Raw genomic sequence first — 144,179 nt, 5'->3', positions numbered from 1 at the left:
TTAGAGCTCACTAAATATCCCGATGCCATCCGCGCTGCTAAAGGCCGGAACACACCAAGCCGACGGTCGGCCGTCGGGCAGTTTTCGTTCGTCGGCCGACTAAGTTTTCTCAGTGTGTTCCGCACCGTCGGCTGAAGTTGGTCCTCGTCGGCTTTTTTTTTTGGCCGATTCGAAATGTTGAATCGGCGTCGGAGCTCGTCGGTCCGTCGGGCCATCTGATCATTCTGATTGGCCGTTCAGCTACTGCCATCTTTTCATCTTGCACAGGCGCAGAATGACGTGCTACTTGGCCGTCGGGTGTCGAGCGTCGGTTTGGTGTGTCAGGGCAACTTTGGACACAGACACCGCCGACGTGAGCCAACCCCGCAGTCTGCTTTCGTCGCCACTAGTTTGTCGGCGTCGGCTTGGTGTGTTTTCCGGCCTTGAGAGGCGTTTCGATAGAATATGTAATATGTACTGCACGCTTTCCTCTCAGTACACAAAATAAACACACACAAAAAATGACAGCGGTGACAGCAGAAAGAAAGCATCTGATCATAGCGATGTGGATATGGTTGCGCCAGCTCTGCAGTTCAGCACTTCAGTGAAGGCACGTTTATTTAAATAACACTTTATACATTAGACTGCTTTAAAGCAAGCAGCTTTACAGTATTAAATATAAAACAGACATTCAGTCATGAAATGGATTATGCACTAGTTGTTAAATAGTTTAGAAATTAAAAACTGCTATACTGTAAACTTTTAAAACATATACACCTAAAGAATCCTGCAGTCACTTTACTATTTTCCCTTAGATTGCACAAAATAGTGATTAGTGATATAAATGCAAATGATACTGTATTGATTAAATAAAAGAAAGTTGCATATGGTGGTGTGTTCTTTATCGCAATACTATAGCACTATTTTCGAAATATCGCAATATATCGCCTTTCTTACAGTATCGCAATATATCACAATATATCATCGCAACCCCTGTATCGTGATGCGTATCGTATCGCCAGATTCTTGGCAATACACAGCCCTATACACTATGCACTTATGCACTAAGTACTTGTGCACTATGTATTCATCCATGTAGTGTATGAATTTTATACGTTTATTTTGTCATTAAACATCGGAGTCTGATTCCCCCTCCCCCTCCGCAATGTAATTAAAGCTGCGACAGCTGAGTGTATGAAGTGTCCAACATTCCACACTTCGTTTTTTCCATTAATTTAGTGCATCATCCGGGTATTTAAAGTGCACTTTTTCTTTTTGGAATTTTTTGTGTAAATGCACTACTCGCACTATTTATACTTAAAAACGTCATAGGATAGTGCATAAGTACACGAATTGGGACACACCTCAAGTCCTCTCTATTTGAATTGGGGAATCCTGAAATCTCATAAACTGCTTGGCGAACTCACAATTACATAACATATTTCAAATCCGCAACAAAATCTAACATGAACTGTCCCATAAATGTTGTTTCTTATGCTCAAATAGTGTAAAAAACATATTTTTCAGGCTAGACGAGCCAATGCGTATGTGCAGTCCTAAGCGCGAGTCTCAGTTTTCTATGGGAACCGGAGCTTCTAATGGCAGCTGCAGTGATGCAATGACTCGATCAATCAGCGACTGGCTCTTTTACTTAGAAGGTGGGACGTATTCGCCATATTGCGCGTTGCAGTTTCTCCCATTCATTATTACTAATAGAAGTGAACTGTCTTTCTCTATAGTCTTTGATCATACTCCCCATCATGCTGTTAGTCCAAAGAAAACACAATAGACATACAATAGCTGTAAAAAAAATAGCTACACAGCACCATACATTGATAAATAGCAAATGCAGACAAAAGTTTATATTCGCAGCTGATCAGGAAAGCCCCCTGGCAGGGCCACCAGTGGTATGGACAATAGCAGATTATTAGATCAATGATTTCTCTATTCAATGCCTAGAGACCATACATATTTATATTGAGTGTGGGAGGATTGTTTGAATGCACTGTGCATCTGCAATCGAATTATCAGACCATGAAACAAGTCTCCAGTACACACTGTCTGTACAGCAATTATTTTGAAGGAACATAAATTGTTAGCACACCTATACGCAGAGGCCTGTGGCAGAAGAAGGTGGCTCAGTATTTAATGGACCACACTAACAAATCCGATTATCTGTGTCACTGTTACTCTGCTCCATAACCGTACCTCAGGGCTGGCCAATAAATCACATCACCGTCTTCTGGCAACACAAAAGAGCTCACTTTGAGGAGCTGTAAAAACTGAAGCCATTAGCACTTGACTTAAAACGCTCTCTTATTTCTTTCTGTCCGCTTCCCGTCTCAGCGCTGTGGTCTAAATGAAAGCGGCTTTTCGGGAAATGGAGTTTGTAGGTAAGGGTTGAGAGGTTGCCATCAGGAACACATGGGAAAAGGCTGGCAGGTCCATTACTCTGCCAAAGTCAACCTGTCCCGCTGTTAGACGCACCGCTCATGATAGTCGCTCTCAAATAAAAGCATTTATTTGTTTCCATGTCAGTACCCCTCAAAGTGCTGCCGCTTGTCAGCTTGGGAGCAGATACTGAGGTAAATAGCAAGGGTCACTTCCCTGCTGTCTCTTCCTGTGGCTTTGTACAAGTGTAGATGACAAGCAAGCAGCTGTAGCCAGGAATAATGCTTGCATATGTACATCAAAGTGTGTATAAATATAGGGGAGTCTCACATTTCACTGCAGTGAATTGTTCTCTCAGTGGGTTTATTTTTCAAAGTCAATTTATGTATAGATAGATACTGTTTTTCAACTGTTTTTGGAAAAAAAGAACTATGCCTATGTTTATGACAACATGCCCCAAATAGTTTCCCATGTAAATATGAATTACCAGTCGAGGCCTTTGAGAATTACAGAATTGAGAATTACAGTCTCATTGTTTTCACATATGAGCGTGACTCGTGATTCAAAGTCTAGAGGTGAAGGATTTGATTTCATATGCACTCAATCAAAACTGTATAATTCTGCACAGCATGTCTCGCCTTAAAATATGCTGCGTAACACTGTTTTATGAATACAGATAATGAGAGAGACCATGACTCAGATATGCACTGGCAGCTCTGAATTAATCAGTTTTCAAGATACCTCAGTCAAAAGATTTTTTTTTCTCCACAACCCTTCAGTCTCACTCTAAATCTAAGTCATTTTTCTTTTCTTTCTTTCTTTTTTTTTCTTTTCTTTTTTGTTGTAAAGCCAAGCAAGTCTGAAACTGGGGTGTCAAAAGAATCTTAATTCGGCATTAATGCTCCCAAAACCACCAAACCTTCAGGTTCTCTTGAGAGAAAATCTGAGAATCAAACCTTGCATGCAAACCATCCCTACAGTTCTCCAAAATCCTTTTATATTATATCTATAGTTCTGTTTTGCATGTCAAAAATAGTGCTATAGTATGCAATCTTGTTAGATTAGTATGAGATAAGTACATTGAAATGACAGAAACATCTATATGCTGCAGCTGAACTAATATAAAATGATGTAAAACTGCTGGCCTAATCAAATAAGCCACCTAGCAACCACACAGAACACTTTAGCAACTACATAGCAACGCCCTGGCAGCCACCCAGGGCACGTAACCATTTCTTGGCAGTGAGTTTTGCATGGGCAAGCATCACTTGCATAAAAGTCTAGTTTGTTGTCCCTGCTTGTGCATTAGGTTTTGAAAAAGTCTTCTCTTTTTTTGTTCCCAGAGAAAGAGAGAGATGTTGAAAAACATCTTAAGGCTTCACATCCTCCAAGAATATCGGAACATTAGCCAAGGTTTTGTTGTCACTCATGTCAAGCTGTGCATGAGATAATTGCTGTTATTCAGAAAACACTTCTAAAGACACTTTAAGAGAAATCATACTGTAAAATGGCATGTGGTCACAGATAAAAAATATTCAGTAGGCTCTCTCACACACACATACTTCGCTTGTGTCTTTCTGTAATGGTTTTGGATGTTTTTATGTGCATGTGTGTGTGTTTCATATGCTTATTTTGACATTCTGTTTCCCATCTTTTTAGCTGAGTCCAAAATCACTCTTTTTTTTTTTTTCTATGGAACACTATATGGGGTGTTGGCCAGTTTTGTCCAAATTGTAGTACTTATTTATACCCATAATGCACTCTGATTTACAGTGTACATCCTAAGTCTGTAACACCAGGAGAAAGCTATCAGTAGTATTCCCATTTATTGCCATTTATTTTGTAGCTAAGCTACCAGTCAGCTTGCGGGCTGAAGGAAAAAAACAACAACAATTGTTTAATGACAGTTTATAGCTTTTGGCTTATATAATGAGATATATGAGAATTTAAAAGACATTAGTCTAATTAATCATTAATCTAATTTGTATAGTTGACAAGACATGAATCATAAAAGTATTTTGGGGGACACAATTCTTCTGGGAATGTATTATTTTATACAGTATAGGCCTAAATGTATTTATAAACGTTTGGAGTAAGTAAGATTTTTTGAAAGGGGACCTATTATGCCCCTTTTTACAAGATGTAATTAAAGTCTCAGGACTCCCAAGAACGTGTCTGTGAAGTTTCAGCTTAAAATACCTCACAGATCATTTATTATAGCATGTTGTAAATACACATTTTTGAGTGCTATAAAGCATGCTGTTTTTGTGCATGTGTCTTTAAATGCAAATGAGCTGCTGCTCCCCGCCCCCTATCCAGAGTAGTGCTTCCTTCATGTGCTTGGTTTTGATTATCATCTCTATCATGATCACGCTCAGGGACGGTCCTTCTTCATCATGAAAGTTTATTATCTGCATGTGTTTTAAAGCTACATCAGCTTAAACGTCTAATTTATTGTTTTCTGAGCGCACACATCTGAAACGCACAAAAAGCTGACTGTCAGACGGCACATCTCGTGAGTACTTCTCTTTCACTTTTTATTGTGCTTAATGTCAAATACACACAAGGTTGTCAAAAACACAAAGTTCACATAAACACAGTCGGTTATGTCTGTGAACGTAAACAGCAGGGACAGAAATCGCATGTGTATATTAGATCTGTGGCGCATTCCCTTCAAAAAAAAAAAAAAAAAAAAAATGAATCCACTGCGTCTTCAGCGGCTCAGATGTCGGGAGTAAATGAAGACTGTTACGCTCACTCTTACATCCAAAAACAAAACAGCTCAATTGCTTAACAGACATTCTTGTCGCTACAGCTGCTCTGGCATCGAGACAGTAGGGGTTGCACCGACTAATCGACTTTAATGCTCTGCCATAACGGTTCAAGCATGAAGTCGACTAGTCGCTGGTCATGGCCTATAGAGGGCGCAACAGGATAAGAAATCTTTGAAGTCCACATTTACTCTCCGTATCCAACAGTTAATGACAAATATATGTATACTCTAAGAGCGCTCCACAAGATTTGTTTGATTATACCATCTGGATGCTCAATATTGATTGGGTGAATGCACGTTTTAAACAGCTTATTGTACACGTAAGTTATTCGCCGTTCTAAACTGTGCTGCTACATTACGCACACACACACAGACAGTGGCTCGCAGATCGCACGCGCTCACAAAATCATTCAGTAGCGCAGAAATGAATTGTTCTGTGATTTATCAATAAAATAGCTTAGAAACAGAAAAGTTCTAGCATATATTTCTTAGTAACTAAAACCCACAGCTTCACTATTTATAGAGAGAAGCTGCCAGGTAGAATTAATTCACACGCAATCGCTCTCTCACTAATGCATTCATATAAATGTTATCTTTAATGTGCTACTTTATCTGTATCTGATCTAGAACGAGCAGAAATCTGTCAGAAATATAACGACCCAAAGATAAAAGAACTGATAAAAATAAGCTGTTATGTAGGAGCAATATTTGTGGGCAGCATCATATCATATGCCATAGCTGTACACAAGGCGTTGCAAAAGAAGCAAGACATGAGTGCAACGGTCATACATGTCTGTCTAGCGCGTGTTTACATAGAAAACCAATGGAAAAGTAGCGCATTGGAATGGAAAAGTGCGTTTTTTATTTGTTCATTAATAACTTCATCTTCGACTAGTCAACTTGACTTTAATCACATAAATGTCAACTTTAAAAAATCTGAATTCGCTCAGGGTGGAAACTGTTAATACAGCAGAGTCCGTCAGCAGTTGTGGGCAGGGCCTGTGCAATGTGACGTCACTTTGTACAGAATCTGCGAACAGCTCGTTCTGAGAACTGCTTATGATTTATTGGAATAAAAAAAAAAGAGTGGGTGAATGGCTGTGTAAAGATCGATACATCGATCTAACGTCTAACGATACGATGCAACGTGTAAAAAATCGATACCTGTGGACTATTTATAGAGGCACCTTTGTTTTAACACTCTCCACATTTTCACACAATGTCAGTCTATGCATTATCGCCAACGCGTGCATTCTCTTTTAAACTACCTTGTGAAAGAAGCTCGTGACAGTAGATGGAACTGTCACTGTCCCGATCGAGCCAGTGCTGAATCTTCACGAAAGTGTATAATTTTCTCATGTTTAAAGCCTTGCAAAAAGCAGCGCGCTCACATCTCAAATAATGTCTGTTAGTTAGATCACAGCACTGGAGAACAGAGCGTTATGAATCGTTCTTCGCACACACAGTAACTGAAATTAAAACAGTTAAAAGAAAATGCTCAATAAACTGCTGCATAGGAGCGCTGTGACTCTGTGTTGCTTCAAGCGTATTATTCTGCACACGGGATGCGCATAAGTGCTTTGTGCCGCTCTGTATAGAGTACCTCAGGGATGACGTGTTTTTGTAGGCAAAACCCGGAAGCGAGTTTTTTTTTTAGGACTTCCGGTTCCGTCGCCCCGAAGTCAATGGGTTTTTTGAATGGGTTTTTGCTAAATCGCCTGAAATAAGGTCTGTGGTTAACAAAGCCTCTAAAAATTTTCACGTTTTGATCTATGACATAAAACACATCAGTTGTAACCCGCTTGTGATTTTTTTAAACCTTTATTGTGCCTTAAAAACGGCGGTTGCTAACAAATTTCTAAAAGGGACTACTTCCTTTGGCGGGGACTTTAGAGGTCATCATGACAAACAGGACATTTGGACAGCATTTCTCATAAAAAAGTGGATAAGTATTCATACACAACACAAATCATCATCAGCAAGCATATTTTTAAATAAAGTTGTTTTTTAAATAAAGTTTGAGGAAGCTTGGTGGTGGTGACGCTGATCTGCAACCATGGTGTGCTGTAGTCCGTTTATAGCCTACTGTTAGCTTTTTATATCTGACGACTTTATTTAGGCTTCAAAATGTATAAATGTTGTGTTAACTTGTAAAGATTATCTTGATAGACAAAACGTGTAAGTGTCATAACCCTTTGTTAAACACAGAGCTTATTTTTTGTGATTTTCCAAAAGTCTATGGGAAAAATGTATTGGCTTTCGATCGAGGGAACCTGTGCGCCGCTAACTTCCGGGTTGGCCTACAAAAACACGTCATCCCTGAGGTACTCTATTGGAGCCTTTATAATACTTTTGTACAATGAAAGAATATTAATAGCCTGTCTTGTTCTGTCCTGCCTATAATATGTTGTTGCTTCATTAAAAAGCTGCGCTATACGTTTAAAAGAAATGTCTTTTAATTTTATAGAATACAGGCCTATACACAATATATACAACATTTCCTTGTTTATCAGTTTTTTGACATAACACATTTTAGCGCAGAAGCCTAAAATACTTTCTTGACTGTTGTCATGTAATAAGCTGTCATTAGATTACTGTGTGATTTTTTTTTTTTTTGTGGATGTTCCAATCAGGGTGCAGGATGTGAAATTCTAAAATAATTGTTTATGTTATATAATTTGGTTGCAGTTGTGAGTTAATAAAAATGTAACTGGTAGTGTAAAATAGGCACATAATATCATAATATCGAAATATTGATCGATATACCCCTGAGTCGAATCGTATCGTAATCGTATCGCAGAACTTTTTGAGGTATCGAAAAATATAGTATCGCTGGCTATGAGAATCGATATTGTATCGAATCGTGACGAACCGTCCGATTTACACCCCTATTGTGTACACACACATTTATGTTCAAACTCCATGTAAAAGTGAATTTTGCATCATAGGTGCCCTTTAAATGTTTTAGAAAGAAGCAATTATACTTAATTTAGACTGCATTTATTTGATCAAAAATACAGTATTGTTATTATTATATTAAAAACAGTAATATTGTACAATATTATGAAATATTATTGCAAAATATCGGTTTTCTGTTTTAATGAATTTAAAATGTAAAAATGTAATTTATTGCTGTGATGGCAAACCTGAATTTTCAGCAGCCATTACTCCATTTATCAGTGTCACATGATCCTTCAGAAATCATTCTAATATGCTGATTTGCTGCTCATGAAATATTTATTCTTATTATATCAACAATTGTGTTGCTTAATTTTTGTGGAAACCTTTTTTCAGGATTCTTTGATTAATGGAAAGTTCGAAAGAACAGCATTTATTTAAAATAGAAATCTTTTATAATCTAAATTTACTGTCACTTTTGATCTACAGTATTTAATGCTAAGAAAAAAAAATCATAAATTTCGTTAAAAAAAAAACTTATTTGATTAAAAATTATTTGATAAAATATAAAAAAGTATTGAACTACTGAAAATGTATTCATTGAATTCAGGACCTATTATACTGTGTATGGGAATTTGTATGCAGCTATTTTCAATCACTAAATGCACCCTGTGGCATTCATTATAGGGAATAGTGAACAAGAGATGCGTTTGTGTGTGTGTGTGTGTGTGTGTGTGTGTGTATAGCCCTCCTTTTTGCTTTTATGTTAGTCAAATCCTTTCTTTTGTAGGTTGTTTTCTTGCTGAGTTTTAATTCTTATTGTCCCCTTTTCATTTTCTTTCGTTGTTATAGGCTACACTTAGATCCACTACTTCTCACCGTCCCTATGCTACACTTAATTGTCATGCACATATTCACGCACAGCACAGTAGTGTGAAACAATGTTCTTATGTCATCCTGTCACTCACACGCACAAAAACTTTTCTGCTAATACCAGCAATGTTAACTCCTACAACAAACTCTGACATTCATCACCCTCACACATTTCTCCATCTCCCTCTTACAAACACATACACACAGTGTGGAGCAATATGACATCCATAAAGAGATCAAGATGCCAGCAGCACATGAAAAGTCCATCCAGCCCTGGAGACGAAAGAGGCCACAGTGACAGCTGTGTGCGCCTTATTCCTCCTCCTCCTCCTCTCTTCCCACCATTAACTCTGAGCTACAGCAGCCTTGCTACAAGTCCCTCTATCATTTCAGCAGGTCTCTCTGTGTATTCCCGCGCATTCTGCCCCTAATCCTCTACAGTGAGAATCCAGCATCCGAACGACTGCGAGGAAGTCCCGGCTTAACCCCCGACAAAGTTTTATCTTTTTAAATCTCGCAGAGGATTTGTGCGTCAATCCCTATATCCTGGGATTTTTCTACTCTTTCCTTTTATATATATATACACACTGTATGTATTCTGTGGTGCGCAGGAGGAAAAGTGTGACAACAAAAGTTTTGTGTGCATCTGAAGGAGTGTGTGGACTCTTGTCATCCGTCTGCAGCTGAGCTGTGTTATTTTAGTATCATTTACATTATATAATATAGTTTTCATTCATATTTTTTCAGTTTCCATATTAATTCTAGTTGTTTAAGTCATTTTATGTGCTTTTGTCATTTTTATTAGTTTTTAATAGCTTTATTTTTGTTTTAGTTTTAGTAATTTTAGTACTTCAACTTAAAGTTGGCATGAAACGATACTGTAGTCTTCCCTATTTTGAAATGGCTTCTCGATTGAGAGAAAAAAAAAAAGTAGGGCAGGGACTTGATTTTTGTGCGAGTGACAGGTTGCTGAAGGGAAGAGGTTATTGTCCCGCCCCTACACCGGTGAACACATCATCAGAGAAGAAATGTTTGCAAGAGGGAGGGGAAGTTATTTTAAAGATTATGAAGCACAGAATCATTTTTAATACAATAATTTATAATAAACACTGCCATATTCCATAGAATTGTCAATTTTGATATCATGGTGACTTTAAACGTAGTTATTTTAGTTTTGTTGTTGTTGTTGTTTTACGTTTTTTAAATGTTAATCTATCATTTATATTTTATTTTATTTTGTTTCAATTACCAAAAACAATTTTTAATAGTTTTGTATTAGTTAACAATAACAACGCTGGTTGGGCGTGATCAGCCTTTTAGGGTGGAGAAGGAGAACAGGGTACGAGAGGAGAGCAGGGCACAGCTGTTGACATCGTGAGCATGCGCAGATGTTCATGTGGTTTAATCACAGGGGAGTGGGCCATCATCATCATCATCATTGTTGCAGTGCAGGACCGTCCAGGCTTTGCTTAGGGTGGGGGCTGGGGTCACCAGCAGTGCAGGGACAGAAATCAGTAAACAGCATGCAATTACCAATCGACTCAGACAAGGTAAAAATGGCAGATGGTCCCTTAACTGAGACCAAGCACTGTTGCGTGAGTGGATTTTTAACTAAAGCTGGATGAGTGAAATTAGTTATTTGTATTTTTGCACCGTTTTGCGTCGTTTGCGATTGCAGCCTCGGTCCCCGGCTGTCTGCATAAAGCCTCTGTTGTCTAGAAAGCCGAGTAGGACTCAATTAGATACGCAATTTGCAGGCTTCAAGCATAATAGGATGAGCGAGGGGGCCGAACGTACTGGATGAGGAAAAATGATCAAAAACAGTGAGCTTGCCGGGTGATTTTTAAAATGATTATCCTCTCATAAATCAGCAGAAGACAGTTCGTCTTGTCACTTCAAATTAACAAATAAACCATTTGACCCTTCTCTTTATTACAATGAGAGACGAGCAGACACTTGTGATCAATATAGTGCCGAACAAGTCACTCATTTGTTTCTCAGGCAGTTTCAGGACATCGGCCGGCTCTGTCATTCACAACCCAGTCACGTCTCCACTCCGTGTCCCAAGTAAATGCTGCACTGAAATGTGAGGGAGGAGGGGAGATGGATATTTTTTGAGGATGTTTGTGTGCGCGGTGGAGCAGAGAGCTGATGGGTAGTGCGCTCCAGACTGAATCGGACAGAGGGCGAGGCAGGGGGTGACCCGGCCTCAGCCCATATCCTACCGCGGCATTCGAAACAGAGTACCACTGGTCTTTTAAAACAATGTAATGGCTACACTGCAGGTTGGCTCTGTTTCCATACAAAGAATATTAATTTATTTGGAGGTTGGTGCCCCAGCACGGCATTGTTGCACGTTAGGGGTTACAAAAGGTCAACTCTGCTGAGGACTAAACACTCTCTACTCTTGGTGGTATCAAATGCTGGCTTGCATTTTGAAATTTGGCAAAAGTGCTCAGAGCATATATCAAACACGACTCGAGTACGAGTTCTTTGGTATTCATATCCTATGAGATGCAAATGCTGATATCAGAAGTATTACACCTCTAATGCTACATTTCTCCGAGGGATTATTTTAAAACTTTGTCTTTAGCCTTTTGTGCTCGAACATATCACTGCGGAACAAAACAAATTTAGTAAATGTCACACGTTTTCAGTGGCATTTTCCATAATGGCCTCGCAGAAATAAACAAAGACGTTAGGACGGGCATATAATGAGGTATACAGGTATTCAAGCTGTGTTTGAGAGCCTAACGCTGCCGTCGGGTCGTGCGTACTGGGCCAGTTGCAGTGGCGCTCCCTTGGCTGTGGATTAGAGGAGCAGACGGGAGCTCTCTGGCCTGCACAACTCATTAGGTCAGAGCTAATCCGGCTTTTGCGGTAGGAGACCCTCAGAGTCTGAATGACCCTTTGGAAAGCTGGATGCTGCTGTTCCAGGCACTGCATAAATGGGAGAGTGAGACAAAAAATTCCCTGACACGAGCTTGGTCGTATCCAACTGCACAGAATGCCTCTCAATTAGTGGTCATTGATATGGGTTATCGAGATGACTTGAGAAAATCTACAGAGAGTAGTATACACAGTTGGGTCCAAATGCCTGAAATGATTGTAGCTTGCATTAAAAAGTTTAACTGAACTTTTTAATGTAATTATTTTTCATTGTTTTAATTCATTTAAAAACTTTTAATGAACCCCTTCAATGACAGCAGCACTCAAGCTACATGAACACATGAAAGTTTGTGTAAAACCAAATTTGTGATTAAGAAATAGTGTAGAATCCTAAATAGTTTTTTTTTTTCTTCTTCTTCTTCTTTTTTACATATATATATAAATAAATCCTAAATCTGTTATGGAAGCCCATTTCTCCCCTAATGTAATTGACTTTTTATTTCTCATAAATGTTATTTAACAGCTCACATTGAGATTTTAATTGCTCACCTTTGGAAGTGCATTTGCATAGTTTATTGTCTGGTTAAAATTAAAAGAAAAACCCTACATTTTTCAGTGTTTTCTCAGATATTTGGTCCCCATTGTATATGGCAGTGAAATAAATACTTGCTGAAATTAAAGGGTTAGTTCACTCCAAAATGAAATTTCTGTCATTAATTACTCACCCTCATGTCGTTCCACACCCGTAAGACCTTCGTTCATCTTCGGAACACAAATTAAGATATTTTTGATGAAATCTGAGAGGATTTTTTTATCTTCCATTGAAAGCAACGAAATTACCACAGTCAATGTCCAGAATGTGATCAATGTGATTATGTACAATGTGACAATGTAACCTTCATGTTATGAAGCGACGAGAATACTTTTTGTGCGCAAAAACAAAACAAAAGTAACAACTTTATTCAACAAATTTGTCTCTCCTCTGTCATTCTGCTACGTTATTTTTATTCCTGCGCTTCCAGGTTTTACATCCAAATGGCGGCTCAGTATTGGCCCTGACACCGGGCCAATAATGGAGCTGGCGTTCGGAATAAATGACAGCATTTTAATTTTTGGGTAAAATAACCCTTTAAATGAACATTTAATGAACTCAAAATCCAGTCAAACATATCTGAAAACGGTAAGTTTGCAGACTGAGACTTTTGACCAAATATGAACGAAAGAATCAGTATGGCCAATATAACTCAATGTTGTACATCAATGTCAGAAAAGAGAAACATACCATAGCACAGTGCTTTTACTCATTTATTCAATTTAGGCCAAAAGTAAATGAAAATATTCTGAAAAATGTTAGCTAGTTGAATTTGCAACCTTAACTTCCTCTCATGCAAAAAGACTCCTCAGACAACTCAATTCTCTCATGCACTCGGTGAGGTTCTCAAAAGCATTTACCTCTGAAATGCAACTAATTTGTAAGCATACCTTTGAGGTTTGACAGCCTATGTGTGCGTGCATGTGTGCCTGTTTGTTTGTTTTTTGCCTTTATGCTCCATGTCTGCCACTCTCATGTTTGACAGTGGAGAAAATAACCTAATTACCATGCATCCAGATCATTTAAGCTGCTGCTCCCCAGTGGGATGCCTGCATGCATGAGCTGGTGGAGGTTCCTACTACAAAGGTGGGTGGTAATGAAGCCAGGGCAGATGCACGCAGAGGGAGTAGGTTGTGGGAACTTATGCTAATCATCAGCAAGCCTTGCCTGCAGGTAAGACTTTAGGCCTTTGGAGACACTGGTCTAAGACACCGAATAGGGAATGTCTCGGAGTGAGTCGACAAGAATGACAGTTCCTATCTGCACTTGCTTCTGGATAGGCTAGCTTACACCCCATAAAGTTTAACTGTAACATTTAATGGAGCAAATGGCATATTGCTCATGAGTGAACTGAAGGTGTTATTGTGTTATTGCCTGGAAGTTTGTAAGCAATACCCGTGGCGTTTAGATTTACATTTATTCATTTTGCAGACTGTTTTATTCAAAGCAACTTACAAATTAATGGTATAAAATTTACATGTAATGAATTTATTAAAGATTACATCATAATAACTTTGTGACGATAAACATTATGAATGCCGGGGCATAAAGGCAGTTCAGCAGTACCATAAGGGACAATTTAAGCAACTGACCTTTATGCTACTGTACTAATGTCACCTAAAGCAGCAATGGGATTGGCTGGCAGGAAATAGTCCAACCCTCTGGATATTCGCAACCATTACACCAATATTTTGCATATATATAGGTCACAAGTTTTAGAAAAAAAAATTACATTTTTGAAATAACTCTTATGCTCACCAAGGCTGCATTTATTTGATAAAAAGAGTAAAAAACAGTAATATTGTGATTTTAAGGGAAGGGTCAACAGTGTAATTATAGATGTAATTACAGGAATTAATTGCATATTTAAAAATATCTGCATATAATTACATAAGTACAATGAAAAAACATGTATGTACACAATAAGTGCATCGTATCATTGAATTATTTAAAGGAGACCTATAATGCCCCTTTTATAAGATGTAATATAAGTCTTTGGTTGCCAGAATGTGTCTGTGAAGTTTCAGCTCAAAATACCCCACAGATCATTTATTATAGCTGGTCAAATTTGCCACTATTTAGGTGTGAGCAAAAACACACTGTTTTTGTGTGTGTCCCTTTAAATGCAAATGAGCTGCTGCTCCCGGCCGCTTTCCAGAAGAGGGCGGAGCTTTAACAGCTCGTGCTTCGATTGCTCAACAACAAAGCTGGAGAATCTCATGCGGCCAAAATGACGATTGTCAGTAATGGTGTTCAGCCTTACATTGTTCAAACCGGAGTCGGACACTGATGACTCAGGAAGAAGTTACAACTGACATTTCTGAATGGTTAGTGGATAAATTGATGTAGTTGCTGTGGAGTTGATTCAACTCATCGACTAGCATGTGCCGTCAAGTTAATCTTTTGTGCAAATCCAGCGTTGAACTGGCCCTCGTTTGTGAAGCAGTCTGGCTTAAAATGACAGCATAGTAACACTCTTCTACAACAACTCTTCCTCTTCTCTAAAGCAGCCCAACATGGCCTCGCCCCCTTTGTTGCGTGTTATCAGGGGCAGGATTTATGTAAATTACAGGGTTAGTGATCTTCACTAACCCGGGAAGAAGCTCATTGTAGTTTCTACCAGCCGTTTGTTGTAGTCCTTAAACAGAGAATTCTTTAAAAGAAAATATCTCCCTTTGCATTGAACTACATTGAACTACATACATAGTAGTTAAAGTCACCTAATATAAATTGGGACCCTTTTTTTTTTTTTTTTCAAAAACAGTCTACATATCTTCTAAATATGACCGCCATGAAACTCAAACACAGCATCACTGAAAATTTAAACACTGCAACTGCTCCATTCACTTTGCTGCTGCATTCATCTAAATGCCTTTTCACAAGAGCAGAAGACTGATTGTTGTAGCCACACTATTTTGCCTGTTGCATTTGAGTATATAATTTTGCATTCATGGTAATTTGTTAGTGTGAAAGGGAAAGAGAATGAATTTCAAATGAGTTAATGGTCTGAACTACTTCAGAACAAATCATGATTGTACGTCCATAAAGAGAGAGGGAGGCACAGAGACACACAAGATGGCGAAAGGGACCTAAAAAGATAAAAAGGAGAGAAATGGAAAAAACAGCATGAGACCCATTTTCAAAAGAATCCAGAGATATACAGGGCCAAATGTGGATGAATAGGCATCTATGTCATTTAGTAAAAAACATATGATGGTTCTCAGATGAAGCACCACTCTGTTCTATTTGCTGTGACATTTCATATTCCATCCAGTTACTGTCATATTCAATGCATTTAAATGCTTTATAACTATGTAGGGAATCTGAAGTGGATCTCGTGCACGATTCCTGATAAAGATGCAAAAGCCTCTATTAGGCATGATGTATTCATTCACCTCTAAATTTTTACATTTAAATTTGGCTCATTACATTATGTCATTCAAACTTCTTCAAAAGGCCTAGAACTGTCTTTAAGACAAACAGATTTTACCCACGGCATCATAGTGCTTTCATTATTCACACACCGTTACTGGTTCCTCAAGTGCAAAACCATCCCCATCCTCCACTGCTGTCGCAGAAACTTCCTGCGACAGTTAGACACCTGTCTGTGTGTCCCCAGCGGGTGTCATAACTTCAGATGCCTCAGTCGGCAGACCCCCCACTGCGGCCAACCCAGCACACGGCCTCCTTGATCAGCCAACACAATCCTGTATGATTCCTGACGTCTCCTGGCTCTGCCGCACTGCAGCCTGTAATGAGAGCCAAGTGTGTGAAACTCCAGCCCTGGCGCCTCATTGATTCTCATCGCCTTTCCACCATTGCCCATACATTCCAGATCCATCTTGTCAACACCGCTGTCCTGCTTATTTTCTACCAAACACTTCAGACTGATTGCCATCAAGATGTCTCATTTTCACATTTCACATATGCCTGCCAAAGAAGGCCACCAAACTTCTTCACTTGGAGTGCTACCAAGAGAATAGCTAGGAATGAAATGGATGATTTTCAAGGCACTGTACAAAATGGATGTGCAGCAAACATATGGCACACACACTTGATGTATAGCTTCCCAAAAAAGGGACACCGGTCTTATAATGGCATGCTAATGAAGTGGTAGTATCTTTGATGCATTGATCAAATATGCAAAACAGGCAGTTCTAAAAATAATCAAGCTTTTTAGCTTGATTCTTGAGTGCACTTTTTGAACACCCTCCCAATCAGCACTGAAAACGCTAATAATTACCTCAACAAGGGAGCAAAGAGCATCAAGGTCAAACGTTGTGTTTAGAGGGAGTGTGTGAGAGTCCTGGGAGGTATTCCAGAAAGCAGGTTACAGTATGTGACATACCTGGGTATGTTTAAGAGTAAGAAAGCAGAAAACCTCAACTTTCGGTTCCAAAAAAGGACGCAACTTTCAGGGTATTTAAGTAACCATCGCAACAGCTGGAGCAGGTTATGTTCCAGGGTTAGTTTGCTTAAGATGTATTAAGATGTGTGTTATATAGGCTAATTAATATAGTTATATTAATGTAACTACATTTTTTATATAGTTAGTTATACAATATTATATTATACAACATATATATATATATATTATAAAGCACTATTATAAAGTGGTAATGTTTAAATGTTTATTCAGTTGTAATATATGTATTTATTTTATCGTCATCTCATACATGGATCTGATTTTTTTCCTTTTTATAACAGGACATTTTATATGCTATAATTTCTATAAAAAAATACATATGTGATATCTTATTAAATAATTAGCACCAAACAAACAATATAATTCTTATTCTCAGTGAATAAAGATAACTTATTAAATGAAAAGGTTAAAAAAAATGATTGTACAACCACCAAATAGGTGGCGATGTGCCCTAAGTAAGTTGTGTAAATCGCCATTAAACAAAAGAAGAAGAAGGAGGGAGATGAGAGGGGCTGCGTTCCACTCCAGTTTTAGATACGCACTCGCGAACTTCCCTAAGCACTTCCCCTCAGGGGAATCCCTGCCAACATTTTGAAGTGCGTTCCACGCTGTGAAGTGGATGATGGAAGTTTATATGGACAGACCCTCGCTCCCTCAATTTTGACCAAGGGAGCGAGTCTACTTCATATGTACACTTCAGGCAGCTCCATAACCCACAATGCAACACGATTGTGACGTCACCGCATATCGTGTTTAATTTACCCCACCACAAACAACTCTATGATATATTAATTATTTTTTTAAATATTTAAAACACATGTATATACATATAGAATGCTGCATTAAACAATTTTGTAAGGGGAAAAAATAAATAATAAATCAGCTCCATTGCGGATTCCAAGTGATTACGGGCTTAGGACGTTCCAATTCAGCCCACTGCGAAGGTTCCGCCAGTAGTGGGCACTCATGCAACGTAAGCAATGACATTCATCCGAGTCAACAAGACTGAGGGAAGTTAGCGAGGGAAGGGCAACGCAGCCAGGGTCTGTACAAAGCCACTGGAAGGCAAGCCTGCAACCTTTAGCCAAAAAACGGCTAATGCTAACGCTCCGGCTCTGGCGGTACGCAGGGAAGGAGTTTTGAACGGCGGGCAATGATGTCACTGCCATTACACAATAGGCTGAGAGGTGCCACATGTGATTAAGTTAGCCAAGTCCACAGTTTTCCTGCGGAATTGGGCTACTTTTACACTGTTGCCGCGGGTTTTTTTTCATGTCTGCGGGTTGAATCAACCCCAAATAACGTGATATTTAGCCACTAGAATGCGAATTTTACCATGGGAACCCCGCCAAAAACGCGGATTTTACCCCCTGGAACGTGATTTTTTTACTGTAGGACCCCCCTGAAATGCAACTGGGCTAGTTGGGCTAGTTTTGAGGAGCAATTGGGCGGGTTTTGTTGTGAAAACCTGGCAACCCTGTACAGAGGGTGCTTCTCATTTCTTATCTGTGCATCCTCGTTTCCTTTCCTCACTTCCTTTCCTCGTGTCTCAGCTCCACCCCCGTAGGATGTGAGGGGAGAATGCAACGGGGACAGAGGAATCGAAGGAAATGTTATTTGTATATTGGAATGTTCTTGTTCACCCGAGCGTCACTTCAAAGCATCATCAGCTGCGCTCGAGGGATCTGCCCTCATGTTGTTAAAGTTTGGTTATTTAAAAAATTAATAATAAATATTAGTAACGCAAGATGCTCCGTTGAAATATGTGAGATGTAAAGTTTATTTAAACTGCAAAAGTAAAGAATATATTTAAATTATTGTTGACATATGTGACGGGGGAGGAGAATGTATACGTGCACCAGGTTTCTCGACGAGAAAGACTTCCGCAAAGGAAACACCTGTGTATCCTCACTCATGACTCCTCAGGAAGCTTCCTCACTCCTCGTTCCTCGCTTCATCATGGTGCAATTAGAGAATTGAGATGTCCTACAAAATGGCTGAGCTTGATCAGTTTCCGGGTCATAGGATGGATGACGGAGGAGCGAGGAAACGAGGAGGGATATTGAGAAGCACCCAGACCCTCTCATCTCCCTATAATATACAATCTCTGGTCTGTATCTCTTACCATTGGAGAAAGCGTAACGGCTAACTTAATCACATGTGGCACCTCTAGGCCTATTGTGTAATGTCAGTGACATCAGTGCCCGCCGTTCAAAACTCCTTCCCTGTGTACCGCCAGAGCCGAAGCGTTAGCATTAGCCGTTACGCTTTTTTGGCTAAAGGTTGCAGGCTTGCCTTCCAGTGGCTTTGGTAGAATGGCATGCTTTTTCTTGGCGTCTGTTTCCATGTTGAATCATTGATTCGTCGCTCTGTTGAGAATGTCTTGTGTGTTAACCGGGAACTCTGGGTTGGCTGAACTTACTCCCGGACACGTTTTTGGAACTAGCATACCTCGAGTATATGTGATGGTAAATTAACCTTACTTTCTGGAATACCCCCCTGGAGTAGACGGTAAAGACACTATATCTTGTCAACTAAATTACTGACAAAAAACTTTAATATACTAATGAGTTTTTATTTATTTTATGAGAATGTGTATTATGGCAATAATTAACTGAATTTAATTCAAATGTTATGCTGATGAAAATGTGATGTGCTCTCTTAAAGGGTCAGTTCACCCCAAAATGAAAATTCTGTCATTAATTACTCACTCAACCGAACCTGAATAACACCTAAATTAAATCTGTTCATCACAACAAGTGATCTATTTTCTTCAGAAAAAAATTGGACTAAACCACTCAATTCATATGGATTAGTTTTCCGATCTTTTTATGAAGTTTTTGAAGCATCAAAGTGGTAGTTGCAAAAGCAGTCTATGGAAGGAAATCTGAAAGCATTCTGTCATCAAAAAGATCTTTATCTGTGTTCTGAAGATGAACAAAAGTCTTACGGGTGTGGAACGACATGAGGTGGAGTAATAAATGACAGAAATGTCATTTTGGGGTGAGCTAACCCTTTAAGTCTGAGCCGTTTGTGGAGAAACACATTTATAAGCAAATCAAAACCCTAATTTCGGTTTGTTTTGTTATTTTTGATAAAAACAAAGTTTTGATGCTCCGATGCTGTAGTTGCCTGTTTAAATGGCAGCATGGAACAAGCATAACCTTGATGATCTCTTCGTCTTTACTACTACTTATAGTACAATGTTATAGCACAAAACAATTAAGATCTTTCATTCAGTGCATACTCAAAATGTGTTTCTGGGTCACAACGACAATGATTGAGCAGGCCAAATATGAGGAGGGAAAAAAATTATCATCACCACAAGACATTACCAATGCACTAACAATCTTTTTTTTTTGAATAAGTCTAAATATGATTGCTTCAAATAATATAATCATAGTCAATCATTTTGGGGACTTGAGCTGTGTGAGCTGAAGCTAAAAAATAAATGAATTTTACTAGCAGGTTAATTAACTCCCAAACACAATACTTTTTAGATATACACAAGATAAACTTGCATCTGCACAAAATGACATGAATGCAGTATGTGAAATGAAGTAAGTGACATGCTAATCAGAATGTGAACTACTATCAACTACTAAAACATGGACAATGAATATCATCGAAGAGACTAGGGTGCCAACTGTGTCACCAGCATTTAAGTGGCACCTCATTGATCAGCGGCTGACACCAGAGCCGCAGTGCAGCAGAACGAATGTGTTCTCAGTAGAGTAGCCGGGAGGAATGATAACTGAAAGACAGTCAGTGATCGAGCGCCGCGCTCGAGGCCAAACCCACCAAACCTCTGATATGGGGGGGAGATGGCGATGGGGCTTCAGAGACAAAGGAAGTGACGGCCATTGATTTAGCCATTATGGGGTTGGGCCATTCTTAATGCTGTGAAAACGAGGGAATCTAAAGCATTAAGCACTAAAAAACAGACTTGAGTGGAGATGCGTTTTTCATGTGGTACTGGAAACAGCCCTAATGGGAAAATCGGTGAACGGATGCATTGCAATAGACGGGGCATAAATCATCCGCTTGGCTTCACAGACAGATAGTGGCCTTGGCTGTATGGGGCTGTACCAATAGCATTGACAGAGAATGCTTGTGTCATGCCATCTGTAAGTTTAAGGCAGGAGAGAGGTCATTCACACTGACCTTGAGGTAAAGTTACACATGTGGGTATTTGCACTGTCATCGCCAGCACACTCTCACCCCAAAAACAAGTACTTCCTAAATTCTGTTGTGCACCACAAGGAATTCATCAGCTTAGGTGGGCCAGGGCTACAATTCTTACTCATACGAATGGTTCTGGGTTAAAATACCACTTTATTTTTTGTTATCTACTAAAATTGCAATTCTGTGAAACTTGATGTAAAAAGTCTCATTTTGTTCATTTCACTTATTTGATTAACTGTAGACCTCAAAGCAGTGAACACTTAAACCTAATATTTCTATCACATTATTTTGGCAGTTGTTTTGGGTGGGCTTTTCTTGGAGTGGGGAGGTTTTGGTGAGCTTTTGGGCTGGAAATCATCGATCCAATTTGGTAACACTGAATTATGTGCTTCGTAACATTTTATTTCCATTGTCCACTTTATACATTCTACTAAGTAACTTTGCAACTACATTTCAACTACCAGTAATTGGAGTATTAGTAGACTGTCTGCCTAAAATCTGCTAACACTTTATTTTGATGGTCCTCCAGCAGACATTCGATTATAAGTAATTTTGCAAGTACATGTCAACTTGTTCTACTAACCCTAACCCCAACCTAACAGTCTAATAATAGGTTTAGTTTACATGTAGTTGCAAATTAATGAGAATTAGTTGACATAGTTGCAAAGTTACTTATAGTTAGTAGAATGTCTGGTTACACTTTATTTTACAGTGCCGTAGTTACATTGTAATTACTCAAATAAGTACTGAGTACTATTAATTAACTACATGTACTTACTATAGAGTTACAGTAGGGTTAGGGTTTGGTTTAGGGTTAGTTACTTGTAATTATGCATAATTTATTGTTATTACTATAGTAAGTACATGTAGTAACGTGTAACTATGGCACTGTAAAATAAAGTGTTACCGAATGTCTAAAGTGAACTATCAAAATAAAGTGTAGGCTAATCCACTACTTTACCTGTCCAGCATGGTAAACAGAAATAATTATAACCACACAAGTGTATAAACCATAGACTGTAAAAAAAGATGGACGACACACCTTCACTCTCTTCCATTGTAGTAACTGAAGCCACCAGTGTGTCAACATGGCGCTGACATCTTGAGTCTGCGCAAAGTGAACTTGGAGCCCGAGTCTGCGCAGTAGAGAGCGCGCAATGGAGCCGCGATATCAAGGTCCCGCCCACACTCCCGCAATATCGGTTGCGGTGTGAAATAAACAGTTCTGGAAATGTATAAATTAAAGTTAAAGCTCCAATCTCCTCCCGAAAATCCAGAGAAAAGTCCGTTGGTGCTGTTGGAAAGTTCTTAAATGTACAACAGTGTATCCTATATATATATATATATATATATATATATATATATATACTTTAGTATATATATATATATATATATATATATACTTTTTTTCTAATATAAAAATATAATGCTTTTGGATACTCCCTCTCAACTGTAACAGTGAGATACAGGACTGTGCACCAAAGAAAGTGAAATCATTGCCGGTTGTGTGTTCGATTTGCCGCCACGGCACATTTAGCATGATACAGGAGATGTTTTGCAACCACTGCTGAACGATTGCACAACGCGAGTTGAAAGAGTTGAATTCTTTATAAGTGTTTGTGTCAACACTGGATCCTGTCAACACCTAAACCCCCTCCTGTCTCTTTTTTGCGGCCCTCCTGTTGTCACAAACATCCTCTCGCAGCAGGTGCTCCCGTTTCATGTGACAGCTCTTTAATACCTGGTTTGATCTGCGTAGTCATATCATTATTTCTTCTCCCTGCACGCTTCAAACTACTCACTTCTGAAGCCAGAAGAGTTATACACACACAGTATATTTAATAATCATTAACAAAAGGGAGGGCATATGAAGACTGATGGAATAGATGGAATTTTCCTGCGATTTATAAATCGAGATCATTTTATCGTCTTGAATGTGAAATCCTTTTGAAACAACAAAAAATTCATTCTCATTCTGAACGAAATGTTGCTAAGCACCTTTAAAGTCAACATGACCTTATTTACTTTATTAATGCATGTTCCTGGGCTTTTTGTAAACAATTCATCTGTGCATGTTATTCCAAAGGGGAAAAAACTGTTGACTTCATAATATTTAATCAAAATGTACTTTGCTCTTTTTCTGAAATGGTTTTCCCTTTCTGACAATGTCACTTGGGTTATGTGGCTACTGAATAATGGCAGCCAATAGCTATTTAGACATTGTTTTAACCAATTTTGGCTCCATTCAATATAGATTAACAATCAATACACAGTACAAGTCAAAAGTTTGGAATAATTAAACATTTTTAAATTGTTTTTTTGAAAGAAGTCTCTTTTGCTCACCAGGGCTGCATTGATTTGATAAAAATACAATAAAAACAGTTATATTTTGAAATATTATTTCGATTTAAAATAAAAATTCTATTATTATATATTTTAAATTCCTTATATTTTATTCATATGATAGCAAATCTGAATTTTCAGCATCATTACTCCAGTCTTCAGTGTCACATGATCCTTCAGAAATCATTCTGTCTAATGAAATCTTTGGTGCTCAATTGTTGCACTGTTCACTGTTCAACACTGATAAATGTTGAAAATGAGTATGATACATTTTGTTTTTCAGGATTTTTAGGATTATATCACAGTTTCCACAAAATATTAAGCAGCAGCAAAAAAAAAAAAAAAAATCAGCAAGGATGCATTAAATTGATCAAAAGTGACAGTAAAGACATTTATAATGATATAAAAGATTCAGAAAAATGTTTTTTTAACTCTTCATCAAAGAACCCTGAGGGGGGAAAAAAATTGTACACAACTGTTTTCAACATTGATAATAATAAAAAATGTTTCTTGAGCACCAAATCAGCATATTAGAATGTTTTCTGAAGGATCATGTGACACTAAAGTCTGGAGTAATGATGCTAAAATTCAGCTTTGCCGTCACAAGAATAAATTACATTTTAAAATATAATTAAAATAGAAAAGTTATTTTAAATTGTAATAATAGCCTATTACACAAAATTACTGTTTGTATTTTTGTATTTTTAAGTCTTAAGAAGAAACTTTTAAAAACATTCAAAAAAATATTACTGATCCCAAACGTATGAACAGCAGTGTATATATACTGTATATCACATTACAGTAGTAAAATGGGCTGCAAACATCAATTTATGCTTTCTTGTGGTTGTCTACTAGTTTAATTGTATTAGACTCGATTAAGTTATAAATTGATTTGACACAGGTTCTGGCTGCTGCTATTTCAGAGAATTCTGAGGCACAATTTGAAAGCTGTAGTCTAAACATTTTCTGAATAAATGAGCAAAAACCTAAAAGTGCTTCGGTTATCCCTGCTCTCTCTTACAGGACACATGAAAGTGACTATGAGAAAAAAAAAGTAACGCAAAAAGTGTGAAGTTATGTGTCAGAGAGACTAAAAGAGAGCGGGAAGGAGAGGGAACTGTGTGTTTACAACTGGCCTAATGTTTGTTCGAGACAGCATGTGTAGGTCCGCAGTCTGACTCCGGGTGACAGCGCTCACAAACAGAAGAGAAATAACTGGCTGTCACAAATCAAAGCGATAAGCAGCAGCACTTTCCAGACGCAAAACAAGAGATGGCCTCCAAACAAACTGTGCAAAGCTCTAGAGAAAATGTGTCCAAAAATATTCCTCTCCTGAACAAAAAGCAACTATTCCAGGTTTTTAATAGTCTTTCACCTTGTTCATTCACTCTTTAAGGTTTGCGTCTTTTCACAGACCCCTGAGCTACTCTGCCTTAATCCCTCAACCTCCCCACTTCTCTTATGTCAAATCAAATTAAAACAGCTGAAGACACAAGCTAATTCCACGTTTCCGACATTGCCTCAAATCAGGCAATTGCAGAAATGAGTTCAACCAAGTCAGAACATTAAGGAAGTGCTTTAATGAATGCATGACATTCTGACACTACAGACAACCCTTATTTTTCCAACTGTATCAAAGTGCAGCTTTTCATACTGGATTTGACGTTACTACGATTTTACCTTTTATTGATTCACTTGACTACTAGAGCAAAACAGTATGTGTTCCTCGACAAAATATAGATAAAATAAAATTTTGCAGTGCTATTCACAGAGCTGAAAGTGCATTCTGGCAATTACAGAGAATTGGGCACCATCAAGCCTCCCGTGGCGTTACTGTAAATGCTGTACTGTAGATATCCAGCCCTTTGCTTTTAATCTTTTCAAGATTTGCAAATACTGTTTTGAAATTGCTTCTTCTTAGAATTTGCAGCTACTTCTAACAGCCTCCAAAAACGCTAAGTACAATCTTAAACAACACAACCCGATGACTCAGCAAATAGAATTAGATTAAATACGTGTGGGGATAAGTGAATACAGCCTGACTTTATATTCTTTTTTTAAAAAGCACAGAAATGCTTCATCTGTACTTTCAAGTGAGATTTGTTGAACTTTCAATGCTCTTCTCTGAGTTTGTCAGTAGCTCTGGGGAATAGCTACATTTCAGACATACACTGTAAAAAATCTTTTAAGGCAAACCAGTTCAACAGCCTCTAAATAGCTTAAACTGGAGCAGAGAGCAGATTTCTTTTTAAATATTCTAATACTTCAGACAAATCTAATAAATCATACAGCCAATCGTACAGACAACTTCCAGATATTTTTTAAAAACTTCCAACAAACCAACAGGCTTCTTTGAGCAATGTCGGCTTACATGAGGCCTCACTTATTCTACACAATTATTCTATTCTCACCATATAAACACAATGTACAAAACAATCATCCTAAGAAGAACAATGAAACAATGTGACGGTAATATAAATACTAAAGACCTCTGAGGTCATTTTCACTAGTTGCGCTTGTATGAAAAGAGAGCAAGTTTAAGCTTGTTTTCGCCATGGAATAAATCATTTTAAAAAGGTAATTGCGACTTTTTTCTTACAGTTCTGACAAGTTCATATCACGCTTCTGAGAAAAAAAAGATAACCAAACTCTTAATTCATATTTTTTCCTCTCTCAGAACAGTAGGCCTAACATTTATAAAATGTTGTGTAGAAACCGTCCCACATTTGACCTTACAATCATTTCTCAAATATGCGGACGTGTGATTTAGAAAATGAACGTATGCACAAAAACGTGCGTACGCATCTCTTTCAGATGTGAAATTTATAAATCGCAAATGGTTTCAGATCTCCGCCTTGTAAACGCCGCCTAATGTCATTAATTAATAAATGTCATTAATGTGAGTGATAAGAATTGCTTAAGTTTCCAAATACCTGCAGTTCTCAGACTCTCTGCTACAAGAAAAAATAAAATAAAATAAATGAGTACGCCTGCGTACGTGGCGCTAAGCACTTTTCCACGTCAAGACCGTTTTTATAAATATGAACGTTGGCGTATATTTTAGCATACGCACGCACTACGATCAAAAATGTGCGTATGCACGTTTTATAAATGAGGCCTATTAACTCGCAATTAAAAAAGATAACTGTGACTTTTTTTTTTCTTTTTTTTTACAATTGTGAGTTTATACAGTATCTCAGTTTATATCTCGCAAATTTGACTTTATAACTCGCAATTGCGAGTTTGTATCTCACAATTCTGAGGGAAAAAAAAGTCAGAATTGAGATAAATTCACAACTACCTCTTTATTTTTTTATTTCGTGACAGAAACTAGCTTCCACACAAGTCTGCTTTCTAATACGAGACATAAAAGTAGGCCTACAGCCGGTGAGCTCGAGTGAGCGGCGTGCAGTGGTGTTCTGAAATGAGGAGGCGCATTTTTTAATTTTTTATGAATCAAATGTAAATTCATGTGCATTACTCTCAACGTTGACACATCTTCCTTGTTAAATGAACATTACTTTACATTACATCAAAAGAGAAAAAAAGAAACCAAATACAATTCTATTTTGTAATTTTACATTAACAATGTATAGCCTACTAAATGTTCTATTTATCAAAACCAAGTCAATCTCATCAAGTTAGTGTTTTTAAGCATTTCTACATTCATTCCAAAATAATAACTAAAGGATGTAACAATTTAAACAATATATTGTATTTGAGTATTGATGTTTTTCTTTTTAATAGTCAACTTAGGCTATTTTGGATCATCAGTCATGCTCCGTAAACACCGTCTGCCACAGACACGAAGATGTATTTTTAATTTCACCAAGCTGACTGCACTAAAAATCGTTTTCAGTCCATTTCAAGTTTGATTTTGACATGACATAAAGCAGTGATATCTAACTGGGTGTTCTGTTTACTTACTTTTCAATTAGTCTTCCCATTGACGGCATCATTTGTTCATTCAAACTGACGCGTGGAACGTGCACGTAAACAAGAGGCGGGATTTATCGCACAAACCAATCATATCCAATCATAACCAATTACATCCAATCATAGTGCGATTGAGACATTGCCTCCTCTCAGGTGACTTTCCCCCATTCATTCTCAATTACCCATCACAAAACCCACCGCACACTTTCTATGAGAGCAAAGGGAGGCATGACTCCTGCAGTAACTTTACCTGCGGGTGTCGCTGTTGGGCAGTGTTCCTTAAGAAATACGAGTGACTTGCGTTCTTTTTAATGTCATAATTTGTAATATTTGTGTTGTTTTATACGTAATATGGATTAATTTCTCATCCTATTTTTTTTGAGGAGGCACTGTCTCCCTTGCCTCCTCGGATAGCATAGCTATGGACAACGGCGAATATTAGGAAATATCATACCATCAACATGGCGTATTGTATACATCCTGGATTGCATTCATACTACACACATTCACACTATATAGAACTATACTTATTCAAAAGAAGTACCTACTCAGAGTATGGGATTTCGGAAGAAGCCTTAGCGCTTTATTGAAGTGGGTGGGCACTTTGCGTGATTTGTGTGCTGTGATTTGCTTGTTTTGATTCTCTGATTGGTGGAGACTTCTTTACAGAATCATGGGTAATGCACAGGATTTTACTTTTGGAACTGTTGCACTTTAAAAGTTCTGAAATGTTCATACAGATGGTTTCAAAACTAAAATCCTTAGTTGCTTTGCTCAAGGCAAAATCAAATCAGCAACCTTGGTTACCAACTCAGATCCACTACACAACATATCATCATTTATCTTTTTTTTTTTTCTTTTTTTTTTTTTTATTTTATGAGAGGCCTGCTCTTGAAACTTTATCATCAATAGCTTGTTTTTCATTAGGCTACAATACCTCTATACTATCAATTTTGCGAATGCGCAAAAGAGAAGAATGAAGATGTCTTTAATAACCTCTGACCTTTCTTTTCCAAACATCCTAGTTTTTTGTGGAAAAACTGAAGGCCTACCGTTTCTATTAAAAATCAATCTTTCTCTTCCTTAGTTTATCATTTCCCCTTCTCCCTCATCAACTTGTGGAAGCTCGCCATCGTGTCTGCTTTGAAACAGCTACTCTGTAAGAGGATGCCAAGTCCTCCACACTCTCAGTGCTTTTGCACTCGCGCAGCAGCACTTCAGACTGCTTCGCAATTAATGAATAGCGCACGTTTATGCCAAGCGATTGCTTATAAGCTAATATTGATGAATTATGACAACGTTTACTACACGATTATATGGTAATATGTTTTAGACGGTTGTAAGAATGCATATTTTATCTCCCTCATGAGTAGCCTGGCTACAGTGCAGACTGCAGACATTTCAGAATAAGAGTCACGGTGTATTTCGGGATGGTTTATAATTATCATTTTTTCCTGGTCATTATTGTTATTTTGTTTACACAATAAACTGTATTTAATTTAATTTCTATTTAATTCATAGTAAACTACTGTATCTTCTGTCACAGGAAGGAAAGACTAAGAACATTATTTGACACATTATTCAATATATTTTACAAGTATAAGGGTTATTATAGTTAACTAAAACCATAAAAAAACTTCATTACTTGAAATAAACGTTAACTTAAATAAAAAAATAAATATATATAAAAATGTAAACTTATTTTCTTTCATCTAGTTTCCAAGCTTTAGCATTCCTTACAAATGCTTTGAACAACTCAGAATGTCAGTGGAAAAAAGCACATAGTTCATCATAACATCGTAATATAGATCATACACCCGCTATATTGCTAAATCTATCTGATTTTTCATATCAACAGAAAAATATACCGGGATAATGGCTTCTCTCGAGACTCTCCTGCTAGCTCACTGTTAATGATATGCTAAAGCCCGCCAGAACTTTGACGTGATTGGTTACAAGGTAGTTTGTGACGTCACAGACACCAGCGATTTCAAGCCTTGGGTTTGAGACTGTCTTTTTTTACTGCAGTTTTAAGAAGAAAATACTCAGCAATAGTATTGACATGAATTTGCACTTGGTTTGTCTTAAAGCATATTAAAAACACCACAGACATATAAACAACATTAAAAATTTGATTTTCACCACAGGGGTCTTTAAGTTATATCTATGAGTAAATTCAGCTAAACAAACAAACAAAAAAAGACATGGTAACATTATCTCAAATAAATCCATAAACTCTTTGAAATGTACTTGAAAAAGTGCAGATTCACTGGCTAAACATACTGCCTTTGAGCAGAATTAAATACAAGTGAGAAGCGAAAGGAGCTAAGAGCAGATCCGCTGTGTTTGGCCCACATCGTTAAATGTGGGCAGAGAAGGGGGAGATCCACTAATGCATGTTAATCCAGCAACACAATGACCTCAATCCAGCAAATCTGTCAATAGAATATCCAACGCTCCGGATTAGGTGACTGTTGAAATGATAGCAGACGTAGCTGTTATTTAAAACATCCTACACACAAACGTGCTATGCTCATCGTATTCTTGGAAAATTTTACAGATTGTTGTAAGATTAAGTAGTCAGGAACTAGACGGTCAAAATTGGTGCATTTTTTTTTTTTTTGGTTCACGTCTATCAAACACTACAGTGGTGCTTCTCAAACTGGTTGTGCTTCCTATTTTACACTTGTAGTTGTGGTTGAAGTATATCTGATTTAAAATTAAAATATTAATATTTTCATGAGCTGAAAAAACCCAGTAAATATTAATTAAACATGAAATAGGAAAACTGACAATATTATAAAATCATAGTGTGATTTGCAGCCTAACACATTAAGTATTAAATGAAATATCCTGTTAGTATTAGACATAAAAAGATATGTTTTTCCCCTTCCCTACTAAAAGTGAAACAATATTTCTCTACACTATCTTCATCAGCATAGAACCGCAACCCATTTTTGGTGAAGAACAACTCCTAAAGTAAAAATTTAACATTTGGCTTGCTTTATACTAGAATAAATGTTTTTAAATACAAATTATGTTGTGAAATTAAAATAATAATAATAATAATAATAATGTAGTAAGGCAAAGGTAACATGTTTTGTAGTGTACTTTAAATGTCACTGTTCACAACTGTGGAAGAAACTTGGGGCTATTTTGGAGATGACTCCCTCTAATCTACAAATCTACAACAGTCCTGAGGTGCAACACAGATTATCTGGCCTAGTCCAAGCTATTTCTCCAAATGCAACGAGGACAACGCAATTTCAAGATATGAAGCAATGCTCAGTTGGAGAGAGATAGCGGTTCTTTTGCGGCGGAGGGCGATGGCAGTCATTGCAAAGCTGGGGTTGGTGGTATCACAATAAAACAGAGAGGTATGTTTGCAGCAGAGATTTCCTTCTTTTCACTCCAAGCTGTCACTGATGAGCTGAACCACAGCACGGGTCAAAGACTAGATAAAGGCCTCCGAACCAGGAAACAATCAGGAGGCGTGTGGAGCATTATAAGAAGGTGTACTGCCGCAGTGATAAAATGGATGAATACACATATTAATACAAAGAGGAACCAGAGGATGTGATACAATGAGCACAAATCAATGTGTCATTAAACAACTACAACAATACAAATGTTCACAGTTAGACACTTTATTTGATGAATACATAAAAGCAGAAAACCAATAGTTAACACTGAAAACTGGGGCTATGATTTGCAGTGTAGTTATACTCAGAAGTAAAAATGTAATTTTTTCTTATTTTAATAATAATTTTTATTATTAAATAAGCTCAATATTATACAAGTTTATATTTTTATAATACATATGTTATACATATTTAATTATTTAATTACATGTTTTTGCTTGTTTAAACACAATAAGGGATTCACAATATAGAACAAATTTTATAATAGATTATCAGCAATTTTATATATATATATTAAGAATTTGTTGTGATCTATTTCTAACGATTTTAATAATAATACAAATATACAAAAGCAGGAAAGTAAAAACTTTGTGAAAAGTCGCAGAAATATTTACATCAAATTTAGAGAAACTTTTCAGACATGCATACACATCCACACAGGACCTCATTCATGAAAAACAATTTCTGTGTTAAATTGTTCATAAAACATTCCTATAAAAATTGTGGCATTCAGTTCAATGCAACAATTTATGCAAAATGGATTTATGGACAATTTACACAGACTGCTTGTGTTTCATGAATCGGGCCAATAGAGCTGTTGTGTGTCACACGTTTGACACTGGTGTAGCCACAGGCCATGGACCTTCTGGAAGAATGCCTTTGGACTCTGTGGATTCTGGTGTCTGACCAAACACTTCCACTGGGCTGCAAAAATGTACATGATTGACTCTTTCGGCCTTACCATTTAACCCACCCTGGCTGATACTGGCAGCCTGAAAACCTCCAGCTGGTTGGCTGGCCCAGCTCAAGTTCTGGCCGCTCTTCTTGAGAGCAGCCAGATGTTTGATGTCTAGAGTAGTGAAGGTTGTGAACTGGACTTGATTCCTTTTGCTTGTGGGAGAATGTAGAGGTTCGCTACGAATGGGCCTTGCCAGCAGGGTGGCTGATCTGACAGCCATTGGAGCCATCGGAGCCATCGGATCCCGCCTTGGAGGAAGTGTGTTGGTCCTTCGTCCCAAAGTTGCAGTTCTCTCCTCAACTGCAATGGCTGGGATCTCCCTCGATTGGATCATCTCCGGGCCTTTGCTATTCTGCATCTGAACGGCTCTTGGCATCTCCACGGCTGCCTGCATGTCCTGCTTGGAGGTAGTTGCAATTGGCACAGCTCTGCTTTGCTCTGCAGCTGTACCCAGGCGTACCCAGTGATGCCTGTGCTGGGACTGGCCCTGGCACTGAAGCGGAGACTTCTTGCTGCGTGATCTCGCACTGTTAGTGGCACAGTGAAGCAAAATGGCGATAACGGCCAAGCAAAAGAGTCCTATCAACGTGTAGATGCAGACTTCTATGTCTGTGAACACGCTAAACATTTGAATCAGATCGCTCTCCACTAGGGGTGGTTCTCGCTTGGGTTCCTCCGGTGGTAATGGGAAGTTGGAGTTCTCAAGCAAGTTTCCATATCCATTCTTTATTGGACTTCTGGGGCTTATGGTGACTAGCGCTCTGTCTGCGACGGGCTTGGTAATAAGATTTTTATCCAAAGTGTTTATTGACTTAATTGTGGATACGCCACCTCCTATTGCTTCTTGAAGATTGGATTTGGTAGCAGTTTTTATCGCAGTTGTGGTGCTCTCTTGGATAATGGTGTGTTGAAGCATGTTCAGAGGGGATGTAAGGATTAATTTGGAGTTGCCATCTTCATCATTGGCCCGGTCGCTCTCTTTCTTGCCAGTCCCTGCAAGTGGTTCATCCAGTGGGAATTTCACCTTCACCATGCCTCCACCCACAGCTAGTTTGCTTTTGCGTTTGGATTTCTGACAGGCCTCGCAGATAGCTAGCTCTGCTCTGAGCAGTAAGCCCTGTCCCTCGGCTTCAGCGACCACAACAAAGACGGACCCCAGTATCTTCCGCACAGATGCTACTCTTGTGTCCAATGAAGAAATAGTGAGAGAATAGCCACTGGGATCATACAGATCGAGAGGAGTCTGGGAGCCATCACTGAACTTCAGCCAGCAGCCAACCACAGCCTCCTGTTGTATAAAATTATAAATATTACTTAAATATTATGTTACAAGCTTATCAAAGTAAAAACCATAGCTAGTCAACTTTTCTGATGCGAGACTTTTATTTGGAAAGACGTGCGTGAAAGCTGTTGACACTTCTGTCAGACGCTGTTTAAGTAAAGAGTGCCTGAGAAAAACGCGTTGTCCCAATTCAGTATCTGCGGTCACAACTTATTACGAAATAAAAAGTCTCTCACCACAGAAAGATGAACTTTCCTGTCCTGTCAGACATCCTGTACATCACACGCTGTATATCACTTCATTATAAATAAAGCACAAAATAAATTACAAGTATGCAACGTCGTAGTTATTTTGTTAATTAGTAAGTACCAAAAAGTACCAATAAATTACGTAACTGGTACGTAGTGTGTTAGCTGGGATAGGAAGGATTTGGATGCAGGTATGATGTTCATTCTATTCATTCAGGCACAGTTTCCATATGTTCCATTAACAGTTCATGTTAGCATTGTGTATTTACCATGGTAACTGTTGTTTCAGTAACCCCAAAATGCCACTTTATTTTCACTTTGTGTATTTTTAAATGAATGTGGTAGCTCATACCTTACTAACTTTATTTTGTGACTGCTATTTAATAGCCTTACCTTATACTATACAAATTGTCATAATCTTACAATTTGTGTGTATGTTAAGTAAAGTGGGACGGTACTTGTGTGTCAACCATTTTTGTGAAATACATTTTTTAAAAGCAAATTTATTATAATTTTTATATATATATATATATATATATATATATATATATATATATATATATATATAAAATGAATTAGGTCAAATTCCTAAAAAAAAAAAAAAGGGTCGCAGCTTAATGACCATGAAAAATGGGGTCCCATGGCCAAGCCAGTTGAGAACCACTGGCCTAAAAAAACCCATACATGGAGGTCCATTTATCTAAATGGATCAATATTTATGTGCTTGTGTTCAAAACTCCATTTGCTTAACCACCAGTGCAGAGTAGAGTATTTACAGCAACGAGCTGTGGCACAATAACCCAGAGCTGTTGGCTTATACCAGGAGACAAATGACAATTGTACCACCATTTTACCGTTTCTACAGTTTAAATTGAGCAGCCTGTCAAAACAATAGAGCAGTTCACACCACAAGCGCTCAGGGCCGTCTGGTAATGATCTCTCGGCGCTATAACCTCTAATATTTTTATCTATTTTTTTTTTTCATCTACATTTAGCATTATTAATCAGAATGTTAAAAGCATTTGTTATAATTGGGAAAATTATTTGTAGATGGCAAGAAAAGACACCTAAAACTTTGAAATTACGAATTAACTTTGTTTTCCGTATTATGTACATTGTTAACTTTTAGCAGATACTTATTTTAAGCATAAAAATGTTCCAAGAGGAAAACCCTGAACCCCCATACAGTATCTTTTACTGTCACATGGCCTTCTGCCTTACATATGTATCTAAATGTAAAAATTATAATAGCCTGATAAAACATCTGATCTTACCTTTTAATATTCATATCCAACTGGACTCAATTGAAGGATTTTATGTATTTATTTATTTTTTAATCTCAGATGCCATTTCTTTGGCTTTGAGTGCCCAATTTCCTCATCTTTGATGACTCTTTTTGACTGTTTAGTATTTATTTATTTATTTATTTGCCTTTTACAAAGTACTACTGCTGCCCAGATGGAAATTTACAATCATTCCAAAAAAGTATTGTCCGGACCTCCAATAGAAAGGAAATATAAAGACCGGACCTCTATATAGAGACTGTCCTATATTCTGGGGTGAAATACATTATGCATTGCCTGAGGAGCACTGCTTGCAAAGCCCATCATAAGACAAATGAGGCCTCTCGCTGAGTACTAATCATTTGATATTGATTGGATCATGTTATGCCACTCAGACCTGGCACTGAAAATAAAAGCAGTAATATAAAAAAATTTAAAGCATTATTAAACTCATTGGACTCTTGTTCCTTATGCCTAACACTGTGTCCACACCGGACGCGACCGTTGCACATTCATTTGTCCTTCATAGTAGAAGTACGTCAGAAATAAATCGGGCATCAGTTTACTGTCTAGACATTGTTGTCGCGTTGCGCTGGTATAGTGAATAACAGGTACATGTATTTCTTTAGTGTTAATATTTGACCTTACTATATGCCAGTTATAAGCTTCTGTTCAATGATATGGAAATTAAACAATATATTGACATTTAAAGCCACTTATTTTATTCAATTTTTACTTGTCAACTTTTACTTGTTTTTCTCGTCTCTTATATATGCAATTATTTGCAGTGTGATTAATTTACATATAGTTCATGGCCATGTAGCTACATGAATTACCTGCTTGGGGTAGTGTATGATCTCCTGTGTGGTTGTCTTGGCAACGATGGCCCTGTTGCTTCCTGGGCTGAGCTGGAGGTTCAAGGAAAGGCCAGAGACCAGCTGCACACCCAGCTCTGTTATACTGACTTTATCATCCAGAACCCGGATCATCCTCTCAGCCAGAACGGAGTCTGACAATGGGGACATCACCTGGACAACAGAAACCAAACCCAGCATGGCATCATTTGTTTTACAATTTAAAAAAAAAAGCAATTCATCTATGAGCTTCCTGTATTGTCACTGATATTAAACACACACTAAACTCTGTTGTCTTAATGAATAATGAGCAAGGTGTAACACTGACAGCTGCGGGGCGGCTCTGTCATTACCACCATTACCTGCACAGTGGTGACTCCCACAGCCTTGCCTGTCAGCACGGTTCCTGCCTGCAGGCGTGCAACGCTCGTATCCCCAACTCTCAGAAAGTAGCGCACCAGCCGTGTCACATCCACCTGCCAATCAGAGCCAAGGAAGTATGCAGGAGATGGGCTGCTTGGATCTGGCGAGTCTGCGGTGAAGACCGTAAGCACTCGAATCAAACTGTGCTGATACTGCAGCATGCAGCCTCGGCCCTTCCTCTCATCCTCTTCCTCTGTGTCCCAGCTCACTCTGAGAAACATGAGGAGAAAATATGAACAACTCTTTTCCTCACTTTCCTGCTCTCAATATATTTTTTTCTGCTATCTGCTATTTGACTATGCTCAGCAATCTCTCATCTCTGCCTTATAATGAAAGTCTCTGCAATGTCATAAAAAACTGCTGGGATATCTCTGTGGAGCACATTCTCTATTCTAACAAGAACACTTCGGAGCAGCTTTAAAGTGGAAAAAGACCATATGAGGTGGAACATCAAATATAGAAGTTCTGAGCTAGTTTGAGGAACTAAAAATCACACCGCAATTAAAGAACACAAAATTCAAGAACTATTCACAATATAAATTATGCATTAAAAAACACTACTAACAAACAAAAACGACAATAAAATAAATGTTAATAATCAAAACTTTTTACATTTGTGAAATTTAACGAAATAAACCACATTTATTTATTTATAATAATTATTTATAATAATCTCTCATCTGCCTTATAATGAAAGTCTGCAATGTCATAAAAAACTGCCGGGATATCTCTGTGGAAAACATACTTTATTCTAACAAGAACACTTCAGAGCAGCTTTAAAGTGGAAAAAAGTCCATATGAGGTGGAAACATCAAATACAGAAGTTCTGAGCTAGTTTGAGGAACTAAAAATCACACCGCAATTAAAGAACACAAAATTCAAGAATCAAAATTTAACAACTACTCATAATATAAATTACACATTAAAAAAAGACAATAAACAAACTAAATGTTAATAACATAAGTTTTTGTAAGAAAATAAATTACATTTATTTATTTATTTGGTTATAAAAGTAGGTTTTTAAGCTTTAAATATCTAAAAGAGAAATTAAAATAGTAATTATACCAAAAAAGTAATTAGTATTTATATTTAGTAATTATATTTATTTTATTAGTAATTATAATAGTAATTATATTTAAAAGTAAACTACTTCCTGAATCCCTGACTGTTGAAATATAAATAATATTTAGTAACAAATCAACTATTTTTTATATTAATATAACTATTTATTTATCTCTACACTTATTAAATTCTCTTATACAGATTTAAATACTTTACTTACTTGTATATGTCTCTATCTAAATATATTTAGAAAAATTATGTTATTGTACATTTGAATTATTCCCATAACTGCTAAATGGATATAAAATGACTAAATGCTGACAAAAACACCAGCAGTTCAAACCCTATGAAGTTTTTGGGGCAGTGTGTCAGGCTTGAATCATGCTCGTCACTTACCTTTTGTTCCCAGAGACAGGAACTCTCCATGCTTTGATCTGGCTAAGCTCTGGATCGGATATCTCCATCTGCAAGGGGAGTCGAGGCATCCACACACTCACCTCCAGCTGTGTGCTCAGGTAACTGTAGGTAAAGTTCACCATCATCCTCACTCTCCCACGTGTCTCCTTGCCATTGACGTACACAGAATCACACCTCTCAGATACCTGTGTGTGGAAATGACTATTAAGTTCATTCGTTCTTAGTGTAGTTTGACAGGTTTTGAAAACATTGAAACAGCTCCATCATGACATTTATGAGGAGAGGAGTATCTAATTCAAAACAGCTTACTAGTGGGGTACCTTAAACTAAGGTGCTCAATATATTTAGCTTTCTATATTGGCTACACATCACTGGTGCAATCATCAGGCCGCACAGCTTCACCTAAAACTGCTACATCAGTGACATGGCTAAACAATCCTACAGTGTCTGAAGAACATCAACTCCAACTTAACCTAGTGAAGAGAGCTCCTTATCACAACTTGCCACATTCAACTAGACTCAACAAGACTATTCCCAGGCTCCTCATTGATCTGGATGCAATTAATGATTGTTGTGCAGCTTTACTTTGCTATGAGCACTTTGTGATGCATCCTATAAAATAAGAGCATGCTGCGCAGCTTCTGTTGGCCAGGCTTCCAGCATCCACAATTAAACCAGAACTTTGTATCCAATAAATCAAATTGGGTTAACATTCACAGCTTTCTTTGTGTTTCTTCACTAGCTGACAGTAGCTTCCTACATCACTACATCAATTTTTGCAAGTCAATGTTCCTCCCGGTCCTAACTTCTACAGTCTGTGAGTGAGTCATGCCTCATGATACCATTGCAACAAGGTACAAAATCACTCCCTAGAGAAAAAAAAAAAAAAAAAATCTACCAAAAATCTATTCTATTGTTTTCCTGAAACCTCATGACAAGTAAATATTAGTATCTTGAACTCACAGAGTCTTATATTACTGCATAAACTGTTTGTGGTTTGGCATATAATGCCTGCTAAAAGAATAAATGGAAATAAATGCTTTATTGTAATGCAGACATAAGCGTCAGTGTGGTATAAGGTAATGGGCCCTGTGTACATTGTTCAGTCTCATTAGAAAAATCTATGGGCACTGTTGCATCACTGTTTCATTCATCCCCAGTACTTTGAAGACTAATTTATAAACCACAGGGCACGTGGTCTGAACTCTGTGCCATAAAAATCTTTTCAAGACAAAAAAAAGAAAGACTCTTGCATTTCTTTTTTGTGTTCCAGGCAAGTTCATTTATTCATGCGGTGGGTGCAGTTAAGGTGTGCATGTGTAAGGAGGACACATGACAGTGCATGGGTTTGTGTGCATGTGTGCAGTCATTCCTTGTCTGTCATTTACCGATGAATAAGTTAGTGAGTCCCTCCATTTATGTTTTAAGGCTTAACCCTGAAAAGCTCAGGAAGGCACTGGAGATTCATTGTTACATCTTCAGAAACTCACAGTGAAAGTGCCAGTGTTTTAGGTGGAAAAACTCCAGAGAATGATCTAATAGTAAAGAGCTCAAACTCTTTATAATAAGCATGCAAAAAAGAATGCAGATGAAAAAAAAGAAGAAAAAAAGTTCAATGAGGGCTATGGCTCTCATCTGGCAAGGTCTGTTCTCACAGGTTTAAAGATAAATTCATATAATCAAAAAATTATATAACTGGGCATATTTAAGATAGTAAAATAAGTATGCTTATCAACTTCCAAAAGACTATTTCTATATCTTTTGTAATTGACACAAAGGTCCATTCAAACTCAGTCATACAAGGGTAAAGAGAATACATTAAATATCAGTTCCCTTGCAACAAGGACAAACATGGTTTTTTATGCTGTGAATTACAGCCTGCTGAGACACCATGAAAACAGATATTTAGTTATATCTTCATATGAGAGCATGACACCATAAAAAAAATATATATTTAGTTACATTTTCCTATGTTATGCTGATAATTCTGCATATTGTTGGGCCTATGCAGATTATGGTCATATTAAAGGGTTAGTTCACCCAAAAATGAAATTACTCAGGGTGTTATTATTACTCAGGCTTCCTCGTTTACATACGAATGCCGGCTCATTATTGTCCGGATCCTGTGTCAGCATCACATGCATGCGTTGTGCTGCTCACGTGTTCAGCTTCGGCCAATACTGAGCTGGAGTTCAGATGTAAACAAGGATGCCTGCACTGAGTTCACTTTGTATGACAATGGTTCGAATTGTTGAATAAAGTCATTATTTTTGTTTTGTTTTTGCACAGAAAAAGTATTCTCGCCGCTTCATAACATTAAGGTTGAACCACTGTAGTCACGTTTACTACAGTATTTTAACCATGTTTTCAACTACCTTTCTGGACGTCAAAAGGTGCAATGACTTTGCTGCCTATGTGTGGATCAGATACCCTCGGATTTCATCAAAAATATCTTAATTTGTGTTCCGAAGATGAACGAAGGTCTTACGGGTGTGGAACGACATGAGGGTGAGTAATAAATGACAGAAATTTCATTTTTTGGTGAACTAACCCTTTAATACATTTCTTTGAATGTAAGGACATTTTGTATTACTTTTGTATGATAAACTATTGGTACTGTGTCCAATATAAGATCTTGGTCCTGAGGCAAATCCATCTTAGAGAAGAACTGCCCCAGAGAATGTTCCGGCAATAACAAAGGGCTCAAGCGCTTCATAATACGCAGTGGGAAAAAGACAGGTGTCTGAAGCACAGATGTGCTTTGGATAAAAAACACAAGTTCAGTGAGGGCTTTCGGGTCAGCGTCTGTCTCCCTCCTTTTTTCCTCTTTTTAAGTGAGGAACTAGGACGTGATGGTCATCTAAGCCACCTCCACTGACCCCTCTCTTCTGTGCTTTTCCAGTTCTAATAGACATGTCATTCAGAAGCACAGTAAGGCTGCTAATAGAAAGCACACAGAGTGTGAGATTGCTGAAGCCGTCAAAAAAGTGGCCTGCCCTTGACATGCATTACCTTCAGGACATCCTGGTCTGAAGACCTGCAGCGAGAAGCGTTAGTGATGTCCGTGATGGAGCCATCAGCCTCAACTCCCAAAACTTTCACAGGCAGAGAAACCCTCTTACCAGTGAGCACAGCCGTGTTGAGGAGCTCCGTATCCTGGAAAATCACAACAAAAAGCACTCAATTAGCACTAAAGACGTGCAAAACTACATTTTCAAAATTGACCTGCTCAGAAAAAATGGTTAAGTTGGAAACTTTGTTTTTCTGTCTAGTATTCTACATTGTTGGATTACATTATATTTTGATGGTCCCCTTTAGACATTCTGCTGACTATAAGTAACGTTGCACCTACATGTCAACTAACTCTCAGAGTATTAGTTGAGTATTAGAAGACTGTTATGGGTAAGGTTAGTAGAATACGTTGACAGGTACTTGCAAAGTTACTTGTAGTCAACAGAATGTTGGAGGACCGTCACAAATAAAGTGTTAGCAAATATTAAGTCTACTAACTCTCTAATGAGTTAGTTGACATGTACAGGTTGGTGCAACATTACTTATGTTAATGTTTAGCATCATAGCAAATACTTAAAAAACAAAAAAATGGAACCTATTTGTTGTTGAGGTCAAGAAAATTGTGGCAGGATAGAAAAAGTCAGAATTACTGGCCCAACTAGACAGCAAAAACAATCCTAATTGAGTCCCGAATACAACAGCCAAAGACTTCCGTCTGAATATGTATGGATGTGGGTGCTCTATAGGAGTTAAATTTAAAGAGAACTTATCTGAGAGTTTCACTAATTAGTGTACTGTTAAACAGTTTGCACAAAGCATCTAAAAAAAAAAAAAAAAAACTATCACACTAATACATTTCACAGTGTCACATCCCTAATTATCATGTACATATGGAAGAAATAGGATGCACTGTCAAAAAAAATATGCTAATACTAAGAACAAGCTCTCTCATCATCTAATAAGCTTAATCTCCTTTCTGTGGCGAGTAAAATCTTAAATGGGTCAAAATGTCAAGGCAACAATCGTGGATCAGACACGCTCTGTCTGAGTTTAATACCGTAATGATTATCTTACAGTGTGCCACTGTGATGACGAACACACTAGGAGGATTGGGTTTGAGCGTAGATTTAACTTCTAGACCCAACAGATGTCCACGAGCATCCTCCAAACGCAACACAACAGATGCTGACTGTGATCTGAAAAGTTACCGGCAAAATCCCACACTCTTATGCCTGTGTTTTTTCAGAGACAGGGTCACGCTGTGAAATAGACCGCTCAAGTAAACAGATCTGGCAGCTAGCCATATAACGGATGTTTGATATCAATGAAATGTCACAATCTCTTTTGGTTTTATTTGTCTTGAACATTTATATGATAAAAAGCTATATTTTTATATTTTAACAGATGGTGGTGAACTTGTAATAATGGACTGCATGTGGATGTCCTCATAAAATGAATGTCAGTTTCGTTAGGGTAAATTCTGCGGTAGTTTGACCAACGGTAGGGGTGACGATAGGAAGAGATCAAAGGGTGAAAGAAGTGGCACTGCACCTCTGGACAATTTACACACATACACGCTCACAAAAACACAGACAGAACAAAGACACATAAATCATTTATAAGGGCTGTCATTGTAGCTTTATAGTCAAAGGATTTTATACTAAGCATGACAAATACTTGTCACACCAATGTGATTTCATGTCCACGTTTTACAGATGTCCTTATAAAACGTGACCTCACAAAACCTTACAAAAGTAAAGGATTAGTTCACTTTCAAATGAAAACTACCCCAAGCTTTACTCACCCTCAAGCCATCCTAGGTGTATATGACTTTCTTCTTTCTGATGAACACAATCAGATAATATATATATATATATATATATTATATATATATATATATATATATAAATATATAAATATATATATCCTGATGCATCCGAGCTTTATAATGGTAGTGAGCAATACCAACGAGTATGAGCTGAAGAAAGTGCTTCCATCCACATCCATCCATCATAAATGTACTTCACATGGCTCCGGGGGGTTAATAAAGGTCTTCTAAAGTGAAGCGATGTGTTTGAGTAAAAAAAATATCCATATTTAACAAGTTATGAAGTAAAATATCTAGCTTCCGCCAGACCGCCTTCCGTATTCAACTTATGAAGAAAGTATAAACTGGTGTCGCATCAGTTAAGCTTTTTCGTAAGTTGAATAGGGAAGGTGTAGGACGTAGCATAAGCTTTTTGAACTTCGAGAATTTTACACTTTCCTCATAAGTTGAAAACGGAAGGCCATTATAAAGCTCGGATGCATCAGGATATTTATTTATATATCTCCGATTGTGTTCATCAGAAAGAAGAAAGTCATATACACCTAGAATGGCTTGAGGGTGAGTAAAGCTTGGGGCTAATTTTCATTTGAAAGTGAACTAATCCTTTAAAGGGATAGATCATACAAAAAATGACAATTTTGTCACTTATTTACCCTCATGTCATTCGAAATGATGCTTTGTTCTACACAATCTTAAAATAACTTTACATAGATCTTTCCCAACAATGATAGTTTGTATAAAAAAATAAATATTTGTATTTATTTATAAATATATACTTATATATATTTACATATTTATGTTTGTGTTTGCTCTATATAACATCCCAGATAATTCCAGGTTGTCTATAACTGTGGGGGGATCCTGCACTATAAACTGTCATTGTATGGAAAGAGATCCATGCAATAATTTCTAAAAAGGTTCCATGTGATCATAACACAAGTTGATCAAAGGTAAAAACAAACATTCCCAACCGTGATCAGAGGCGCTATTCCCACATAGTCTCTCTGAATAGTGTAAATCCTCATGGTCCCTTCATCCCTTATCATGTTTCCAGGCAGCTCCAGTCGCCACGTGATCATCTGGCTCTCTAACTGGTCACTCTGCTCCTCTGTCTCAAAGTCCAGTTGCAAGACCTCCAGCAGACCTCTGTAAATAAAACATCAGATCACAGTCAGATCCTAATCTCTGCAACAAGTGGCTTAAATTCGTTTTCTGGGTCAACAGAGACATATCGAGTCATAGAGGACGGTGTGGAATCTTAATAATGAAAGCACAATCAGTCAACAGGAGAGATGGAGCTTCTCATCCACTTCAGTAGCATTAAAACACTCAGCATTCTAATGAGCATATCAGTAGGTTCATTGCAGGAGCATGATTCAGCTCACACCGCGCCTTTCAGCTGGAATTTGCTTTGATAAAGTGCTTTTATATAACTAACAGAAAGGCAAGAATTAAACTTTTCTACAACCTATGCTTCATGTATTTCTACAGGTATATGGCATGCAGTAGCTTTCATGGTAAAGGAAATTTTGAAAGCATTTTCTCAGAGTTGACACATGCTTACAGATTAAAAACTACCCAAACCTTTATATTATATTGTCTTAAATGGCAATAACGTTATATATTATATCTAATCTATTACAATAAAGACCATTCTTGAGTCATCAGGGGTAAAAGGTCAAGTGCATGAGCCATGTCACATCACTATGCTGTATTAAGTGTTTCCTAGCGCAGTGGAATCCTCTCCGTTCGGCTCTTCACTGGTTAATCCGGAGACCTCTGTTCTAATCTTTCAGAACGTGCTGGTCTTTAAGCTGGTCTAGCATACTGATGCACCAAGGATGATTAAACATAAGTGGGTCGTCGCTGTAAAACATGGAAATAAGGGCTCCGGAGAAAGTAGTCAGGAGATGCCGCTTGCTGAATGGCAGCTGGTGACAACTCCCATGTTGTAAAGGGTTTGATCTATTATAGTTTCAATGCAGTGTAAAAGACAATATAATCACCACCAGATAATCACATGATTCAGTGAACAATTGAAATGGATTTAGCTCAGGAGATTTTGATTCCGTACTGATTTCCTATTGAAAGGAGAAGTTGAGGCAGGGCATATCAAAGGGCTTGTCCATTTCAAAAAAAAAAAAAAAGCCAATAGCTTTTAGTTTACATCACAGCCATAAACCATGATTGCTAATGCGCATGATAAGTAATCAATCATTTTAGTCCATTATTGTTCAAAATTTTGGGGTCAGTAGCTTAATAATAAATTAAAGTAAATAAAACATTTTTTTTCAGCAAGGACGCATTCAACTGATCAAATAAAGCAATAAGACTCAAGAAGCCGTGATTTACAGTGAATTTATAACAGCTAAGAGGCGCTGTTAAACCCCCTTAGCTGTTATAAATTCACCGTAAACCACTGCTTCACAGGGCTTATTGCTTTTATAAAACAGTTACCACACAATACAAATATTAAAGCCAAAGAATATGTATCAATGCAAGTAAAATCACTAAAAGCCTTCCTTCCGCTGGAAAAAAAATAGTCCCTGACTGTGAACAGCAACAGAAGTTACAATATTACGCATCTAGATGGCGGCAAAGATTCTCTTTATGAGTGAGCCACTCAGTCGCAAACACTTTTATATTGAAACTTGTTGTAAACACGGAACAAGACGCAAATGACAAATGCTTTGACTAGCGCTGTCAGTGTCAGCAGGGCACGGAAAAAACACATTAACTGTTAAAAGGACAAGATCGCAGCGTAAATTCTTATTGTGAACATAGAACTGACCTAAAGGAAAATACTAAATCTGAATGCAGGTAATACACTCGGTCACTCAATATCTCTCTCACAATGCTCTTCTACGTAATACAGTAAGCTTCAATGAACAATATCAAATGAGAACAAACATATGTTTACGTTGCTAAGAGTGGTTGCTAAGGGTGTTGTACAGTGATACACAGAACTGTTGGGTGAAGCGGCCATAGTCGTGTTGTATTTATAACCTTTTTTTTTATAAATAATAAACAACAGTTACTTTTCGTGAAATACACATGGAACCACAGCAACACACAGTGGCACAGTAATACTAATGTAATGAGGTCACATGTGTATGTTTGTAGTGTAATTCACAACAGCTTTGAACGTGGCTCAACCAATCAGAATCAAGGGCCGGAACTATTATAAAGTGACAATTTATAATGTTAGAAAAGATTTATATTACAAATAAATGCTGCCCCCCAAAATATTAAGCAACACAATTGTTTTCAACATTGATAATAAGAAGCAACATTTGTTGAGCAGCAAATCAGCACATCAAAATAATTTCTGAAGGATCATGTGGCAATGACAACATATTGCCATGGACACCGAACAAGAATCTATCTATCTAAGAATCTATAATCTAATTGTCTATTTACATTAAGTGCAAATAGTACCCCTTGTTGGCAAACGCTATTTACTCTAGCTCCGCTCACCAATGTCTGGTTGGGCCACCCAAGTAGTGTAAATCTGCAATCGGCAAAGATTATTTTGCCAATTTAATGCAGTACACTAGATGACTTCAAAGTTAACATACATTGAATAAAACCCACAAAACTCCAATTTAAATTGAATGGGGTCTTTAAAAATAATGAGTGATATCACTTTTGATTCCTGTAAATCTGAAACCATCTATGATAAATGTCAGGGCAGAAGATGTTCAGTATTGACAAAAAAAACACTGTTTGTGTGCAGTGTATTACAAGATCCTAGCTATAGAACTATAGTACGTCTATATACAGTATGCTAACAGTATAGTATGGTACATGATACACACTATAATCTGCAATAACAATGACAACCTATTGCCATGGACACCGAACAAGAATCAATGAAACCAAGAGAAATATGATACCCAGATGGAGGCTCTTATTAACAAGATGCTCGCAGTTTTCAAGACGCATTTGAATTGGATCCAAAAACACTCAAAACTCTTTATTTGAAAACCAAGACAATTGCTCCCCTGCTAAGATAGACAGAGGTAATATGAACTCAGAGCTCATTCTTCTTAATAACAGTTGTACGTTTTCTGTGGTTACCAGAAGCTGAGGTGATGGAAAGATATCACATTTTTATGAAGTTATTTTCAGTCGCTTTCCACATGAATACCTACGTTACAGAATTGATGTGTGCCATTAATCATGAAATTGCAATGTGGCGAGATTTTTTCTAAAGCTTAATAAGTGTCTGTACAGGGTAAACGCGGTTAAACTGCACCTTTTTAACTAGAAAAAGATGGTTCTTAATTTTCATTCAAAATACCATCCTGCAAAAGGCGAACAGGTTGCCTGAACATCTGTTAGTACCTGAACAATGAGGGGGAAAGAAATTAGAAGAGTGTTTTTTTTTTTTGTCAAAAACTAATTTTGCAATCTGTCACTTAATTCTCACAATTTCAGAGGAAAGAGACCCCATCTGGCAATGTGCAAGGGCAGAAAAAGCTTTTCAGCAATGAAATGCCTTTGAAATGTGAGCTAGGGAGAGTCTGCGGTTGAGTGGTTTCTAAGAACGATGAGGGTGATGCAGCGAGGGCTTGCCTTTTGCTAGCAAATGTGCTTTTCTTCCGGCAGGACACAGAGATGGTTTGGGCGTCACTTCCTCTCCCAGGGTCCATAGTGATGTCCCAGAGGTGCGTGTCGCTGGGTCTGGCTGTGCTGAATGACATGCCTTTTCTGGATGTGGCTCTGTGAGAAAGAACACACAAACACACAGATGACATCAATGGAAAGGTCTCAGCCTCAGGCGGATGCCTACAGTCTGCTTACTGAACGCCTCAAGCATATTGCACACAAAAATGAAAACAGCTGGCTGAAATAGTCAGTTGCAATCTTACTGGCTGGTGCTACACAACTTGCATTAGGCGAAGCTAGGAAATGAAATTGTGTTTAGTTACACAGGTAAAGTTGATATAAATCTCCATTCAAGTTTAAGGTAAGTAGGAAGTGTCTTACGCTCACCAAGGCAACATTTTTTTTAAATAAAAAATACAGTAATATTGTGAAATATTTTTACAGTTTTAAATAACTGTTTTACATGTTAGTGTATATAGACACTCCATTTAAAATATATTAAGTGCAAATAGCACCCTTGTTGGCAAATGCTATTTATACTAGCTCTGCCCACCAATGTCTGGTTGGACCACTCAAGCTCTAAAAAGGATGCGCGGGATTCAACGTCTTCAGTGGTGCAGCAGTAGCGAGTAAGACCTGGTTATTAATGCGACAGAGATTCAAATCTGCCTTTTGCTGATCTTGCATTTATTTTCAATTAAAATGAAAAAAGTGGAAATAAACTGCTAACAAATGTTTAATATTAAAAGTGTTTAATGGGTAGAGTTAGGGGAAGGTGTAGGGAGGGTTTTTATTCTCCCAATAAGGCAGCATCCATTTAATAATTTTAATAAATATAATAATTTACAATCTTTGATATTATTGCATCCTGTTAATGTACAAAAATACTAATGTGCAAATAGCATCTGCCAATATAAAGTATAGATAGCACCTAATTACTATTTACTCTTATTGCAAAGAACTGATACTTTTACATGATGTAAATATAATCTATCCCTATTTTCACCTATTTTAAATAGCATATCGCTAAGAAAATGCCGCTATTGTCACTTAGTGTAAATGGCATATAGACTTGCAAATAGCTGCTGCCTATTTTAAAATGGAATTTATCCTGTGATGCAAAGCTGAATTTTCAGCATCATTACTCCAGACTTCAGTGTCACATGATCCTTCAGAAATCATTCTAATATGCTGATTTAATGCTCAAGAAATATTTCTTATTATTATCCATGTTGAAAACAGTTGTGCTGCTTAATATTTTAATACTCAGTACTTAAAACTATATATTTTTTCTGGAATCTTTGATGAACAGATTTGATGGAGAGTTAAAAAAAGCAGCATTTATTTAAAATAAAGAATTTTCTAACCTTATAAATGTCTTTAACTGTCACTGTCAAAAAAAAAAAGAAAAAAAAATCGTAATGACCTAAACTTTTGAACGGTAGTGTAATGAACTCTTGAGGACTCGATTTGCCAAAATTTTCCATATTACCATAATTCTGAAGATTTAAAGCACAACTAAACACATAATCTTGACGTCCACGAGCAGAACTATATATTTTGCTTTGTTTTTTGTTTTTTAATGATATTTATGGACATAAATTCTGATATTATTGCAGTATCTACTACTTCAGATAAAACAGCATGTTAAAACAAACTGTGATTGGCTGCTTTTCATACAAGTAAAAATAAAACTTTGCTTTTTAACTGTTTTTGTTTGTTTGTTTGTTTTTTTAACTAGAATACGACATTGTAATAACTCAACAGGGGCCAGCTGCATAAACATAGCCGCTAAGTTGATACTGTGTCTTAAGAACTAGTTTGACCAACTAGCAATTAGTTATGGTTAATCAGTCTTACTTTTCAGATTCAAATTAGACCAATCCGCCTTTATGTAACTGACTTAAAAAAAAAAAAAAAAAAAAAAGATGACCCATCTTTACTGAAAATACTGAAAGGCTCACACAGTAAACATTCATGTGTTACAATGAACATATCAGTACTAACTGAATGCATACTAGAGGGCATGTGTGTTAAAGATGCTGACCCGCACATCTCAAGCCCATCTGCACTGACATCCCTTTCCATTCAACCTGACTCATGGACACATTTATAAAAAAATACAAAAATAAACAAACAAACAACATGTACAAACACGTTAATGGTTGTCGAAGGAGATATAAATCCTGTTTGTAAGACCTGCTAACCATGGGTTGGGGTCAGCCAACATGGTTCTCAATTCCCTGTTTCACTTGCCAGTTATAAATCTTGGCTCAATCTCTGTTGCAGAAAGCACGATTGGACATTTAACAATGTTGTATTCATCAAGAGTGTAGAGTGAGTTTGCCGCTCTGGAGAATTTAATCTCTCTGTCTCCTTTGGCTTGGGCCAGCACAACCACATGTCCACCATTCAGTTTAAAGACAGAGCCAAATGCTTCTTTTCTCCTCTGTTTTTTCTCTCCACCAGCCAGACAGTTCATCTGTCTCTTCTCTCCACTGATGGGACTTAGAGACCGTGGAATCTTGCCACGTGAGAATCTCCTAGACATGTGCTGGAGTCAGGCGTCTTGGGAAGCGTGGCCAGAAAGGAAACAGGTCACGGTGGGAGAAGTAGAATGAGCGCGGCTGACAGCGTCGTGACACACTGAATTATCTTTCCTCAACCGCTCATCCATCTCTTTTTTTCCCGTTTCATACCACACACTTCAATTCTGCCTCAAAAATAACAGATTGCCATGCAGCGGATCTCAAATGATTAATTAGCGATGTGCACAATGAGCCTGTGCATTAAATGACACATGCAGATGTGCATTTTAATGATTATTACAGAATGTACAGTGCAATAAATACACATGTGATGGGCTTTTATCTGGTATTGAGCAGAAATATGATATCACTGCTGATATCAGTTCACGCCACATGTAGATCTCTAGGATAGCGCCAGTCTATCAACCCCTGGGACTCAAGGGAGAGGGATCAGAGTCTGTCTTGACCCATTTTGTATCGTCATCATCTTCAGTGCAGGCGTGCAATTTTTAGAGACAGATGATGCCCACGGTTGGATAATCCAAACATTTTTAATTCCGGGGAAATGAAGAGAAACAATGAAAGCTTGAGAGGAAAATAAGAGTAAGGGGAAAAAAAAAAGAAAAGAAGAGAGAGAGAGACAGAAAGAGAGAGAGTTCAGTTTTGGTCTGCCAGGGAAAGAAACACTGTATGCATGAGTGGCAAAAGAATTCAGTCAAATCTATAATGAGGATCTTGATGGAATAAATCTCTGACACAAAATCAAAGACAGACGAATATTGATGTGGGGCTGCATGGTGCTGCCTGCAGGATAGAATACAGAATAGAATAGAATAGAATAGAATAGAATTCATCACATTAATAAGTAATATTATATATGAAATGCAATGCTTAACAGATTCATAGATTAATATCTTTAGGTTGTATATATTCAAATATATGAATGAAACTTGAAAATCTAGCTACATAAATGTACATTAATGATCTGTGTGTTAACCAGCAGAACAGAATTACCTCATAATATTAATTAATAAGACATTTTATAATACAAATATTATCTAATGCTTAACAGATTAATAGTTTGTTAAAATATATAAATATTTATAGAAATCATTTTGATTAAATTTACATTAATAATCTGATAGAAGCAGAATAGAACCACATCATAATTTTCATTAATGAAAAAAATAATGCATTGTTAATGCAAAAACAAAAAACAAATCATTTTTAAAATACATAGAAAACAGAATAGAAAAGTTTTGAGTGAACAAACACTGTTCTAATAAACAACACTAATAAATAACTGTTTGTATCCTGTGTATTATGTGTGATGTAAAATAAATGTAAATAAAAGTTATTTTCAATATTTTGAATTTTTTTTGCCGTATTAGAAAAAATGTTTTTTGTGCTGCACAGCACAAGGCACTTCATAACTTGTGGTGTCTGATGGGAGTTTGAGCTAGACCATGTAGTCCAGATAGAGTTGAAATAACTTTTGGTGAAAAGAGAGCAAATCTCTGAAGGGTTAAAGACTTCACTAATTTTCAATCAGCGTGTGGATTATCTATCATAACCTCAGGGGTCTGGACTCAATCTTGGAGAGAGTAGTGAAGTGGGGCAGAGATTTTTCCCCGGATAAAATCAATCTCTTCGGGATACCAGCCTTCACCTCGCTTTACTGCTAACACTGAAAGTGAATGTCCATTTGAGCCAGGGCTGGGGGCAAAAGTAAAGCCTATCAGAGCCGAGTGAAGAGCCGCAAGGATATTGGGGGCTCAGGTGGTATATGGGGCTCAGCTGCCAGTCAAATGTATATCTCAGCCCAGAATCAGGGTTTCTCAACTTTCCAAAATAATCAGAACAAATCAAAGGAAGATTTCACACTAGCACTTCTGGTGCACACCCGAGTTTGATTGACACCAGAGTTTGGTTCATTTGGATGATGTGAAAGCTGTTTTCCGAACACAAGTGAGCACCTGCAAACTGTACCCGAGTCCGCATCAAAAAGATTGGTCTGGGGTACGGTTCTTGTGAACTCCGGTACAGTTTGCTGCCAATATGTTTGGATCATACTAAATCGTGGAAGTGAACCACTATTGATGACATATGATTCAATAAAACTGTGTTTGTTCACACTCACTTTCCTGACAAGCGTGACTGACAAGCAGAGAGAATGTATATATAATTTCTACTGTGTGCTTTAGAAAATTTGCAGTACATTTGCGGCAGATAGATACAAATACCGTTATGTGCTGATGCTTTGACAAAACTAAAGGTTCGAAAACCAAAACATAAACGTGAGGTGAGCAATGCTATACATTTTGCCACCTTCTCCTGCATCATCATTACATTGCAACAGGGGTAAACAGCTGCTGCTTTGATAAAGCAAACACATCGTGGTTCAGACTCAAATAATATAATGCAAACATACTCCAGCAGGGGGAGGGGGAGCAATCAAACCAAGTGTGAAAGTACCCAAATAGAAATAGCACATATAGAAATAAATTAAATAAAGAAATTTAATAAAGAAAAACATAAATTCAACTTCTCTATTTTGTCTATTGGCTTACAATATAGGTCAGAATACAGTTGACCTCATCAGTTCTTCATCAGTTTCATTTGCCTTCAAAACAAATGCAAACAAACTTCTAAGGGAAAAAAAAACAGCTTTGCCAATACGGGAAAGAACATTACCTTTGGTCCAAAAATGCCTATAAAAGCAATTTCACTCATTTATGTGTTCTTTCTCCATTGATGTGGGTTTAGACTTGAAAAAATTGATTGCACTGTGTGTTTTTGTACGATAGAGCTCTCGCTGTAATATGTTGACTTCTGCCCAAAGGACTCAAGTAGTTATTAGGTATTTGTTTTCTTGCTCCATTAAGTTGATGCATTATTTATGGGGAGAGAAGCCACACAAACAATGTAATGTTAAGAAATGAATGCAGCCAAATAATTTCCCCATTATTTTGCCATTTATGGAAGAGTGCCTTTGAAACTCCTTCAGTTGGAAAAGTGAATTGAGCCGGCACAAGGTTATTACTTTTCGGTAATCTGTATACTGAGTGGGACCGTTACATTCTCTCTGCTATAAAGTGGCATGACTGTAGTGTTGCATACTTGTTAATTTCGAGCTAAGCTTCCTGGGCGTTTGACACATCTGTTGGCTTTGTACCACAGTTCTATTCCAAATGGGACTCAATCTCAATCCCCAACGCAACTCCTCTTCATCTTATTTTGGCCTGACCAAAAGTCTCTTCCAGGAAAACAGTTGACATTTGTTGTGCCTTCTGAGAAAACCATATAATCCTGAACAGAGTAAATCCAATTTATTTACATTGCATTATGTGTGCGGATTTTTTTGCAGAATTCCAGATAGCAACATGTCAAATGATTATAGCCTGAAAGTCAGGTTAAATTAACCAGACGCTTGTTTATGCCATATTTTGTAGTAAAGCAATCTTCTTTACTTTAAAATACATGCACCCACTCTCATTTAAGGGAAAGATCAACAAAAAATGAAAATGTTGCTTTGGACTCCACCGACTTCCACTGTACGGGCAAAGGCAAAAATAGTTCAAAATATCAAAAGAAGAAAGTAAGTCATACAGGCTTGCACCGACAAGAAGGTGAGTAAATGATTTTTGGGTAACTATCCCTTTAAGCAAAAATTGCCAAATAAGATGAAATCAACCTACCTGAGTATGAAATGTTCAACCGGTGATGTACTTGATAGGAACACGTAGAAAGTGGCGGTGTCTGTGGTCTTCAGTGGTTTCGAGGACGTCTGGATGATTACGGCTCCTCCGAGGCGCAAGCGCATAAATGTGGGGTTTCCTGGGGGTGATCGCAGGAGGTTTACAGTCCCAATCCTCTTCATGGAGGCTCCATAGATCTGCCGTCCCGGGTCACCATGCTGTGGACCCCTTCTTATTTTGCTCTCTTGGGGGACACACTGCCCACTGGGACTAGGTCTGATCTGGTAGTAAAGTTCAGCAACATTTCCTCTTTGATCACCTCTCTGCTCCCAGCTCGACCTGCCACCTCCAGGGTTGAACCACGCTTGTTCAGGCTTCAGGTGCACCAAGCAGAAGCCACCATCTGCTGAGATGGAGCAGCTGTCCTTGACCTCCCTGGATTCCCAGAAGGCATATGCTGTAACACAAACGTACCCTCCTTCATTCTGCTCCGGGATGTTTTGGATCGCCCCCTCGCTTATATCGTCCCTATTACCGGACGCATAAAACAACACATACAAGGCAGGTGTAGATGATCGTACTTGACGGGCCAGCATAAATGGTCGGATCCTAGGGCCAGTGTGGATCATATGCAGTGGTATAGACTGCTCCAAAGACATGGGACCATAGCTGACATTGATTGCCGGCTGGCCATTCAGTCCAGTGAGGATGAAAGGTTGCCTATGTGCCCGCAGGCTGGAGTTGTCCATTACATCCTGACTTGTCTCTCTGAGGAGGAGGTAGTCTGCATTGATGATTTGATAGTTCACACTTGGAAGAACAGCGAGAGGGGACAGGGAACTTGGGTCATCTGACAATTCCACAACCTTCATTCCTTGAGGACACAATAAATCAAATTAGATTAGCATAACAGAAAGACCTACTTATGAATAACTAATGGCATTTTCCAGTAAATGTTGTACACATCACGTGACCCTACCAGCCTCTAGAGTGCGTATTCAAATAATCGGTTTTCAACTGGTATTGTTTCAGGGACCTGAATGGACATCAAGTGGCGACTCAACACCAATACCATAATTGTTTAACATACAACATGAATTCCGATGCTCTTGGCAGCCAATAATTCTCTGCACAAAAACATTTTTGGTTGGCATAAATAACATACTTTATATTCACTGCATTTGAGGCCATACTGGCTTATACCTTTCATAGTTTTCTTTATGGTTTATGGTTTTATGGTTTTAGAGGATGAGGGAAAATTACGCAACCTGTCATTATTGGCATGTGCCTAACTTAGATGCAAACTTGCAGCAAAATAACAAAATAAGTTTAATTGGATACACAATCGCAATAGACAAAAAAATAGATTCACTCATTTGAGTTTAAAAAAAAAAAAGCAGCCTATCTATTTTGCTATAATTGTTTTGTATGATTAATGTTATTTGCATTTCTTAATATCCACAACTCTATCAGAACAGATCTGAAATGCATTTTTGAATCACAACCCACCGGTTGTGAATGACTGTTCTATAGGAATCTGTACTATTAAAACCTTTCATTCAAAAACGCTGTAAAAGCAAGGTTATTTTCACAGAATATTATGCTTGGTAAATATGCTATCAAAATGTTTTTTTTTATGTTTCCAGACAGCTATACCTCAGTGCTCTTGCAATTGCTACATTGCAGAGTTGTATTTCAGAGAAGTCATTTGCTATATGGCGTTCCTTCTTCATTCAAAGTCAGAGTAAAAAAAATAACGATTGGTCCTAAACCTGTCAGCAAAAACCTATCATTTCCTTGCTGTTTGAACCTCTCCCCAATGTGCTGGTCTATAATCTTTTCAGAAAACATTTCCATAGATGTCAAGCAAACAAAATCTTTTTTGCTACTTCAACAGCAAAAAACACAACATTTCCCCTCTTGGTGGTAGATGATTTGGAATAAAGCAACGCAGGGGGAGGCAAAAATAGTCGACAACACTCTGATCAGGTGTACTGTGTCCGGACAAGCATCTTGTCAAATCACTCATCTGGGAGAGATGCTCTAACCTTTACCTTCTGACAGGCTGCAGGGGCTACACTGCCTTCTGATTGCTAAAGTGCAGCATTGAAAGCTGAAGGTTGATCTTGACATGCTGTGCGTTTTTGGAGGAGTTTGTCAAATGCTGGTCCGTGTGTCACATATGTGAATGTGATTGCTATTCCTAAAAGAAAATCCTTCTAGTGGAACAACAGCAATGACAAACGCACAAATAGCAACAAGAAATCAAAACAATTTGAGAAACCCTTGATTAAATTTATTTGTATTTTAATATACGTTCTTCTGAAATAATGAACATATTGTGTTTACATTATATAGGGTCTCCGACTGGAGGCTAGTGTTAACTAAAACATTTAAACTGAGAAAAAATTCAGCTTCAGAGTTTTTTGATTGATTCGATTTTTCACACTCCGTTTTCTCTTAATCTGGGCATAGCTGAGCCAAACCATCTATCACAGGACAGGTCATATCAAAGAGACCTGATTTTGCAGTATAGCCATTACTGTTTTAAGCTCTAAAAGCTAGAAGAGCCGGCATGCTATATTAATAAAAATATGTAATATAATAAACTAGGAAATATTTTATTGACATGGCAAAGTGCAAAAAAAAAAAAAAAAAAGGCTAATGGCTGACATAGGGGTAACCATATAGAGTGTCAATTTTTTGCCTCTAAATAAAAGCTTTTGTAGTTTTTAATTTACAAGCTGTTTTATCTGCTTGCATTTGAGCTTACACACCTGATACTGTATTTGTACCTGGAATAGTTTTAGTATAACGCAGATGCTGTAAATAGTGTATTAAAGCTCCCATGCACAACTCCCAGAATGACACCTGAAGGTAATCAACTTCCATTTAAAAAAATAACATGTAAATAAGGGTAAAGAGACTACAGAGCAGAAGCATTATAAGACTGTATAGTAGTTACAGCAGATCATTGGGATGAAAAAAAAAAAAAACACTATATTGTATGAATTTATAGACAATCCCTCACTTCTGTCAGTTAGTAAGGTAGTCAAATCTACCTTCACTTATGTTTTAGGTATACAATAACAAATCTAACTGACATTAAAGTTCAGTAAAAAATAAGTAAATAACCTACTGATAATTTCAGATTTAATTTCCAGTGTGTTAAACAGGTTATGGCTGTCTATCAACCTAATAATCCACGTGATAAACTGTCCTACTGACATCCTATTGACTTGTATAGAAAAAATAGGAGTCGAATAAACAATATATTTGAATCTCATACTAGTGTACTATGTGTGAAAGTGATGTTTCAAAGTAGGTTAATGGCTGAGCCCGAGGGGGAAAAGGGACTACTGTCAGTGCAGTGTCTAAGAACATTAGGCCAAACATGACTGGGTTTGCACAGCTCAAACTAGGACTGAGCCTCTGCACTAATGACAAGCCTATTTGTCAGACACTCATTTCTAAATTGCTGCTTTTGGCATTACTCAAAACTCCACAGCATATCATTTTTAAATTAGGAGCTTTCCAAGTAGGGTTTTATTCAATGTGAATCAAGACAATTCAAGAAAAATTCCCTACTCTCTCAGACTTCAAAACAACTGTGATAAAGTTTGAATTCCACTATTAAATAATCCACTTAAAGTAATAACTAAGCAGCTATTTGCCTTCTGCAGTTAATTACATAAGCAAATTGTAATTAAATCTATATTTACTTTTTATGCAAAGCAATATGTAACATTTATATTAATGTGCTCAGCTGATGCTTACTGAAGTGCACTTAGAAAAAGTTACTACTAAAAAAGTTCACAACTCAGGTTACAATTTAAATATGCAAATAACTGATACGAATGCAAAATTAAACGAATTTCAGAGGTCTTTCATACTCTAATACTTTCTGAAATCACCCATAATAAATGAGAATACATGGCTATTTGTGGCTGAACAACTGCAATAAAATCCATCTCTACCTGGATAGTCTGATGTATGATATTATTCGAAATTATATAGAAATGTAAAGCAGCAAGAAATTACGATTGAGAGGTCTTACCTTCTGCACAGGATAGACAAAATGCTAACAACAACAACATTGCGCTCGTCTGCACAAATCAGTCCAAACTGGAGCCTAAATGACTTTATTCCTCTAATGCATTCCTAAGAAAAATAATAATAATAATAATAGTTAAAATAAAAAACAAAAAGGTAATGTGAGCTTTAAAACTATTTCCAAAATCAAGGAAAGAAAGTACCCTCACATGACAGAAAGTAAAAACAGTTGTCACGGTAGACAAATCAGGCTCAAACTAGATCACTGATGAGTTTGAAAGTAACAAAAAAAAAAAACATGTAAAAGTTAAAGCTTTGCGCTATATCGATTCACGTGCTGCTGTTTCTGGACCTCACTTTCATCTGAGTCTGAACGATTAGATGTCACGAGCGTAATCCTCAGCAAATGAAATACATGTGCGCTTTATGTTTTCTCAATCTCGTCTGTCAGTGCTCTCTTCACTCTCATGTGGACGGACAAGAAAAGTCTTACTTAAAGGATGGTCCTTAAACGAGCGACAGGCCATTTAAATTATAAACCAGCCTATGCACTGTTTACTTATTGTTAGGAATAAAGTGCAGGAACATAAATATGTAAAACTTGTCAATTGTATGATCGCGTAACTGTAAATGTTCCAAGTGTAAACTGTGGGGTATAAGACTTAAAATATGTAAAGAGTGTTTTATTACTTAAACTTTGTGCCCGGATGGTTGTTAGAGACGCACTTGCAGTTGTATTGTGTAGCTTACAAACACTTCTGTCTCCTCAGAGGAGTACTGTGGTGTAGCGCGCAAGCGTCCCCTGTTGACGGTCAAAGTAGTCGTAAGCTAAACAAAATTGTCTGGAAGTGCTAGCACACTTCACCCACGCAGAGGAAAACTGGACATTCTTAATAAAGGCAAGCCAGCGCAAAAGTTCAAAAGTCTGCTTTAAGTTGTTCATTAAAATAATTTGCTACTTGTTGCACTTTTGCAAATTGTGGAGCGCGCGAGGCTAATTCACACGTGTTACTCCAGTGAAAGTCAATTAATGTATACTGTACACACATAGGCCTACCTTAAGTTTTAACATTTCCATTGTTGTTGCCAGGCCCCAGAGGAAAGAAATACAGGCATAATGGAACAATGGAAACTTAGCTGACTTAACAGCAGCCTTGCCAATTTGTAACAAAATTTGTCAAGACTTTCTCATGGTTACTGGGGCTATTTTAAATATAATTTACGTTTTTGCCAATTAATTTTAAACATACACAGAACTACGCCTATCGATAAGCACACCGCCCTACCATTATCACGTGACAATCGCGCTTTTTCCATGACCACAGAGAAATGCCTGAACAGAATTTTAGAGACAGAAATTATCTTCAGCCCGTTATGAGAAATGACAAAAGTGTAAATACTGAAGAGTCATACTTTGTTATATTTGTTAGGCCTATAAATAGTTCATATTTAGCTTTTTTATGAAAATTGAAACGTTTGAAGGTGATTCATAATTGTCTTGAAGGTTTTTGAATCCAACATACAAAACCACTGCTGAGTAACTGTTTGACTCAAATGCTTAGTCACTGATGTATAGCCCTTGAGACAACTTTACCCGTGTGACAACTATTTCTCATATAGTTTTAGTCACATATTGAAATATCTTTGGTAGAAGTCAATGCATCATTATGACATGTTAGGTTATATATTCCCCAAGAGATATACTTTAGCTTTTCACTTTATATTCAGAGTCAGTGTGAATGAATAAACTCCCTGTGATTTCTGACTAAAGAAGATCTCACTAAAGGGAGCATCATCAATCTCCTGTCAGTCAGAACACACAGTATAACCTGTACCTTTGCTGCTCTGTAGTGCTTGATGACGTCTTTCGCCAGTACGAAGCATGATTTTATGTCCTGCTCTTTGATAAGTGCCACAAATTCCTCTGCAAGGACACACCAACCGTTAATGCAAAGAATAAATCAAAGGGCAGCCCATGCGGGTTCGTTTTAAAAGTTACCATCTTGTGCAAAGGTAAAGGGTTATGCAATGGTTATTATGCATTTAGCTTGTGAATTTCATCTGGATTTGAATCAGTTCAGCTACTAGCAGATCCCTCCAATTGCGACGCCTATGCTAGAGTGCTTTTGAAAATGAATTTTCCCCCATGGCCCAGTTTACATACTATTATCATATCAGTCCCATCTGCTCAGATGTCCAGATGTTAGCAGTGTGAGACAGACCACAGCCGTGATACTCAAAGGTGAACAACAGCTTAGTAGCAATAATATGAAATGGTGGTCAGTAAACTGACCCGCCACTGAGTTTGACCCATTTTGACGACCTGTTCCATTAAGAATTTTGTCCCATGTGAACAAAGCGCATCAGCTGCACTACAATTTACTTGAGCTTTTTATCTTGATGAGGATCGTGTGATGATAGGTTGCCACAGTAACACAGAATGACAGTAAACCTACTTAGAGAATGAAATATACCACACTGACCACATGTATCTCAATCTCACCACCCCCATGACTGACTCCATGTCGCAAAATGATTATACCACCCTTCACACATACATCAAATTCTGGGATGTCACCGCCAACACTGAAAAAATATGTGTTGAGTTTACATGATTTAAAGGAACACTCCACTTTTTTTGAAAATAGGCTCATTTTCCAACTCCCCTAGAGTTAAACAGTTGAGTTTTACCGTTTTCGAATCCATTCAGCCGATCTCCGGGTCTGGTGGTACCACTTTTAGCATAGCTTAGCATAGTTCATTGAATCTGATTAGACCGTTAGCATCTCGCTCAAAAATGACCAAAGAGTTTCGATATTTTTCCTATTTAAAACTTGACTCTTCTGTAGTTACATTGTGTACTAAGACCGACGGAAAATGAAAAGTTGTGATTTTCTAGGCCGACATGGCTAGGAACTATACTCTCATTCCGGCGTAATAATCAAGGGACTTTGCTTCCGTACCACGGGTGCAGCAGGCGCAATAATATTGCGCAGCGTCTCTCACAAATGTCTCCATGGTTGCAAGGCATGCTCCCTGTGCAAGCAGGGGGTCACAGGCGCTGTGTAATATCATTGCGCCTGCTGCACCCGTGGTACGGAAGCAAAGTTCATTTTGTGAGGTTCCCTGACATGATTCATTCATCCAAATCATTCATTCATTCATCCATCCAATATTTTCTTTAATTCTGTTCAGTTTCATATGTGTTATTATGTAACTGAATCATTATACTGTACTAGGTAGTCAACAGCCTATTAGCTAACAATAGTGCACACACTAGCATATTAAATGTTTAAGGGGTGGTAAGATGCCATTTTTACAAGATGTAAAATAAGTCTCTGATGTCCCCAGAGTGTGTATGTGAAGTTTTAGTTCAAAATACCCCACAGATAATTTTTTATAGCATGTTAAATGTGTCACTTTTTGAGGGTGAGCAAAAACACTCCGTTTTTGTGTGTCCCCCTTTAAATGCAAATGAGCTGCTGCCTGCTGCTGCTAAGCAGAGGGCAGGGTTTCAAGAGCTGGTGTTAGCACAGCGTTAGCAGCACCAATTACCTCATGAAGACTCGCTGAAAATGTCAGAAACTGTTCAGCCTTTTATGTTCAAACCGAAGTCGGACAGTGATGGAGAGACTCAAGAAGAAGTGACAACATGTAGAATGCAACAGGACATTTCTGAACGGTTAGTTGCTTAATGTAGCTGATGTGGGATATCTTATAGTCATTGATTAGCATAATCTGTCATGATAATCTTTAAATCGCTCTTGTGGGAACTGTTGCAAGATGCCTACAGAGTCAGAGAATATATGCTGCATGAAAATAGAACAGGTAGTTTAGTTTAATTACGGTTATAACTTATGTTGGCTTGACGGCATCTTGCTTTTATGACATGCTATTGCATTTGTGTTACTGTATTGCAATAACATGGCTTCACCCCCTTTGTTGTGTGTTCTCAGGGGCAGGGTTTATGTAAATTTTAGGGTTAGTGATGTCACCAACCCGGGAAGAGGCTCGTTGTAGTCCTTAAACAGAGAATCCTTTAAAAGAAAATATCTCTCTTTGCACATTGTAACTTTGCAGATATTTTTGTGGTCTAACAGCAACATTACACACTAACTAAAGTTAAAAAAGTGAAATCATAATGACCCACCCCATTAACTTTCAGCACAATGCAGCAATTGAATGTGAAGTGCCAGTTCACAGCCTAAGCAAATACTCCACTCTTCTCCACAGTGGTAACCCAGTGAAATTTAAAACATTCTAATAATTTCAATATAAGCGAACACTGAATGCCATTAAACATGATCAAGCATCCCCATTTTCATCTTACTGCAAAACACATAAAATAACATCTAATTTCAACATTTTCTCTCTTGATCCATCCATATGCAATGCATGCTGGGAACAGTTTCAGTTAATGCAACAAAATTCATTCATGTAATCCCAACACAAACGGATTAAGTAAACTTCAATACTAGATATATTTAAGTGGATTGAACACAATGAAATTAAGCTAGGACAAAATGTGTAGGAATTGTGTTGCTTTAGCTCATTTTATTAAGTAATCTGAACAAGCAGCAAAAATCATTTTCTTTTCAGTGCATATGCTGTATGCTTTTTACATTAATATTATTCACTAGACAGATGAGGGCAGAATCTGGTAAAACCGCTGTTCTCTTTAAGAAAAAGAAAAAGAAAAAGTTGCATATTTCAATGCAATGCTAAACTCCCAATTGTTAAAAATCACCCAAATTTGAGGGAAAAGTCAGAGCTGAAGTCATAAAACAACAAATGTATCACTTTGAGCAAACAAAGGCATAGGTGTCCGTCAATCGGAGTGGTGGGAACCCTTTGGAAAAGTAGGAACGGAGAGTTTGGGAGCCTCAGTCAAAGCCTTTGTGACATTGATCTATGGATAAAGTTGAGCAGAGGCGCTCTCTCGCTCAGTGTGAGCTGAATTTCTATGCAGGTGATGAATGAATGCGCTCTGCAGTGCGTGTCGTGGATGTATATCACTCTGCTCCCTACAGGATGGAGAGATAAGTTACTGCTAACCTGCAATGTCGTTCTACACCTTCCCTCAGGAAGGGGTCGTGAGCGTGACTCGCTTCCATTACATGGACACTTTTTGATTGCTGTAAATTTGCTGAAAGTTATTCTAGTTTTGTAAAAGGTCAGCCTTGCAATTTCCCGCTCAGATCTTAGGTGGCATGTCATGAGGAAGCCGTCTTCCTTTCAAGTGGAGCTGTAGTGGACATTAATTGCGAACACAGCCTCAAGCACTGCTTTAGTGTACTTCAGTGAACAGTGTAGTCTCAGCATGGGCACTGTGGTTCATATAAGGAGACTCTCTCATCACAGACAACTCAGTCAAAACATATTGATGAAGACGATGAAAAATGTGCACCATTGTGTCCAACCCTGACCCATCCGATGAGTTACCTGCTATTGCACACACCTCTGTCATTCAGGGGTCAGTAAGACACTGCTCTCTGAAAAGGAGCTGCTTTACGGCCTATGAAATATTCACGAAAAAGCAGCAGGAAGATGAATGGGCGCCCATGTCCCCGCTCAGGGCCCTTGTTAAAAGAAGGCGTTGATCGAGAGGTCAAAGCCGGAGAGAATTTTAAACATCCATTGGCCCAGGGCCCCCCGGGATCATTACAGCTCACTCCTGAATGGAAGGAGAACCGAGCCAAGAGCAAGAGAAGCCTAGCGCGGTGATATACGAGCATAATCATTTCTCGCTCTCCTCCTTTTTTTCTCTAGGCAGGGCTGGCCCGCACTTCATCCACTTGCATTTCGGAACAGCCTATTTCGCTGAAACCTCTGCAGTAGGCTCAAGCACTTTCCTTTCCTCTCAGGGGTCTTTTTTTAAAGGGACAGTTCACCTAAAAATTAGAGTTCTGTCATTATTTTTTCACCCTCATACTGTTTTATCACCCTCATGTCTATTTTAAGTAGAATTATAAAAATGATTGCTGTATAACAAAAGTTTAATTCACCAAAAATAAAATCGCCATAGGATAAAATGGACATAGACTAAATGTTATTATTATTTTTAGATTTATATTATTTTATTTAAGACAAATCTGGACTACTTTTACAGGGTTTTTTATTATTTATTATATTATTTTATTTTTTACCTGGTGCTTGACAGACATCTTCTGGTCTCTATGAACTGTCGTTGTATGGAAAAAGCAGCAATATTTTTCAAAAAAATATCTACTTTTGTGTTCCATGGTATAAAAGAACAGCATACAACTTTGGATTGATGGAGTTTTGGGTGAATTTCTTTAACTCACCATGTTTGTTTACTAAGAGCATTGAATTTTTAAACATTACAGTATTGAGTAACACCAGCCTGATGCTAAGAAGAAGGATGACACCTCAGAAGTGGATAAACTAGATAATTATAATGTTAGAATGTGCAGTTCTATTCTACAATATGTACAAATAATCACCAATTCTGCTGCCTGGTTGGAACCCATCATTAGGTGTGATAAATGCAGCTCTCGGGTGTTGACAGAGTTGAGAAAAGTGCAACCTTCACCCAAAAACACAGAAATATTCATTTACTCACCTTACCCATGATGCCTGATGGGAAGTACTGAGATATTGAGGTCACTGCTGCCATCTACTGGGTTGTTTCTGTATTAATTGTGATGTTTGCTGTTGAGAGACATGCTATGTGATTGCCATAAAAAGTTCAAGTCCGACCTTGAAAAATATCACATTTATTTTCATAGAAAATTTATATTTTACACAAATCTACACATGCACATCCACACAATAGTCCATATCAGTAAATATAGACCAACAAGTTCTTTTTTCTCTTTAATTCACAGAGCGAACACAGATTTGCAGACTTGAGCATCTTTTCTTGAAGACACCATGGATAACACTTACTTACACTGTTGAATATTAAATTTTAAAGCACTAAAAAAAGTCTGTAAATTAAGTATAAACATTTATAAATTATCTACAAATGGAGTACAAAAGAGTAACCGAGAAATTAACACTTACATCATCCAGTCACAAGCGAACACCCGGGATTTAAGATAATAATAGAGATATTTCTGTAAATGAAAATATATGTAATCTCTTTTATTTATTTTTCTTTTGGCAAAATGATGTTGCAAGCTATACAGGCAGCTGAACATTTCATACATTCCTTTTTGGCTATCCAACCATTTTTTTTAAAATTATTTATTAATTAATTAGAACCTTCCATGTTTTTCTTCTACAAGAAATAAACTTCATTCACTCCAAAAGAATGTCATATATATATATATATATTAAATTAAAATGCTTAAATACATTTAAGATCGTCTTTTTTAAAGATTAAAAAATTCTCTCTTTTTTTTCTTTCTTTTTTTCAAACACACAGTATTTACCCTGGATCAAACCATTCGAGAGTGCAATCTAAACCCAACTGGCCACATTATTGTGAGATTCCACCAGATGTTGGCTCAGCTACTTCACATTTCCAGTTGCGAGGGCAAGATGTTTCGTGTTAATGCAAGATAATTTGCCCTTAATGTAAACTACTAGATTATAGCTTGAGACAACTGAGCCATCATAGGTAGTTTTTCCTGAAGGTATTCAACCTGTATTTTGGTAGCAGAGAATATGTATTATATGGTCCTCAAGACTATCACAGAAAGTTGGTATCCATCATTGCAAGCAAAGACCTCAGGAAAAACAGCCAATGATAACAGCAGCATGGATGTCATTTAGGCCTATAGATGATGTTCTCGTGACCAGTCCAACCCATTTGTGTAAACCAGTGTTAAAGAGATAGTTCACCCAAAAATGAAATTTCTGTAATCATTTACTCACCCTCAAGTTGTTTTTGAAGAATGTTGTTAACCAAACAGTTTTGGTTACAAATGACTTCCATTATATGACCAAAAAAAAAAAAGTCATACAGTTTTTAGAATGAGTAAACTATCACAGACTTTTAATTTTTGGGGTGAAAATCCTTTTAAGGATCATTCACACAGAACGCATTTAAGAATGAATGAATGAATGAATGAATGAACGAATGAATGAGTGAGTGAATGAATGAATGAATGAATGAATGGTTTCGCGAGACGCAAGCATATTTTAACCTGACGCAACGTTTTAAAAACGAGGCGCTCGTTAGCAAACACTGATAAAACATGTTCAATTTATGTAACCTTCAACGATTAAACCATCGCAAAAACACGTTCTGTGTGAACTGGCCCTCAGAAAGTGGAATTTAAGGAGACACCAAGACACCATCTTTGCTTCTTGAGAAGACGACACCACCCTTATTGACTTTAAAAAGGAACAGGAAACAACTTGTAATTAGCAGCACGTCACATTATCACAAAAGTTTATAACAACATTTGTCCCTTTTCAGTTTCAGGGATTGCACGAACATGGATGCAGAGGACACACCCACCCACACACACACACACGAGCCATTCACCAAAACACACACCGATTGTGCGATTTGAAAGGCAAACACAGAAACTTTCCATAGTAGCCATATTTTTATAACTTCAGAGTCATTCTCGATCGCGATAAACACGGATAGGGGGACCTTAAAGCAAGCAAAAGGGAGAATACTTGGCAAAGACTGATGTATGGAGACATCAGATGTAAGTAATATACTGTACTGAGTTTAGATGAAGGCCACAGCAATGTTTAAAAGGGTTTGCTCTTAGACTGTCAGTATTTCGTTTTTGCTCATTGCCTATCTTTCTAAAAATGCTTTTAAATGGAAACATGTTATTTTCTTGTGGTCCTTTTTGTGTTTCAGACTAAAGCACTTGATATGGTCTGGAGCATTTACTGCTATTTGACTGAAAATGTCAGGCCATATTTGAAGTGCTTTTTGAACCGTTTTTATCACCGAATGCTATACCAAACATTAAAATCTATGAGATTAAATATTTCGTTCAAAATCCAGCACTTTGATTTGAAAAATGGAAATAGCAATGAAAGTAATTCCTTAAATATTTATATCGTCTTTGTCCTCTACATCACAGTATGGATAGATGCTTTCATTCTGACAGCCAATTAGCAAGCTCACTGACATATGAGTGACATCTTTATATATGTCATTCCTTTTCATATGGATATTAGATCTATTTTATAATGTGTACGTGGCATGTTAATGTGAAAGCCGCTTTTTTATTATTATTTTTTTATTTATTTTTTTTTTTGTGAAAATCACCATAGCCTTTACTGACACATTGGGGGATTGGAGGTTTCCCTTTTGAGATAGAAATCTGTATGCTGTTGTAGCCATATGAATTTGAAATCAAACTCATACTTTTACTTTGAGAACTTTTTGAGCAGTTTCTTTCCCTTAGAGAGCAGACCTTTTTTCTTTTTAGATGCCAGGTCTCGTGGACCCCTGGCAGGGCTCAGCGGCCTGACTGGGCCAACAGGAAGCAAAGGACGCACAGTGGGAGAGGCGGGTCTTCCAGGGGCCGGAGCCGGCACTGTACTTTCCACAGGCACCTAATGAAACATCCACGGGGAAGGGAAAATTGTGGGATATTACACAGCAAGCCTAACTTTTGCCTTATCATCTGCCTTCTTCGTAGTAACAGTCCAGCTCATGTTCTGAGTTTTAAAACAAATGATTTAAAATGTGCCAAGAAAGCAAGAGCAAAAATGATATTACTACTACTCACAGATTGGAACTCTAGAGAAAAGGCAGATAATATGGCTGGTTCCTGAATTAACTCAATTGTTTTATTAAATTTTTCTTGCCTGCTAATAAAGATAAGAAATGCAGAAATATTCCTTAATTTAATTTCTGTTTAAATTGTTATTAGAAACCTCTAAAAGTCAGGGAATCTTATATTCTATTAAAACATCAAAATAGACAGACCTAACAGAACAAGGACTGCACACATCACGGAAACCAACTGCAGATACCATACAAGTCTAATGCATTGGCATATTAAGCAGAAAAATATGTGTTTCTGAAGATAGAAAATGGAAAATTTGAAAAATGAATAAGATAAACCTGAAACAAACCTTATCTTTAGATGACGATAGATAAATAAATCAACTTGCTTATGTGCTACATATAAAAGCAATATAATAGGAAACCCCAATTAGATAATTTAGCCATAAAAATCTGGATAAAATCCCTTGCATGAGACTGATCACTGGTATCGCCAGTTGCTCAACTTACCTAGCAAGACCAAAGTCTGCTAGGGTGGGAAATGAACAATATTCCTCAGCTATTTTCTTTTAGGCAAAGCCGGTGGGAAAAAGGAAATTAGAATGCAGCGACATCATAAAAAAAAAATTCAAAACATCAATTATGAGGAGAAAAAAAACAACAACACCACATACACATAAATGAACATAGGATGTCCACTAAATGTCCACTAGCAAAAATACATATTTGTCTCAGTTTTTCATTTATTTTGATTTATTGTAATTACATCATGACTGTTATTATCTTAGTCTCTCTGGAAGAGATGAGATGAGCAATATTTATATGTTCTGCTAGTTCATATGATCTGAAAAATAGAGTTTTTTTTGACAATGTGCAATATACAAAAAGAAACAAAGCCTCCTCAAAGAAATACAACATTTCGGGGTAATGTACTTTACTTTTATATAAAAGCTACAGGTCTGTTCTGGAAAAAACAGGCATGCGTCGACTACGTGAGTTTCCAAATCAGTCTTTTAACGGTCACAAATCACGAGCCACGGACCCTATATATGGACTTCACAAAGCACTTTGACTAATGCAAACAGCTTCACTTAAGTAGGGTTTTGTGTTTCAGTGCAAAGATGCTTTATGCTTTATTCATAGTCCGGTGCAGGAATGGAATTTGGCCTTTTCCACAGTCCTCGGGCGATGCTCTACGAACATTCGCTCTCTTAATAGAGTCACGTTCATACCTGTCTCTCTAAGCTCTCAAAAAAGGCTCTGTTTGCAGTGGGCTTTGCTTCTCCCTTTCCTAGAGCAAGAAAGGTTGGACTGGAAACCACCACCACGGTCACATAACGAAAAAACAAACAAGCACAAGAAAACACAGAGACGGCGAGTGGACCGAAACTCAAACGGAGGATGAATGGACACAGGGCCTAGCGCTGAGAACGGCGATGGTGTACCCTTTTGGCTTCTGGGCGTGGAGCCTGTACTGGATTGGGCTCGTCCTGACCATGCTGGGAGGGAGTGTCTGTCAGATAGACCTCCACGTCATCAGGCACTTCTTCGAGAAAGTTGGATGGAACCAAGCCCCGATGTCCATTCAGCTCACCCTGAGAGTGGGAAAAAAAGCATACAATGCCACAGACTCTGAATAAAACAACCTGAGTGGTCAGTGCAACAATGATACTTACATAATAGAAGCCATCTTCATCTATATCCCCAAAAACAGCAATGATGTCACCAGCACAGAACGTCAGTTCAGCCTGACACAGAAAGCACATGATCAGCAACTATTCACAAATGCGTATTCGGCAGATTGAAAACCTGACTGCATATATATACACAGTACTGTGCAAAAGTCTTAGGCCACCATCAGATGTTGATTTAGCAATGATATAATGATCATATATAATTATTTCTCAGTCTCTTTATTAGAATATAAACAGAGAATACAGTAAATTTGTATGCAGTTTTAAAAAACAGAAAAAAACCCAAAACAGCTTCTATAGGCTAAAGTGGCATGTATTTAGTGGCCTCCCCTTACACTTGAGCAATAGCAGGAACCTGGCTCTCTTAAACCTAAGCGGAACGGAAAAGGACTGGAAGGCCAAGAAAACTTTCAAAATCTGATGAAAAGTTTCTCAGAGTTTCTTTTTTGAAAAAATGGAAGTCCAGGAAATCACACTAAATACTGATTTTTTCTTTCTTTTTTCTTTTCTCTCTCTCTTTTTTGCCAGCTTCTATGGCTATATTCATGGCGAGAGAGAGGTTTAATTTAAAAAAAAAAACTAAAGATGTTTAAGATTCATTTTTCCTAAAAACCTTAAAACTAAATTCAGATTTACTTGGGTAAAAAAAAAAAACCTCTTCAAAAGAATCAACAGAATAAAACAATTGTCTTAAAAGGGTAGAAGTGTTACAGTCCAGTAAAATATGTTTAATTGACAGTGGATTCAGGCAAGATGGACACTTTGGATAGTTTTCTCCTGAAAGTAAAAATTTATGTGTTAGTCTTGAGTGTCCTATGCGGCATCCTGTATAAACAACTTGATCCAAGCAATTATTAAAAGGGAATATATGTTTTGTACCAACATCAGGATTTAATTCATGTAATTTGTTGTTTAAGCACTGATCCCATTTCAATTGCAATTTGTTTTTGGTATATGTATTTAAAGCTGTTTTCAGGACTATAAACATTTATATAGGGTATTGTAGCAACTCATAATGTAATAACTGCACATAATGTAGTAAGTATTACATTATTATTGTAATACAATGTTCATAATGTAATAATTTTCTCAAAACTTAATAAAATCTTGAGTTCATAATGTAATAATTTTTATATTATGAGAAATGTATTACATTATGAACTCATTAAAAACATGTCATATTTTCATAATTGTAATAGTTTTTAAAACATAAAAAAAATAGTATTCCCTTGCAGTACATTTTTAAAAATCTAAATCCAGTCTTAAACTACCTGCGAAATTCAACTTTTAAATTTTCATGCAATTATTATTATCATACTCATATTTTTATTAAACATAAAGCATTGGTATTCCTTTACAGTAAATTTTAAAAATCTAAATCCAGTCTTAACCTGCCTACAAAATTCACCAGATTACTGATACTGATACTACTACTACTACTGTAGTGTGTGTGTGTGTGTGTGTGTGTGTGTGTGTGTGTGTTCTTGTATACATGGTTTATGAGGACACAAATGTGTATAATGACATGGGTATTACAACGTAAACATGGTTTATGAGGACACTTCCTGTGTCCTCGTAAACCAAATGGTTTAAAAAACATAATAAATTGTGTTTTTTTGAAATTCAAAAAATGCAGAATGTTTTCTGTGATGGGTAGGTTTAGGGATAGGGGTAGTGTAGGGGGATAGAATGTACAGTTTGTACAGTATAAAAACCATTACGTCTATGGAGAGTCCCCATAAACCACATACACGTGTGTGTGTGTGTGTGTGTGTGTGTGTTGCATTTCGCAGGTAGTTTAAGACTGGATTTAGATTTTTAAAAATGTACTATGTAAAAGCTATTACAATTATGAAAATATGACATGTTGAGTTTAAAGTGTAATAAATTTCTCATAATGTAAAAATTGTTATTACATTATGAGCTCAAGATTTTATTATGATTTGAGAAAATTATTGTTTTATTACAATAATAATGTAATACTTATTACATTATGTGCAGTTTTTACATTATGTGCAGTTATTACATTATGAGTTGCTACAGGGTATAGCACATTTTACTGGTTCTTTAGATAATGCTTCTTTGGCAACACTGTCTTCTTGCTTCCTGAGGGGCCAGGTACCCAGCAGAAAATAATATTAAAATGCTGCGATTCAAGAGATGACGATTTAATTAAAATCTTAACAATAGTTGGGTGATCAGTTTTTATAGATTCCAATGCTTCAAGGCGTGATTTTGAATCAGTTATTATTAAAAAATTCTGTTGTGAAGAAGTTTCAATGAACTCCAATGCCAATAATAGAGCGTTTGCCTCTGCAGTGACGATTGAACTTTGTTTGGTCAGGGATACATAAACCCTGACAAAACCTGCTGCCAATTGATTTCGAGATTTAGATCCATCTGTATATATTAGGGTATGCTTTGGGAATGATTCTGTTATGTCAAGAAATTGTTGCTGATATTCATTTGGATGAGTTTTAGATTTTTGGTTTCTTGCTAAACCCAGATGAATTTTGGATTTCTGATTTTTGCTTAAAGAAACAATTTTGTTCAGCATTTTTTTTTTTTTTTACATTTTGTGTACATTATGTATTTTCTATTTGTATCATAATAAAGAGACTGAAAAATAACTATGGATGGTCCTTAAAACAAGTGCCTAAGTGACATCTAAAATTTTCTTCTAAAATTAGTGTTTTTAACAGGCCCCTATGTTTAGGTTGTGAGGTGAAATAACTGAACATAAACATAGGAGCCTGATAAAAATGATAATTTTAGAAGAAAATTTCAGATGGCACTTAGAGGTTTTTGCAATGGAACTCTTCATATATACATATATATATATATATATATATATATATATATATATATATATATATAGGAATGTGTTTAACACCTCAACATCCACATTTGGGGAGCTCTCTCTGGGGTCGTAGTCATACAGGGCAACCATTCTTCTTGTGGCCACTGGGTGGCGACCTCTCCTATTTTGTTCTGTTGGAGAGAGAATCAGTTTCTTTGTGAGATAGGCAGGCTATGCACAAAATAATATTTGACTTTTTAGCAAGATCCAGTTAGTCAGAACAGTTAGAATGTTCTGCACTGATGACCATAAAAAGGTAGCCATGTATTCTAACAAAGTAAAAAAATAATAATAATTATAATTGCAAGCAACATATAAAGTTTGGGGTCAGTAAGATGTACATGAATAGTACATGAAAAATGAATACTTTTAAGGCCAGTTCACACCAAGTACAATAACTATAAAGATGACTATCCTTCTTTAAAGAGCTCAAGCATGTAAAGTGGCAAATGACAATGTTATTGTGAACTGGTGGGTACAATAATACAGTTATCATTTTAGTTATTCTTAGTGTGAACAAGCCTTTAATCAGCAAGAATGCATTAAGTTCAACTAACGTGACAATAAATTCTATTTCAAATAAATGCTGTTCTTTTGAACTTTATATTCATCAAAGAATCCAGGAAGAAATGCATCATGGTTTTTACAAAAAATATTAAGTAATCTTTTTTAAATTGTAAAAACATTTCACAATATTACTGTTTTAACTGTATTTTGATCAAATAAAAGCAGCATTGGTCAGCATAGGAGACTTCTTTTAAAAACATTACAAAATCTTATTAAATCTAACCTGTTGATCAGTAGTGTGTAACAATAAGTTTGCAAATCTTTAATATTTGTATCATTATTGTAAGTTTAGGTAACTGTGACATGGAAAACACCAACCGATTCTGTCCACAGGGGTATTGAGAGGGAGAAATCCTTGTTTCATGAGCTGCTCCATGGTCTCATCATCCTCAGCACGGATTTCCGACACCATGTTACAGGGAATAAGTCCAGACCTGCCTCGGATCTCCCCACGATAAAAGCCATCATTATCCTTATCACCATACACCTTAGACACACAGACAGAGGGATGCTGAAACAACGGAAGGGCCATTTAACAACAGATCAATAACTCTAGCTGAGCGGTACCTTTATTATCTGACCCTCTTTAAAAGGGAGTTCTTCGTCAGCTGCGTCAGGGTTAGGGGACATGGAGAGAGGGTCATAGTCAAAGAGGGCCACAAAGATTCGGAACGGATCCTCCTGCTCAGACTCATCATAGTATGGAGGAGAACGCCGGCTTCGGTCCTGGTATCCATCTACAATGAGAAAGATGGGTAAAAAAACAAGTTGTCTAATAGACAGATTTAAGTAGGCACCATATTATTCTGACATGAATAGTTGGACAGCCGTGTCCTGCAACGTGATATAAAACATTTTTTTTTTAAATAAATATTTTTCTAATTTTAGTATATCATTTCTATTATGCTACTTATATTAATCAAGGGATAAAATGTATTTTTAATCATATTTTAGTACTCATAAAAATACATTTGTCACATTGAAGGTCCATTTAAAGGGTTAGTTCACCCAAAATAATAGTAATAATAATAATAATAATAATAATAAACTTTTATTTATATAGCCCAGAATTTCAATTTCTTTTTCAATGCCCAGAAAGCTACTAAAACATATTTAAAACAGTTCATGTGACTACAGTGGTTCAGCCTTAATGTTATAAAGCGACTAGAATACTTTTTGTGCACCAAAAATAACAAAATAGCGACTTTATTCAACAATATCTAGTGATGGGCGATTTCAAAACACTGCTTCATGAAGCTTCAAAGCTTAACGAATCATTTGTTTCGAATCAGTGGTTCGGAGCATATATCAAACTGCCAGAGTCATGTGAACGACTGAAGTTTCAAAACACTTATGACGTAACGAAGCCTCATTTACTGAAATCATGGGATTTTGGCGCTCTGAACCACTGATTCGAAACAAATGATTCGTGAAGCTTCGAAGCTTCATGAAACAGCGTTTTGAAATCGCCCATCACTAGATAGTGTGGAATAAAGTCGCTATTTTGTTATTTTTTGCGCACAAAAAGTATTCTCATCGCTTTATAATATTAAAGTTGAACCACTGTAGTCACATGAACTGTTTTAAATATGTTGTTAGTAGCTTTATGGGCATTGAAAAAGGGAGTGTTATTGCTGGCGATGCAGGCCTTAAGGTCTTAAGGGTGTGTAACAACATGAGGGTGAGTAATTAATGACAGAATTTTCATTTTTGGGTGAACTAACCATTTAACTGAACTGGAAAAAAAAAAATCTTAAAAAATTTGTGATATAAACAAACATATAAGGTTTAATTAAAAAAATGACTTATTACCTATTAAATAATACTACTTAAAATATCTTGATGGCAAAACTGAATATTCAGCAGCCATTACTCCAGACTTTAGTGTCACATGATCCTTCAGAAATCATTCTAAAATGCTGATTTCATGCTCAAGAAACATTTCTTATTATTATCAATGTATAAAACAGTTGTGCTGCTTAACATCATGATTCTTTGATGAATAGAACATTCAAAAGAACAACATTTTATTTATAATAGAAATCGTTTGTAACATTATAAATGTCACTTTTAACCAGTTCCTTTCTAAATAAAAGTATTAATTTCTTTAAAAAAAATGATATATATATTAAATAGAAGTAGTCAACTACGCGAATACAGCTGTCCACTTTGTCCTGTAATACAAAACCATATACAGTAGGCATGACTTTAAGGTATAAGCTTACAAGATTCTTTAAAGGATATTTTGAAGCAAGTAACAAACAGTATAAATATAATCATCTCCGTATATAATAAAGGACACTTTGAATAAGCATGCAATTCAGTCCAATGGAGTGAAATTCCTCTCCATACTTGCACAATCCATTTATTTGCCAAACACATCTTGGGTGGGTTGAAGAAAACAGACATTTCTTACAGTAATATGATGGCGATGATGTGTGTCACTGTGTGTGTTTGGCTGTGTGTGTGGGTGTGTGGTGATTGGGAGTGAAACACCCATATGGCAGCCAATTACAGATGAGCAGCAAGCCAAACAAGAAGCTCCTGACAGGCGCACACACAGACAGAGAGAGAGAGAAAGAGAGAGAGAGAGAGAGAGAGAGAGAGAGGAGAGAGAGAGAGAGAGAGAGAGAGAGGGAGAGAGAGAGAGAGGGAGCACGCACTGTCTGAGCTACTGTAACCATGCAGAGATCTGGATCTGAGAAAGACCCATCAGATGGGGCAAATTAGTCCCGGATAAAACTACACCTGTTTCCTTTTGTCCCTGCCGCATCTACAGAGCTATGCTTGATTGTGACTCCAACATGCCCAATGTGCATTCCACACAGTTGCCTTTGCAGTCGATGCCAAGGAACTGTTTGCTTTCTCTTCCTGGTCAACCGTTACCTATGTACATATTTGATGGCATTCGTTCGGTGTAAGATGCCGCCCTTTAACTTTCACCATTCAGTCATGCATGGCCAAAGTAAAAGAATGAGAGTGGTTTGGTTGTAAAGAGGGAGGTTTGGCAGGCATCCATTGGTGGGGCAGTGCAAAAGGGGGAGGAGCATTCTCTGTGCAAACATGTTGCTATTGGGTATCTTACAGCACCGCTTCCAACACAAGCTTCCATCTTGGAGCAGTCCAGTGCAGTTTCATGCGTTTGGCCATTTTCTTTCTCTTCGGACCCCACTCTAAATGCTGCAGCTTCAACACGTACCATAAGGAGGCCTGCGTCCCCCGTGCCTCCGGGAGGACCATGTCCTGTGCCGCGCTACACTGCCATAGTAAACATCCTCCTTGACGGGAGAGAGGTTCCCTTCACTGTTACTCTCAGTGGTTATCTCTGAGGGAAACACCAATCAAAGAGTCGTTATACCATGCGAAGGCTGTTCTGCATCAACCTGCCCAGGCTGGAGACACCTAACTACTCTGGCATCTCTATGGGAAACCTTGGCTGCGTCCGAAAGCTTAGGCAGCTGACTTTTTGCCTGGCAATGACTTTGCAGGCAGCGTTTGCACATGAATGTACCTCCCGAAACTGATTTCGAACAGACTTTTGAAGGAGCATAACAGTTTAACGATCTACAACAAAACAGCGAGAGCTTTGGTGGTAACTAAAAAAATATTTAATTCTTACAATATTAACTTCTCACTAGAAATGACATCAAAAGTGGAAAAAGTTGGTCAAAAACATACATTTACACACAAACTGTCCACCAACCGCAACTTTTTACATTTTTTTTTAGCTCAGCTGTCACAGAATCGAACGCACAGGATATCATCTCCGCTGCCTTAAAAAATTGATCAGATGAAGGTATCTCAAGAGACAGAATGAGACACAAACAATGGATTCCCACATGCCTTGTTGCCTTCCTACCACCGTATGCTGCCTGTGGAGCCAGCATTTTTCAACTTTCGGACGCAGCCCTTATGCTAGACGTAAAGATTCAGAGAGGGTCATAATGGCTGAAAGCAACAGGATATGGTAATGGTTGGAGCACACAGTGGTGGTCTGGCACACATTGACAAGCTTATGGACGTTTAACAGTTCAAAAAGAGACAATGTGGAGCAGGAGGACAGACAGGCCCTGAACGCAAGTCTTGGACTCCTGTCTCTTACTGGGAGAGCACTGACCAATGGATGGGACCGTGAGGGGTCGGCGCTGAGGTTGAGGACCTCGGTGAGATGGCTTCCGGTATGAGTCCCGATCCAGATTCGAAGATTGAGAGCTGCCTCCAGTCTTGAATTGGGAAGAAAGCAAACTAGTTACAGCCATGCAAACCAAGATGTCATTGGGATTTGTCATTGAGATGTCTTTCCCTTTCTCAATACCTTGAGTGCACTGTGGGAGTTTCGTCGCCTGCCTTCTTCGTGCTGCATTTCAGAATACAACTCCTCCTCATCCTCTTCCATGATGTCTGAGAGGTCCGAGCCTCGACTGCTCTCCGTATGATACTCCTCACTATGACTGTAATGAGACTGTAAAATGCAGACTGTGAGAGAAAATGACAATGCAAAGCAAAAAGAACAAACCACAGCATTCAATGCTGACATTCGCCTCTTATGCCTGTGGTTGTATGGTAAGGCAATCATTTCAACTGCCATACCTGCCTGCCCAGCTCTGAGCCCCTGAGGAAGTCATCCACAGATGCTCCTCTTCTGCGGGCCTGATAGCTTTCCTCATCCTCTTCCTCATCTGAATTTTGAGAGAGAAAGCCCTGGCTTCTCCTCTCCATCTAAATATATTAAAGTACTTTCAGAAGTCTTAATAAAGAGATCTGACAGTTATGCTGAGGTTAAGTACTGACAAAATATCTAATCTTCTGTATGTTCATTAACTCTTTTACAGAGCTCTCATTTTCACATATTAACCCTAGAATGCATAAATGGGTCAAACTGACCCAGTAGGGTCTTGGTATTTTAATTATTTTTCAATAAAATGATTTGATTAATTGATATTTTATGTATTTATAAATGTTGAGCCTCAGCAAAAAATATATTTGTTCAAAAAGCATGTTTGTTCATAGGTTCAGAAAAGCTACCCCACATCTTCATAAAGGGGGTCAAAATGACATTATGTATTTCTTATTTTAACTTACCATGGTTTTTTTGTCAATAATAATAATAATAATAATTAATTCTTTATCACATTTTTCTATCCACAAAATAATCTATAAATGAAATATAGATTTTTTTAAAAGATTTGCAAAATAATCTATAAACAAAATAATTTATAAATTAAAAGTTGTCAGCAAATTAAAATTTCTCACATGAACACATTAGTTATAGTTATAATTAGTTACATTTAATTACCTTGTTTATTGTTTATGTATACATGGAAAAGAACACTACAGAGACATTTAAACATGCATAATCAAATTCATAACACTGTTAAGTATACACTGTAAATATATAATTTTAAATCATTTCATTATGCTTTTCTGTCATCATTTAATTACCCTCATGTGGTTCAAAACCCATAAGACTTTGGTCAATATTCGAAACACAAATTAAGATATTTTAAATGAAACCTGAGAAGTTTCTGTCTCTCCATTACAAGTCCAAGTAACGAAAACTTAGAAGATCCGAAAAAGGTCATAAAGGCGTTGTTAAATGAATCCATATGAATCCAGCAGTTTAATGCAAATTTTGAAGATATACAGTACAATCACTTTTTATGATGAAGAGTTAATTTAGGCTTCTATTCACATATAAACACACATACATAAAGCGCATCACATATGGTAAACACAGAAGTTTGTGTGTGTCACGCCTAGTGGTTCTTGTGTATCATGCACATGCTTTTGAGATTACCAAATGTGATGTGCTCTATCTATGTGTGTCAATCATCATTTAGATGTATATAAAATCCTAAATTAAATTTGTTCATCATACAACATGATTGTTACCGTTTGATTCATATGGGTTCATTTTATAATGGACTTCTGTATCTTCTAGGTTTTGGTTACCTGGAGTTTCATTGAAAGGACAAAAACCACACAGGTTTCATTAGGGGCTTATGCACGAATAGTTCTAGGAACTTAGTTCTAGGAACTAGCCACTAGGATAGTTCCCCGAGAACTAATTTCTCCCCCAGGCCATGTTCCTGGTTGTATTCGCACCGGGAATAGGAATGGTGAAGTGGCCGACAGCATTTACAAACGCAAAAAACGGTGGGTGGAAGACGCCGTGATCAGAGCTGTGTTTGTTGTGTGTCGTGGGTTCCGTGATAACGGAATGTGAACACATAATTTACATGACTGAAAGAGCAAAAAGTGGGGCTAAGAGACAAAATCTCCTATGACAACTTTCAGTATTACATATCATTCAGGCTGAGAAAAGAACACAACCCTGCAAACAACAGGTAAATGCCGTTATCACTGTTTTCCATGTTTGTGAAGTAAATATGTTTACACAGCTCTTTAAAAATACCGGGTGCCGGTGTTTGACATGCATTTCACGTCACTGATAGTTCCTATAGTGCTGGTTTAGACCCTACTCTGAAGTAGGAGCTAATTTAGTTCCCCCAAAAGGAGTTCCTACAACTAAAATCATTCCTAGTTCCTGCGGTGCGAACACAGCAAAATCCGGGTACTTCAGCCAATGGTTCTAGGAACTATGAAAAGGTTCTTCCGGTGAGAAAGCCCCTATTAAAAATCTGAATTTCGAAGATGGGTTTGGAATGACATGTAAATGATGACCAAATGTTCTTATTTGGGTGAACTAACTAAGAACATTAAAATCAAAATAAAAATGAAATAAAAATACATATTAAAAAAATAAAGAAAAATACATGAATGAAGAAAAAATAAAAAAACAAACAAACATCGACTTCGATATGGGTCGTTTTGACCCCCGTTATTCATGTAGGTTTTTGGGTCATGCATTCTAGGGTTAAGGTTGGTTTGCAGCTACTGTAAATAACATGCTTTTTGCTGACTTGACTCACCCGTCCACTTTCTGCAGCCACTCTTTGAGCAGCCTCTCTGGCAATAGCCTTGGCCACAGTGTCAGGAATAAGCGTACCCCGGGGCTGGGGGAGGATCCTTTGAGGTGACGGGGAACGGAGGTTCGGGCAGGCCGGGGCGTCCAGGGTGTGTCCGTGTGGCAGGCCTGTGGGCATGCCTGATGGGGAGCAGCCAGGCTCCCATGGCTGAGGTGGGCCCCCTCCATGATGAATCATTCCTGGCCCTGGCTCTTTGGTTTCCAGCTCTCTGGCACTTAGTGGTCTTTGGGATTGGGGAAGGGCCAGTTGGGGAATGTGAGGCTGGGGCATCGGGATAGCTGGCTGGGGATGGAGCATGGGTATGGGTGGCTGGGGTTGGGGCATGGCCATGGACTGCAGGGGTTGAGGCATATGCATGGGCGGCTGGGGCATGGGCATAGACGATTGAGGCTGGGGCATTGGGATGGTGTGCTGAGGTTGAGGGATTGGGTGTGGTGGTAAAGGCTGGAGATGCGGTGGAGAAGGCTGTGTGGGATGGGGCATACGGTGGGGATGGAGGTGAGATGGGGGCTGGTTGGGTTGAACGGGGAGGGGTTGGAGATGAGTGGGTGGTTGGGGTCCAGGGTGAGGGGGAAGGGATCGGATTTGGGGATGAGGAGGCATCGGTTGGGACTGCTGGGGTGGGAGAGAGGACTGCATGTGGTGAGAAGGAGGGAGGGCTTTAGGAAGAGGCACCAGCAGGTGGTTTGGAATGACGGCGACATGGGAGTCTTGAGATTCCCCTTGTGCTGATAAAGTCCTGACGATAACCTCACGGGCCTCCAAGCACTGGAGACGGTTCAGCTCTACTGCCACATAATCTGCCATTGGATACAACACCTCAGCGATCTGAAACAGCATTAGTTTTAGCATTAAGGTACGGTCACATTTACCATGGTTCAGTTCATTTTTCATGGGCAAAATCCAGTTATTTCAGTATGAATCGACACAACCAGGAAAAATATCCCCATGCAGAGGGGGACATCAGTATGACTTTTTGATAAAAATAGGTCTTGATGACTTTTAGAACTGTTCTGTCACATAAATGTCACCAGATACGACTGCTGATGTGCACATCCTTACCCTCTGACCCTTAGTGCACACTGCATAGCCAATGACACTTGCACCATTAGAGGTTCCCATAGGTGTCATTGGAGGGGGCTTCCAACGCACTTGAAGAATCCCTGGGGTGTGTCCACACTGGACCTGGACTTCTTGAGGAGGCAGAGGGGGTCCTGAGGAGGGACAGATAGCCACTGTGTATTTACAGTAACACACCTGACATGCCATACATGAAATTTAGAAAGGATTTTATGCACTGGATTCATTTGCTTGAGCTCAAGTTTACAGTAATATGGTCATTCCAATAGCTTCACAGCTGAATAATGGCACAAGGGCATACATTACTTCCAAGTATCTCAGCTAATTAATTAATCCAATTAGCCTCACTAAATCTCTTTCTGTTGCCTTTGAGTCTTCGACTTTGTTAAGTGGAGTGTTGTGCTAATCAGAACAACAAAAATAGCTGTTTTCTGTCTATCTCAGGGAAGATTGTGCATGCTCTGTTTAGGTCCGATGTGTGTGTCAGCCTTGCCTTAGTGGGTAAAAATACTGATTTTCTGACCTTTATGTGATCAATCCTGATTGTCGACTCTTATAATCCCAAGATCAGTCTTTTACTCTCTGCCTATTTTCAGTGGCTGTGTGAAAATCTGTCTGTTCAGCACTTCCTGTCACTGCATTCTACTGAACTCAACTCTACAAACAAAATAATATTTTCCCAATTTAATAAGCTAGAAGGTTCCCTGTAATAGTGTTCCCAGCAATGCTGCTTCCACTGCTGCTGATTTTAGCCAAGCTGTGAATGTTTTTTCGCAGTATATATTGAATGTGATGCAATTACAAACTTGTGTATTGCAAAAATAATAGACTTTCTTTTAAATTTTCCCTCACAGGCTGCAAAATCAAGCATTCAGTGCAACTACTGTAGTCCCAACTCTAGGACAATTTACTCATTTTTTTTAAGTGAATCAGAACATACAGTGCAGTTCAAACAGTGTAGTTCAATTCACAATCAAATGACTTTTACAAACTGTTTTTTTTTAAGTGAATCCAAAACATACAGCAAGACAGCGTAGTCTGATTTACAAACAAATGACTCTTTTGAACTGGCTCTAAAACACACACATCGCACCAGTGTAGTTTAATTTACAAATGAACGACTCTTATAAGCGGGTTCTTTAAATGAATAGGCCTAGTTAAAAAACAGCAATATCAGCGCAATATCAAACAAAGCCTTACAAATGAATCTCAACTGAATCAAATAGGATCTGATATGAATTTGTGGATCAGAATCTAATCAAAAGCACTAGTCATCCTATGCATCCGAATCGCTCAATATTGGCGCAATATCTGAACAATATTACAGTTTAATCTTACCAGCAGCCTGGGTGCAGAACTCCACCCCAGCCTCTCTCTTCTCTCTCTGCTCCAGGGGCATGTGCCAGGGCACCTGGTGAGGTTTGGCCAACACTTTTACCTTGTACACTGTGGCGGCCTTCAGGTTCACAAAACGCAGTTTGTAAGAGCACGGCTTGACCACAGCATGCTCCACACCATCTAAGTGCACAACATGAGAGTAGTTACTATTACTGGGCAGCCAAGAAAGTTCAGCGGAGTCACGCAAGATATCGTCCATGCGCAGACCAGTGGGGGCCACCACAACATTGCGGCCCACCAGCAAGGTGCAGCGCAGCTCATCGGAGAGTCCCCTGTCCGTTACGCTCTGTACCGACACACGGTAGGTGCAAGAAGCCAAGTCTAGCTTCTCGAGAAGCAGTTTGGTCCTGCCCCCAAACGGCACAGAGGAACGTATTTCCCCGTCCACTAAGACATTGTAGCAGTTGATGTTGCCCCAACCAAGGGGCACCAAAGGCGCTTCCCAGGCCACTATCACACTTCTCGCCAGCTGTTTGATCAGGTTGATCTTCCTAGGGTAAGGCACGATGTTGTCGCCCAGCTCCTCTTCATCCAGAGCGCCTGTCCCGTTGCTGCAGTGGCCGAGGGCATCACTGCTAAGGCTGTCCAGAGGAGCAGCTCCATCTATGGCAATCAGGCTCAGACAGCTCTGCTCCAGCCTGCCCTGCTCCTGTTCCCCGTCAATAGATGGCTTTTCTTTGTCCTGGACAAACTCCACAAAATTAGAGGGAACCAGGCCACGCTGCCCATCCAACAGCTCTCCTGAAACAAACAGAAATAGAAAGATCTCATAAGCTGCAGCAGATCTCATTACATAAAATGTAATTGTGATGCATTTTGTAAGCATGTCATTTTTAATACATGCTGTCAGGTAATGCTTACTGATTAAATTCACTTTTACTTGTCTATGTCTGTTATTTATCCTCTAGTGTCCATTAGCAAATAACTTGGTCGATTAGAGATCTGGTCTTTTTTAAATGTAAACTCTTAATTTTCAACAATAATTACACCTCTCGCATCATAACTCAATTACCTTCATAAAATCCATCATCGTCCATGTCCCCATATACGTACAAGTACTTCCCTGCCACAAGAGGGAGCTCTGCTTCTGGATGCTCATTAGGTCCATCATAGGGATTATAACTGACCAAAACACCAGACAGTGAGTGGGAAAGAAAGCAAAGAAAACAGTAAAATACAAACACATGTAGGCCTATATATACAAGCATGCGTGTATACATATATACCATTCACTTGTTCAAAAGTTTGGAGTCAGTAAGATTTTTAATGTTTTTGTACATTGAACATTAAAGTCTCTTATGACTGTGTAATGAAGTCCTTCACTGTCGTCACTCCTCCTTTTATCCTTACGAGCTCCTCTGTGAGATTCGAGGCTCTGTTCCCACGGCTCTTGGCCCCACCCTGCTCGTCACAGACTGTTTTCTATTTTAATATATTTTAAAATGTAATTTATTCCTGTGACGGCAAAGCTGAATTTTCAACAGCCATTAGTCCATTTATCAGTGTTACATGATACTTCAGAAATCATTCTAATATGTTGGTTTGGTGCTCAAGAAACATTTCTAAGACACAGATGAAAACAGTTGTGCTGCTTAATATTTTTGTGGAAACCATGAAACCTTTTCAGAAACATATGACATTCTTTTTGATGAATAGAAAGTTTCAGTATTTGAAATGGAAATCTTTTCTAACATTACAAATTATGGTGACCAGGAAGGGACATGTTCAGTTCACTTAGATTTGTCGCAAAAAAAAAAGAAGAAGAAAAAAAAGACTGTCCCCAAACTTTTGAACAGTTCTTATATATAGAGAGAGAGAGAGTAAGTGGTAAGAATAGTACCTATAGCGGGCAGTGCAGAGGCGGACCTGACCTGTGTATCTTGCCTTGGATCTTGGAGCTGGGCTCACCTCATCATCCATCTGGACAGAGGAAATCAGCTGACACACTTGATCTTCATCTTTAAATTCCACAATGAACATCACTATATAAATGTACTATGGCAATGTACTATGACAGTGTTTGTGTGATGATTATTACATAACATCCATTTTTTTCCAGTCTTGCTCCCAATGTGCACAGTGCATGCATGTGTTCATGGATGATCTGATTCATGTATGATTAAGTGCACAGAGCAGAGATGATTATTACCTATTTGCATTGATGTCAATCACATAGCCAGGGAAAATATAAAGCTGAAGTGTGTAATTTCTATGGTGGTGATTGCATCACCAAACGGAACTGCAAAAACAATGACTGTTTTTAAACAGGTTTTGCCATTGGTCAAGAACTCACGCCATTGGTTGAGCCAATTTTGCTGTGTCAGGCTGGCTGAGACGCTCAAACAAACAGCACAATGTTTTTATATAAGCATCGAGTCATAGTGTTTACAGTTTACTGGCAAAATCAACAATTAAATAATCAAAATGCTTTATAGTTGGGACAAGAGAAGATATTTTAACATCAAAAATAATTACACTCTTCACATTTAATTGTTAAATGTATCTTTTTAGTCAACATTCCACTGAGACTTTAGATGCCCAAATGCGTGATTTTGTTTACACAAACAGTAAACAATTGACTTTCTTTCCTAAAGCATCAGAGAGTCTTCAACCCAAACATCTGATATTAGGTCATTTATGTATCTAATTATATAGAGAGAGGCCAATTATAAAGGTGTGAAATGAGCACATTTCTTCTCTCTTGAGTAAAATATAGGCAGATAAACAGATACTGCTATCTGCTCGTGGCAACCAGTTAACCGAATGATAAAGTGTAGCTGTGATGAGTGGATGGCTGAAGGGGACAAACCTCTGAGAGGGATGCTTGCATGGGGCTGCTGGAGCGACTCTGGGTATGGATGTTGGGTTTGACCGACAGTTGCTCTGGCTTGTCAATCTTGTGTTGCTGTACTACGGGCAGTTCTGAAACCAGTGGAGTTCCGTCAGATCTCTCATCACCTGCAAGCATGAGTTATATTGGAAATCAATGACTTTGATCATCGAACAATAAGAGGGATCTGAACAAATGGATTTAAATAAGGCTATGAAAAAAAAACTAAATAAAATAGATTTTTTTTAAATGAAATGGAAACAAATGGACGTTTTAAGTAAAAGAGATTTTATGTATTTATTTCCACATATATTTTAAAAAATGTTTAGTTACATTTTATTTAAGGGTGTCCATTTTAAGAACTGAGCAATATTAACTAACAACATGTACTTATTATAAGGTTAACGTTAGGATTGAGATTTGGTTTAGGGTTTGTTGTTTTATGCATAATTTGCTGTTATTACTATAGTAAGTAACAAGGAACTGTAAAACAAAGTGTTACTAAGTCCATTTTTAAATAAAGGCTTAAAAAGTTGTCAGAAGCCTAAAGGTGGCAATGTTGAAGTCCATGTTGTAGCTTGTTTAAAGCCCATGTTTAGCTCTTTAATTCTGCTGATTTAGGCTTCAAAAATTCATAAAAAATTGTGTTCATTTGTGAAGATTATCATGATGAAGATGAACAAAACATGTAAGAATCGTGTAAGAATAAACTATTGAGAGCTTATTTTCTGCTATAATCCAAAAGCCAATGGAAAAATCATACTGGGTTATTGTAAAATATGTTTTTACCATAGTTCTAGTTTCTTTGTCTTAGTTTTCCCTGTCACTGTTTTAGTTCTAGTTTGTAATTTGTAACTATGGTTTCTAATTTGTGCACAACTCTTCCCTGTTTCTTTGATTCCCTGCCTCAATGTATTTAAAGGTGTGTTTATGCCATGTTGTAATTACCGTATTTATGAGATTTCAACTTGTAAAAAGCGTTCATGTCCTTGTAGAGCTTATAATCACAGCTTGTAAGATGGGAATTTTCTGAGAGCCCCTACCTGTACCACCTGACCGCTGCAGATTAATTTAAGCATTGATAGTGTTGCTATAGAAACGCATAATTCCCAGTTCGAGGACATGACCAGCTCTGAACAGAACGTCACGTGTTGTCATCTCGAGACTACGGTAATTACGATGTGGCGTGAACGCAGCATTAGCCTTCAGTTTTCTCAGTTCAGTGTTCCACGTTAATGTCAATGTTAGATGTGTAGTGTTTTTTTTTTTTTTTTTTTTTTTTTTTTAAGTTCTCCAGGAGTTTATTAATGTTTTCTTGTATATTTCATTCTGCATCACACATCTTTTTGTGGATTATACTACACACACTAACCCGTGACAGAACACACAACCAAGATTAGATTAACCAGCAGAAGAAAAGTAATAAATGGATATCCCTGCTGCTTGAGCAGGGAGATCGCTCCCTCAAAGACCACACGAGGAATTTTCTAGTTTTTATGTGCTTCACCCATTATCCTTGAGGGAACATCCTTGAGGGAGTTTCGGACAATATGTAGAATAGCTGCTGGTTCAATGTGACTCACCATACACCATCTGCCTCGAAGGATGAGGACAATGTCAGCCCCACTCCTGAACCAGAGCCCAGCCGGCCTTCAGCCACACATGCTACGGATCTTAAACCAGAGCCCACCGCAGACTCAGAGACCGAGCCCACCACGAAGATAGAGCTAGAGCAATTGCCAGAGGCCACGTTCATCCTGGAGCCCAAGCACATCGCAGAGTCTGACCAGGTGCTTTAGTCGGGAACAGCATCCCTTACAGAGGGTAGTTTAGTGGAGTTTGGATGAATTGGAGCCCTGCCCACATTCCCGTCACTGAGGTTTGTGCTATAAGCTGGGTCTCTATAGAATTATTATATGATGAGCTGGATGATATAATGTTTCAAGGTCTACAGTCTCCGCTGGTCCCATCTAGTCCCAAGTAATCTTCATCTCTGCTGGTTCAGCCCAGTTCCAAGTTGTCTTCGTCCCTGCTGGTTCAGCCCAGTTCAAATTCATCTACAGTCTCCACTGGTCCCATCTAGTCCCAAGTAATCTTCATCTCTACTGGTTCAGCCCAGTTCCATGTCGTCTCTGTCTCTGCTGGTTCAGCCAAGTTCAAATTCATCTACAGTCTCCGCTGGTCCCATCTAGTTCCAAGTCGTTTTCATCTTTGCGGGTTCAGCCCAATTCCAAGTCATCCTTGTCTCTGCTGGTTCAGCCTAGTCCCAAGTCATCTCTGCTGGTTCAACCCAGTCCCAAGTTGTCTCTGCTGGTTCAGCCCAGTTCAAATTAGTTCTCATCTCTGCTGGTTCAGCCCAGTTCCAAGTCGTCTTCATCTCTGCTGGTTCAGCTCAGTCCCAAGTTGTCTCTGCCTGTGCTGGTTCATCCCAGGTCAAAGTCGCCTTCTTCGCCAGGGGATAAGCCCAGTCCCAAATCATCCGTGTTGCCACTGGTTAATCCCAGCACCAAGTCTCCTTCTTCCTCCACCACCAAGTCTCATTCATGTATTTAGTTCAAAGTTTCTTAGTCATGTTCAGTTAAGTTTCTTTATTTTCCCTGTCACTGTTTTGCCTGAATTCTAGTACTATGGTTACTGATTAGTGCACACCTTTTCCCTGTTTCTTTGTTTCCCCACCTCAGTGTATTTAAGCCTTCAGGTTTAACGTCTATGTTTGATGTGTAGTGTTTGTTCTGAAGTGTTTATTAAAGTTTCCTTGTATATTTCATTCTGCGTCATGTGTCTTGGTCTGTGGACTACACATGATAACCCCCGACAGTATGGACATACAAAATGGAAATAAATGATTACCATATCATCATACTCAATGGTGTACATTCATACTCCAAGGCACTTCAAAGAAAGAAACATTACTGTCCAAAAAACATGCTAATACCATGGAAACATCCAAAAGACAATGATCTGAAAATCACATTTTCATTTAAAATAGAGGCATTTCAGGAAAGCCAGAACTGATCAAAAGTTGTTTTCAAAACTGGCCATGACTTTGTGAAATGACTATGGTTCATGTGGGAAACAAAATACACCTACAACTGTTTGAAAAAAAAAAAAAAAATGCTTTGCTCACTTTTTTCTGCCTGGTGCTGAAGGCTGTTGTAACTGTTGCTCAAGTTTTTCTCCTGTGAGTCAGTGTTGAGCGTATCCTCCGTGTCTGACCCCAGGTGATATTTCTCCAGCTTTTTTGACAAAATATTGCACTGCTCACTCTGTGTCCGGCATTTCTGCTCTAAGTCATGAACTTTGACGTTTGAGGGACGGAAAAAGGAATACACAGGAAAGAATTACACAAATGATGAAATAAAATTGTTTATATCATGAATAAATGGAGAAATACGCAGGAGAAATACACAAATCACAGGAGAAATACACTGAACTGTAGAAGTGGTGCTCAAATTGTTTTGCTTTAGTAACCAGCAATATTATACAAGATTACACCCAACAATATGCAAAATTATTGACATGACACAGATGAAAAAGAAAACTGACAATTTTGTAAACGCATACACAGCAGAAGTGTTATTTACCAGCCTAGCACATGGAACAAACACTGTGCCAAATACTGTATTATTAGCAAAATCCCTGCTATTTGACATATTACCCAGCGTTGAATAAATTTTCGACAAAATGCTATACAGCTTGATTGGATGCACATCCTGTGACAATAAGAACATGATATGGGAATTGTTTTTTCCCCTTTTAGAAGTTAATAAGCTTATTTATTGAATTATTGAAATTATTGAAACAACACGTTTTAGTGGTTAAAAGCATGAGACGCAGTGACAGTGGAGTGAACAAAATACAATATCAGTCGCATTTTTTTCAAAATTGAACTTTTAACTTGACTACAATAATTTTAGAACACTGTGTTATGCACGAGACGCTGTAAAAGACATGAAACCCAAGCACAATGGTCAAATACATTCGTCTAGTGCAACTGTTTTAGACCAGAACGACAAATTCTATACTTGTGAATAGATACCTGACATAAATTAATTTAAATAATTTAATGCATATCATCAGGAAAGCAAAATGACTGATTATTAAATTTACAGAGCTCAAACATGCTTTGAACAATGGCTTACAGCAACTGCATCAAAGCATGCAATGAGAGCACTTTTTAGTGCCAAAGGCATTAGAGGTTGAAAAAAAACACAGGTTAAGAGCATTATCTAACAGATCATAATACTGAAACTTTTCCACCATCTGGCCAAAACGTTCTCATTGCTTAACTGTTACATTTTGTGCCGATCCGGCCCAGCCGGTATGAATATGGTTTCATGTTAAACTGTGGGGCTGATAACAGAGATCTTTGGAATGTAATACAAATACGCCAGTCATTGACTTGGTAATGCAAAAGGTTACAGATGATATGAGATGTAAATATCGACCGAGTTATGGAGGATGATCAGATATTTCTTTTAATGTTATTAACTTGCGTTAACTTCACTCAAATACGGTTCAGCTCGTTTAGCTGAAAAAGCCCAAAACAATTTGTAATCGTGCAGAGCCAAGCTCAAGTGGAAATATAACTGGAACCATTCCTGACCATTCTTAGAAAGCAGCCATAAATTCATCAGGTCCTAGTTTTACACCAACAACAAAAGACCTGATGCAACAGCCAGTCACAATTTTGTTTGTTAAACTCTTAACTCTTTAACAGCAACAATTCATGGCCACACAGATGATTGTAACAGTGGAGATACTCAACTGGCACTCATTAATACTGTCACGAATGTGGCTCCCTCGCCTCCTCCTCCGCACCACCGGAGGGAGCCATCACCTGAATATTGACTGTTCCCATTCGGACTACGTTTCCCATAGGCCCTCATTCCTGGGACTGATTGCGCACACACCTGCACCTCATTACACTCACACTATTTAAGACACACACACACACTCACCGCGAAGTCTTGATTTGCCCCGGTGATCATTTCTGAGCGTTTTCCTGTGGATTGTTTATTCTGTTACTGTTGGACTGTTTACCCGTTGTGATTCTTTGCTGCCTGCCCTGAACTGTGCCTGTTTACTGGACTGTGTTTGCTTGCCGCCTGCCCTGATCTCTGCCTGTGACCCGTTACCGTTTGTCTGCCGCCTGCCTCGACCATTGCCTGTTCCTGTGTATGTCTTTGCCTTTGCCCCTGTCTGCCTTGGTGTTAAATCTAATAAAGCTGCAAATGGATCCCCATTCTGCCGACCCATCATTACAAATACAATGATTTTAAAGGGACATGCCACCCAAAAAATGAAATTATCATTATCTACTCATCTCTAATGTTTTTCTTACTGGAAGGTCATCATTTAATAGTGACTTAAATTTCAGTCAGTTCTTTATACAAAGCTATGACTATGGTCTCAGAAAACTGTGAATGCAGAGCATTCAATGCACTTATAGTGCTTTTGTGTGCTGGAAAGCCTCAATTTACAAATACTGAAAACATTTCTTAAAATTAAATTGAGTAAATTCAATTAATTTCTTCCCTTTTTAATGAAGAAAGTCATATGGATTTGGAAAGAGTAAATGATGACAAACATTTCTGAGTGAATTGTTTTTGTAAAAGTGCCATGGTCCAGGTTTTTTGTATGTCTCTAATGAGGAAAAAAAACTGATATGGAAGGTTACAAAAAAATCTCTGCACGAGTCAGAGTGTGTGTACCTGCATTTTGTCCATATGGCTCTGTTTAAACACATAGTGGGGAATATATATATATATATATATATAAGAATGACATGGGTATGTGATAAAAATAAACAAAAATAAACAAAATATTCAACTATGGAAAAAAAGATGAACCTAACATCTTGAGACAAAATTGCAGGGTATAAAAAACAATATTAAAGATGGGAAGAGGCGAAAATTATGAAGGTCGTAAAAATAAGGAACCACTGGAAGGACGCCCAGTAGGGGACATAAGCTCTGCTCAGAAGTCAAGCTGACAGTACGTGACAAGTAGAAGCTTCTCAGACCGGCCCGACTGTCAGACATGGTGGTCTTTTATCATACACAAGAGGGATCCAGACAGGCCGCACCGGCCCCTTCTAAACTTATCAGATAATTTGGGTAGACGGGTGCTTTTTGCACGAAAGGCAGACTTTGCTGACCATGCTTGGAGTGTAAATTAGGCTTTTCATAGAAGGATGCCAAAGGACAGAAGGAAAGGAAGTAGATTAAATTTTACCTCTAGCAGATGCACCACTTCTTCACGCTCTTTCTCAGTTTCAGCTTGAACCTGAAAATAAGAGATAGCACTTTTAGTTTAGCAGTACAAATGCAATTCCATTCACTCAAAACCCGACAAACTCAAACCTCAGAAAGTAACTGCAACGTCAGTAGGACATTATAATCTCACACTGATTCTGAAAGATTTGCCAAGATTTGTTTGGCAAACTTACTTCATCTAACTTCTGACAGATTTATTGAAATTCAGTATCTGAAGGGCAAAAATCTGAGTCAGAGTTTACAGCAGCAACTCATAAAGGTGTAAAATTACAGCGAAGACTCTGTGTTTGTAGGCAAGCAAAAAAATTGAGAGATACATAGACAAGCTATGATTGCCATGCAAATTGTATCAGCAAGTCATTTGTGCATATGTCTGTGTTATGTATGTTAGTGAGGTGAAAGCTCTGTTGAACCCCTCCCTAGGGATCTGCACTGATGCGGTGTCTGCTGTCAGCTCTAATTGCTTTGTTTGCCTGTCGCTGCTCCTTCCTGAAAGGCCGCAGACACAAAGAAAAGCAGCCATGATCCTATCATGTGACTGCACTGATTTTATTATGCCAGCCCTATTATGCCAGAATATCTACTGCTTCCACATCAGAAGAATATTTTCTTATACGGCATGTCATTATCCTTGAATATAATAAATAACAGATGAATAAGATGTTGGCATGAAGAATTGAACTGGTTCAACATGGTGATCTGGGCTGTGAAAAGCTTACATTTAAAATATGTTTGGAATAAAATGGCTGACTGTTTTGCTAAGGCTAAATTTATAGCTAGAAGTTTAAAGAATTTTTAATATAAATTGACAATTAAATATTTATTTTCACACTTCTGCATAAATGACAAAATCACAACTTGGCTGGATATTGCATAAAAATATTCGGTTTATTAATATTTACCTTGATTTTTCTTCAGTATTCTAACTTGTAAAAATGTATTAATGGAAATTTGTTGGTTGTATTTAAAAAGTCTGTAATTTGTGAAAAACTATTATATATTCAAATTATTTATACATTTATAAACAGTACCACTCAAAAGTTTGGGGTCAGTACATTTTTTTAAAGAAATTTATACTTTTATTTAGCAAGGATGCATAAAATTGATCAAACGTGATAGTAAAGACTAGGGCAACTTCCGGGTTGGCCTACAAAAACACGTCATCCCTGAGGTACTCTATTGAATATCTGATATTCAAAACATGGGAATTTCAATTGCATCCACTTCTTCGGCTACAATCAACACAAAAATCAGGTGGTGTGCCATGAATGACGTTGGTTCAGCACACTACGGAAAGCACAACCTGACAGCCATCTCTGTACTCCTCCCCCACCTGCAACCAGCAGATCTCCCCAGCCGGTCGCAGGCTGGTATAGTTCATCTCGAACAAACCTAATAGGTGTTTTCGACATCAGCAGTGGCTGGATGCAACCGATTGGTGAGAGTAGCAGCTGAAAACGGAGACGTAAAGTCGAACACTTTCTGCTTCCCGCAGTGATGCTCGCACTGCGTTTGCATACTTTATCACAGCTGAGGTGAAATAAATGCAATATTCGACTAATACACCAATGTTTCAAAGACATTTTTATTCAATACTTTATGTACTGCTTAAGCATCTGTTTGTACAAGAATAAAGTTCAAAATAAGCCTATACTATTTCAGTACAAATGTAGTGGTGTCTATGTTTTTTATCCATTTTTTTTTGATAAACATGACACAATATAACATCGCGACTACATGAAAAGCTTTAACTGTCATAAAAATACAGATTTGTGAGCATTAGTGGAACTAACGGTATGAGAATAAACACGAAACACAATTTTACAGACTCCAAACTTTTGAATGACAGTGTACACAATTAAATTGTATATACTTTATGATGTTATTACTTTATTAAAAAAAATAAATAAATAAAAAAAAAAAAAAAAATCACACTTTAATATTAAATGTATATGTCTGGCACGAGTATAAAACATTAAAAGTAATTTGAAATGTTAAATAAATAAATAAAAATCAACCCTTAGGACATACAAGTGGCTGTACTGTATGTTTGGGGATCAGTGAGGTTCTTACCTTCTGGAGAAGGCTGATCTCCTGCTGTCTGGAGTTGAGGAACGCCAGGGCCTGCTCATGCTCTGCCTCCAGTTGCTGCCGCCGATCTGCAGCCTCTCGCATATGCTGAAAAGAAAAATAGAAAGAGAAAAAAATTGGACCATTTTAGAACTAGGATGTGTTTGTCACATGTTTGTAGAAACCCCTGCTTTCTTAAACATACATTGTAGAACAAAACAATTAATCACTGTTCTGACCTGCAGTTTTCAGGGTCTGGACAAAGATCTGGGAAACAACATCATGAATAACCACACAGGCACTTTAACAGACACATTAAGCGCAATAGTGACAGTAAGTGATAACACCAACAGCTATTGACGGGAAACATTTGGTAAATACAACATGTTCTGTGAAAATGCAGAAAACCGAGAATAAAAACTGATGAAAAAAAAATACACAATACATAATGACTACTGTAATAGACCGTTTGGGTTCAAGTTTCCTTCTCCTTTATTCAAGATGAAGTTAAACTGCACAGGAATAGGACTGAAACATATCAGATGTGTTATGAGGCTTAAAAGCTTAAGCTTATAAGGTCTAAGATCCATCTTTTCTCCCTATTTCTCTCACTGTCCTTATCTCCATCCTCTTCCAGAAAATTAAAGCCTCTTCTCTTTGGTGACTTTGGTGGAAGTCACCCACATTCACACACCTTGCACATTCATATGCCTATTCAACTCAATGCTTTGCATAATCATTAAATTAGAAGCAGCTGAAGAATTTCAGAGGACAGGAAACAACTCAACTTATTTAGAAAATGTGCAAATGAACATTTAATAACCTAGAAAACAAATAAAAGTATGAATTACTAGAGTCATATCAACATATGTTAAAGGGATAGTTCACCAAAAATAAAAATTCTGTCATCATTGGCTCACACTCATGTTGTTAAAAACCTGTATGACTTTCTTTCTTTTGCAAAAAAACACAAAAGAAGATAATCTGAAGAATGACTGACCAAAATATAAAAAGGAAAAAAAAAGAAAAGAAAAGTTTTTATCTTTTTTTTGTCAATAAATGATGACAGAATTGTCATTTTCGGATGGACTTAAGATTTAAAAAAGATGATTTGCCCAGTGAACAGGTTAAATGAAACATTTCAGATGGAAATTCAAGAAGATATTTTTTCTGCTGCCGCAACACTATCTGGAATATGATTATGCATTTCTGAGGAGCAAGAGAGAGATATTCAGACAAAATCAAAACGAATCCTGAAATTTTACAGAAAACCTAGTTTTTTGCTCAACTCATTGCTATAATACTTCTACTTTGTCTCGGATCATTTATCACATAGTCAATAATAAGAAAGGTAGGACAGATGAATACATATTTCTCCTTTTAAAGATGATCAGTCGATTTCTTGTTATGAGAGCTTTTTTCCTCTTGAGATACATGCATGACACAAGCAGTCAATAAGCCGACAAGTGCAGGAACACTTTTCGTTGAACAATAAGTCAGCAACATGATGCTGACAGAAACAAGTCCGATAAATGAAACATCATTATCTCAGCTGGTATCAGTTTTTCCTTTAAAAGCAGGCCGTAACATTAAGAAAGATGATCTCAAACAATACCGATTGGTTTACTAAATATGATAAAAGCTGTCATGGTGAAAAGGGATTTTAATTATATAATGAACATTCAGGTAACAGTATTTTTGTCAGTGCAAGCCAAGGCAATCTCTAAACTTTTCTAAAATGATTAGTATTCTTAAAGGGGGCCTATTATGCAAATGTCATTTCTACATGGTGTTTGATCACTGATGTGTCCACGGTGTGTGTAAACAACCATCCTATAATGGTAAAAATCTATCCTTTCCTTTTTTTATAATCCAAATAAATCAGAAGCAGTGTCTGAAAATATGCTGTTACAGATTTCTTCCTATTGTGACATCACAGTAGGGACAAGCCCCATCCATAACTGGTGGTGATCTGGCCTATTAGCATAGATCCTGCCCTGAGTTAGTCTCACGTAGCCAGACCTTCAGACTGACGACAGAAGGTCTGGACTCTAGCGCAGCTTTCATTGGCCAAGGACCGCCCAAGAGGACGTTTGACTGACATGTAACGCAACCAATCACGGTTCGTTTTGTTCCACGTCATGTTTAGGGGCGTGAAAATGTAAAGTCAATGTCCCTACAATAATAGACCGGCGTGCATCTAATAAATTATTCATTCAAAGAACGTTGTTGTGCAAGTTTACTGCAATAATGGAGCCACGAACTTTAGTTGATCCTGCAAAGCATTAGTTGTCACAGTTTCTTCTTCCACGAGGGGGTTTGACGTCACAGCATTTGTTTCCAGGCGGACCGTTAAAGAACATGACATGCACGTCTCCCGGACATTCTGTAGAATTCAACCAACCACATGATGACTTCGAAAATCCTGAAGTGTTTCCAGTTAAGTGTGCCATACGCATCAGACGTTCAGGGCGTGACATCTGAGGCTGAGACTAGCCCTGAGTGAGCCGCACATCGTCTGCCATGTTTATTTCCTCACTATAGCACCTATTGATATAATGTCTGCGCCACATAAACATTACAAATGTTCTGTTTTTGAAAGTACCAATGAACATAAGAGTCTTCATAGACTCCCAGCATCTGAGCCACTGAGGACATTGTGGATGCATTTCATTTATGAAGGAAATGTGCCGCAGAAATGAGGTAAAGTCTTGTATGTTTGTGCAAATTATTTTACGCCGGACTGCTTTGCAAATGAGGATTCGCACAAAAGTTGATTATGAAAGATGGGTCGATAGTAAGTGTTCATGCTCAAACTTCATATCTAGAACAAGTATCGCACTTCATATTTTGTGAATGCTTCCAAATCGCATTTCTGAATGTGCCTGTCAGCATGCTGTACAGGCTAATGTGGCTAAAGATGATTATATAAATTATAACCGTAATTAAACAAAATGATACCTGTTCTACTGTATCTCCATGCAGCATATATTCTCTGGCACTGTAGGCTTCCTACAGTTCCCACATGACTTCCTACTACGGTTCCCACATTAACCTGTACAACAATTTATAGAGGATCATGACATGCTAATCGATAAGCTGAATAAAGTTACCTCCACACAACTACATAAATTCATCAACTAACCATTCAGAAACTTCCTGTTGCATTCTAAAAGTTGTAACTTCTTCCTGCTCAGTCTCTCCATCTGTGTCTGGTTCGAACACCGCTACTGACAATTTCTGACATTATGGCAGTGTGAGATTCTCCAGTTATGTTGTTGCCAGAGTATCCAAAGCATGAGCAGTAAAGGCTCCGCCCTCTTCTGGAAAGGGTGGGGAGCAGCAGTTCATTTGCATTTAACGGTACACACACGAAAATGGCGTGTTTTTGCTCACACCCAAAAAGGGGCAAATTGGATCATAAATGATCTGTGGGGTATTTTGAGCTGAAACTTCACAGACACATTCTGGGGACACCAGAGACTTTATTACATTTTGAGACTATATTACATCTTGTAAAAGTGGGCATAATAGGTCCCCTTTAATATTAAAGTTTGAGGTGCATATTAAAACACATTTGCAATAATCGATTCACTATTCAGTATCCAACAATGATCTTACCTTCAGGACCCGTTCAAGGTTCTCCAGTTTGTCTTGGAGTTGATCCTTCTCCTGCCTAGCCAAGTCTCTCTCTTGACTCACACACCCAAAAGCCTTTCTGAGCTGATCATAGTCTGACTTTACCTACAGAGTAAAAGAGTTGGGGAGAAGATGAGGATACATTAACTGTCTAAAGTCACAAAAGTCCAGCTAAACTTACAATACTGTCACTTAAACAATGAAAAGCAGAGTTAACAGAGAAACCTTGGCCAGACTTCAGCTGTTGGACATTTAATAATGACCACAACAAATGGAAGCAAAACGGCTGACTCTGCATCAGTGTTTGGATGCATTTTACAATGGACTGTGAGAGCATACTGTAAAATGAGTGTAGGTCTAAGCAGTTTTTTTTAAAACAGAATCAATCTTTTTGATAGATTATTTCAGTAGCTTTTTTCACTCTCATAAAAGGTGCCGTGATTCTTTGAGGCTTGAAACATAACTCTGCAGCACTGTGGGCTATATAATAAAAATTCAGGTGATTTGTATCTAAGGCAACAGCTCTAAAATTAAAGATTCAGTGTTCAGAAAATTCAGAAATGTGTTTGACTTTTACATTGACTCACGATGCTGGCAGAGCTCAGAGAAACAACCAATCACCTGATGAGTGCAGAAGAGGGTCAACTCAGGACACATTCAAACAAGAATCCCATCCACCAATCAAAATCCACCACTAGATATATATCACACACTTGTGGCTGGCACATGCCCATACTCTGTCTCATTTATTAGGCCATATTTCATCCGTTCAGGCTCAGAGAAATGGGGAGGTTGATTCGCATCTCATATCGATCTAAGATCAGTATATGAGATTGCGCCTTCTGCCGAAGCGTGTGACAAACCGACCCGTCCCACTTGGGGTTATTTACCTACTCTCCTTGGCCTTGTTAGCACTGCTGAATGCTAGGAAATGAGCCTTTGATCATTGAGGGAATGGAAATGGGAGTGGACAACACTACCTGATTAAACAGAAGACATTTTATCTCAGACGCTTGTCTGGGGTTGTGACAGATGGCCCCTTTTTGCTGTTAGAGGAGAGGAGCTGTCTGTGGATTATTCGGAGAGAGACTGCCAAACCATGGCCCGTCACCTTGGCAAAAAGCGGCAGTGAAATTGACACTATTAACACAATGAGTGCCATGGACTGCCACTCTCAGCGGTCCTGTGTTAGAGCGATATCCACTCCTCAGCAGATTCACTACTCACATTGATACCCCTATTCGGGTGTTACTGGATTTCCTTCACACCATGATAGAGTTTTAGTCTTTTACTTTCTGATGATCTTCAATTTGCATGTGGACGTGTTTGTCACATCATGGGGGCCAATTTCAAACCATAATAATAAATGCATACAAAACCCCATCCGGTTTCATAGAGATAAATCTGGTCAAAACAAACAAGGTGGATATATTGACCAGACAGGGACACAATAAGATCAATACTGCCGATGAGATGCAGAGAAGAGCCCTCCAGGCACATGTTCTTAGAAGAGCCATGTAATGAGCAGCCATTGATCTAATGAGCTCCGCTAGCGCCTGACCATCCCTTACCTTCTCGTACTGTACAGCCTTCAGGATGTGACTAAGCAGCTCACGATTGAGCCGTTTTCTCTCCAACAAAGCAACCTGAAGCTCATTCTTCTGTCAAGAGAAAAAAGAAAAAAGGAGTCAGCTCATTCTGTACATGATATCATAGAATATCTGTCTATGAACAGTACCTATTAGGGTTAGGCGAATTATTGTGAGGGGTGGGCGAATTATTGTGAAATAACATTTTGGTGACCAAAATGTTATTCAACAATATGAGAAATTTTATTTCACTATAACAATATATCATAATCTAGTTATTTTTATTAAAAATAAGAACAAAGAAGGACAAATACAATAGAACAAAAATCCAAATTAAATAAAGTTTTTCAGGCACAGTAGGTTTATTTAACATATAGTAAGAAATACTACATTGAGTAAACAAATGTAAAAATAAAACGCTGTCTTCACTATATGTATTAAATATAAATTGATTTTTATTAAAGATACAAATTTATTCAATGAAGAGCAGTGAGTGATTTTCTTTTTGTCTTCTGTTGTTTGATTAGCATTAATGACACACACACCAGGTATTTTAGGCTGCTGTCACTCTAATGTACGACTCCAAAATACTGACATGTCTGGTTTTCACCCTACTGTTTACATTCACTTAAAATAAAACTAAATGTGTCTGTCTATCTGTCTATCTATCTATCTATCTATCTAAATATCTATCTGAGACATCTGGCCATATCATCCAAAGAAAAGAAAGTTTAATATATAAATCTCCTTACAGACAACAGGATGCATACATGTAACTGATTAGAGAACAGAAGCACTGGATGATGCACTCTGTGATCGGTGCTCATTTTGTCACCTATAACTGACTGTGCTTAAAGAGCCACCTAAAATCTCAAAACACAGAGTGTATGAAAAATTAATCAATACTTCATGGAGAATGGCACCACGCAGCAATTGCCACAAAGCAGTATTCAATTTGTTGGCAGATTACCTTTTAAATTGGATTAAGGTCATTTATGCGGTTTTTGAAGTCTATATTTTCTTTTTCCGCTAGCATCACTACATGAAACTGCAAAAATAATTGTTTTCAAACAGGTTTCCCGAATACTCCCACTCTCTGCCGTTGGTCAGATAGTTAAACTGATAGCCATGCCCCAAACTCACAACACTGAGCCAATGTTTTGATGTTGGCTGGATCAAACAAACCTAAAACGGCTTTAAAAAGCTACAGAGCACCTATTTACACTTTATAAGGGAATCAACCTACGGATAGCTTACTTATAGATGTCTCTATGTATTAAGCTAAGATAGCACTTTAAAATGAAAAACACTACACACTTTAGCTATTAGCAATGTTTAGAAAAAGGCAACAGACACTGAGAAAGAGAAAAGAAAGGTAGCCTAAATCATCTCACAACAGGCAACTTGTATCTCACCAACCTATATCTACTCATAAGTGCAGAAGAACAAACTCACAAAGTCATTTCAAATACCCTAATTTGACTATTTAACACATCTTTTGAAGTTTTCAAAGTGCCACACCCTGACTGAACTCTGTGAGTGTCTCTGACTCAGCATCCTGTCCGTTCCTGCCTGGCTCACATGTCACAGTATATCAGGTGGCAGGTTTGCTCAACAGCAACTAGAGGAGCATTTGAACTTTCTTGTCAGAAGTCCTGTCTGTCAACCACAGTGTCACACCGGACATGACAGCTACTGCACACAAGGGCAGCGCACACTCCACTGCCTGCAAACGGTGACCACCGCAGACCTCCCATGAGATCACGTGTAGCATATCCGCATATACATTAGGGAACATTTCAGCCATCATGTTCTATTACCTCATATGAAAGGACAGTCCTTAACCTCTGCTCAAGGGACCTTTAAGAGACCACTGAACTGGCTGCACATTGAAACCTAGAGTAAAACATGTGCAGTTATGTTCACTGCGCAGTCACAGCTGATTAAACACAGCTTTAATGTAGCAAAGATTAGACTACCATGGGATTATCAACTGAAACTCTCACAGCGATGTAAGTTAAAGCAGCAGCACGTTTCATACCCAGGAATTCTGCTTCTGATTTCCATACGGATGGATCAAGAAGCAGAACGGCAAAAAAGGAGGCGGTCTTGGGAAGAGAGAGAGAGAGAGAGAGCGAAAGCGTGCCACAAGAATGGACTAATTCAAGCAGACACGGCTGCCCGATCCCCACCCTCCAGTTTGGCCCCTGGTTTTGCAGCTGCTCAGAAAAGCTTTGCTCATCCTTCCAAAACATTCACTGAGATGAGGCTCTTTACATGGCCAACCACTGCAGCATTGTGGATGTATATCGAGTGTGTGGGTGTTGTTATACAACCACAGACATACAGTATTACCCGGAGAAACAGAGACTTTGGGAGGCAGGAAATCTGTGGGGCATATCGAACTGAGATTATTTATTTGTCATGCTAGGTTCATTTTATAGTACATATTCGTTTATCAAACATCTAACAGTGCTTACAAAGGAAAACATGGGATTTGTGCCTCAAATGCTTTAGACAAAGTCATGAGAATTCAAAATATACCATATTTGTAGAAAGTGCCAAAAAACTAAAATGTTTTAGATGGAGTATAGCATGTTAACTTCCCATTAGTATTTAATGTCAACTACCCAAATATCATTTAGCCAAAACACATTTGATTCTTTAACATGCAGCTTACAGTGGCAGATCTGCCAATCTTAAGTGACATCTCCAGTCTGTACCTGTAACAAACAGAAATCTTAGCCTCTGATCCTGCTGTGAAAGCTCAGGCTCCTCTCCCGCTGAGAGCAGGTGGTTTCCATGACAGCTACAGGAGGTCGGGAGGGAGACCGCATCCTCCCTTAGCCTGTCAGAACGCTGTCACTGCACTGATGTGTATACCGCAATAAACAAATAAGGCAGTTTAGATATTTGGCACGCAATGATGGAAAAATGACAGATTTGATCCTATTAGACAGCTGTTTGTTATTCAGAGCGACTATCCCTGTGACCTCTTGACATGTCATCTCTACAAGTCGCAAAACACACTTCTCATGGAGCGTGCTAATTAACGCCCCCCAGCTCATAAAAATGATTAGAGTAAATCAACTGTTGGGCTAGCGCCGCGGTGCTACTTTAATTGCAACACAAGGGTTTTGAGCAGCATTATCAAATTAACACAGTTGACATAAAAGGATAAAGATGATTTTTCAGGGAATCTTGAAAGCACATTTGAGCATTTGCCACCAAGGAGCATGCGGTTTGAGATCAGACATGCTATTCCTGTGCTTTCCCAATAAAGACCCACTGGATCTCCACTAATGAGGTGGTGTGCGGTAGCTTCATTCATGCGAACAGTAGGGAGACGCTGGATATCTTGTTACACATGTGAAATCAAATATTTAAAATCACTGGCTTCCTTGTGTAGTCCATGGTTTTAATATCTGCAGCTCAACTAGAAGTTTTTTGAAGGATAAACTTAAAATTCTAAACTTTTTAAAATCATTATGCAAACCTTGCAGGATACGGACAAATCTATTCACAAGATTAATGATTAAGTACTTTATATCAATTCCAAATTTACTGTAACACGACTGAAGTACTGTGACACTTCAGGGTTATGCTTTGAATCTGAACATTGGAGGTGCATTAATCCACCAACGATAATTCCTCACTGTCAGTAATAAATAATAAAATTAATCAATAATAAAATTATTTTAAAAAATATAAAAAAAACGAAAAGACTTATTGAATATTTGACTTGAATATTTAGCAGTAACCTTTTCAAATAAAATCAAAAGTAAAATAAAAAAATCCAATAAAAATATTTCCCTCCAGTGGACTGTTAATTGAAGATTGGAGGGCTCAGAAAACTTGTCTGAAACAAGTTTAAAAAAGAGAAAAGACACTAGCAAAGGTGCACCTCTTGGTTGTGATTTGTTGAAAGCACTGAAAGCTTTAGCAAGGACAGGCAATCCAGAACAAAAAATAATCCAGATAGAACAATATCTAAAGTATACAGATCAGAATCAGTTGTGGTTTATAGTTATGGAGTGCACAAGGAGAGAACACATAGTTTCTGACAGTATCAGCCATGACATTATGCACTGCGTAGCATGTACTCACCAAAGTCTTACATGCTAATGCCTTGTTCTTCACTTCTCTCTCAAGGATCACTTCTCTTTTCCTCCAATCGTTGACCTCTGACTCCTAGAAGGATGAAGAACAAGAACAAAGGAATATGACCAATAATAACTGATTTAACTGAAAGGATTTAAAGGGATAGTTCACCCAAAAACTGACCCAAAAAAGCTTACACTGCTCCTAGATCCTGTGTCATACATCACGTCAGGAGTTACTCATTTGGCGCAAGTTGACTTGTGCAGTATGCGTACAGTCACCTGGCAGAAGCTAGTTATTTTACTTCATAAAGTTTTAAATATGAATATTTTTCTTATAAAAACCTATCGCTTCACTTCAGAAGGCCTTTATTAACCCCCTGGGCTGTATGGATTATATTTATAATGGATGGATGCATTTATTTTGGGCTTCAAAACACACCCCCAGTTCACTACCATTATAAAGCTTAGGAGAGGATTAGAAAGAAGATAGTCATATACACCTATGGTGGCTTGAGGGTGAGTAAATCATGGAATAATTTTCATTTTGGGGTGAACTATCCATTTAAATACATTTATATTTTATGACAGAACATAAGAAAGATGATCCGAGTGTTGCCATATAACTAAAATGAATGCATTGAAGCAGCTTCCAGATACTATAAAGGGCCTTAATCAGGGAAGATGTCATATTTACTCTGGTACAAATGAAAAGATAAATACAGATGCACCATTTATATTAAAGGTTGTACAGTAATGCTTTAAGTCATGTCTGACTGTTTCACAATAAAAAAAAAGTTTGAAAACAATCACTAATATGCAAGCGGTAAAGAAATTACACACAATTCAGCTATAAACATGATGTCTACCCTGACTAAAGTCTATAATGTTCCTTATTATGCTTATTTAAAGAACACCTAGAAATGATCTGAACATTTAAGACAATATTAGATGAGTTCTCCTGATGCTCAGCAGATTGATACTATTCATTACCAGAAAATCATGGACTAATCCCAGTACATTCATTGGAGGGCAGTAATACATTAAGAATAGTGTCAGATAGGGCATTTAGCACAAGGAATATATCTTGGTGTTCCAGAAAGAAAGGTCTGCATGTGTGTGATAGTGTTCGATGCCTAACGATGGGTGTTTTAAAGCACTGATGTGTAGCATTAGGGCTCTTGAGACTTGGGCAGAGAAGGAACAGCTGGGAGCTCAAACCTAGTGGTGTGGAAGTAACAACCGTTTCATCTGTGTCAACATGTTACACAGCTGAGCTTTGCTAAACTGAGGGCTTTTTCACCCAACTTCGTTATAACAAGACAACACCTCCCATTAAATGAGATGAACGAGAAAACACTGATCATTTATCTGAGCTATTAACACTGTATGGTAAATCCTCACACTGCTCGAATGGCAAAATGACAGCATCACCTCCAGTAAGTCGGAGAGAGCAGTCAAAGCGCGGCGCATTGCGTGCTCGTGTGCGTTTTACAGTGGGGGAGGGGACTCTGTAGTTGCCATAGAAACCTACTCATCCAGGTAGCATGTTAACCGTGAGAACGAGCAGCCTATTTGGCACTCATTCACATTTCACTGTTAAATGAAACTCGCAGGGTACAGCAAACTCCCTCCACTTGGAAAACAGTCCAAGACTGTGAAAATACAAAATGGATAATGTGTAACAGTAAACCCTGAAAGGAATCACCATGACGTGGCACATCTCACCAGGGAGGAAGTACATCTCTATCGGAAGGAAATCTCGGGTTTCACCTTTCCATCTGCCCCATCATTAAAGGATACCGTTATGACTCCATTACCCACATCAATGGCTTTATCAATTTGTATATGTCTGTCTTGTATGTTTAAATGGAAATTTTGTAACCGACTAAACGACTAGTCTAAGAAGCCCCAAGAAGACCCAGACCCGTAAGACCTTCGTTAATCTTTGGAACGCAAATTGAGATATTTTTGTTGAAATCCGATGGCTCCGTGAGGCCTGCATAGGGAGCAATGACATTTCCTCTCTAAAGATCCATAAAGGTACTAAAAACAAATTTAAATCAGTTCATGTGAGTACAGTGGTTCAATATTAATATTATTAAGTGACGAGAATATTTTTGGTGCACCAAAAAAAACAAAATAACGACTTATATAGTGATGGCCGATTTCAAAACACTGCTTCAGGAAGCTTCGGAGCGTAATGAATCAGCGTGTCGAATCAGCGGTTCGGAGCACCAAAGTCACGTGATTTCAGCAGTTTGGCGGTTTGACACGCAATCCGAATCATGATTCGACACACTGATTCATTACGCTCCAAAGCTTCCTGAAGCAGTGTTTTGAAATCGGCCATCAATAAATAAGTTGTTATTTTGTTTTTTTGGTGCACCAAAAATATTCTCGTCGCTTTATAATATTAATATTGAACCACTGTACTCACATGAACTGATTTAAATAGGCTTTTAGTACATTAATGGATCTTGAGAGAGGAAATGTCATTGCTGGCTATGAGGGCCTCACTGAGTCATCCAGTTTCAACAAAAATATCTTAATTTGTGTTCCGAAGATGAACGAAGGTCTTACGGGTGTGGAACGGCATGAGGGTGAGTAATAAATGACATTATTTTCATTTTTGGGTGAACTAACCCTTTAATCTATTAATCAAACAATGAAATCCTATATTGAATAAAATAGGTCATATATATGCAAAGTGCCAGTCTTGCATTATGATCATTGTACTTAAGCGTTCACTTAATCAGCGTTAGCCAATAGACATACAGTTTAATTCAGAATGTTTTCCCTTTAAACCATATCAAATTTCATACTGGTATTGTCCTTCATAACTGGTAATACATCAAACCTATAAGCAAGCTTAATTGTTTTATGCCAATATGACATATTCTACACAAAACATTTTTAGTTTTCTTCTGTCAAAACACTCTTTCACCTTGCTTGTCTTCTGAGTAGATATTTCTCTTTGGCCCGCTACAAGCGACACAGAGAAAATGAAATTTAGTTTTCCGCTCCAAAATGCAACATTAACATAACAGTAATTTGAATATAGAATATACAAAGCAAAACATAAATGTGCAAAAAAATGTAAACAACTGGTATTTCCAATGTTGACTAGAAACAGCAGTATCGTTTAGTTGACTACCTGACTAAGGTTAAAGGTAAGAAATGTCAATCTCAGAGCGCTCCGTGTCAAAAGCCGCAGAGAGACTTAATTGTTGCATTCTAATCTCTCTATCTTTCTCATGACACTTACATATGCAGTAGTGGAAGTTTCGTACTTTGAACCCTAGAGATATATGCATGGGGTGTGATAATGATGCTACAGTGCTCAGGATGTCAACATGGTGATTGATTTATTCTTGGCTCGGCATCCTGCCGGCCCGAGACTCTTGGTGCCAAGAAGCCTCTGAATTGGTTATCAGTGAATCTCTGTGCTTTTAGCTTGCTAAGGCCCTAAACAAACCTTTAAATGGATAGTTCACCCAAAAATGAAAAGATTTTTTTTCTTTCTATTTTGAGAAATAGATTTTTGTCCAAACAATAAAAGTCAGAGTTCAGTGTTGTTTTGCACCCCACTAACTTTCATACGAACCAAAACATTTTTTCAAAATATCTTCTGAAAACACATGATGATAAACACATTACGGGTGTATTTACTGTAGTTGAATAAAACATGAAAATATCTTGAACTTGTTTGAACCACAGACATTATTTCAGGCATTAACCCAAAAACACATTCTAAGAAAACACTGACTTTAGGACAATGGAACTAAAGTGCAAAAATGCTTACTAGTTTCCAGGTTTTATGACTCATTCCTGCAGCTGTATTATTATTTCTCTTAAAGACCCCTGTGTTGAAAATCAAGTTTTTAATGTTGTTTATATGTCTATGTGGTGTTTTTAATATGCTTTAACACAAACCATGCACAAATTAATCAGTCAACATAATTTCTGAGTATTTTCTCCTTAAAACTAGAGTGTACCAAAGACAGTCTCAAAAACGCAGTTTGAAATCACCCCTAATTCCTACCATCACAAATATGTAACCAATCCCATCAACATGCTATCATCATTTCTAGGGATGCTGACTTTTAGAAGGCAGCTGTCTGACTCAGAGATGGCGATTGGGAAAATGGTTTGTGTAACATTAGCAACACATTATTAGCTGTTTGATAACATAGTCAAGCCAAAGGTTAATCATATCATTTACCGTTATATATAGCCTGGAAATTGCTACAATCACTAAAAATCTGTCACTCATCTCAGTTTGCAATCTCACAAAAATCCATTATAATCAATAAAGTTGTCTACACTGCACAATGAATCTCTTATTTACATTGTGTCTACAGTTTGTTAATGAGAGGATTCGAGAACAAAAGTGAGTGGATTCTAACTAAATTAACTGACTAACTTGATTGGCCACTGCACTCTAGAGATCAACAAACATGTCTGTGATTGGCTACATTGCTCACAGCTGCAAAAACACATTGTAAATAGAAACATTTGACGTTATCCAGGGCGCATTTACCAGATCTGTTTCGTCAATATAACAGTATTACAGTATCAACTGAGGGTGCTCTTGCTTTCGTTTGAGGGTGCTTAGAACCCTCAAGCACCCCCTTAGAACCGGGCCTGCCTGCCTGTCTGAGCTGGTGTGATTGAGTGGAGACGGGGACTAATTTGCATATTCATGGGTCTGCATATATCAAATAAAGCAAGGGTGTAGTTACATTCAAGCTATTTTAAGGCATGAAGAAATTATTTTCACAAGAAAAACTGTTTAAATATGTCATTGTGATTATCAAAGTTGAGTTTTAACGGATTCAATTTTTGACAGTAGGGGGACTTTAACATTTATGTGTATTCTCACTGGAAATAGGGCACTTTGAATCACTATGATGGCAAGATGGCTTTTAAACTGAGTATTAGAGTACCGTCATTTAAGCCTGTTTCCCCACTATCCTAAAAAAGAAACAGTGATGAATCTGGCTCAGACTCAAGGCATAGAGAACATCCTCCTGACTGACTTTGAATCTACAGCAGCTTAATGTTTTTTGCATGACAACTCTTGCAAATGTCCTGAAGCGAAGGGCCACTTAATTAAGACAAAGACAGAGGACTTTACATTAAGATTTACATTTCCAAAGGGAATATACAATGCAAAACTAATGATGTACATTTAGAAAGACAATTATGGGTCTTGCTCTAACTATGCATGTAATAACATCAGCTTTAAAAGGTAGCGAGCATAAGAAGACACGTTTAATTGAGACAATGTGCTGACTGACATATTCTTGCAAACAGCAAATAATGTATTCATTCACATGACTGTCTGAGTGGATTGAAGGACCATGTCCGTAAGAGGACCAGAAGGAGAACACAGGGCGTGGGATATTTTTAAATAAGTCAATAACTATTGAACAGCAAGTGCCACTCAGCTAAGGCGGGGGATTTGCTGTAACCATGACAACCAGCGAGATGCAGTGAGGGCACTGGCTGCCTAAAAAGTCTGACCCAGGACAACTTAAAGGAAAAAAAAAACAGATCGCATTTTAGAAAATCTCTGACCTGCTGCCTTAATTCATGAAATGCGGAAAAGTAATTGGATCCATCACATTCAAGAGCAGGTGGATTTTTCATACATACATGTAGCCCTGATATAATAACATGCTTCAGAAGAATCGCACAAGAACGACAAACTTGAGTTCTTGCATCATCCTTCATCGTGAATCTAAAAGCATGAAAATACATGATGCATGAACTGGGGTAATACCCAGCTATGAGCATGTATACAGAGAGAGAGAGAGAGAGAGATTTACTATGCTGCACAGCTCCTCATGCAGAAACACACACTGGAATCCCCACAGCCAAGCTGCAGGCAGAGGAAGGAAAGTGAGAGAAACAGAGAATTGCAGCAAGAGGAGAAATGAGAAGAGGAAATATTTACCGTCTCAGTTGCCAGTTCCAACGCTCGTAAACCTACTCAGAAAATATTCTTTCCTTTCCTTTTTGCACTCTTCCTCTCCTCCTCCGTCTTGCTTCCTCTGGGCGTGCAAATGTCAGACAGCGGTAACGACAGCTCTCTCTCTTTCTCGATCTCCTTCTCTCTTTACAAGGCCTGCTGCATGCTGCAGAAGCAGAGGCACAGTGCTTCCCCACCATACGCTACGGTCTGCCCTCCATCCCCTCCCTGAGTGACTGATGCTGAGTGCGTGTGGAGGAGAGAGGAAATGGGAGGGGGAATGATGGAAATAGGCTGTTGAGTGGGCGGCAACTTCTAAAACCATTAACCCCTCCCCGTCGGTACCAAACCTCCATGCAGAAATGAAGCGGAGACAGGGAATAGGTGGGGCTTATTAGGAAAAATCTTTAACATGTACCCCATAACCCCATAAGCAGGACTCGACACCAAACGTGGCTTGAAATTTGTTACTTTTAATTGATGTCATACTGGATGTCATTTATTATTAAACGATTACAAGAATCAATTTTATCTATCTACTAACACATTAAAATTAATCTTTTGAATTAATGAACAATAGAGAAAAATAGTCATAAATGAACATTCATTTCAACAAAGTGCGAAAGATTTATAATTTCAATCTATTTGACAATGTTTTCAGGAATAGAAAAGTGAAAGATTATTCAAGATTTATCATTTCAATCTATTTGACAGCCCTGTTTTTTTTTTTTTTAAATGATCATTTCTGTTTTATGCTCTTTTTAACAAAGCAAAATCGAAATCACCACACTAACACATGCACAAAGACACATGTACGGAGGTGGATGTTACCCTGTTTTTTAGAGGTAACAACCTCTTTCCTTTGCCGTCTGCTGTAATCAGCACTGCTTTAAAGGAATCCCACATCTGAGAAATCCTGCAGTCAGACTGATACCTCTGCTTGCGAACATGACTAGGTATAAAATGATGCAGGATGTGGCTTTCGGCTCGCTCTAAGAGTGAGGTTTGTACACCACATAGAAATAGGAGTGTAATGGATATGAAGCATCATACCACAAAGATTTCAAAGTGCAGATGAAATTGTGGGATTCATTCTACATGTATAGGGGGTTGCCTATATAGATTTCCAGTTAAAGGGAATAAATATACATTACAGAAACAGTGAAAACAAACACCTTAAATAATAAAAATATGCACAGATACAAGTATACAGTCAGAGTGAGCGTGTAGTAAATCCACAAGAATGATGCATCTGTCAGCAAATGACTGAAAAAAGGATGAAAAACAGGATTTAAATGCAGTAGTTTGATTTTTAATAACAAAATCAAAGATAACAAAAATACTCAGAATATATCACTCACAACAGGAACAGAACAAGCATTAAAATACTGAAGAGAATGGACAAACTCTATATAGGCTATACTACACTGCCCCCCCGCCCCCTACCATATTCCAGGATGACAGTCAAGAGTCACCAGGGTTAAAATTGTGAAAAAATGCTTCAGAGAGCATGAAGAATCATTTTCACACATGAATTGGAGCCTCTGAGTCCAGACCTTAAATTCATTGAAAGTTTTTGGGATGTGCTGGAGTAGACTTTACAGAGTGCTCACCTCTTGCATTGTCAATACAAGATCTTGACCAAAAATTGATGCACCTCTTTATGGAAATAACATTACAACATTTATTTCCATCGAGAGGTGCATCATTTTTTGGTCAAGATCTTGTATTGACAATGCAAGAGGTGAGCACTCTGTAAAGTCTCCTCCAGCACATCCCAAAAACTTACACTGAGGTTAAGGTCAGTGCCAATTCATGTGTGAAAATGATTCTTCATGCTCCCTCCCAACAATACTTTCACAATTTGACCCTCATAAATCTTGACATTGTCATCCTGGAATATGGCCATGATACATCTTAATACATGGTTCGGTTTTTTAAGAAATGAAAAGCTACACGCTCAATATTTTTGGGTTAAAAGAACCGTTGCCAAACATATAACATGCTAGAAAAATAATAATCACTGTAATAATGATCCATCCATGGACTCTTATGTATTTGCCTATTAAAATCCAAGCAGCGACTTTTTTTTTTGGCTGGGCAGTGTATATAGAGCTATATATACATGGGTGAGCTAAAGCAGGCTCAAGCAACTACAGACAGGTGATGAATGTAATCAGTAACTAAGGGGCTGTTTACACTACACCGTTTTCAACTAAAAATGGAAAACTTTTTATGCCTTTTGGTGTTCGTTTACACAACAATGGCGTTTTGAGGGACTAAAAACGCAAACTTTTGAAAACGGGTTTCAAAGTGAAGTTTTTTAAAACGATACTGTTATCTCTGTGTAAACAACAAAAACACTGATCTGTGAAAATGGTGATGGCATGCACATGCGTATTACGCGTTTAGTCTATAGGTATGCTCTGCTCTGTAAAAAGAATGCGTAAGTGCACAGGTCAGAGTCTTTCTTTGCAAAGTGACAACTACTGACCTAGCATGCATAATGCAGCGTTTTTAGTCGTTTTCACGAATCCGTGTGAACGGGGTTCATTTTGACAGCGTTGTCGTCTATACAAAGAAAAAACTTTTATGTTTTTTTTTTTTTTTTTTTACATCGTTGTCATGTAAACGTACCCTAAGCAACAAATAATAAGCAGGAACTAGGAGAACAATGACAACAGAAACAGAAGAAAAAAACACAAGCAACTGACACAGATCACTTATAACAGCATGACTCAGAATGAACTTTAATAAACACAAAGAGCCAAACACTACAAATAAGCCATAGACAAGGGTTTCTCAAATTTTGCCCTGGAGGGCCACTGCCCTGCAGAGTTTAGCTCCAACCCTGATCAAACACACCTGAGCAAGCTAATCAAGGTCTTCAAAATCACAGGTGGGGGAGTTTGATCAGGGTTTGAGCTATAATCTGCAGGGCAGTGGGCCTCAAGGACCAGATTTGAGGAACCCAGCCATAGACGTTAAAGCGAAACAGAGAACTGAGAAAACTGAAGGCTTAAGCTGCGTTCCAGGCAGGTTTTTGAGCCCGTAAGTCACGACTTCAAACCACGATTCACGACTTTGGTGGACCGTACGGGGCTTATGCTCATTTACAATTATTTCTATCGCCAAAGGTGCTTACTCCTTGCTTATTTGAGGGAAACGGAGGAGGAAAAACGGTGCATAAGGCAAGAGAAGCTGTTATACCTTTTATTTTACGTTATTTTACCGTGCACTTGCATAAACACCGCATCTGTAGGGGCTGGCATTGTTGTTTCGCGGGCTATGTGACGTCAGAACGCAGAACTGGGAGTATATCGATCTAGTACGAGTTCATGGGTTGGAAGTCACAGGTTTGACTGCCGTTCCAGTGCACTTTCATGGGTAGAAGGTTGGAAAAACACGGGTTACAGGTTGCCTGGAACGCAGCATTATATACACAGGGGGACTGTCATTAACAGAACAGGGAACAGGTGAGACACTAATCAGAAACCATGAAAACCAACACATGCAAAACAGAGACATGAGGCATTTCTCAATACCAAGAACGCAAGGTTTGGACTTGCGTCCTTGGTAGTTTGGACTTGCCAAATTCGACCCAGGAGAACGGACTCCAGAGGACGGGAGGACACAAGTCTGGTGATTCTGCAAATGGTACATCAGCGTACTTGATAGCGTCACTCATCTCGCTCTGGCTACTCCGGTTATATCTGTAGGCTATGTATATTTTAGGCAACAATAAAACAAAATATGTTATAAAATACCACTCTGGCTCTTTTCGTTTTCATTTTAAAAATCTTTAACATATTAATAGCCACACAAATGTGGTTCAGGCAACTCGTTCACTGATTATCTTCACGGCATGTACATTTACAATAAAACGAAATATAAAACACAACCCTGCCTCTTTTTGTTTACATTTAAAAAAAAAAATAAACATGTTAATATATGGTTCAGGCAATATGTGCATATGTAGCCTACTCTGATTATCTTCACTGTAATAAAATGAAATATGACATAAAACAAAACTTTATTGTCAATTTTAATTATCAATAATAGCCAGTATAATAAAAGTATAAGTAAAACGTATAAGAAGCTATACAATAAGACATAAAGCAAACAATTCAGTCAAACATACAAAGTCAGCACTCTAGTAGGCTACAACGGTAGAGTTAAACAGCCTAAATATATAAACTTATGAAACGTCACTTCGCCCTCAGCCAAAACGATTTGCCAGGGAACAAATTATAGATTCATGAGACCAAAGATTGCTCATTAGATATAGACGACAAATTATATCTCATGTTTAACCACTACAGAGTCATCAGAGCCAGTGTCAAAAGTCAGAAAGACTAGCCGAGGTACAGCTGTTCTCTGCGGGGTGCATGAGCGTTGAGTGCCTGGTGATCGCCTGGATCTCACAATGTAAGATCAAATTTTCAAATAGGCCTTATCTTTATTAATAAACCACAGATTTGAGCTTTAAACAACTCGCCTGAAAAACTCTTAAAACTACATTTCGTTACACAATAACAGTATTTTTTTTTTAAATTACGCGGGTTTTCTCCTTCGTTACTGGCCCTGTCCCAAATGGCACACTTCATAGCACTTTCGATCTTGTGGACTTACAATGGCTGCTGCCTGCGTGTGACCGTTAAGTCCACGAGGCTGTAGGGTGTCCCATTTTTATGTCTCAGAAGGGTGCTCATGAGTGCCCCCTTTTCAGTTGATATGCACCATTGATGTGCACATTTGCCGAGCCCGCACTGGTGCGAGCTCCGCAGCAGACATCTTCCCGACAGTCAAAGCGGCATTACGTCAGGACAGTGCAGACTCGTAGGTGGACCGCGAGTGTTTAGGGTACCATTTGGAACAGGGCCATTTACACTCACTGGTTGGTGTGAGATGCATCCTGGGATAACTGGCTGTCTCAAGTCTGCACAAGTCAACTCTCGATGCATCCTCGATAAAAGGGACGGAGCAAGAACACATCCAATGATTTGAACGGTACTTGGCTAGTTGTGAACTTTGGAACAGTACTAGGGCAGCGACTGAGGATGTTTCACAAGTCCACAAGAACACAAGGCTATTTCTCAATATCAAGATCGCAAAGAACAGACTTGCATTCTCGTGGAGATGGTCTTGCCAGGCTACCTTGAAAGAATGATCTCGGAAGGACACAAGGACACATTACACAACCTTGTAAGAATTGAGATGTGCTGTGATTTGGTTGCTTAACTGACCGTCCCAGCATATTATAAGTAGCGTCCAATGCACAATAAATACAACATAACATCACAAACAAATGTCATAACCTATTAAACTATTTGTTTCATATTATTACAGACATTATTTTCATAGTATTTTATATTGTTGTTACTGTGTGTATATGTTACCGTGTGTAACTTATGTTTTATCAATGTTAAAGACCCCCTGTGGTAAAAAAAAATCAAATTTTTTTATATGTCTATGTGGTGTTTTTAATATGCTTTAACACAAACCATGTGCAAATTCCTAAGTCAACACCATTGCTGAGTATTTTTTCCTTAAAACTGCAGTGAAAAAAAGAGTCTCAAAAACGTGGTTTGAAATCGCTGGTGTCTGTGACGTCACAAACTACCTTGTAACCAATCACGTCAAAGTGCCGGCAGGCTTTAGCATATCATTAAAAGCAAACTAGCAGGAGAGTCTCGAGAGAAGCCAGGTTATCCCGGTATATTTTTCTGTTTATATGAAAACTTTTGTAGATTTTAGCAATATGGCGGGTATATGATGTATATTACGATGTTATGATGAACTATATGCTTTTCTCCACTGACGTTTGAGTTGTTCAAAGCATTTGTAAGGATACTGATTGTTAAAAGGCAGCTGTCTGACTCTGACATGGCGAACGGGAACATGGTTTGTGTAACATTAGCAACACATTATTAGCTGTTTGATAACATAGTCAAGCAAAAGGCTAATCGTATTAATTACGGTTATGTGTCCGACGTTGTAAAAAAGCGATACTATTGTGCAGAGTTTACTTCAGTAAGTTTACCGAGTGGATCTCTGAGCTGGCGTGAGCGAGTGGAGGCGGGGCTAATTTGCATATTTATTGATCCGCGTACATTAAATGAGGCAAGGGTGTAGAGTTACATTCAAGCTATTTTAAGGCATGAAGAAATTTTTTACAGGAATTTTTTTTTTTAAATATGTCATTTTGGTGATCAAAGATGAGTTTTAAGGGATAAAATTATTGACTACAGGGGGACTTTAAGATTCTTTTTTATATGCCTATAAAAACACTGCAAGCTTTCTTCAGGTCTTTGACACTATTAAAATTAAGCAAAACAAATGGACAAATGTTTACTTTCACAAGTGGTCAAGTATTTGTGAGCGTGCATTAAATGAGGCAACAATAGTCTGCACAATAGTATCGCTTTTTACAACTTTTGCTTGACTATGTTATCAGACAGCTAATAATGTGTTGCTAATGTTACACAAACCATGTTCCCGTTCGCCATGTCAGAGTCAGACAGCTGCCTTTTAACAATCAGTATCCTTACAAATGCTTTGAACAACTCAAACGTCAGTGGAGAAAAGCATATAGTTCATCATAACATCGTAATATACATCATATACCCGCCATATTGCTAAAATCTACAAAAGTTTTCATATAAACAGAAAAATATACCGGGATAACCTGGCTTCTCTCGAGACTCTCCTGCTAGTTTGTTTTTAATGATATGCTAAAGCCTGCCGACCACTTTCACAAGTGGTCAAGTATTTGTGAGCGTGCAGCAGTAATCTCTTAAGTGAGAATGAGAAGTTTAAAGCTTACAGGCTTCCGTACAAGGCCCGTCCGTGCCTCTTCTGACTTCTGATAAATAAAATAATAAATCTTCTGATTTCTAATGGTTTGATTCTCTCAAGTCTGCATTTGATGCATCCTCGATATCAAGAACACATCCGGGTACATTCATGCATTCTCTGTACTTGTGCTCTTGAGTACTGTAGTTGAACTTCGACGGTTAATGATGACATAGTACGAGAACACAAGATTGCTTAAGAACGCATATTGAGAAATGATGAAAAAAAAAAAAACATAACTAGACATTAAATAGAACATGACAATGAAACTAGACATGACTGTGATAGATACAAATCTGAAGCTCTTGGATAAGATGCAGAGTGACAAAATGACCTCTGCTCTTTGTCCCTAATGTGAAAGGAAAAAACAGCTACTTGTAATATCTAATAATACCAAACATACAAATACATTTTTATGTAAATAAAAATACAGTTTCATGGCTGGTCTATCTAAATAATACAGTCTTCATAAATTTGTCTCAATTCACTTGCAACTGGCAGGAAAAAAAGTTATTTACTTCAATGAGTCACTGTCCAGTTCCAGTGATCACTGTCTATGTTGGTAAAATAAATATATAAAAGTAATGATTTCTAGAAATCAACCACCATCTTTTATCTTTTTTAAGAAGAAAAGAAGCAGATATTTCATAGCATGGAAAAGTGAACAGTATAGGAGTCACTCTTCAGGTCTGGATAATTTGGGAAAGTTACTATTTACATTTACTTTTATATTCTTGATAGATGCTTCCCTACAAAGAAGTGCATACATTTCATTGTGGAGGTTGGATATCTTAGACAGACTAATTAGAGAAAATACCCTTAGACACTTGATGTTAATATGAACATAGCAAAGATATGATTTGTTTTAAACCCTTGACTGTAAATGTCTCTATATATTGCACACAGACAGCAGAAGGAAAGAGAAGGGATATTCGCTACAGACACTAAACAGAATATGTTCCCTGAAGGTGTTTTCTTGTTTTTACGCTCACTTCCATACATAGTCACAGAGGCACGACTAAAAATAAATTTACAAGCAGCAGGGAATAAATATTAATCCCAGGTTTTAGTTTACGGGCAGTGATTCATTCTGTTTTGGCAACTGGCATGCAGAAATCAATTGTGAAAATTGTTTTAAGAGAACTGAGGTCACAATATTGTTCCCCATGGCCAATAATGTTCATAATATATGACTTCCACATAATGCAGTGGGTTTTAGGAAATTAGGCAAGTAATTAACAAAACTGTAATTTAAAATTCTGCTTGTTTAAACACTAAACATTTAAAAGGGATCATAACATGGAATTTTTATTATTTGAATATGTTCCTTGAGATTCACTTATAAAGTTAATATAGTTTTTTTGCACAAAAAAAAGAAGAAAAACCTCCATTTACAGACAAAGCTTTATGAAATCGTTTACTTACAGTTTGCTATGTAGCTGCTGTCATATCCAATTAAACTTATTCACAGCAGCGCCATCTTTGATTTTTAACAGGAATGAAAGCGAGGCTTGAGGGATAGACATACATCTCTTCAGTGGGTTGTACTGTTATCTAATGTATTTTTGGATTGTTCTGCTGATGAAACGCAGCAAAAATAGCTACTGCAAGAAACTGCAGTAGACAAAAGACAACATGAGCTATGTAAAATTAAGTCATCTTTTTTTTTTTTTTTACAGCAGATGCCATTGAAAACATGGTAGGTCTATCCTTGCTTTCATACCTGTCATGGAGCTGCTCTGAATAAGGTCTTTACAGCTGACTGTTTCATCTGTCAACAAAAGGTGCCTCCTTTACAAAATATTTTGCAGTCAAATTCTCAGAACAAACAAAATAATTGTCTGTTGCAATCCATGATGCCAATAAACTGCCAAAGTCACGTGAACCAATGAAATTTCGAAAAAGCTTATGACGTAACGTCTTTTGTTTTGAATCAGTGGTTCGGAGTGCCAAAGTCACATGATTTCAGTAACAAGGCTTCGTTACGTCATAAGCGTTTCGAAATTTTATTGGTTCACGTGACTTTGGCAGTTTGATACACGTTCCGAACCACTGATTCGAAACAAAAGATTTGTAAAGCTTTGAAGCTTCATGAAGCAGTGTTTTGAAATCACCCATCACTAGATATTGTTGAATAAAGTCGTTATTTTGTTTTTTTGGTGCACAAAAAATATTCTTGTCACTTTATAACATTAAGGTTGAATCACTGTAGTCACATGAACTGTTTTAAATATGTCTTTAGTACCTTTCTGGGCATTTGAAAGTGTAAATTAACATGCTGTCAATGGAGACCTCACTGAGCCATCGGATTTTATCAAAAATATCTTAATTTGTGTTCCAAAGGTGAATGAAGGTCTTACGGGTGTGGAACTACATTAGGGTGAGTAATAAATGACAGAATTTTCATTTTTGGATGAACTAACCCTTTAAAATAAAGCATCCACTTGTTCTTGACAATGGTATCCTTCTGAAGTTAAAAATAAATGAATCAGCTGTTTAACCCTAAAACAGGCAATGTGCACCATGAGATACATAGTTTTTAGTGTCTTGTTTGGGGCATAAGAATGATTTTTTCATGAAATCCTTTTATCATTTATCACAGCCTGGTCTGTCTTGAGTATGTTCAAGTTTTCTGTGATCAATTAGTCAGCCTGACCTAAATCCAACATGGGTGCCATTGGTGCAGGAAATTGAGACTTTGTGATGAGTAAATATATATTATTCTTACTTTATTTTTCCAGAAAAAAATGCAAAACAACTGCTAATATTAATTGTGAACACTGTCTTAAGAATATGAAAAAGAAAATTAAGTTATAAGTTGCTCATGCTGTTATTTACAGCATTTTGAAAAGTATGTATCTCCCAGTACACATTGCCTGTTTTGGGTATAAAAAAAGGATTATCCACAGTATTGACAATGAAAGGTGTTTCAAGGTAAACTGTACTGACTGTACGGTACTGGTCAATGCATTATTGCGAATTCTGGGGTGATGAGTGAGGGGTCGGTTGTGGGTGGTGGGAGGGTCAGTAGAAATCTCGTTCCAGGACTGGGGCCCCCAGGGAAGACCCTTATAGGCCCTCCAGGCCTCTGGGCCCACTGTACACAGTCCCCCTTCTCAATCTATGTATTTTGAGTTAAAAATGTTTTTTTGCAAATATTAATATTCACATGTAAAACTGATATTATTACTTTTTGTTGACTACATCTTTGCATTTTTAACTAGATATTTTCTTGCAGAGTATCACACAGCTCATTTTATGGTAGAACAGGGGTGTCCAACCCTGCTCCTGGAGTTGCAATAAAATAAAATAAAACATTTCTCTGCAAGTAGTTAAAAATGCAAAGATATAGTCAACAAAAAAACGTAATAATATCAGTTTTACATGTGAATATTAACATTTGCACATTTTTTTTTAACTCAAAATACATAGATTGAGAAAGGGGACTGTGTACAGTGGGCCCAGAGACCCTATAAGAGTCTTCCCTAGGGGCCCTGGTCCTGGAACGAGATTTCTACTGGCCCTCCCACCACCCACAACCGACCCCTCACTCATCACCCCAGAATTCGCAATAATGCAATGACCAGTACAGGGAGCCCAGTTTACCTTGAAACACCATTCATTGTCAATACTGTGGATAATCCTTTTTTTATACCCAAAATAGGCAATGTGTACTGGGAGATACAACTCCAAACTCAAAATCCAAACTACATCAAATATTTCAAATACATTTTTGGATATGTTTTACTTAAGTCCAGATAAAAAGTGACATGAAATGATTTTTTGCTGATCATTTTCCAGTTGTGCCTGTTTAAGGGTTAAACAGGATGCGTAAAGCAACGTTCCTTCATTCTTCCATGTACTCTTCCATTACTCATTGTCGACAGACTTGTCGTCAGAAAGTGAATGGGCATCTACTGTATCCAGTGTAGACATCAGTGATTATAATACACTTGTATCCCATATAGGCAAGTGTCAGCCGTTAAGCAACTTAATGCCAGTGGGCGGGGCCTATGTTGTAATAATATATAACTATTTGTTGATGTCTTGCTCTGGAGGCAGACAGGGTTTTTTTTTTTATTACAAATACTCACATTACTGTAATTAGTTTTTATCAGAAATTGCACTTTTTGTAGTAGTTTTAAAATTGTGTACTTTTACTTTAGTACATTTTGTGATGTATTGAATTTTTATCCATCAATGTGATTGGATAGGGAAATCTGTTTTGTGACTTAAGGTTTTAGTTTCTAAAGGTTTTTGTATTCTTTGCACTGTTTTGAGCATTGCTATTTTATGCAACAATAGCTCACTCAGTGTTTATTAAGGCCTGATTTTAAATCTATTTTTTCATACATTATGATCTAAATGGTGATGAGTGTCCTGAAAATATCTTCATCTTTTCATCTCTGTAATAGTCTTTCTCTGTTGTTTTGATGTATTTTAAAAAATGTCTGTCAACAATTTAAACTGTTGGATGATATTCTTCATTCTTTTTTTACAAACAACAAAAGATAATGCTAATTACAGTTTCTACACTGTTTTCTACATAAATTGCAGTGTACAGTGTTTATTACAAGGGGGTAGAATCCGCAGCTCAGTCCTCACTACTCACTACTTAGTACTTTTAAATAAGCTACTCTTTTACTTTTACTCAAGTAGCTTTTGGACAAGTACTTTTTACTCACACTACATTTTTTTTTTTTTTTTTAAATAATGGTACTATTACTTAAGTATACTTTTTCAGTACTCTTTCTACCCCTGGAGGCAGGCATATGCAAATGTATTGTGTGACGTCACAAATCGCACAATATGCATAACAAGCCATTTTTGGAGCTTGATTAAATAAATGCTTTGTTTCTAATGAGGAGCATGGTTTAAGCAATGAAACTTGCAGGATGTTTTAACAGTACGACCTCTTATGTGTCAAAAAATCAAGGCAAATTTGATTTCTCACTTCATGACCCCTTTAGAATCTAACTACACAGAAAAACCGGCACAGAAACCAACTCTGAAGCGGCATAAAATCACAAAAATGTGCATTTACACAGACTGTTTAATGCTTCTCTGAAGCGGCATAAATGCATTTACACAGGATTTAAAATCGCGGGAAACATAACTATTTGAACATAACTATTTAAAACTACAGTTTTAACTAAATTAATTTAAAAAATAATGAAATAATAAACAATGAAATAAAAAAAATACTAAATTTTAAATTAATTTCCTCTGCGCGCTATAGCTATCTCACGCTTTGATGTTTGTCATAATTCTGTGGTAGGGCCTACTGACAGTTATTTTCCATTTCTTAATAAAAACTGTTACAGTTGGAACAAATTAAATTATTCATTATTACACCGGGTAGATCACCACAGGATTAAAAGAGGTCGATTTGATTATTTTTTTATTTCTTTTCTTTTTCAAAGAGCCATAAACAACAAATGATACTAGCGTTTGCGTGTGTCAGGCAGGACAGCAGATGTCACCAGACCGTCGTGTGTGGGTGAAATATTGTCCTCAAGGAAATGATTTTTGGAATATATAATATAACAATGCACAATCACAATGACGCCGATTGTGTTAAGCATTTACCGTCTCTGAGAGAAATGTGGCAGCGCGTTGATCTGACAGTCTCTTCATAGGAAGATTACAGACGGCGAAAGCCAATTGATGACACACGACGATTCTCTGCTGTTATTTTGGTGGTTTGCTTCACGATGTGAGTACAGGACTCTATTACTTCACTGCCCCTTGTTCGTAGACATTTTTTTTAAACTTGCCTTATATGTTTCGTCTCCTGCTTCTTGAATCTCGCGCCGCCTGAGCTGACTGGAATGCTTTTGGTTGTCATTACAATGACGTAGTTTAGGGCGGCTATATTTCGCGTTCATTTACACTGAACCAGAACAGTATCAGAGTCGCCTTTGATACTAGGGCTGAGGTGGGTCAGACCCGGCGTATTTTAGGTCTGCTTTTATGCTCCATTGCGTCTTTACACTGAATTCTGAGCAGACACAGACCCGCTTTAGAGCAGCCTTAAATCGGCTGTGTAAAGATGCTAAGAATGCACAAGATACTGGTACCATATCAGTTACTAGAGATGTTTTAACTGATCAGTAACTATTTATATTGGATATTTAATTGTACATGGCCATTACCCCTAGTTTTACATAAGTACCTGTATTATCTTTGCAGTCATCTAAAACTCTCACTAGTCATCTAAGTGAATATTAAAAAACATTCAATAAAACTGTGAAATGCAATCTTTCTTAAATCTCAAAATGAATTTCCATTTTTCATATTGTACATCATAATAATGCCTAAATTCATAAACAGTGATTTTAGTTTTTTCAGTTTAAGTTATAATTTATTTATTACAATAATAATAATTATCAACATCTGTATCAGCCAGAATTTTATTTTTGGTGCACCTCAAAATCTAACTTGAAGTACAGTATTCTTTATTTCAGACACTACTCAGGCAAATATCAGCCTATGTTCTGAAACGTTCACTCCAAGTTATATTTGCATTCACATTTCAACACTCAATTGGTATTAACAACACGCATCAAGCAGGAACTTATACAGCAGAAGATGATGCTTCCTGCCCTGGTCTAACTTCTGAGACAGGGATCTGGAATGGAGTGGACCTCCTGCTGCAAATGACTCCAGCGGTCGATGCAATGGAGAAGAAAATACAGTTACTGTAAGCAAGCAGCATGGCCTGCTAAAAGATCACTGTCTGAGTCTAATTATATTAGGAGACATGGCAACCCAAGCCATGGCCCAACCCTCTTGATAAATCTCTCTGGCAACATCCTTAAAGAAAATCACTCCTACTGTACTCCTTTCAATCATCTAAATTCTCTTCTGAAATTTACTTTGGCTCAGCTAATTAAGTAGATGCGTCTCTCTCCGGACTGTTATTATTCTGTATTAATTATCTGCTTTTGTCATTATACTCATGACTGTTATTATCATGAAACCAATTACACTACAGCCAGCCTGCCTTTCTCCGCAGGACAGGCATTGCCATAGAGATGGGGTGGGCGGTTCTTAAGCGTGAGACTTCCTCTAGAGACAGAAGGTCATTCCTCACCACAGGTTCACTCTCCGCGCTGTCCGTCAGAGATGGTCGCCTGGCAACCAGCCACAGGACTCGCACTGCAACGACTACGATCACGGCATATTTGTCTGGTTCACCACTATCACAACTGAAGCTAATAAATGAAGAGGTGTGATCATTTAGAAACTGAACCAATGCCAGCCTTGGCAGACTTGAATTTCCCGTCTCTCCTTTAAATGCTCTGTTTCAATTAGAGTGCAGGTTTGCAATACAAAAGCACAGAAAATCTGACATTTACTACAAAAGATTGTTTAAATGAACACACTCCCAATGCAACACACAAACCCACTATATTGGAAAATATTACAAGTGTGTATCAGGTGTATGCTTTGGTTCGATTTTGATTTAGGGTCAAATTTACTAAACAAAGCAAATTAGCGTGAGAGCACAATCCAATAAAAGCACAGATGGGAGTGGAAAGTTCTGTAGGTGATCTACTGATGATGCACAAATTAAAGAACACAGACGCAGCCGGATCATTTCCATAATGACCAACGCAATCTACCAAGAGCAGCGCAAATTAGCGTCTGGTTTAAGACATGTTTTTTTAGGAAGGTAAATAATGGCACAAATACCAGTAAATTGACTAGCACAACCCTTAGTAAATCACCTTGCATGATTCATCCCATAAATTATGCGTCTGAAAGTGAAATGCATATGCAATAAGGCCGAGCAAAAATAACCCTGTCCACGCCTTTTCATTGCTAATTTTTCACTGTATGTCTTTAGTAAATCTTGACAGTAGTTTTGTTAACGACAAAAGAGGGCACAAGCTGTTTTTAAATCTGGCCCTTAGTGTGTTTTTCAGTTTGGTTCTCCCTGTGCCCCTTTGACTGTGTTCTTGATCCTTGTTTGTTTCTATAGTTACTGATTACTTTCACCTGTCGTTCATTTAGTTACCTCATTACTCTCTATGCATTTGAACCCTTTTACGAGTTCACACTAAAGGTTATGCATATTTGGCGTGCTGTCCGAGGGGAGGGCTCCGAGCTCGGAATTTTGCCCGAACCCAGAGTACTCCCTCCCCATCCCAGGCTGGGATAGGAATAGTTAGGAGTGAGGAGATGGGGTGGTGGAGGGATGCTGGAAAACTGTTGTGGGACAGAGGTACGTATGCTGTATATATACCTCCTGCTATCATATTTGGTCACTCTAATCTGAAGGCCTTTGCAACATTAAATTGCGTAGATCTTGAGTTTTTGCATATGGGCATGTCCGTGGCGTCCTGACAAAGTTTGATGTTTCGCCATGAAACAGGAAGTTGTTGTAACTCGGGCATACAATGTCCGATCTGCCCCAAAATTCACGTTTGATAAACGTCCTGGCCTGAAGACATCTACATGCAAATATTCAGTTATTCATAGCGCCACCTGTTGGCAAAAGGAAATGGCATGCTTTACACTGTAATTCACTCCCTGAAACACATTTAAATATGCCAGAAACACATTAAATCATGCAACTCTTGGCTAAGTGCTAATGTATGCGATTAACGCCACGAAACAGGAAGTTGTAACTCAGGCATACAATGTTCAATCTGCCCCAAACTTGAAGAGTCCTGCCCTGAACACATCTACATAGTAATATTCAGTTATAGTAATAGCGCCACCCACTGGCAACAGGAAGTGATGTGTTTAACACTGTGATGCACTACTAGCAACATACTAAAATATGCAATTGAGTGCTAAACATGCTAGAAACATTCTAAAACATGCTAGCAACACTTAGCTGAGCACTAAAGCATGCTATTATCGTAATGAAACAGGAAGTTGTTGTAACTCAAGCATACAATGTCCAATCCACCTCAAACTTCACGTTTGATAAGTGCCCTGGCCTGAAGACATCTACACACCGAAATTTAGTTATAGTCATAGCGCCACCAGCTAGTAGCAGGAAGTGTGGCAAATAGAAATGACTAACGTAGTCCTCCTATATTTATACACTTAAATGCATATTGCCCACCGTGCTCTGTTTTCCTAAAACCACCAGGTGGTGGTGGCATGGGTGCGAGGGCCCTTTCATCGCTGCTTGCAGCTTTAATTAAAGACTGTTTTTGTTCTCTACGCCTTTCGTTGTTCACTTTAATCACAGCCACGCTTTATAACAGTGTGTTTTTATACTCACACAGACCTATGTATATGGTTTCCCCTGCCTATTAATAATAATATTTTTAAGATAAATAATTTATAGTATATTTTACCTACTGTGGTGCTTTTACACTCACTGCTTCAGTAACTGCCAGTCACAGTTAAAAAAATAACACTAGAAACTTTTCAACCATGACAGGTTTGAAGCGCAAAGTTGTATTTAAAGCGAAATTTGTCATTTTTCCTCTTGCCTCTTGTCAATATCCTGGCTGTAACGAATCCACTGAAGTTATCTGAATCCAAGTGCAGTTTATTAAACAACATGTGTAAACAATCCATGAAACAAACACAAACTAAACAAAATACTTGGCAGAGCTAAACATGACTTGACTTGAAGCATAAGCAAAACATGAACAAACAAACTCACCAACAATGGGTTACACGAAAAAAGTTAGACAGGGAACATGGAAACATGAGGGCTATTTATACAGATACAGGGCTATTTATGACTAACAAGGAACACCTGTGCACAATCAAACAATGAACCAATGATAACACAGGACACATTTCTAAACCAACCAATGAGAACATTACACATGAACAAGAGGAGCACATTGCAGGATAACATAAGGAGCAAGGGAAGCACATGAAAGGAAGAAGGAAGCATGACTGAGAAATACAAAATAAAACACGCATTCAGTGTCCGGTATTGTTTGTGATTTGCATGCTGTCACGTTGTGTTTCTCTCGTGTGGATTGCCTGTCTTTGTTTATGAAAAGAAGCTTTATCTTGACCTTCTCTCATCTTCATTGGAAAGCATTACAGAATACCAAACCAAAGAAAGAAGATGGATTATGCAGCTGAGTTTACTGCTCTCGCTCGGAAAGAGCTTTCGTTTGTGGATTATACATCTCGTTTTTGCCAACTTGTCCATTAGACTTTGTTTAATGATGAAACGTTAAAATAATTATTCTGGATAGGAGCTAATTACTATGGACCATGGGATTTACCTGATTTGGTGGAAGGAACATGGAGAGAGGCTATTCTCTGGTGTTTGGAGTATGCATACCCCAGGGAGATGTCGTTGTTCCATCTGCCGCCCTATTGCAGATGAGGAGCCTGAACCCACCGCAGATTGAGAGACCCAGCAGATACCCCCCATGGACACCGAACCTATGCCTGCTACGGAGCCAGAGCCAGCAGCCTCATCTGTCCTGGAAAAGAACCTTGAGGTCCTATCTGATCAGGTCTGTGAGCCGGCCGTCACATCCAAGCCAGTGTGGGTCAAAGTGAAACTGGAAGAGGAACTAATCGACTGGAGTACAGAGATAGTGCTTCCCACCCTGCCTACCTTCTTCACCACTAGTCCGTTCCTACATAAATTAATATTTGTCACCACCATCCCTGTCCATCAATGAGTCAGTCTCCTCATCCAAACTTCCTCTCCTGCCTGCTCCACCGAAGCAAGCCATTCCTACGGCCCCACCTCCGCTGGATTCCTTCAGCCCCTCGGCTCGACCATGCAACCAGGATCCGCCTTGGAGCTTCGAGTCACCAGCTCTGCCGTGGCATGTGGATTCTCTAGCTCCGCCTCGTCCCTCTGAGCCCTCAGCTACACCTCGGGCTGTCGACCAGTCAGCTCAACCCTGGCTCCTTGCCCCCTCCACCAGGCTCCCTCGTCCCACCGGCTCCACCTGGGTCAGTCATCACTGTACCTTCACCACAGACTTCCGGGCTGTCTGCTGCACTCCATTCCTCCACACCTACGCCTCCGTCAGGCTCCTCCATCACTCAGGCTCCGTCAGGCTCCTTCATCCCTCAGGCTCCACCACCATCCTCATTCAGTCTCCTAATCCATCAACGTCGCCGGGTCTCTCTGTCCATCGGACAGCACCTGGGCCTCACCATCTCCCTGGGTCTCCTCAGTCAGTCGGGCTCAATTTTCACCATGACTCCTCCCTCCATCATTTCCACCATGGGTCCCCTTTCTCCTGGCTGCCTCCCGTTTTGCATGGAACTCTCGTCCACTGTCCGCTCCTCCAAAATTTTAAAAACACCTATGAGGAAGGGTAACTATACCCACTAGAGGAAACTAGAAATGGCTGCAATAAAATGCTGTACTATTGTCTCCGAGGTCTGCCTCAGTCCAGAACAGAGAGTGTCCAAATAAAGAAAGGTATCCCATTAATGGGGAGGGTACCCTCCATGATAGTCCCTGAAGTCTGGGGATCATCTCGAGGTCTCTTGTGGGAGCAGAAGACCTACTTACAGACCCCAAGTGGGGGTTACCCCAAGTGGGTTACTTAGTAACCCATTTAGGGGAGGCAGCAACAGCCCTGTGAGTAAGCTAAAGTTTGTATCCTAGAGAAACTGCCTAATAAATAAATAACTATAAAAAAACACAAGGGTGGCATTTCCCTCTGTATAAATGAAGGAGCCTCCTGCTTAAGGGACCCCAGTTCTGGGGGAGGTAGCTATGACTTTATTGCCACAAGGGAGCTGCCTACTTATAAGACCCCGATAAGGAGAGGCAGCTGCAACCTTTAAATTTAAGACAAAAGAAATTGATGACGTCTAATACGGGTGCTCAGTTATACTCCCGTTCATACCAGTAGTGACTTCACGGACTGTCATCGGCCAGTGACATTGTTAAACACGTGCTTCAGACACCGTCACACTGGAGGCATCGCCCAAAGTGTCCTCTAGAGGATGCAGTGCGAGTTCCCATTTAGTGGGTAATCTTGACACCACCCGAAGCTCTCCTTTGAGAGATCGTATGAGAAATAGTAATGCCGGTTCATGAACGAGTCAGATCTTGTCAATTAATCTATTAATATAGTTCAAATGGAATGATTTTAACAAATCGGGCCGATATCCAAGTTCAGTTCACTGAAAAATAAGGGTGCAACAGTGAACAGCCCTCTGGAGGGGAAAATTATCAGGAGACGTCTTCAGCATTACAAGGAAGAAAGTCATACTGCTTTGGAACAATATGAGGGTGAGTAAGTATGACATACTTTTTCATTTTTAGGTGAACCATCCCCTTAAAAACCTTTCGATTCATTGCAACTGCTTAATTTCCAGGGCTGCATTTCCCAAAAGCATCGTAAGCCTAAGTTGATCGTAGAACAATTGCCACCAATGGTCTCTACGATCAACTTAGGCTTACAATGCTTTTGGGAGACGCAGCCCAGTACAGTTCTAAAGTGTGTTCTAAAACAGGGTAAACTTTCTCAGCAGTGCTCAAGCTCAGTTAAATTTGTGCATGTCACTTCCCATCTCCATTCTGCGGGACGAAATTGATCTGTTGCAACTGAGGCTTGTAACAAAAGCCATTATTATGGTCTGTCAGTTTTCCATTACCAATCTGTCTTCGCTCACCAGTGGGCTTGTTGCCAGGGCAACAGCTCCAGCATCACATCACTTGTACAATTCAAGCACTTCATGTGCATTTTGCCTTATAGAAAACAACTGTTGCTTTCACTCATTAAACTTTTCTTCAGGGCAGAGGAGCTTCAAACAACATAATAAGATCCAAAAGTGTGATTATTACCAAAAGCTGGATGAATAAGCAACAAAAACATCCCAAACTGACTTACCAGGGATTGATGCTGCTGTTTCTGCTGTTTGAGAGTAGCTAGCTCTAGCTTAAGAGCTCTGTTCTTGTCCTCTAGGAGGTGGCAGAGATTTACATGGTGGGCTCTGTGCGAGGCCAGGTGCAACGGCTGGACCTCCTGCTTCAGCTGCAGGGGAAAATGACAGATAAGGCAATGACTTACCAAGCAAACATTGGGGGTGAACAGAGTGGCTATAATTCTGCATGTTAAAGGAGAAGTGTTGTAAAGATGAAAATCAACAAAGACTTTTGCTTTCTATTTCCAACCCCCTCCAAAGGGCCATTTGGAATTCCTAAATGCAAAGAGTTGCTGATAGTGATTAAGGCCTGTAGGCCAAGATGTGTGTACATTTCCGGGTTTATCAGAAGCTGAAGTCGTCATAGTTGGGTACTTCTATAGCGGCTATTGAGAGACTACATTAAATGTATTTTTTGTGTTCACTTTTGCTCAAATAGCAAAAGAAAATTTCCACAATAATGTTTTCACGACTTTCAAAAAGAGGAAAAAAATTGAGAGATACTGATAACGGCAGTCGGAAGAGAGAAAGTCAATTTTACTGTCACTCCCATGGCCACTGACTTGTTAGTTATTATTAACTAAAAGTTAGTCGATGAGAAGAGGCTTAGTCGACCAAATTTTAATTAGCTGGTTGGTCGCCGAGGACAGAACAATAACACTGCTGGTCCATGTGGTAATTACAGTATGTCAGGCAGGAAATCCAGATATTCGCCTGTCATTCATCGACCTCAAACATGGCTTATCATTTGAAAGTAGTACCTTAACGTTAGCCACTTTAAATGGCTGCTTGCTCTAACGTTAACCTAAATGTTGTAAAAGATTTTTATTAATCAGAATATATATGATTTAAGTGTAACAGCCATTTTTATTGTACTATTATAACCATGGATCTGACTATGTGAGTCTTTGTAGAGGCCTGTAGAGAATGGAATGTGCTTGGATGGAATGTGTTTGCATATGTTGGAGCCTCTCACTCTGACATTAGATATATGGTATAAATGCTGTGCGTCTCGCTCTGTCATTAAAGAATATTTGTAGGATGAGTGAGGGCCTTAAAATATAAATAAGATGGGGTCTCTCATTCCACTGTTTAAAACAGATAGAATTTGCAAACAAAACATGGTAGAATTGATAAACAATAATGGGGCAGAGTTTGAAAATGGATAAGATGTACTGATCCCACCTGGGTGGAGAGCTATAGGGTCATTCTGTGTAAAATCAACCAAATTTCGGAAACTTCCCCGGCTCAAATTTTTGATTTTGTTCATATTTTTTCTGCAGAAAGACAAACATTAATAGTGATGAAAGCCACAATATTAAATGTCACAGATGGATATTTACTGAGTAATCAGCTATTTTGTAGAGGGAGGTCAAAATGACAATTTTTACCTGAGATTTGGAGCCAAATTAGAGGGGTGTAAAAATTACTTTAGAAAGATGGCGGCATCGTTACTTTATTTTTACACAGAGATTGGTAGTTCTATTAGTAAAATCGGTAACACTTTACAATGAGGTTCATTAATTAACATTAGTTAACTACATTTGTTAACATGAACTAATAATGAACTGCACTTATACAGCATTTATTAATCTTTGTTAATGTTAATTTCATCATTTACTAATACATGATTAAAATCTTGTTAACATTAGTTAATGCACTGTGAACTAACATGAACAAACAATGAACAACTGTATTTTCATTAACTAACGTTAACAAAGATTAGTAAATACAGTAACAAATGTATTGCTCATGGTTAGTTCATCTTAGTTAATACATTAACTAATGTTTAACTAATGAACCTTATTGTAAAGTGTTACCGTAAAATCTATTGACTTTAGCAATCTTTGTTTCATTATATGCCAACAGTGACAGTTCAAAAATGGGAAAAAGCACTGTAATCCAAGAAGTATATAAATATCTTAATATCCTTTTAGATTCTGGTTCTTAGCAAACTTTCCTTTTGGTATCTTTATTTTAAAGGCCCTTGGTGGTTCAATCCCAGAGATATGGAGATCTTAATGCGGCTCCATGAGTAAATTGGTAAATTGTACACATTTTCAATGGTCAAAAACTAAATGTGTGTCACTTTGAATACAGCTGATACCTTTTTTCTTTTAAAGAGGAATATCTGAAGAACAAATAATATTAATATTTATATTTATAAAAACAAGATAAATTTAAAATGTATCTTGTTTCCCTCTATCAAAAGAATTGCATAAAGCGCACCTCTCTGAGTACCAAAAATCCACTGAAAATGGTTCAGGCACATTTACTTGCACTCAAAAGTGTATTAATGAGAATGTATATTTGAATCAGTTTTAGGGATATTTGAGAGAAATGATTGTTCATTTTAACAGGTTCAATTCCAGGTTCAATTTCAGCATCAGGAAATGACTGAAGTGCCCTTGAGCAAGGCATCTAACCCCCAGTTGCTCCCCGGACACCACAGCATAATGGCTGCCCACTGCTCCGGGTGTGTTTCACGGTTTGCAGTGGATTGTGTTCACTACTCACTACTCTGCTCCTAATGTGTGTGTACTAACTTGGATGGGTTAATTGCAGAGGAAAGCCTTCACATATCACTTTCACTTTCATTTTACCACATTGACATCCCTATATCTATGAGACTGAACCATATAAGGCCGCGGTCTCAAACTCAATTCCTGGCGGGCCACAGCTCTGCATAGTTTAGCTCCAACCAGCTCCAACTCACACCTGCTTGGAAGTTTCTAGTAATCCTGAAGAACTGTGCAGAGCTGTGGCCCTACAGGAATTGAGTTTGAGACAACTGATATAAGGCCTTAAAAATGAAGATTCCAAAAGAAAAGTTTCATAAGAACAAGAATCTAAAATTACATTAAGATATCTTCAACACTTCTTGAATTAAAGACTTGTAAACGTCAGAAAAAAATGTTTGTTTTTGGCACTCAGAGAGATGTGTTGTATTAAATTGATTTAATAGAGGGAAACAAGATACATTTCTAGTTTCAGTGTTATTTGTTCTTCAGACATCTTCTTTAAACACAATAACTATCAGCTGTCTAAAAAGTTACCTACGTTTGGTTCTTGACCATTGAAAATGGGTAAAATTCAACAATTTGGACATGGAGTCACATTGGGGTCCCAATATCTATGATACTGAACTGAACAGGGCCTTAAAAATGAAGATTCCAAAAGAAACATTTATTAAGAATGAGAATCTAGCAGGATATTAAGATATTTTGAATACTTTTAGGCTTACATGCATGCAAACTTTGGAAAAATAATACTTATGGCACTCAGACAGGTATGTTCTATGCAACTGAGCTAAAAAATGAGATATAGTTCTAGTTTTAACATTATTTGTTCTTTAGATATTCCTCTTTAAAAGAAAAAAAGTATCAGCTGTATACAAAGTGACCCACATTTGGTTTTTGACCACTGAAAATGTGTACAATTTATCAATTTATTCATGGGGCCACATTAGGATCTCCATATCATTGGGATTGAACCATTGAGGGCCTTTAAAGTGAAGATACCAAAAGTAAAGTTTGTTAAGAATCAGAATTTAAAAAGATATTAAGATATCTTTAATACTTCTTGAGTTACGGGGATGCAAACTTGAGGCAAAAAAAAAAAAACAACAAATACAAGAAGTGCTTTTTCCCCATTTTTGAACTGTCACCGTTGGCATATAATGAAACAAAGATTGCTAAAGTCAACAATTTTTACTAACAGACCTACCAATCTCTGTGTAAAAATAAAATAATGATGCTGCCATCTTTCTAAAGTCATTTTTACACCCCTCTAATTTGGCTCCAAGTCTCAGGTGAAAATGGTCATTTTGACCTCCCTCTACAAAATGGTGGATTACTCAGTAAATATCCATCTGTGACATTTAATATTTTGGCTTTCATTACTATTTATGTTTGTCTTTCTGCAGAAAAAATAATAACAAAATCAAAAATTTGAGGCAGGGACCTCAGGTTGAGTTGACACGGAATGACCCTATAAGAAAATTGCATAAAAAGATTGTGCGAGAGCTGGTCCAACAGTGGCTCTGCAGACTAACTCTGCTTTATTTCTTTGTAATAAAGTCTATCTCCTGGCATCAAAATCTCAAGACTCTGAGAGCGATTTTTCACAGAGACAACAGAACTGACAACAATGTGTGCTATTATTAGGCGCATATCTGTATTCGTGAGGAGTTAGTACCACGCTTACTGCATGATATGCTTTTCTCTCTATAGGCACATACACTAGCCTATACTGTGGAGATGACCAGGCAGCATAGTCAACTTCATCTTTGCAGCTGACAATGACTCTGAAAACACTAGTTTATTAATAAATTCTTAAAATGTTAGCAATGTTACATATAATATTCTTTCTCAGCCCTAAAACCCAAACCCTTTTCCGATATAATATCATAAAAGTGCGACTAGTTGACTAATGGCTTAAAGGGATAGTTCACCCAAAAAGGAAAATTATGTCTTTTACTCACCCTCAAGTTGTTTCAAACCGGTATAGATTTCTTTTTTCTGCTGAACACAAAAGAATGTATTTTGAAGAATGTCGGTTACCTAACAGTTAATGGGCCCCACTGACTTCCATAGTATGGAGAAAAAAAAAATACTATGGAAGTCAATGGGGTCCATTAATTGTTTGGTAACCAACATTCTTCAAAATATATTCTTTTGTGTTCAGCAGAAAAAAGAAATCTATACAGGTTTGAAACAGCCTGAGGGTGAGTAAATGATGACAGAATTTTCATTTTTGAGTGAACTATCCCTTTAAAGGTAAGGTAGGCAATTTATTTTATAAACATTTTTTGTTATACTGGTTGAAACGCTCTTTACATCCGGATAGCAATCAATAATAGAAGTGGTCTAAATATTAAAACATGTATATATATCTTCTGTGGAAGTCACAGGACCAAAAAATGTTCATCCAATCATTGTATTTGGTCTGAATGCATTCCGTAAGGCTATGCAGAGTTGTAGACAGTCACTGAGTGCCACAAAGAAACAGCAGCCTCCTTTTACAGTTCCTCCTGAACCAAAACAATGCGTTTATGCTGCATTCACAGCATGTCATAACCGTAATTACGAGATGGCAACCCGTGACATACCCGGAACTGTTCACGTCCTCAGACTCAGATTTATGCGTTTCTATGTCAACACTTTCAATGCTGAAATTAATCTGCAGCAGTCAGGTGGTACAATTAGAGCTCTGTAAGTCGTTTATGTTCATTAATATTGTAATGTAATGTGCTTTGATTAGGTAATTTAACGCAGTCTCTCGTCTCGTGACACTTTGCAGATGCTGCTTTGTGCTTTGCGTTCATGTGTTTTGAAAGAGGTGTGGCTTTGGAAAGCGCTCTGAAGGGTTTTATTGGTTACTCTAAAGAAATACCAAATAAATACTTTTAAAGCCCTGTTATCTATTCAAATGATTTAGAGAATATACAGCTTCTCTTTAGCATAACCATTACGCAAACGTTCAAATGTTACAATATTTACAAGAGACATTCAAGACCATTTTATGGTACATCTGCCATCATAGTGTTTCCTTAACAGAAACTGGATCAGCAGAGCAGAACAGTTACTGAACAGTTTGGTACCATCAAACAAGATTTTTAATGTCCAATCAAGTTTTGATGCGTATACTCAAAACAAGCAATTTACCTTCCCCTCAATTAAAGCCTTCAACAGTTTAGCTAAACTATTCATTTACTATTAAGCACATAGTGACAAACATCCAGTGTAACTCTTTTATTGAACCCTGAGAACTATGTAATAATAATTTTGTGCTTTAAAAAGTAATATACAGCTATAAATGATAAAAAAAAAAGCTGCACTTGTCCATTTAGCATCATAACTTTCTCCCCATTTCTCTAATCTTATGTTTTACAACTGACTTGTATTGCATAGCACATACCATTTCATGATATTTTAAAGCCTTTTATAGATATATATTTTTATTAACTTTGAAATTAAGAAATTCACAAACATTTTGCGAGAAACACTGAGAGAGAAAGATAAAAAAAATGCAAAAGAAAAAGATTTTTGTGCATTTGGCATCACATTTTAATCTCTTCAACTGCCAACCTTTTGGGCAGTAGTATCAATGCCAAAAACGCAACTGTTGCCAACCACACATAGGGCTCTCATGAGTGTTGCAAAGCTCTCACGTCTGTTTTGTGTGCATGAGTGTCTGTGTGGATTTTACTGAGGGATCTTACATAATCTCAGAAAACAGTCTGCTGTATCAGAATAGTAATACTACCAATCGCACAGTCACATGTGTGCCAGTTCTCCAGCTGGTTTGCATGCTACACTACATTAGCAGACTCAGTCACAGCCAGTCAACCTACTGCCCCATCTGTACCAACCCAGCCAGAGCCTGCAGAGTTATGGGAACAAGGACTGACAAACCAATATATCCAACTTATCAAATATAACAAGTCACAAGCCCTGCAAGCAGGATAGGAGCATTAACCAGGGAGCTAATGAGCCATTGGACCAACAAATCAAGTCGACCGTCAACCCTCCCCACAGAGAGAAACGTCCAGGATTAATTTGGAAAATGAACTGAAGAGAGACTTCTCACTCCAGCTGTGTGCCGACTGCCATGGGACCATGACGACTGCGAGAGGAGTGAAGAAAACAGCACATGGACACATAATGTGTGACCTAATAATGTGCATATTTACACCTGACCATGACCTTGACCAGCTATAGCATGGAAGACCCACAAATAAACATATAAACTCCTCATGGATCAACTTGCATCCTCAGGTTATCTGCATGTTTGCAGCCTCTGGACTAAGCAGCAAGACATCATCACAATCCACCACCTGACTCCAGATGCTACCAGGTCAAATGTCTCCCTGCACATCTGGATCATGCCATATTCTGTAGGATGCTCTCTTGTCTTGTTTTGCAGTATTCCAGAGCTGGAACGATCCAGCGCACGCTCCGTTCTAAGCAATAGAGAGGCGGCGTGTAGACATAACAGCACGGCATTACACACATATTCGCTTTGCTACTGATCTCATATCAAACATGATCTGTGTGTGCACTGTACCTTAACGGTAGCCACTTCCACCTATCTTTCTTCTCCTTAGCGCTCCCACTCCGTTATATCACTGGCTGCCAGGAGTGGCAGTGACGACACGTCTGTGGTGTGTGTTTGTGTGTGTCTCTGCAGAGGCCCTGAGCTGGAACAGGAGACAGACAGTGTGAGAGCATCTCCAGACTCTCTAGAAGTGGTGCAACAGAATGGTGCGTTCCCTTTCTCACTCTTTCTCTCTCCGTCTCTCTGTCACACACACACATGCTTATGGAGAAATGCGCATGCTCCCTGGACGCTATTCTGCTCTCATTCAGTATGCACACACAGGCTTTCTCTCTCTCTATCCTACACTTCCACACTCAAGCATGGAGAGCAGTGAAGTGTAGAGCCACTCCCATCATTGATGTGTAAATCATTTGCTGTTTTCATGCATTTCTTATGCTGCAAGAGCCAATTCAGTGCGTCTCATCGTTTGTAGTATTGCTATCAGTATTATTTTTTGACATAATAGGCTATTACAAATGTTATTTAAAAAAGCATATATATATATATATATATATATATATATATGCTTTTTATGTTTATTTATGAGCAAAGATGGCTGTGAAAATAAATCTGCATTGTTTAGCCTTTAAATCTTTCATTTAAAAAATTCTAACCTTGAAATATAACTAAATGTTTTTCTCCAATGCATACTGGCCACAATTATTGGCACCCCTAGAAATTATTATGAGTAAAATATCTCTGAAGTACATTCCCATTCATATTTACATTTTTTAGCCCACCAGGGTGATCATGAACATGAAATTGTCCAGCCATGATTTCATGTTTCAATAGAATATAAACATGAGAAAACACAAAGGCCAAATTCCCTTAATCATTCATCACAATGAGTAAAACCAAAGAATATAGTTCTGATGTGCAGCAAAAGATTGTTGAGCTTCACAAAATAGAAAGTGGCTATAAAAAAAGCTAAAGCATTGAAAATTAGCATTTCCACCATCAGGGCAATAATTAAGAATTTCAAATCATGTTACGAATTTGCCTGGAAGAGGATGTGTGTCTATTTCGTCCTAATGCACGGTGAAGAGGATAGGTTGAGTGGCCAAAGACTCTCCAAGGATCACAGCTGGAGAATTGCAGAAAATAGTTGAGTCTCTGGGTCAGAAAGCCTAAAAAAAAAAAAAAATATCAAACAGCACCTACATCACCACAAGTTGTTTGGGAGGGTTTCAAGAAAAATCCTCTCTGTTCTCATCCAAAAACAAACTCCATTCAGTTGTCAGACACTACTGGAACTTCAAACTGGACCGGCTTCTATGGTCAGATGAAAAAAAAAAATGAAAAAAAAAGAGCTTTTTGGCAGCAAACCCACCCGTTGGCTTTGGTGCACAAATGGATAAAAAGTACCCCATGTGTACGGTTAAATATACTGCTGGATCTTTAATGTCGTGGGCCTATTTTTCTGTCAGAGGTCCTGGACATCTTGTTCAGTCACATGGCATCATGGATCCTATTTAAATACCAACAGATAAAAAACCCCTTCTAGAAATCTTATAAAGGTCCATGGTTGGATCTTCCATATGATATGATTCAAACAAATTGTAGCAAGACTCAGGGGTTTTTTTTTGTTTGTTTTTTTTCCACAAACCTTAAAGGCATAGTTTCCCAAAAATGAAAATTATTCCATGATTTACTCACCCTTAAGACATCCTAGGAGTATATGATGATCTTCTTTCAGTCAAACACAATCGGAGTTATATTAAAAAATATCCTGGCTCTTCCAAGCTTTATAATGGTAGTGAATGGCATGCAAGATTTTGAAGCCCAAAAAAGCGCATCCATCCATCATAAAAGTAATCCACACGACTCCATAGAGTTAATAAAGTCCTTCTTCAGCAAAGCGATGGGTTTTTGTAAGAAAAATACCTTCTTTTTTTGAGAAGTGTAGATCTTTTTTAAAGTGGATTTTACATAAAGTGTTGCTATTGTATATAAATGTATATATTTAAATTATTACAAATTTATGAAAAATAACTAATAAAAAATAGGCCTACCATAAATCCCCCAAAACTGACCAACTTTACAGTTGAAACATTAATAAAGTGAGTGATACTAATTTTGTTTAAAAAAGTTACATTAGTTACGAAATCACATTTTACTGTCTGGTTACATAAGCTAGTTGGACAGAAAAAGGAATATTGTTGCCCAGTGTAATAGCACATAACATTATTGATAGGCCCATTAGCCTATTTTATTATTTGCCTATATATATTATAACGAGATGAGTGATAGCTGCTTACATGCCTTTATCTATGTCACATTTCCTGTCTTCCTTTTTCTCTTTTTTCTTAAATTAGGCTCCAGTGGCTTAGACCTTTTTTTTTTTTTTTTTTTTTTTTTACCATAATTTCAATTTGTGTTGATTTAGAACTTCTCCTGCACCCCTCGTACATCACCTCAACCAAACCCACACCCCTTCTTCTCATTCTTTTTAATGAGAGTTCTTCTCCGGTCGCAAACTCTGAGTCCCTATCGACCAGGTAAACCAGTTTTTTTTTTTCTTGCACGATGCCCCATTCCACCCTCCGACAAGATGCCGCCCATGTTGCTCATACCTAAATCCGACACTGAGCTTAGGTGAGAGTAGACGCCTCTCGCGGTTCAAACAAACAAGACTGGGCAACAAACTCAATATAGATATTTTTCTTACAAAAACCATTGTTTCGCTTCAGAAGGACTTTATTAAACCCCTGGATGTGGAATACTTTTATGATGGATGAATGCACTTTTTTGGGCTTCAAAATCTTGAGCACCATTCAGTACCATTATAAAGCTTGGAAGACCCAGGATATTTTTTAACATAACTCTGATTGTGTTCATCTGAAAGAAGATAGTCATTTACACCTAGGATGGCTTGAGGGTGAGTAAATCATGGGAAAATTATTTATTTTTGGGTGAATGCCATGTTTAAATTTTCACATTTGAAAATGTGGCTGGCAGACATACACTATATTTAATGGGTTAAACTGCAAATTTCACTGTAACAAACCCAGATGTGACATAGGACCTTAAAACGTTTACATTTAATCATTTAGCAGACGCCTTTATCCTCACAAATTAGGAGAACAATAGAAGCAATCAAACCAACAATAGGGTGTTGTAAGTGCTGTGACAAGTCCCAGTTAGTCTAGCACAGTGCACGTTGACGTGTTGATGAAAAAGATGCATCTTTAGTTTCGTTAAAAAAAAGGCTAATGATTCAGTTGCTCAGGTTTAGTTAGGCAGGTCATTCCACCAACAGGGCACAGTCAAGGTAAAGGTCAGGGAAAGTGATTTTGTACCTCTTTGGGGTGGCACCACAAGGTGCCATTTATTTGCAGAATGCAAACAGACTATCTATCTCTCACATTCTTGTGTTCATTTGTAAAATATTAAATATGTAGACTATCTACTTGCAATCAACACATGAGTCCTCTACTTTCATTATCTCTGTCTTTATGCAATCTATGTTGTTTTCCATATGCCACTCTGAAGCACACATGTTGATATTGCCATCTCGTCCTACTGCGATTTGTTTGCGTTACCTCAAGGAACAGAAAGGGAAAAAACAGTGGCGTTCTGCTCCATTCATCCCGCAACCACACTAGACAAGGGAAATTAAGTTCACCCTCTCGGAAAATCACACAGTTACATCAGATTTTAAGGCACACAGGGGTATTAAGAGGGATTAGACAGCGTGGTAGGCACATCCTGGCCATAGCCACTCTTTGCACCGAGGAAACAGGTCACGTTGGAGGCAAAAAAAAATGTGTTACAGAATGTGTTACAGTCTCCTCTGCTCTGTTGCCAAGCAACCCCAGCTGCTCCCATACTGCTGCCTGCCCTCTTCCCCCTCCTCCCCATCCCCCTGCACTGGGGCAGTCCTCTACAAATGCATCAGTTTAAGATGGCATGTCTAGTCTCAAGGGAGGGGACCAGGCCTGCACTTCCAAGATGATCAGACTGATAGGACAGTGCATTGCAACCACACCATCTGTCTGCATGCATCACCTGTAATTTCCTCACATGACACAAACACACCCTCCATTGGCTGGCGTGGCCTACTGTGCGGATTCTTTACTCTGATTGGTAGATGAGGATGTGAGGCTGTGTAAATGTAAATATAGCAGGATGGCGCCACCTTGTGTACAAGAACCATCATTGTTACTACAACTACTGCAAACCTTTAGAATGTAAGTGTAAATGAAACTCACCTTATTTTGGGCACAGGAATGAATGACATCTCTTGCTGCTATTATTGACAGATGTCGCTGGATCCACAGCAGTTCAGTTTGTGACTGTCTGAGAAGCTGCTCTACGTCAATCCTTTGACCTCGCATCTCCTACCACACACAGTGAATTGGTCAAAAACAAAATACACAAATTACACAAAATGCACAAATATACAGTATGATGCTTCTAAAAAGTACCTGGATGCATTGGTCACACTTGCCAAACTGTAAAGTATGAAATTCTTGCATTAGATATTTAATGTCAAAACAAAATATGAATATACAGTCAGTATTAATAATGACATTTTCTCAGAACCTACCCGTTTTCTTCGCCATTTTTGCATTAAGTTTTGTTTAACGTTAGTTTATTTATTTTTGGTTTATCGCACCATATTGTAGCCTATATTGGGTCTATGTAGGCTATTTGAAACATTTGAATGGACTGATAAAGGGAGCTGTAAAGTATTTTTGTTGAAGTATAATGTCGTTTTGACCATGTATAAATATTACAGTAGTATAGAAAAATACTATACATACATTTATAGGTAAAATCGAACTCCGAGCCTCCTGTCGCCAAACAACTTGCCTGTGCAAAGGATTATGGGGGCCCGAAGTGTCCATCAGTTGTACCCTTCAAAATCCGTCATTCCGAATGACCCTTTGAAGTGGCCAGTTTTGAGCACTTCGGTTCGGAACGACCCACTAATATGGCGGCCATGACTGTTTTCACTTTGATATCCCATTTGGAACGCACCGTGAAACTTCTGCCGGTGTTACGAGATTTTCGGGTTTTGAGATTTTCGGTTTCCGAAGGCGGAGCATACATGAATATTCATGAGTTTCCCAGACATGGCCTACATGGTCTGTCTTTCTTTTTTTTTTCTGTTATATTTTGTTACCTTGTAAAGCTACATTTTTAAAATAGGGGAATTAGTTTGGCTGTACTGCTCAGTCACTTGCAAAATAGTACAAACAACATGAAAAAGATTTGTGATAAAATGATTTTCCTGAAAAAATTTGTTTGGTTCTATTCAAATGAATTATATGTGAAAACACCCTGGCACGCCACCTTGACCGCAGTGAGTAGAGGTGGCATGTGACCCAGGACAGTGATGAGGCCATAGCACAGCCAGAGACTGAATACATCCATGATCTAGTATAAATTCCCAAATAACCTCTAAATTAATAACTATTTATCATTTATGAACTGGATTAACTAACATAAAATTGCACAAAACAATGTTTCTCTTGATTTTAAATGTTTTTAAAATCAAAATACAAGAATACAAAAATACAAGTGTTATCAGAGTATTTAATAAAAGGACAAAACCTATCATGCAGGGTTTTTTTTTTTTTTACTGTTTTCTGATTAATACTTTTAAAGTTGCCGCAGTGTTCTGAAAATAAAGACTTTCAAAAAACAAGATTAACAAAACTTATTAGTTATATTTAAATATTATCTATAATCAATAATTACTTTAATTATATATATATATATATATATATATATATATATATATATATATATATATATTCCTTACCTTTAATGTCTTCTCTCTTCTTCTCTTACTTAGGCCCTTTTTAGAGCAGCAGTGTGTTCTGTTACATTTTGTTACCACTACAGTACGGTTGTATGCAAGTTGACATTTTCTTCAAGGTGTAAAGGAGTAAATGTGAGAAAATGTCAGAAATGAAAAAGGGATAGAGAGACTGCCTGTTCTCTTTTCGTAACACAAACAGCAAAGACACAGAGTCATCTTCATCTCCTGCCGATCCCACAACAGTCACTACTTGCTGATTGTCCATATGGCAGAGTAAAGATGGACAGAGAAGAGTCAAAATGAGCAATGAAGAAATTAAATAGAAGTCCTTAGACAAAACATGGGTATATTTATGAATAGAATGGTTTTGCTTTGTTTATAATACTGTAGATATAGGTAACATAAACACATAATAATGATGTAACAAGGATGGAGTCGAGTGATCTATATTTAGAAAAAACAGACCTGTCCCTGCTGAGCTATTCTTTCTTTGTCGAGACTGCAGAATGATTAATATCTTTTTATTTGGATGTGGGATGAGACTAATTTTGTGTATATTTGAACACATCAGCTCCTCCTGAGATTAGATGCTATAAGGTAAACCAGCTCCTTTGCAATGGATTGTTCTCCCTTGTCTGATATATTTAAACACCTGCAGTTCAATTCTACAGTATTCTACACAACATGCATTTAATTTTACCATTAATAAACAAGTGAAACATCTCGTACAGCACTACAAATATTAGATGTTCTAAGATAGGTGACTGGTTTTGCTTTTGAAAGAACTGCACAGTCCTATCTGCCAGGACGTATTGCAAACTATACAGCTTTTTTATGTTCTCTTTCTCTTGATCTACAGTTTTCAGCTTTCACCACAGTCTTTGCTATATTGTTTGCCACTTCACCCTATAAAAAGAAAACTGCATTCAACTGTCTGTTAACCCTGAAACTTACATCTGAGGAAAAGACTTTGCAGCAAAAGCCTCTGTGACCTCCTCAGTGATGACTCTGCCACCTGGAATTGATTTTTTCATAATTACCTTATTAAATGATTCTGTGTTGACTTATATGTCAAACACTAAATGTAGACAATTTTTTAAATAAATCAAAATACCAAAGGCTGTTACCAAATTTTAACCAACATCAATAAAAGTCATCTCTAACTGCAAAGAAAAGAAGCTCCATCTGGAATGGCATTTATGTTTATTTACACATATATGACTGCTTAATACTGCGTCATGTAATTACTGCATGATGTAGCCTAAATATAAAGTATATGAATGAAAAAAAGAGGAACTCATTACAGGGCAGCTAAAAATTATTTTACCATTATTGCTTTTAATACTGTAATAATGATTATTGTTGTCAATTAGAATACACAATTTTGTGTTTGGGAAAACGTCCGTTCTGGTAACAGAAAAAAACAGCTAAGACACATTTATCGCTTTTAACTCAAGTTGTCAACATTACAAAATTAATCTTTCATAATGAATAGTCCACTGCAGGTAAATTGAACCCATGTGCAGTTTATTTAAATCCAAAAACAACAGAACTGAGAAACCACATGACTAAATCAACCAATGACAACATGACACATTCACAAAGGAAGCACATGGCAAGATGACAGGAACCCCTCCTGCATCCCAGTGCACATACTATCCACCCTATCTGCCCTAAATAGTACTGAATATTACTAATGTCACAGAGGCTACAATTTAGGATGGATAGTATGTACATTGAGACGCAGACCATGACTATGAAAAAACGAATGGTAAAACTATAACAACATTTTTGGAACTGTAACATTTTTTTGAATAAAAAAAAAGGATATTCAAATACACATTCTTCAATGTTTTACATAAATACAAAACTACAAAAAACTCAAAATTAAAGCAAAAAATAATTTGGTAATGTCTAAATACATACATAAATGCATAAGCAAATTGATTCACTGTGGGACCCAGTGAAACAGCTCCATATAGAGATTTAAGGCCATCTAGTGATAGTAGTCATGAAATGCACTGTTATATTATTTTTTTTCCAGGTAGGCAGACACCCATGCATTATTTTTTTAACTGTATTTTGCATGTATTTCAGAGTTATTTTGTATTTAAAGAATGTGGGGGGTGGGGGGGGGGGCAGTGGATGCAACGTGAGCAGATCTTACACCCTTACAGCAGCGTTAACTAGATTTTTGTAATTTGATGCAAAGGTAATATAATACTAAGAATAGTGTTATAAATGTTCCTACATTTTTTAAAAATCAAAATATAAAAAACTTTGCAGGATTTACGATATTGATGACCATTAAAACGTGCCATCAAAGTCTGTGAAAAGGGTCAAATTAATTTCACATCAGCCAGATGCCATGACAGCGACTATTCAAACAAACACTGGCAGTTACAACCGTTAGCTGCTTCAGATGAGTAAGCAGCAGTGAAATCTGAACCGGTATGTTAACAATATTACAGTGAAAGCAAACTAGATGAGTAAAGTTTGTTATCGAAAGATGATGTTTTTTTTTAAACAAAATTATGTTTTGCAGGATGTCGATTGTAGGCCTAAAACCAAGCCTCTTTCTACAAATTCCTTGTACTCGACTGAGTCTGAACAGGTGAGAATATCTTTTAATTTGCTGGTAAATTATTTTGAGCAAATGTTGTGGTATACCTGCTAGGGATGTAAAGGGAACCATTTCGGTACAGGACTTCCGGTACGGTGCACATGTGTACCGAATACATTACGTTGTAAGGTCTCCGGTTTGAGAATACTTAATGCGTATCAATAGTACGCATACGACAACGGACAAAGACAGGTGGATAAAATGAAAGCAGTACAAGACGAATACAGCGTTGTTGCCTAACCACCATTAACCACCAATAATCACAATGAGCTCTGCGCTTTGTTACTTTCGAGGTCAGGCTGGTCATAGCTGGTTTTAGAGGGGTTTTGGTTAGCTGGTCAGTTTTTTGTTTTTGCTGGTCTCCCTGCCTGGTCATATGCACTATATTGCCAAAAGTTTTGGGACGCCTGCCTTTACATGCACATGAACTTTAATGACATCCCATTCTTAATCCGTAGGGTTTAATATGGAGTTGGCCCACCCTTTGCAGCTATAACAGCCTCAACTCTTCTGGGAAGGCTTTCCACAAGGTTTAGGAGTGTGTTTATGGGAATTTTTGACCATTCTTCTAGAAGCGCATTTGTGAGGTCAGGCAGTGATGTTGGCAAGAAGGCCTGGCTCGCAGTCTCCGCTCTAATTCATCCCAAAGGTGTTCTATCGGGTTGAGGTCAGGACTCTGTGCAGGCCAGTCAAGTTAAGTGTCTTTATGGACCTTGCTTTGTGCACTGGTGCGCAGTCATGTTGGAACAGGAAGGGGCCATCCCCAAACTGTTCCCACAAAGTTGGGAGCATGAAATTGTCCATAATGTCTTGGTATGCTGAAGCATTAAGTGTTCCTTTCACTGGAACTAAGGGGCCAAGCCCAACCCCTGAAAAACAACCACACACCATAATCCCCCCTCCACCAAACTTTACACTTGGCGCAATGCAGTCAGGCAAGTACCGTTCTCCTGGCAACCGCCAAACCCAGACTTCTCCATCGGATTGCCAGACAGAGAAGCGTGATTCGTCACTCCAGAGAACACGTCTCCACTGCTCTAGAGTCCAGTGGCGGTGTGCTTTACACCACTGCATCCGACGCTTTGGATTGCACTTGGTGATGTAAGGCTTGGGTGCAGCTGCTCAGCCATGCAAACCCATTCCATGAAGCTCTCTACGCACTATTCTTGAGCTAATCTTAAGGGTACACGGAGTTTGGAGGTCTGTAGCTATTGACTCTGCAGAATGTTGGCGACTTCTGCGCATTGTGCGCCCCAGCATGCACTGACCATGCTCTGTGATT

At 38.0% G+C, this 144,179-nt stretch overlaps 3 protein-coding genes across 6 annotated transcripts in view; all 3 read right to left on the bottom strand.

The window, feature by feature from the left end:
* The window catches only part of rpl17 (ribosomal protein L17), a 268,902-nt gene extending 257,982 nt beyond the window's left edge, over positions 1-10,920 (bottom strand). Inside the window, exon 1 of the mRNA XM_051877802.1 lies at positions 10,907-10,920. The gene's annotated coding sequence lies outside the window, so the exon portion shown is untranslated. The remainder of the gene's footprint in view (positions 1-10,906) is intronic.
* A 19,996-nt stretch (positions 10,921-30,916) lies between these two features.
* si:dkey-1d7.3 (transmembrane protein 132D) lies at positions 30,917-58,266 on the bottom strand. 4 transcript variants are annotated; one of them, XM_051878743.1, is made up of 10 exons: positions 58,022-58,266; positions 56,969-57,072; positions 52,912-53,785; positions 46,653-46,799; positions 43,046-43,220; positions 40,247-40,390; positions 37,214-37,419; positions 35,695-35,965; positions 35,315-35,506; positions 30,917-32,953 (listed from the first exon to the last, which is right to left on the bottom strand). In XM_051878743.1, exons 2-10 carry the CDS (start codon positions 57,006-57,008, stop codon positions 31,532-31,534), a joined length of 3,471 nt encoding a protein of 1,156 aa, XP_051734703.1. In that variant the 5' UTR covers positions 57,009-57,072; positions 58,022-58,266; the 3' UTR covers positions 30,917-31,531. The 4 variants fall into 4 exon arrangements, with proteins under 4 accessions (XP_051734703.1, XP_051734704.1, XP_051734705.1 ...); XM_051878744.1 differs by lacking the exon at positions 58,022-58,266 and adding an exon at positions 57,174-57,536; XM_051878745.1 differs by lacking the exon at positions 56,969-57,072.
* Positions 58,267-63,685: 5,419 nt separating this feature from the next.
* Positions 63,686-140,786, bottom strand: rimbp2a (RIMS binding protein 2a). The gene is made up of 27 exons (XM_051876882.1): positions 140,275-140,786; positions 138,932-138,958; positions 138,716-138,844; positions 127,370-127,513; positions 101,739-101,822; positions 97,614-97,703; positions 96,025-96,147; positions 92,407-92,511; positions 90,293-90,343; positions 89,770-89,790; positions 87,183-87,360; positions 84,035-84,183; positions 83,066-83,145; positions 82,238-82,347; positions 81,166-81,966; positions 79,810-79,961; positions 78,691-79,575; positions 76,349-76,477; positions 76,074-76,220; positions 75,876-75,981; positions 74,958-75,083; positions 72,326-72,495; positions 72,077-72,245; positions 71,225-71,322; positions 68,314-68,385; positions 68,083-68,232; positions 63,686-66,462 (listed from the first exon to the last, which is right to left on the bottom strand). The coding sequence occupies exons 3-27, from the start codon at positions 138,839-138,841 to the stop codon at positions 66,274-66,276; spliced, it is 4,455 nt and encodes a 1,484-aa protein (XP_051732842.1). The 5' UTR covers positions 138,842-138,844; positions 138,932-138,958; positions 140,275-140,786; the 3' UTR covers positions 63,686-66,273.
* Positions 140,787-144,179: the final 3,393 nt, after the last annotated feature.

Source organism: Ctenopharyngodon idella, chromosome 21 (assembly GCF_019924925.1).
Source record: "Ctenopharyngodon idella isolate HZGC_01 chromosome 21, HZGC01, whole genome shotgun sequence".
NCBI lineage: Eukaryota > Metazoa > Chordata > Actinopteri > Cypriniformes > Xenocyprididae > Ctenopharyngodon > Ctenopharyngodon idella.
This window is presented reverse-complemented; position numbering and strand designations above follow the sequence as displayed.

Excerpts from the sequence above, each read along its gene's own strand:
- si:dkey-1d7.3 (XM_051878743.1), bottom strand. The coding sequence starts at position 57,008 with ATGTTGTTGTTGTTAGCATTTTGTCTATCCTGTGCAGAAG. Across the intron at positions 40,391-43,045 it reads GAATAGCGCCTCTGATCACG|GATACGGAGCTCCTCAACAC; the intron begins GTTGGGAATGTT and ends GTGATTTTCCAG. Across the intron at positions 37,420-40,246 it reads CAGACCAGGATGTCCTGAAG|GTATCTGAGAGGTGTGATTC; the intron begins GTAATGCATGTC and ends TTCCACACACAG.
- rimbp2a (XM_051876882.1), bottom strand. The coding sequence starts at position 138,841 with ATGCGAGGTCAAAGGATTGACGTAGAGCAGCTTCTCAGACAGTCACAA. Across the intron at positions 87,361-89,769 it reads GCCATATGGACAAAATGCAG|GTCAAAGTTCATGACTTAGA; the intron begins GTACACACACTC and ends CGTCCCTCAAAC. Across the intron at positions 84,184-87,182 it reads TCAGCACCAGGCAGAAAAAA|GTGATGAGAGATCTGACGGA; the intron begins GTGAGCAAAGCA and ends TCATGCTTGCAG.